The 121,896-nt window shown below is 40.6% G+C and overlaps 2 protein-coding genes and 1 non-coding gene across 14 annotated transcripts; 1 reads left to right on the top strand and 2 right to left on the bottom strand.

The window, feature by feature from the left end:
- Nucleotides 1-399: 399 nt before the first annotated feature.
- PFKFB1 (6-phosphofructo-2-kinase/fructose-2,6-biphosphatase 1) lies at nucleotides 400-65,889 on the top strand. 6 transcript variants are annotated; one of them, XM_016943641.4, is made up of 14 exons: nucleotides 400-665; nucleotides 35,638-35,763; nucleotides 38,103-38,196; nucleotides 39,127-39,193; nucleotides 40,095-40,169; nucleotides 40,658-40,714; nucleotides 42,754-42,875; nucleotides 46,919-47,126; nucleotides 49,827-49,973; nucleotides 53,489-53,593; nucleotides 61,322-61,451; nucleotides 64,037-64,099; nucleotides 65,160-65,224; nucleotides 65,583-65,889. In XM_016943641.4, the coding sequence occupies exons 1-14, from the start codon at nucleotides 638-640 to the stop codon at nucleotides 65,640-65,642; spliced, it is 1,347 nt and encodes a 448-aa protein (XP_016799130.1). In that variant the 5' UTR covers nucleotides 400-637; the 3' UTR covers nucleotides 65,643-65,889. The 6 variants fall into 6 exon arrangements, with proteins under 6 accessions (XP_016799130.1, XP_016799131.1, XP_016799134.1 ...); XM_016943640.3 differs by lacking the exon at nucleotides 400-665 and adding an exon at nucleotides 4,257-5,161 and having other exon boundaries at nucleotides 38,169-38,196; XM_016943639.3 differs by lacking the exon at nucleotides 400-665 and adding an exon at nucleotides 4,258-5,161.
- A 1,722-nt stretch (nucleotides 65,890-67,611) lies between these two features.
- TRO (trophinin) lies at nucleotides 67,612-78,263 on the bottom strand. 7 transcript variants are annotated; one of them, XM_016943412.2, is made up of 13 exons: nucleotides 78,158-78,263; nucleotides 76,745-76,818; nucleotides 75,268-76,458; nucleotides 74,481-74,585; nucleotides 74,303-74,366; nucleotides 73,968-74,047; nucleotides 73,353-73,444; nucleotides 72,547-72,626; nucleotides 72,411-72,453; nucleotides 71,931-71,993; nucleotides 71,267-71,381; nucleotides 68,017-70,445; nucleotides 67,612-67,844 (listed from the first exon to the last, which is right to left on the bottom strand). In XM_016943412.2, exons 2-12 carry the CDS (start codon nucleotides 76,787-76,789, stop codon nucleotides 68,028-68,030), a joined length of 4,296 nt encoding a protein of 1,431 aa, XP_016798901.2. In that variant the 5' UTR covers nucleotides 76,790-76,818; nucleotides 78,158-78,263; the 3' UTR covers nucleotides 67,612-67,844; nucleotides 68,017-68,027. The 7 variants fall into 7 exon arrangements, with proteins under 7 accessions (XP_016798901.2, XP_016798908.1, XP_016798902.2 ...); XM_016943419.2 differs by having other exon boundaries at nucleotides 70,338-70,445; XM_016943413.2 differs by having other exon boundaries at nucleotides 76,745-76,833; nucleotides 78,158-78,247.
- LOC112207220 (small nucleolar RNA SNORA11) lies at nucleotides 71,615-71,743 on the bottom strand. The gene has a single exon (XR_002941672.1). It is a non-coding gene; the product is annotated as a small nucleolar RNA SNORA11 (small nucleolar RNA).
- Nucleotides 78,264-121,896: the final 43,633 nt, after the last annotated feature.

Raw genomic sequence — 121,896 nt, 5'->3', positions numbered from 1 at the left:
GAATTTAAGTCTTAGAGCCATCATCCTCAATGGTTACAGCAAAGACGCAGTAAACTGCTTTTCCTCCTGGAGGACTTAAAAGGTTACCAGTTGTTGCTATCAGAAAATAGCTCTGTGATTAAAATAAAAATTTGCATGTCCTGAGCTTCTTCATGCTTTGGGGGTTATTGACTCAGGATTGACTCCCATGAGTGCGATAACTAGGACAAAGGAAATGAACATTTTTATTGCTCTTGCTTCATATTGCCAGATTGCTTTCCAGTAAGGGATTATGCCCATTTACACTGAAGATCGATCTGAAACTCAGCACCAGCGAAATCCAGAACTTGCCTGTCTCCATGGCTGGTTTTAATTTCCCCATTCTGCAGTGGCTTGTTAATATTAGTTCTGACCTTTGGGGCAAGGTGAACACATGGTTGGACTGAAGAGAAAAGGCTTCTGGTGGCTCAGGAACTTCTTTGGCAACTACAACAGCTGATATTTCAACAGAGCACATACATCCCCCACTTAACAAGGGTACATCCTCAGCCTTCTCAGGGAACCAACGAACACCTCCAGGCTTCCTCTTTGATGCCACCCACTGGACCTGCCTTGGGGGTCTGTAAATGCAAGAGAACCGAGTGTTGGATAATTAGCGATGGAAGAAAAAACCTCTAGAATAAAAGGTAGGTGAGAAAGAAGGGAAAGTAGGCAGGAGTTGCACAAATCCACATCCATTCTTCAGGCCCTCTGGAAAGTTTTCTTTGCATAGATGGTTGGTTGTCGTGTGCATTAAAGGGCATGGGAAAGCGGGGGAAAAGATTATATCTATATGTAACCTATTTATCTGTCTGTATATTTTTAAAAGCCCATTCTGGGCTTTGTGGGACACTGGCCCCCAGGGCAATTCACTAGCACCTGTGAAAGTCTCTCTAACTTGGTCAAGTCTGGTTTTGAATGAACTGAGTGATTGAGATAGCTCTTACCTCCCCACTGATGTGTAAAGTAGGGTTGATTTGCTGTGGCGCTTTGAACAAGCTCTCTTGCTTCTCTGGGCATCAGTAGCTTCCTCAGTAAAATGGAAATCAAAGTCTCTAGCCAACGTTCCTCAGAGGGCTGTCACGATCAAGAAGAGTGGAAAGGCAGAAACCAAAGCTCTTTGGAGACATTTCAGGACTTCCTCGCTCTAAGAGTAGTCATCTTGCTTTTTCTATAGGCTCCACAAGCAATCCCACCCAAAACCCTCCAGCTGCTGTGCGACTATAGTCTGCGGAGAGCCACTTCCATGACTAGGATTCAGTGAGGTTTGGGGCCCAGGCATGAGGCCGAAAATAGTGGAGAGATGGTGGGCCAGGACAGTGGGTGAGAAGGAAGGGGATCCTAGGCTGCTGTCACAGAAGGCCTGACACTCATATACATGCACCTAGCTTGTAAGTGTGTGGTTGATCTCCCCTCACACCTTCACTCTCCACAAATGCATTCATACCCAAACAGTCTGAGAGCTACCAATAGGGAGACCCCATTCGTGACTTTATTATCCATCAGCACTGTCATATGCTGCTTTACATGGTATTCTCCCCCCATACACATGCCCTATACTTTGGGAGGGGTATGGGGTCAGGATCTGGGGGCCTTGGGAAATCACATTGTAATCTTTTCTTCCCTAGAGATAGCCCCATTTTAGAATTTTAGACCAAGAGCTGCAGGTCAGAGCTTGATCTTGAATGAGAATCTGGTACTGACTGAACCCTTTCTCTGCCACGAGTTCATTGGCCCTTTTCAGAGAGGACTTCATTCTTTTGTTTATCTGTTTCTGTGCCATTCAAGGTAGAGAAACCTTTCTGGATGCCACTTCCTACCTCAGACAAATTAGTTCTCCCATCCAATTCCCTGCACAGCTCTCTGTTATAATATTTACCTTGTTGAACTAGAATTAGTTGTCCACAAGTTCATCTCATCTAGGGCAGAGAGATGTAGACTGCACAAACACAATAAGCAAGTGTCTTCTCTGTCCTCTGTGCCAGGGCCTGAGTTGGACACTGGAAACACAAATTACAGATCACTGAGATCTAGTCTCCATCCTCAAGGAGTTCACAGTCTAGTGGGGAAGCAGACCAGGAAAATACTGGTGGATACTTGCTCAGATAGGAGCATGTGGGCAATATAAGAACCAAATACAAGGCCTGTCCCAAGGATACAGGGGTCACTTCCCAGAGGAAGTGAACATCAAACCAGACCTTGAAAAGTGGGTCAGATTTTGTTGGGAATAGAAGGAGAAAAATGGCATTTCAGGCTGAGCAAAGGCCAAGAAACAGGAAAATACACCATGTATTTTGGGGCCCAGTGAGTCAGCCAGTGCAGTTTAAGGATGATCTAAGGAGAGATATGGCTGGACAGATAGGCTGAAGCTTGATTGAAAAGTCTTGAGTGCCAAGCTGAGGTCTTTCCATAAAGCTTGTTTTGGTCTCCTGCTTCTGGGATCAGAATTGGTAACAGTAGTGAGGAATCTCATAGCTAATTCCAGGCAATTTTAAGTTAGGCTTTCAAGCCTGGACCCCAGGTTTACCCTTTAAGACTTTGTCAAAAGCCTGCCAGCTTCCTATCTCAGATTTCCTGCTGCTAAAATTATCCTTCTGCCTGTTGGCAGGGCCATGAGGACAAAACTGTAAACATAAAAGAGATGTTCATGTGACCAGCTAGATTACCTTGAACATGCCACTTCCCCTCCCCAGACCTCAGTTTCCCTGTAAGGCTAACAAGGATGTTTGCAAGGATCAAATAAGATAAGGAATATGTTGTTGCTTTGTGGGCAATGGAAAACATACAGGGAAAGGGTTATAATTAAGATTATTAATATTAACAGATTTATACCAGTTAGGAAATTTATTAGAATTAAAAGAGTTGTATCTCTTACAAAGTCTAGTTCTGAGACTCTAGAGGTTCTGAGCTAACCTGTAAGACCACATTCTTAGATCAGGCTTGTTTGATTAATTAAAGAAAAGCCCTGGCCTGGGAGAAATTAGGTCCCTAGTGTTCTATTCCTGACTTGGCCACTGATTTACTACATGACCTTAGGAAAATATTTCTAGACCTCAGTTTTCTTACCTGAGAGGGTGAGATGAAATGATCTTGCAAGTCTTTACACAAAATCAAAAGAGTAAAACCAAATTCATCCTTCTAATTGATTTGCAGGAGCTCTTTGTGTATTATAAATGTTAAGCCTTTCCCATAATATTGTAAGTTTCCTTAACTGAGAGTTTTCTGTATGGTCAGCATTATATTAGAAGTTTCAGATTAGTCAAGGAGGTGTCTGATCATTTACCTCCCAAAGGGAGTAACAGTGTTAGATAATATATTTTTAACATTTCACAGATTGCTTTACATTTTTTAACACACTGAATCTTCAACAGTCCTAAGGAGGGTAGGTACTCCTATCATTCCCATGTTCCAGATAAGAAAACTGAAGCACTGAAAAGTTTAGTCTTCTGCTCATTGCCTCATAGCCAACAAGGGGCAGAGGTAGGACTCCACTCAAGAAATATTGCTCCAGAGCCTATTGCTCTTAACCATCATGATCTGCTATCTCAGTTGATTCATTTAGATAGGTGGGCTCTGGAATGTATTAAAAATTTGGTATGATTTATACACAACAACTGGAGGGAATCTGACCCTTGTGTAGACTAAGGCTTGCAAATGTATTTTAGGGAACTTCTTAAAAGGCAAAGTGGAACTGAGAGCATTTGAGGGCAGGGATTGGAAATTTCTGTCCCCAAGAGATTGCCCTTGTGTAGCCCAGCTCAGTGGAAGAAAGTTGAGCTTCTTCATAGCCAATCGTTGGAGGTTCATTGGGGGTGGGAAGGTTGCAAAAGAGTGAAGTAAGAGCACACTTGTGCATCTTCCAGGCAAGCTGTGCAGTTCTATGAGTTATACACATAAAAGCCTCAAAACAACGGGTCAGGGGAGCGGGAGAGGGCAGGTGAGAGTGAGTCATCTGGGCTGGATGACTCTGGCCTATGGACTTGTCCTACTTTGAGGCCATTGCTCTCTGTTCCCTGCTGCAGCCTCCACCCTCTTAAATCTCCATCCTAATAGCTTGGCATGAGGAACTTTAGTGAAATTTTCTATCAGTTCATGATGCCAGTGTCATTCTCCTTAGGGCATCTGATGGTGGCTAACAGCCATGTGGGCAGAGCTTACCATTCCCCCACCTCCAGTCCCAGGCAATGGCTGCACTCTTCCAAAGGTGTCAGTTTACTCCTATTTATTTAGCCCTTGGCTGGAGAGAGTAGAAAGATGATCAGATAGTGCCCATCTCTTCAAGAGTGCTCCAGGCAGCACATTTCAGGTGGGAGAGGCCCTGTGGCAAGGAAGGCAGCAGAATCCAGAGAAGACAAGGGATGCAATGCCATTTTGGGTCGGGGAAGCAGAGAAGTAGTGGACCTTCCATGTCCAGTTTGGGCCTCTAATTGCCAGCTCAAAACACTGCATTCCCCAGTAGGGACTTTGTGTTTGTGTTTTTGTCCTTGGGAACCTTGCATTTCTGATGTGAATCTTGGTTTCTGGGTTGGAGCTTGACATTCTGCTTGGGCCCATTTTTTTATTTCAAAGCTGGGAAAGCCGCTGAGACCTACCTCCATCACCTTTGCCTCTATACCCCACACAGGCTGTAAGCACATGATCTTTGGTCTTTTATTTGCATACTCTATTAGTCTTGTCTTCATTGGAGGGAAGTGACTGGTCAGACCTGGGCTGTGTTGCTGGCTGCCTTCCTTGTTGGGCTCCAACTTACCTCCTATGTACACAGCCCTTGGAGTTCAGAGGCCTCTCCTGACCTCTGCCCAACCTCTCGCCCTCTGCACCCAATACCCCACTAGTACATACAGGAGCAGAGGCAGGCTAGGACCAGAGGAAAGAAGAGAGGGGACTGAAGACAGACTTTGAGAGGGCTCAGAAACCCAGTACACCCCCTGTCCCAGCCCTGTCCACCTGCTGCTGTGGCCACAGCGAGAGAAAAGACAGCTAGTAAGATAGGAAGTGAGGCCAGGTACCTTGTGGGCAGTGATGTCATTCGCTGCGACTCCTAAGATGTCTCCAGAGATGGGAGAGCTCACCCAAACCAGGTTGCAGAAGATCTGGATTCCACACAGCAGCGGCAGCAGCAGGCTGCAACGGAGAAGGGGCTGTAAGTGGGGTTTGCTTCCGTGGGTTTAAAGGTGGTGGTGGTAGAGTGGGTGTAGAAGAGCAAAGGATGCACCTCCCCTTGCCATCCACTCCTACCTCAACCTAAAAGTTGGAATAGATGAACAACTGGATGAAATAGAGGCTAGTGTCAAAAACGTGAGGAAAAGAATGAGAGAGAAGACAGGCGGAAAGAGAGATGAAGACAAAGGAGGATTAGGTTAAGACCATCTTAATCAGAGGGATCTTTAGGAACTTTTCCTTTCTTATGCAGAGCTTGTTTGGAATGCTTCTTGTTTGGAATTTAAGATTTCTAGTTTAGGACTGTTCAGTGATAGCCTAGTATGTTTCATTTTGGTGACTTCTGTGAAGTGTCTGGGAGTTGGTCTTGCCTGACTGATAGTGCCTGGGTGAAATAAGGTGATGGCTCCTGGCATCATCTTTCAGGGGACAGGTGCTGGGTACACAACAGTGCCATGTCACTGGTCAGTATTGCTCCTCTCCTTTCTCAGGCCTTTTCTGAGTCTATACCTGCCTAGGTTGGGAAACACTTAATGTCCTGTCTCCAGTGTTGCCTTCCTGGCACATATGGACTTCCTTGCTGCTCTGGAAATTTGAGAGAGGCAGTCTCTCAGGGCCAGCCCACTGGTGTGGTGCTCACTTTGGAAATTTAAGAAAGATCAAGGGCAAAACAAAACCTGTACATATTTAAAACAAAAACTGGAGTGTACCATTTCCCATAGATAACAGGCGACAGTGGTGGACCAAGGTGCATCCAGCCCAGGGATTGTGGCCTGAGTGGCCATAAGGTGGGTTAAGATAAGGCAGCTGTGGACTGTGGGACTCAGACACCCCAAAGGCCAGCTAACCAAGTTTCCAGTCTGCTAATGCTAGAGGAGGCCCAGGCTTAGGGATATTGGGGGTAGCAGTAGTTGCTTAGAGGATCTAGGAGCATATAGGATGTTAAATATAGTTATAATATACAGGATGTAGGGTGTGGGTGGAGGAAGAGAGAGAAAAAAGACTAGGCTCCTATTCTCTCTCTTTCTTATCTCCACCAGCTCTCTCACTCACTCATCTGGAGATCTAGGAGCCTGGAGACTGAGAGGTACCCTCGCCCAGCCAGCCACTCTTGGCCTTTTCCAAGGGGCTGTTTAGTTGACAAACAAGCAAGCCATTCTCTGCATACACGGGTCCTCCAGAGCTAGAATGCTTATAGTCCTGGGAACTGTGTCTTTCAAGTTGGAGAGATAATATACATAAATCACCTAATATAGTCTCTATCAAATAGAAGATGAAAAATAAATATGTGCTCACTTTTGTTTGGAGTGTCACTTTCCTCAGCTATAAAACAGGATTAATGCCTGCAACCCAGTGTTATTGGGAGTAATTCACTGATTCAGAGGTTCTGGATCCAGACTGCCTAGGTTTGAGTTCCAGCTCTATCTCCCCCTGTGTCTGTGACCTTGGACAACTCTCTTAACCTCTCTTGGCTTCTGTTTCCTCACCTGTAAAAGGAAGTTAATAACAGTGTAGTTGTGAAGATTAAATGAACTGAAGCATGTGATGTGCTTAGAAGAGTGTCCAGCACATAGTACATATGCAGTAATTGTTAATTATCCTAATTATTATTGTTCTTGTTATATAAACAAGAAAGCGGGTGTGTGGTCTTATTTACCATCATATCCTCAACATCAGGCCCTGATCCTGGCACATAGTAGATGCTCAGTAAATGGTCACTCTGTGCTACTTCCACTCTACCACTCACCATAGCCAAGAATGGGGCTCTGTGTGTACAAGACAGTCACTCATTAATATTTGACTAAATTTTATCAGACCATAGATGCAAAAAACTTAGATAGTGGTTGCCAAGTCTGGACAATGTCTGGTTCACTTCTTGCTAGGGAGGCCAGTCTATTGATCCCTGTAAGGTCTGAATCACCTTTTTCTTGGAGCATCCTCTCTAGCAGACACACAGTTACTTAATGTTATTCTGAAGATTAAATACATTAACATGTAAAGTACTTGAACAGCTGTGCATATTCTTTTCTCATCCAACATTATGTTTATGCGAACCACCCATTTTATCGTTGCAAGCAGTTGTAGTTTGTTTATTCCCCTTGTGAATATCCCACAGTTTATCCATCTTACTATTGTTGAGCATTTGGGTAGTTTCTAATTTTTGATTATGAAGAATAATCCAATGGGCATTCTTGTACCTTTATCCTGGTAGAGCACGTCCCTTCATCTTGTCCTTCTTATGGAGTGTCTTGGCTATTCTTGGTCCAATGCCCTTCTCCATAAATTTTGGAATCAGCTTTCCAAGTTACACACATACACACACACACACGCACAGAGAGAGAGAGAGAGAGGGAGAGAGAGAGAGAGAACTTTTGGGATTTTGATGGAAATTACATTCAATCTGTAAATCAGTCAATTTGAGGAGAGTTGCCATCTTTGTGACATTGAGTCTTCCCTAAACACGGTATATCACTCCATATATTCAGACTTTTTCATGTTGAGTGAAGTTTTATAATTTAATCTATAAAAGGTTTGCATGCCATTGTAAGATTTTTTTGGCTTATTTTTTGTTGCTATCTTAAACAGTACCTTTTTAGAAAATTAAATTTTATAGCAGTATGTTGCTAATGTATACAACTGTATTTGTTTTTCATGTAATGAATTTGTAACTAGCAAACCTGCTAAACTTTCTTATGAGTTTTGATAATTTGTATGTAAATGACAGCTTTCATTTTCCCCACAACCCTCATTTTTATCTTTCTTATATTATTACACTGCTAAGACCTCCCACCTTTAATATACACACACGAGATGTGCAGTACACGTTGAAAAGAAATGTTAATAGTGTATATTCTTATGCTGATCCTGATTTTAAGTTTCACCATTGAGCAAATTTGCTGTAGTTTTTTGGTAGATATCATTTAATAGGTTAAAGACGTTCCTGTTTATTCTGAGTTTGCCAATACAATTTTTAAAAGATGAATGAATATTGAATTTTATTAAACATGTTTTCTGTATTCACTGAAATGACATTAATTTTCTATTTTAACCCATTAATGTGGTACAATACATTAGAGTTTTTCTTGTGTTGAAATAATCTTGCAGTCCTGGGATAAATAAAAACTTCTGAATTTCTTTCACTAATATTTTGTTTAGGATTTTAGCATTTTGCTCAGGAAAGAGATTGGCCTGTGATTTTTCCAAGAGTGTCAAGATTATACTAACCTCATAAAATCAGGTGGGAACTATTTCCTTTCATTCTGTCCTCTGACAGAGGTTGTCTGCAGAACTAGCCATTCCTCAAATATTTTACCTGGCAGCATTTCCAGGTAAAATATCTGGACCCGGTGTCTCCTTTAACATTTTAACTGATACAATCTCTTTTATCAGTTATAGAGTCCTTTCAGTTTGCTATTTCCACTAAAGTTAGCTTTCTTAAGCTTTCCTAAGTTATGATTTTCTATGAATTTTTCTACTTCACATAGTTTTCAAATTTATTTTGTGTAAAGTTCTTATCTTTGTATCTTTTTTATCTCTGTTGCATTTGTAGTTATAGCTTCTCTTTCATTATAATATTATTTATTTGCACCTTTTTTCTCTTGATCAATCTTGCTATAAGTTTGACACTTTTATAATTCTAAAATAATCAACTTTTGACTTTTTGATCCTTTTTTATCTTTATTTTCTATTTAACTATTTTTTCATCATTATTCTGTTTCTCCTACTTTCTTTGGATTTATTCTGTTGTTCTTTTTTAACTAATAGAGTTGCATGCTGCTCAGCTCATTCATTTTCAGACTTTCTTCTTTTCTAATTTAAGTGTCCAATGCTATAATTGGCCTACTAAACAGGGCTGATATTCCACAGATTCACAATCGTATGGCCATATGAATTTTCAGACTATTTCTAGTCCATTTTATAAATAGGCACTGTCCCAGGCTTTTTTAGTCTCTCCAACACTTACCCAGTTACCCTGGCCACCTCAATTCCTTTCCCAGGATAGCCAGGACCTACTGATTATCATCTAGCAACTAAAGGATTAATGCCTACCACAGCAGGAGGCCTCCAGTACTTGGTGCCAGCCCTTGGACCAGCTTCTGTTTTGATAGATCAGTGCTCTTGTCATTTCTATTTTAATTCCATTCTGGTCAGAGAACAAACTTTGTATTATTTCAGTTCTTTGAAATCTATTGAGACTTGCTTTATGGACCAACTTATGGACAATCTGGTAAATGTTCCAAGAGCACTTGAAAAGAATGTGCGTTTTACAGTTGTGTTTAGTGTACTATATACCTCGATTAACTTGTGTTTGTTAATCTGGCTCAAATGTTCTATATTCTTCTGGGGTTTTGGCTGCCTGTTGATATGGAAAATTTGTTAATGTTTCCTTGTAATTCTGTCAATCTTGAAAGTTCGTAGTTACAAACAAATTTAGAATTGCTATATCTTCCTTGTGAATTGAATATTTTATCACCATGTAAGGAAATTATTAACTCTGGTAATACCTGGTAATTTGGTATCATTGACGTTTTTGCCCTATAATCAATCTTTTTTCTCATATTAATATACCTGCATTAGCTTTATTTAGCTTAATATTTGCCTGGTATGTGTTTTCCTACATTTAAAAAATTGTTTTTGATAGAGATATAATTCACATACCATAAAATTCACCATTTTGAAGTATACAGTGGTTTTGAGTATATTCACATAGTTGTGTAACCATCACCACTAATTCCAGGACATTTTCTTTATGCCAAAAAGGAATTCCATACTCTAGACTCACTCCAGATGACTCTCTCCCCTTAGCCCCTGGCAACCACTAATCTACTTTCAGTCCCAATGAATTTGCCTATTCTGGACATTTTATATAAGGGGAATCATACAATATGTGGCCTTTTGTATCTGGCTCGTTTCTTTGGGCATGTTTTCAAGGTTAATCCATGTTGTAGCATGCAAAGTCACAAAGATATATGCCTAGGCTTTTTTCTAAGAGTTTTATAGTCTTGGCTCTTACATTTAGGTTTTTCAATTTATTCTGAGTTAATATTTGCATGTGGTGTGAGATGGGAATCCAGCTTCGTTCTTTTGCATGTGGCTATCCAGTTGTCCTAGCAGCATTTTTTGAAAAGACTCTTCTTTCCCCTACTTAATTGTCTTGGCACCCTTGATGAAAATCAGGTGACTATAAGTTGAAGGGTTTACTTCTGGGCTCTCAGTTCTATTCCATTTGTTTATATGTATCTCTACCCTTATACCAGTACCACACATTCTTGATTATTGTAGTTTAATTGTAATTTTGAAATTGGGAAGTATGTCTTCTAATTTTGGTCTTTTTCAGATTGTTTTTATGATTGTTTTGGCTATTCTAGGTCCTTTGCATTTCCATATAAATTTTAAGACCAATTTATTAATTTCTGCAAAGAATTAAGCTGAAACTTTGACAGAAGCTGCATTTAATCTATAGATTAGTTAGGGAATATTACCATCTTAACAATAATAAGTTTTACGTCCCTGAACATGAGATGTTGTTGCATTTACTTAGGTCTTTAATTATATTCACCAATGTTTTGCAGTTTTCAGAGTGTTTTACATTTTTTAAAGTGTTCTTTTAAGCATTTTATTGTTTTGATGCTATTGTAAATAAAATTGTTTTACTTAATTTCATTTTGTTTGCTCATGGCTACTTTATAGAAATGTAATTGATTTTTATATATTGATCTTATATTCTGCAACATTGCTGGACTCATTTATTAGGTCCAATGGTGTTTTTTAGTGCATTCCTTGGGATTTTCTATATACAAGATTATGTTATCTGCAAATAGAAATAATTTCATCTCTTCCTTTCCAATCCAGATGCCTTTTATTTTCTTTTTCTTACCTAATTACCTTGGCTATAACCTCTACTAGAATGTTGAAAAGATGAGATGAAAACAGACATCCTTCTGTTGTTACTGATCTTGGCAGGCGGCATGGGAGAAACTATTCAATCTTTCACCACCATTAAGTGTGATATTCACTGTGGGTTTTTCATTGGTGTCTTTTATTAGGTTTAGGACCTTTCCTTCTAGTTTTAATTTGTTGTTGATTTTATCATGAAGGGGTATTTAATTTCCCAAATGCTTTATCTGTGCCTATTATGATGATCATTTGGTTTTTTGTCCTTAATTCTATTGATGTGATCTGTTGCATTAATTGATTTTCAAAGGTTAAATCAAGCTTGCATTCCTATAAGAAATCTAACTTGATTGTGATGTAAAAAGTATAAGTATAATATATACATATATAAATGTATACATATAAATCCTTTTATACATTCCTGGGTTCAGTTTGCTAGTGTTTTGTGGGGATTTTTACATCCATATTCACAACAGCTATTGGTCTATAATTTTCTTTTCTTCTAATATATGTGCCTAACTTTGGTAGCACGGAAATACTGGCCTCATAGAATGAGTTGGGAAGTGCTTCTTCCTCTTCTACTTTTTGAAAGAGCTTTTGAAGAATCGTATTATTCTTTAAATGTTTGTAGAATTCACCAGTGAAACCATCTAATCCTGGACTTTTCTTTCTGGCAAGGTTTTTCATTACTTATTCAACCCCTTGTTATAGATCTATTTAGATTTCATTTCTTTTTTAGTCAGTTTTGAGAGTTTGTATCATTCTAATAATTTGTCTATTTCACCTAAGGCATTTATTGTGTTGGCATACAGTTTATGATTGTTCATAATATTCCCTTATAATTCTTTTTATTTTCATAAAGTCAGTAGTAATGTCTCCTCTTTTTTTCCTGAATTTATTAATTTGAGTTTTCTCTTTTTTTTCTTGGTCAGTCTCACTAAAGGTTTGTCAAGTTTATTAATTTTTTCAAATAACCAACTTTTGATTTTGTTGATTTTTTTCTAATGTTTTCCTAGTCTCTGTTTTATTATTTTCACCTCTAATCCTTATTATATCCTTCTTCTGTTTCCTTTAGGTTCCCATATTTGTGAATTTCCCAAAGTTCTCTCTGTTATTAATTTTTTATTTTACTCCATTATGATTGGAGAACATACTTTATATGATTTCCATTCTTCCAAATTTATTGAAGCTTCTTTTATGGCCTAGAATATTGTCTCTCTTGGAGCATGTTTGATGTACACTTTGGAAAAATATATAGTCTGCTGTTTGGAGATGGAGTGTTTTACAGATGTTTGTTATTACTGCTTTGTGTTGAAGTCCTCTATTTCCCTGTTGTTGATCTTCTATGTAGTTGTTCTATCCATTATTGAAAGAGTGGTCTTGAAGTTTCCAACTATTGTCAGTGGATTGTCTATTTCTCCCTTCAATTCTGCCAGTTTTGCTTCATGTATTTGGCGGCTCTGTTGTTTGGGCATATACGTTTATACTTGTGATATATTCATTATGGATTGACCCTTTTGTCATTATTGAATGTCCCTATATATCTCTAGTAATGTTTTTGAACATCCATTTTGTCTCATATTAGTATGGTCACTCCAAATTTCTTGTGGTTGTTGTTTGCATGATGTATTACTTACATTCTTTTACTTTTAATCTATTTGCTTCTTTCTCTTTTTTCTTCTTTCTTTTTTAGAATAGAGATGGAGTCTCACTATGTTGCCCAGGCTGGTCTCAAACTTCTGGACTCAAGGGATCCTCCCACCTTGGTTTCCCAAAGTGCTCAGATTATAGGCGTGAGCCACCAGGCCTGCCTTGTATCTTTCAGTCTAAAATGTATCTTCTGTAGGCAGCATACAGTTGGATCTTGTTTGTTTGTATTCAGTTAGATATTCTCTACCTTTTGATTGGGTTGATTAATCTGTTCTGATTTAAAATCATTATTGATATAGTTGGTTTAAATATGCAGTTTTATTTTTCCATAGAGCTCATGGCTTTTTCTCTCTATTCTTCCTTTACTGCTTTCTTTTGCATTAAATGAATTATTCTAGTTTAACTTTTTAATTCATTTGATCATTTTTTATTATATATTTTTTAGGTATATTCTTCGTGGTTGTTTTAGGGCTTTTCACATACATCGTACATCAGTGTGCTTCAGATTTGTACTAATTTAATTCCAATGAGATATAAAAATTTTACTCCTATATAGCTCTCTTTCACCTTCCTTTTTGAGCTATTATAATATATATATTATATCTGTATATGCTAAAAACTAAATAATACATCATTATAATTATTATTTTATATAATTTTATGTTTTAAGAAAGCTGAGAAAATTAAGGAGAACATGTATGTATTTATTATTTTCATTTGTTCCTGTGGGTTTGAATTACCTTCTGGTATCATTTCCTTATTTCTATATAACTCTGCTTTGTGACTTGGCTAGGCTATTTTTAAAGTATGTTTCCCTGCAGTGTGAACCCTTCAGTGTTGCTTCTTGGAGTGCATAGTTTTTGGCTTGCAGGTAATTTGGGCTTTCTTTGACTTTTTCCCAGTCTCTCTATTAAGCTGTCAGCCCACATGGGGGTATTACACTCTAGGCTCCACTAATTACTAGCTGAACGCTGTATTTTGTTTTTTGTTTGTTTGTTTGGCAGTGTCCTGAAGCATGCATTGCCCAGCAGCCTTATCTAATTAAACTCTAGCAGGAGTAGTTTGTGAAGTAAGTCTTGGAGGTTTCTTCATACCCCAGAAGGGCTCTTCTTACCTGTCTCTCTCTCTCTTGTTCTCTCTGATGAACAAGCTGGCCTATGTTGCTGTTAGTTAAGTGAACTTGTAGTTTTTGAGAACATCCTTGGGCTTGAGCTTCTTTGTACTATGTTAAAAATAAAGTTAGTTTTGGGGGGAGAGTTTCAGAGCTCTCTCATCTTATGAATTTCCTCTCTCCATGGGTATACTGTCTGAGCACTGTTCTGGGTGCTGGGCGAGGCAGCAGCTTCTGGTCTTAGTTTGCCTATCCTGGTGTGGAACCTACCCTGTGAGCAAGATGGAATGAGGGTAATCAGGACCTCAGTATTCTTAGCCTATTGCACCTGGTATATAGCCTCCATTCTATGAGTAAAAACTGGGAGGAGGAAGGGATCCTCCAACCTCTTAACCACACTTGCCAGGAATTTAGCCTCTGCAATTCTGAGCTGAAGGGAATGCTAAATGCTAGCTCTCTGCTCCTTCCAGTAAGATGCCAAAGTATTGATGGGACATTCTCTCCAAGACGAAAGGGAGCTTCATCTTGGCTATACACACCTTAAGTGGAGCTTCTATCAAGCTAAGCTTGGAGCCAGTAGTGAGGGGACAGTAGTAAGGTCGGGAACAGTAGCATGGCACATGTATCAAAGACTGTGCTCTTACCACATTTCAGTAGATTTTCTTGAATAAAAATATCTTCATGTGCTGTATTCCATTAAGACAATTTCCAGAGATTTTAAAAGGTTGTTGTGTTGTAATTTTGCCAGCTGAGCTTGTTTTATTAGAGAATGGGTCTTTAGAGCTCCTCATGCTGTCATGCCAGAAATGAAAGTCTCAAGATTGTCTTTGTGTGTTGATCTTGTATCTTGCAGCCTTGATGAACTCACTTGTTAGTTCGAGGAATTTCTGTAGTTTAGGGGGATATTTCTGTGTAGACAATCATGACATTTGCAAATAGGGATTTTTTAAAAATTATTTTCCAAACCGTATGCCTTTTATTTCCTTTTATTGCCTTATTGCAGTGGTTAGAACTTCTAGTACTATGTCAAAAGAGTGGAGAAGGTGGAAATCCTTACATTAGTCCTGATGTTAGGGGGAAAGCATTTAGTCTTTCACTTTTAAGTATAATGTTGGTGATAGTTTTTGTTTGCTTTATAGAAGTTTCTTATCAAGTTGAACTTAAACAAATTTACAAGAAAAAACAACCCTATTAAAAAGTGGGCAAAGGACATGAACAGACACTTTTCAAAAGAAGACACACATACAGCCAACAAGCATATGAAAAAACGCTCAACATCACTGATCATTAGGGAAATGCAAATCAAAGCCACAGTGAGATACCATCTCACACCAGTCAGAATGGCTATCATAAAAAAGTCAAAAAATAACAGATACTGGTGAGATTGCAGAAGAAAGTGAATGTTTATACACTGCTGGTGGGAATGTAAATTAGCTCAACCATGTGGAAAGCAGTGTAGTGATTCATCAAAGAGCTAAAAACAGAACTACCATTCAACCCAGCAATCCCATTACTGGGTATATACCCAAGGGGATATAAATCGTTCTATTATAAAGACACATGCAGACATATGTTCATTGCAGCACTATTCACAATACCAAAGACATGGAATCAACCTAAATGTCCATCAGTGATAGACTGGATAAAGAAAATGTAGTATGTGTATGCCATGGAATACTATGCAGCCATAAAAAAGAATGACATCATGTCCTTTGCAGGGACATGGATGCTGGAGGCCATTATCCTTAGCAACCTAAAAGGAACAGAAAACCAAATACTGCATGTTCTCCCTTGTAAGTGAGAGCTAAATGATGAGAACACATGGGCACAGAGGGGAACAACACACATTTGAGACCTACCTGAGGGTGGAGGGTGGGAGAAGGGAAAAGATCAGGAAGAATAACTAATGGGTGCTAGTTAATAGGTAATAGGTACACCTGGGTGACAAAATAATCTGTACAACAAACTCTTGTGACATTAATTTATCTCACTAAGAAACTTGCACATGTACCCCTGAACTTAAAATAAAAAATAAAAGTATAAAATCTTAAGCTTAACCATTCAGAAACCACCAACTAACCTCTAACTATGGACTTTCTACTTTAAGCAATCAAATATTTATTTCGTCTTTCTTCTGAGAACACCTTATAAAAGTTTTCTCTTGATCCCCCTCAGTGGAGCCCTGAACTGCTTGTGTATTGTGCTTCCCAATTCACAAATTGCTGAATGCTCAAACTCATTAAAATTATTTAAAGAAAGGAGTGCCTATCAAGTTTAGGTAATTCATCTCTATTCCTAACTTGCTGAAAGTTTTTATCATTAATGGGTTTTATGAAGTGCTTTGTCAGTATGTATTGATTTTTCTTCTTTAGTTTGTTGATAGGGTGGATTACATTAATTGATTTTTTGAATTTTATTCTAGTCTTGCATACCTGTACTAAATCCTACTTAATCATTGCATATACAGTCATCCCTCAGTATCTGCAGAGGATTGGTTCTAGGAACCCCTGCAGATACCAAAATCCATGAATGCTCAAGTCCCTTTTATAAAATGGCCTAGTGTTTGCATATAACTTACACATATCCTCTCATTTACTTTAAATCATCTGTAGATTATACCTAACACAATGTAAATGCTATGTAAATGGTTGTTATACTGTATTGCTTTTTATTTGTAGTGTTTTATTCTTGTTATTTTTATTGTTTTTAAAAGTATTTTCTATCTGCTGTTGGTTGAATCTGCAGATGTGGAACCCACAGATATGGAGGACTGACTGTAATTATTTTCATGTAATGTTGGATTCTGTCTGCCAATATTTTGTTGAGGATTTTTTCATCTAAGTTTATGACAGAGTGGACTATAGAGTTTTTGGGTTTTTGGTAATCCATTTGTCTGGTTTTGATATCAGGGTAATTCTGGCCTCATAAAATTAGTTGAAAATATTCCCTCCTCTTCTTATTTCTTTGAAAATGTTGTTTAAAATTTGCATTAATTCTTCTTTAAAAGTGTTATAGACTTTTGAAGTAAACACATTTGGGTCTGGAGATTTCTATTTCTGGAGATTTTATGTTGAACTAAATTATTTTAATGTTTATAGGATTATTCGAGTGCCTGTTTTATTTTTGGTTGACTTGTGAGAGACTGTGGTTTTCAAGGAATTGATCCATATATTCTAAATAGATAAATTTACAAGTGTAAAGTTGTTTGTAGTAGTTAAGTATTAACTAGCTTCTGGCATCCAGTGCTTTCCGCACGAGATAAGCAAATTTCAGATGCTTTCTCTCTCTCTGAAAGTGCCTGACTCTTCAGATTTCAAGGTAGTAGTTTTCTCTATGGCCTCAGTTCTCTAATGGGTCCCAGAAAAGTCATTGATTTTCAGTGTGACCAAATTTTTCTTATTGTAAAGATGAGAATAAGAACTCCCAAGCTCTTGGAACTGAAACTAGAAGTTCCTTGCTTAGTTGTTTTATAAACCCATGAAATAGACATTTTTATTGTTGTTTCTCAAGTCAATGTTGGCTTAGTTTGACACACATGTTTACCATTTTACTTGCTCACCATTTCTTCTTGTCTCTTAGCCCTTTCTTTTGGTACTATTTTTCTTCTGTCTGAGGTACATTCCATAGAACCCTTATTGAGGGTCTGTTGGTGATAAATTCTCTTAGAGTTGTTTGCATGAAAATGTGTTTATGGCATCCTCATTCTTGAAGAGACTTATTTCTGAGTATACAATTCTGGGTTAAAAGTTACTTTCTCATAGAACTTCAGTAATATTATTTCACTGTCTCTGGTTTTCATTATTGTTGTTGAGATGTCAACTGCGAATCTAATTGTTACTCATTAGGTAAACTGTCTTTTATCTTTGATTGCTTTTTAAGATCTATTCAGCTTTAGTGTTCTGAAATTTTATTATGATTTTTCTAAATGTTGCTTGTTTTTTTTGTTTGTTTGTTTTGTTTAAAGTTGGGCTTCCCTAACTTGAGGACTGGTATCTTTCATCAATTCTTTTCTTTCTGGAACTGTAATTAAACCCATGGTAAGACTTTATCATTCTAGCCATGTGTTTTAATCTCTATTTTATATTTCCATATCTTGTTATTCATACAGTACTTTCTATATAATTTCTTCAGATTTATTTTCCAGTTCATTAATTATCTCATCACCTCTGTTTAATTTGCTGTTTAACCCTCATACATTGAGTTTTTAATTTTAATGCTCTCATTTCTAATTTCTAGAAGCTGTATTTGATTCTTTTAAAAATTCATGTAGTCTTTCTTTGATAGTCTCACATTTCGTTGACATACTGTTGATACCTTCTTCATTTCTTTAAACATACAACCAATGCTTATTTCACAGTATAAATCAGATAATTCCAATTATAGCTTTTGCAATTCTGATTCTTTGGTTTGTTTCTGTGGATTCTTATTCATACAGGTTTTTCTCGTGTGTGTGTGTGTGTGTGTGTGTGTGTGTGTGTGTGTGTGTTGGCTTTTTTTTTTCCTACACGGGTAATGTACATCCCAGCCCCAAACCCACATAAATGCAGGACTGGGCTAGGAAATCTCAGGAACTATTCACTCTTTTGTTTCCCTCCACGATTGAGCCAAGGTTGAGACAGTCTCAGTTAGGTGCTTCTTCTTCACCCACTGATTACGTCACCTTTGTCTGGTCCACACTTTAGTCAGGCTCTCAGATCCAACTTCCTACTTTGAGCCCAAAGAGTTTTGTTTACTATCCTCTATACGTGCTATCTCTTAAAGCCCAAGTTTTAAGCCAGAAATGTGTCAATCCTTTAACAATGGCCCAGAGAAGAAACATTGTTTTTTACTTTGTCACTCAATAAACACACACGTTTGTGTGTGTGTGTGTGTGTGTGTGTGTTAAATCAAAAAATATGCTTTTTATGATCCACTGTATTATTTTGTCAACTACTGTGTAATAAATTAACCTCAAAACGTAGTGGCTTAAAACAGCAAACATCTATTTTGTCTGTTTCTGTGGGTCAGAGATCAGTGCACAGCTCAGCTGGGTCCTCTGGCTCAGTATCTCTAATAAGGCTACAATCAAGGTATTGGCTGAAGCTTTGGTCATCTCAAGGTTCTACTGGGTAGGAGTGAGTGGATAGGGATCCACTTCCAATTTACTCACAAGGTTGTTGGCAAGATTCAGTTCCTCATAACATATTGGAATGAGGTCCTTAGTTTCTCACTAGCTGTTGACCAGAGATCATCCTCAACTTCTTGCCATGTGGGTCTCTCCCTAGAGAAGCTCACAACATGACAGCTGGCTTCCAACAGAGCAAGTCAATGAGAGAGCCAAAGAGGACCAACAAAATGGACGGCCAGTCTTTTTGTGATAAAATCTCAGGAGTGATATCCCATCACTTTTGCCTTATTTTATGGGTTAAAAACAAGTCACTAGATTCAGCCCACACTCAAAAGTAGGTGACTACACAATGTCATGAATAACAAGAGGTATGGATCATTAAGGGTGATATTGTACGCTGCCTATTGCACCCACTGAATTGATTTCATGTTTGTGAAACACTGCTCCAGGCTACCAGGGTAAACATGGATTTTAGTGCTTTTTTATCTCTTTAGATCAGTAATTATTTTCTCATTCCTGGCCTCTGAGGATTTCCGTTGGTTTCACATCAGCTCAGCCATGCTTTATTTGTTTTAAATCCATTATTTTTAGGTGTTTTGTATTTGGAAGGACTCTTTACAAATATAGCCTAAAATATCACCAGAAATAGAAATCTCTCTTCTATATTCTACCATATACAACTTGAGTAAGATACCGTACTACTTAAAATTACCTGAAAGTTTACAGAAGAGCTTGAGGAAAATGTGACCAGCTGTCATAAGATCCTTTTCTAAAAACATGATTAGGTGATAGGATAAATAAGAGTTTTATCCACCTGAAGTGTCTAGATAGGAAGGGAAAGCATTCAGGAAGTGAATGGCTACTACCTAAGTCTGTCCTGGGAGTAAGCTTTTTTATTTTTTAGCTTTTTATTTTTAAATAATTTTAGATTTACAGAACAATTGTAGAATTGCTGTATATCTTTCATTCAGCTTCCACCAATGTTATCACTTTACATAAGCATGGTATATTTGTCAAAACTAATAAATTAACATGGGTAAGTTACTATTAACTAAACTACATAATTTATTCAAACTTCTTCAGTTTTTTCACTAATGTCCTTTTTATGTTCCAGGATCCAATCCAGCATACCACGTTGGGATTAATTGTCTTATTTCCTTAGAATCATCCAATCTGTGACAGCTTTTCAGTCTTTCCTTGTTTTTCATAACTTTGACAATTTTGGTCAAGTGTTTTGTGAAATGACCCTCAATTTGAGATTTTCTGATATTTTCTCATGTTTAGACTGGAGCTGTGGGTTTTAAGGAGAATACCATAGAGGTGAGGTATCATTCTCATCACATCACATCAGAGGGAAGATGATATCAACATGACTTATTGCTGATGATATTAACCTTGAACTGTTAGATTAGTTGTGGTCTGCCAGGTTACTATTTGTCTTTCCCATACTGTATTCTTTGGAAGTGAATCATTATGTCCAGCCCACACTCAAGGGGAAGGAAATTAAATGCCACCCCCTAGAGGGAGAAGTATCAACTAATTTGTGGAAATTTATTAAAAACACTGTAATAATTTGGGTAAAATTATTTGAGCCTATGCAACTCTTCAGATTCTCCTTAAAGTTTCACTCACTAATTTTAGCATGAATCAGTGGATTGTGCCTGTGGCAATTATTACAGTAGTGTTCTAATGATGATTTTCTGCTTCCCTTATTTATTCTACATTTATTATTTGGAATCCCTCTATAAAGATTTTTCCTTTCTCCCCTACTTATTTATTCAACAATGTATATATATAAGTGTGTACTCATAAATATTTAATTATTTGGGTTATAATACTCAACTTATTTATTTTGTTGGTCACCTTGTCCCAGCTTTGCCCATTAGGAACTCTTTCATGTTGGCTTCTGCGTTCTGTTCTATTTTTAGTAGACTTTATATTTTACAGTAGTTTTAGGTTTGCAGCAAAATTGAGCAGAAGATACCAAGATTTCCCATATTCTCCCTTCCTCCCCTCCACATGCATAGCCTCTCCCATTATCAATAGCCACTGCCACAGGGGTATTTGTTACAAATGATGAACCTACATTGACACATTGCTATCACCCAGAGTCCATAGTTTACTTTAGGGTTCACTCTTGGAGTTGCACATTCTATAGGCTTGAGCAAATTTATAATGACATGTATGCAGTATTAAAGTAGTTTCCCTGCCCTAAGAATCCTCTTTGCTCCACTTATTCATCCTTGTCTTTTCCCCTCCTGTGTCCCTTTGATATACTTCTATTCTCCTTATTTTTCTAGCACTTCGTTACTTTTTTACAAGATAACACCAGCCTCTTCTCCAAGAAACCATGGTTCCTGTAATTGAAAATTGGTATTTGGAAACCAAGATCTGGATGCTTTTGTTACTTTTAGGGTATCATTAATTCTAGCCCGCTCAGCAGACAGAGCTAAGAAATATTTGTGTGCATGCTAACCCGTCTGTATTTTGATGTCTATTTATCTATACGTTAAAATAAACATGAGTTAATACCATTTCTGACCCTAAATTGCACTATAAGGCATCATTCTAGACCTTCTCCCTTGTTTACTATGAGCTTCTTTCTTAGACTGTGAAATACCTGACTCTCATTATCTACAAGTTATTTATTTATTTATTTATTTGTTTGTTTGTTTATTTATTTATTCCACCCTACTACACTGGTAGTTTCAGAATTGTTAACTCATACCCCTGGGAGAAACAATTTTATCAATTAGAGTACAGTGTCTACACACAATTACTTTCTGTCATTAGTCTTAAAATATTCAGCAAAACACTATTTTCGTGGTTATTTATTTCAGGTTTTCTTTCTCCACCCCATTTAGTGAGATTATGATATATATACTTGTAATATAGTTAGAACCATTTGTTGCAAACTGCATTCAATATTGAGTTGCTCAGACATTTTGGTTGATTTATAAAAACTTGAATGCAATAAAATTCAGTTTTGTGAGTTTTGACAAATGTATAAAGTCAGATATCCTCTTCCATAGTACCGTATAGAACAATTCCATCACCCTAAAAATTCTCCTGTACAGCCCATTATAGTCAACCCTTCAGACCTCCCCCAACCCCTGGCAACTACTGAGCAGTTCTCTGTTCCTATAATTTTGCCTTGTCCAGGATGTCATATAAATGGAATTATATCACATGTCAGCTTTTGGACATGGCTTCTTTCTCTTAGCATAATGCATTTAAGATTCATCCTAGCTGTATGAATATCAACAGTTATCTTAATTGCCGTATGGTATTCTAGTTTATGATTGTACCACAATTTGTTTATCGATTCACCAACTGAAGAGCATCTTGGTTGTTTCCAGTTTTTAGTGATTTTTAGTAAGGCTCCATAAATATTCTCATATACATTTTTGTGTAAACTTAATTTTTCAATTCCCTTCCAAAGGTATCTATGAGTGAAAATGCTAGGTCATATGTCAAATGTATGTTAAATTTTAAAAGTAACTGCCAAACTGTTTTCCAAAATGCCTGAACCATTTTTCATTTCCACTAGCAATGAGTGAGAGTTCCTTTTGTAATACATCCTTGCCAGCATTTCATATTGTCATGTAAATTTATATGTGTATTTAATTCTAGCCATTTTAATAGCTGTATTTTGAAGTGTTTCTCATTACACATTTAATTTTCATTTTCCCAATGATTGATATTATCTTTTAATACACTTGTTTGCCATCTGTACATTTGGGTTGGTGAAATGTTTGTTCAGATGCTTTGTTAATTTTTAAAATTAAATTTTATCTTTTATTGTTCAGTTTTAAGTGTTATTTATATATTTTGGATATACCAGATATATAATGTACAAGTATATTCTTTCATTCTGTGGCATTTTTCATTCCTTTGTGTCTTTCACAGATAAAAAAATGTTAATATGTAAATATTTAACAATTTTTATTTTAAAATTTTTCGTAAATAAAAATGTTTAAATTTTTATAGTTCAATTTATCTATTTTTTTCTTGTATGGATAATGCTTTTTGTGATGTAACTAAAAACTAATTGGCATATCCAATATTTTACATTCTCTCCCAAGTCTTTTTTTTAGAAGTTTTATAGTTTTACATTTTATATTTAGACCTATGATCCACTTTGAATTATTTTTTGGGTAAGGTTTAAGTATTCAAGTTCATTTTTTGCAGTGGACTTCCAATCGTTCTAGCACCATTTGTTGAAAAGACTCTATTTTCTCTATTGAATTGACTTTGTACCTTTGTCCAAAATTAGTTGACTTTGTCCAAAATTTGAGTGGGTCTATTTCTGGGCTCTTTATTCTATTTCATTGATCTAGATTGCTATCCTTTTTCCAATACCACACTGTCCTGAGTATTGTGGCTTTATAATAAGTCTCAAAATCATGTAGTAAAGTTCATTCCACCAACATTGTTTTATTTATTTATTTATTTTCAATAGTTTTTAGGGTGCAGATGGTTTTTGGTTACATGGGTAAGTTGTTTAGTGATGGTTTCTGAGATTTTGGTGCATCCGTCACCTGAGCAGTGTACACTGGCCCCAATATGTAGTCTTTTATCACTCACCCTCCTTCCATCCTTCCCCCCAAGTCCCCAGAGTCCATTATATCATTCTTACCCCTTTGCATCTTCATAACTTAGCTCCCACTTATAAGTGAGAACATAACAATATTTGGTTTTTCATTCCTAAGCGACTTCACTTAGAAAAATGGCCGCCATCTCCATCCAAGCTGCTGCAAAGGCCATTATTTCATTCTGTTTTATGGCTGAGTAGTATTCCATGGTGTATACATACCATGGTACATGATATAAAGAAAATGGATACATTTTCTTTATCCACTCGTTGGATGATGAGCATTTAAGTTGATTCCATAGTTTTGCAATTGTGAAGTGTGCTGCTATAAACATGCGTGTGCACATGTCTTTTTCATATAATCACTTCCTTTCCTCTGGGTAGATACCTAGTAGTGGGATTGCTGGATCAAATGGTAGTTCTACTTTTAGTTCTTTAAGGAATCTCCATACTGTTTTCCACAGTAGTTGTACTAGTTTACATTCCTACCAGCACTATAAAAGTGTTTCCTTTTCACCACATCCATGCCAAGATGTATTTTTTTTTATTTTTAAATTATGGCCATTCTTGCAGGAGTAAGGTGGTATCTCATTGTGGTTTTAATTTGCATTTCCCTGAAAGTTAGTGATGTTGAGCATTTTTTAATGTGTTTGTTCGCTGTTTATATATCTTCTTTTGAGAATTCTATATTCATGTCCTTTGCCCACTTTTTGGTGGGATTATTTGTTTTTTCTTGCTGAGTTGTTTTGAGTTTCTTGTATATTCTGGATGTTAGTCCTTTATCAAATGCATAGTTTGCGAATATTTTCTCCCACTCTGTTGGTTGTCTGTTTACTCTGCTGATTATTTCTTCTACTGCACAGAAGCATTTTAGTTTAATTATGTCCCATTTATTTATTTTTGTTTTTGTTGCATTTGCTTTTGGGCTCTTAGTCATGAATTCTTTGCCTAAGCCAATGTCTAGAAGAGTTTTCCCAATGTTATCTTGTAAAATTTTTATGATTTCAGGTCTGAGGTATAGGTCTTTGATCCATCTTGAGTTGATTTTTGTATAAAGTGAGAGAGGAGGGTCCAGTTTTATTCTTCTATATGTGGCTTGCCAATTATCCCAGCATCATTAATTGAATAGGGTATCATTTCCCTACTTTATGTTATTGCATGCTTTGTTAAAGATCAGTTAGCTGTAAGTATTTGGCTTTATTTCTGGGTTCCGAATTTTGTTCCATTGCTCTACGTGCCTGTTTTTATACCAGTACCATGCTGTTTTGGTAACTATAGCCTTGCAGTATAATTTGAAGTTTCAGCAACATTGTTTTTATTTTGCAAATTGTTTTAGCCATTCTAGTTTCCTAGCCCTTCCATATGAGTTTCAGGATCAGCTTGTCTATATCTAAAATATCCTGATAGGGTTTTTATTGTTATTGTGTTAAGTATATAGGTCACTTTGGGGAGAATAGACATCTTTACCATATTGAGTATTCCAGTCCACGAACACAGTATATCTATTTATGTAGCTCTTTGATTTTTTTAACAACATTTTGTAATTTCCAGCATACAGATCTTTTATACATGTTTTATTGGTGTTATACCTAACGATTTTGTCTTATTAGAACTATTGTAAATTTTTTTTAAATTTTGATTTTGAATTGTTTACAGAACTCTCCACCCCAAATCAACAGAATATACATTTTTTTCAGCACCACATCACACCTATTCCAAAATTGACCACATACTTGGAAGTAAAGCTCTCCTCAGCAAATGTAAAAGAACAGAAATTATAACAAACTGTCTCTCAGACCACAGTGCAATCAAACTAGAACTCAGGATTAAGAAACTCACTCAAAACCGCTCACCTACATGGAAACTGAACAACCTGCTCCTGAATGACTACTGGGTACATAACGAAATGAAGGCAGAAATAAAGATGTTCTCTGAAACCAACGAGAACAAGACACAACATACCAGAATCTCTGGGACACATTCAAAGCATTGTGTAGACGGAAATTTATAGCACTAAATGCCCACAACAGAAAGCAGGAAAGATCCAAAATGGACACCCTAACATCACAATTAAAAGAACTAGAAAAGCAAGAGCAAACACATTCAAAAGCTAGCAGAAGGCAAGAAATAACTAAGATCAGAGCAGAACTGAAGAAAATAGAGACACAAAAAACCCTTCAAAAAATTAATGAATCCAGGAGCTGGTTTTTTGAAAGGATCAACAAAATTGATAGACCGCTAGCAAGACTAATAAAGAGGAAAAGGGAGAAGAAGCAAATAGACGCAATAAAAAATGATAAAGGGGATATCACCACCGATCCCACAGAAATACAAACTACCGTCAGAGAATACTATGAACACCTCTACGCAAATAAACTAGAAAATCTAGAAGAAATGGATAAATTCCTCGACACATACACCCTCCCAAGACTAAACCAGGAAGAAGTTGAATCTCTGAATAGACCAATAACAGGCTCTGAAATTGTGGCAATAATCAATAACTTACCAACCAAAAAGAGTCCAGGACCAGATGGATTCACAGCCGAATTCTACCAGAGGTACAAGGAGGAATTGGTACCATTCCTTCTGAAACTATTCCAATCAATAGAAAAAGAGGGAATCCTCCCTAACTCATTTGATGAGACGAGCATCATCCTGATACCAAAGCCGAGCAGAGACACAACCAAAAAAAGAGAATTTTAGATCAATATCCTTGATGAACATTGATGCAAAAATCCTCAATAAAATACTGGCAAACCAAATCCAGCAGCACATCAAAAAGCTTATCCACCATGCTCAAGTGGGCTTCATCCCTGGGATGCAAGGCCAGTACAATATATGGAAATCAATAAATGTAATCCAGCATATAAACAGAACCAAAGAAAAAAAACACATGATTATCTCAATAGATGCAGAAAAGGCCTTTGACAAAATTCAACAACCCTTCATGCTAAAAACTCTCAATAAATTAGGTATTGATGGGACGTATCTCAAATAATAAGAGCTATCTATGACAAACCCACAGCCAATATCATACTGAATGGGCAAAAACTGGAAGCATTCCCTTTGAAAACTGGCACAAGACAGGGATGCCCTCTCTCACCACTCCTATTCAACATATAGTGTTGGAAGTTCTGGCCAGGGCAATTAGGCAGGAGAAGGAAATAAAGGGTATTCAATTAGGAAAAGAGGAAGTCAAATTGTCCCTGTTTGCAGATGACATGATTGTATATCTAGAAAACCCCATTGTCTCAGCCCAAAATCTCCTTAAGCTGATAAGCAACTTCAGCAAAGTGTCAGGATACAAAATCAATGTACAAAAATCACAAGCATTCTTATACACCAATAACAGACAAACAGAGAGCCAAATCCTGAGTGAACTCCCATTCACAATTGCTTCAAAGAGAATAAAATACCTAGGAATCCAACTTACAAGGGATGTGAAGGACCTCTTCAAGGAGAAGTACAAACCACTGCTCAATGAAATAAAAGAGGATACAAAGAAATGGAAGAACATTCCATGCTCATGGGTAGGAAGAATCAAGATCGTGAAGATGGCCATACTGCCCAAGGTAATTTATAGATTCAATGCCATCCCCATCAAGCTACCAATGACTTTCTTCACAGAATTGGAAAAAACTACTTTAAAGTTCATATGGAACCAAAAAAGAGCCCACATCACCAAGTCAATCCTAAGCCAAAAGAACAAAGCTGGAGGCATCACGCTACCTGACTTCAAACTATACTACAAGGCTAGAGTAACCAAAACAGCATGGTACTGGTACCAAAACAGAGATATAGATCAATGGAACAGAACAGAGCCCTCAGAAATAATGCCGCATATCTACAACTATCTGATCTTTGACAAACCTGAGAAAAACAAGCAATGGGGAAAGGATTCCCTATTTAATAAATGGTGCTGGGAAAACTGGCTAGCCATATGTAGAAAGCTGAAACTGGATCCCTTCCTTACACCTTATACAAAAATTAATTCAAGATGGATGAAAGACTTAAACGTTAGACCTAAAACCATAAAAACCCTAGAAGAAAACCTAGGCATTACCATTCAGGACATAGGCATGGGCAAGGACTTCATGTCTAAAACACCAAAAGCAATGGCAACAAAAGCCAAAATTGACAAATGGGATCTAATTAAACTAAAGTGCTTCTGCACAGCAAAAGAAACTACCACCAGAGTGAACAGGCAACCTACAAAATGGGAGAAAATTTTCACAACCTACTCATCTGACAAAGGGCTAATATCCAGAATCTACAATGAACTCAAACAAATTGACAAGAAAAAAACAAACAACCCCATCAAAAAGTGGGTGAAGGACATGAACAGACACTTCTCAAAAGAAGACATTTATGCAGCCAAAAAACACGTGAAAAAATGCACACCATCACTGGCCATCAGAGAAATGCAAATCAAAACCACAATGAGATACCATCTCACACCAGTTAGAATGGCAATCATTAAAAAGTCAGGAAACAACAGGTGCTGGAGAGGATGTGGAGAAATAGGAACACTTTTACACTGTTGGTGGGACTGGAAACTAGTTCAACCATTGCGGAATTCAGTGTGGCGATTCCTCGGGGATCTAGAACTAGAAATACCATTTGACCCAGCCATCCCATTACTGGGTATATACCCAAAGGACTAGAAATCATGCTGCTATAAAGACACATGGACACGTATGTTTATTGCGGCATTATTCACAATAGCAAAGACTTGGAACCAACCCAAATGTCCAACAATGATAGACTGGATTAAGAAAATGTGGCACATATACACCATGGAATACTATGCAGCCATATAAAATGATGAGTTCATGTCCTTTGTAGGGACATGGATGAAATTGGAAATCATCATTCTCAGTAAACTATCTCAAGAACAAAAAACCAAACACCGCATATTCTCACTCATAGGTGGGAATTGAACAATGAGAACACATGGACACAGGAAGGGGAACATCACACTCTGGGGCCTGTTGTGGGGTGGGGGGAGGGGGGAGGGATAGCAATGGGAGATATACCTAATGCTAGATGACGAGTTAATGGGTGCAGCACACCAGCATGGCACATGTATACATATGTAACTAACCTGCACATTGTGCACATGTAGCCTAAAACTCAAAGTATAATAAAAAAAAGAATCAAATGGATATTTTGGACTAAAAATATACTAGCTGAAATAAAAACTTAGGAATGAAAGAGTAGACAGAAATTTCATAGGTATTACAATGACAAGAGTATATAATAGCAATTCTAAACACATAAATTCGACAACATAGATGAAACAAATTCCTCAAAAAGAACAAACTGGCAAACCTTATCCAAAATGTAACAAATAATCTAAATAATCTAAATCCTTCTATAAATATTACTGAAATTGAATTTGTAATTAAAATCTACCCAGGTCCAGACGGTTTCACTGGCAAATTTTACCATTCATTTAAAGAAGAAATAGCATCAATTCTATACAATCTCTCTATGAAACTAGAAGACAGGAAAATACATATCAACTTACTCTGTGAGGCCAGCATTACCCTGATATAAAAACCAGAAAAATAAGTGATACAAAAAAAGAAAACTCCAAGTCAATATCCCTCATGAACATAAACATAAGAATCCTAAAAAAATGCAAATGAAATTTGGCTATATATAAAATAGATAATTAATATACCACAAGAAAGCACGGTTTTTCTCAGGAATACAAGGCTGGTTCAATATATGAAAATCAGTCAAAGCAATCCATTCTAAAGATGTAAAACCCCATGGTATGGTTTGAATACATCCTCCAAAGTTCATGTGTTGGAACTTAATCTCCAATGCAACAGTATTGAGAGGTGAGACCTTTAAGAAGTGATTAGGTCATGAGGGCTCTACCTTCATGAATAGAGGCTTCTGACCTCATGAATGAATTAATGGCATTAATAATGAAATGGTTTAGTTAACTCAGAAAACAGTTCCTGATAAAAGGATAAGTTTGGCCCCCACACTCGCATGCACAGGCACGCACATAAGCACACTCTCTCTTGCCCTTTCGCCTTCCACAATGGGATGATGCAGCAAGAAGGCCCTCACCAGATGTGGCCACGTGATCTTGGACTTCCCAGCCTCCAGAACTGTAAGAAATAAATCTCTGTTCTTTATAAATTAGCCAGTCTGTGGTATTCTGTTTTAGCAGCACAAAATAGATTAAGATGCCCCAAATTATATCAGCAGATGAAAAAAAACTTTTTACAAAATACAATATCCATTCGTAATAAAACTCTTAGCAATTTGGAATAGAAGGGAGCTTCCTTAACCAGATAAAGAATATTTACAAAAAATCTACAGCTAATATCATACTTTATGTTGACAGACTAAATGCTTTCTCTCTAATATCAGGAACAAGGCAAGGATGTCCACTCTCACCACTCCCACTCAACATAGTACTGTAACTCCCAGTCAATATTATAAGGCAAGAAAGGTAATATAAGGCATGCAAATTGTAAAGGAAGAAATAAATCTGTCCCTGTTCATCCATAATATGATTGTCTGTGTAGAAAATCCCAGGAAATCTATAATTCATTTTATGTTTTATTTTTTGAGACACAGTCTTACTCTGTCACCCAGGCTGGAGTGCAGTGCCATGATCACGGCTCACTGCAACCTCTGCTTCCCAGGTTCAAGGGCTCCTTATGACTCAGCCTTCATAGTAGCTGGGATTACAGGCATGTGCCACCACACTTGGCTAATTTTTGTATTTTTAGTAGAGATGGGGTTTCACCATGTTGGCCAGGCTGGTCTCGAACTCTTGGCCTCAAGTGATCTGCCCACCTCAGTCTCCCAAAGTGCTGGGATTATAGGCATGAGCCACTGCAGCCGGCCCAAAATCTATTTTTAAAAACCCTTCTAGTACAAATAAGCAAGTTTATCAAGTTCACAGGATACAATGTCAACACATAAAAGTCAATCATAATACTATATACAATCAATAATTCACTTTTTAATTTTTTTTAGTTTTATTATTATTATACTTTAAGTTTTAGGCTACATGTGCACAATGTGCAGGTTAGTTACATATGTATACATGTGCCATGCTGGTGTGCTGCACCCACTAACTCATCATCTAGCATTAGGTATATCTCCCATTGCTATCCCTCCCCCCTCCCCCCACCCCACAACAGGCCCCAGAGTGTGATGTTCCCCTTCCTGTGTCCATGTGTTCTCATTGTTCAATTCCCACCTATGAGTGAGAATATGCGGTGTTTGGTTTTTTGTTCTTGAGATAGTTTACTGAGAATGATGATTTCCAATTTCATCCATGTCCCTACAAAGGACATGAACTCATCATTTTATATGGCTGCATAGTATTCCATGGTGTATATGTGCCACATTTTCTTAATCCAGTCTATCATTGTTGGACATTTGGGTTGGTTCCAAGTCTTTGCTATTGTGAATAATGCCGCAATAAACATACGTGTCCATGTGTCTTTATAGCAGCATGATTTCTAGTCCTTTGGGTATATACCCAGTAATGGGATGGCTGGGTCAAATGGTATTTCTAGTTCTAGATCCCCGAGGAATCGCCACACTGAATTCCGCAATGGTTGAACTAGTTTCCAGTCCCACCAACAGTGTAAAAGTGTTCCTATTTCTCCACATCCTCTCCAGCACCTGTTGTTTCCTGACTTTTTAATGATTGCCATTCTAACTGGTGTGAGATGGTATCTCATTGTGGTTTTGATTTGCATTTCTCTGATGGCCAGTGATGGTGTGCATTTTTTCACGTGTTTTTTGGCTGCATAAATGTCTTCTTTTGAGAAGTGTCTGTTCATGTCCTTCACCCACTTTTTGATGGGGTTGTTTGTTTTTTTCTTGTCAATTTGTTTGAGTTCATTGTAGATTCTGGATATTAGCCCTTTGTCAGATGAGTAGGTTGTGAAAATTTTCTCCCATTTTGTAGGTTGCCTGTTCACTCTGGTGGTAGTTTCTTTTGCTGTGCAGAAGCTCTTGAGTTTAATTAGATCCCATTTGTCAATTTTGGCTTTTGTTGCCATTGCTTTTGGTGTTTTAGACATGAAGTCCTTGCCCATGCCTATGTCCTGAATGGTAAAGCCTATTTATATCTTCTGTTTCTTCACTGAGTGCTTCTGTTTTAAATATTTGTTCCAAAATCGCTTGTTATTGTTCATTCAAGCATTTTTATTATAGCTAATTTAAGATAATTTAATGTAATCTCATCATTCATGTCTGTTGTCTTTTTCCATGTTAATTGAAATTTTTATGGTTATTTGCATGCTGATTAATTGTAGTTTGTATCCTGGACATTGTGAGTATTGTGTTGAGATTCTGTATCTTGTTTATATCCTATGGAGAAGGTCTATATTTTTGTTTTAGCCTTTTATATATTTTGGTTCCCACATCAATTCAATTTTCCAGCCTTTCTCAGTACTATATAGGTCTGTCCTGCATGTGTACCATCTAGTGGTTAGTCTGAGACTTGGGTGGAGGTGTAATTTGTAGTTGAGTTTCCAAATCTTTGGTATGCTAATGAAGATCAAAGGAGTCACAAGTCAGAGGTAAGCCCAGGGGTTCAAATCAACTTTACACTGTTGCTTTTTCAAAACTCTTCCCTTTCCTTTATCTTTTCAGTACTTTCCAGTTCCCTGGGCTCTCATTTCTGTTTTCTCTTCAAAAACTACCCACTGTCATGGTTGTAGCATTTCCAGAAACAAGTAGCAGGAGGAGAGAGTGAGGATGAGAGAGGGAGAGGGAGAGTGAGAACGAGAGGGAGAGGGAGAGGAAAAACTGGTATAAAGGTGTCTTCTTGACATCGTGGCTTCACCTAGAGGAAGGACCTTATCCCACAGTTTTGATTCCTGGAGGCTCCCATTCTGGGCCACTATTGCTTCTGAGCCACCTTTGCTTTTACTACCTCCACTGTGGAACCAAAGAAGGAGTAAATAAACACCCAATGGATTTCCCCCACTCTCCGAATTTTAGTTCTCTTTTACATTCCTTGAGCCAAAACTCCAAGACTTCTCCTGCATCTCTGTCTGCTAAACAATGCTCATTTTGGATTGCACACCATGTTGAATTCAGGCTCAGGATACTGAATGGGGGAAAAGTAATGTTGAATTTGCAATTGTTTAGTTGGTACTTCAAACTCTGGTGTCTTCTCTGATCTACCTACTTAGATTTACCTTTCAATTTTCATATAGTTGTCCATGCATTCTCTCAGAGTTTTATATTTGAGTTAGTGAGAGATAAAAGGTCTGAGAATTGGACCCAACTATATATGTTTTGTAAATGGCATGTAGTTGGATCCTACTTTTTAATCTAAACTGACCACCTCGGTCTTTAATTGGAATGTTTAGTCGATTCACATTTAAAGTGATTGTCAATATACTTAGATTACCATCTTTCTGTTTTCTTTTCATTATATTTGTTCTTGATGTTTTCTATTTACTGTATTTGGCTTTCGTTTCCTTTTTCCCTCTTTTTTTCTGCCTTTCATTATTTTATTTGGTCATTTTGTATGATCCCATTTTGTCTCATGTATTTATTTATTATTTAGATATCTTTTAAAGAAACTTTTTTAGTCATTTCCATAAAGTTTGTAATGTACATTTTTATATAATTTGGTTCACCTTTAAATAATACTATACTGCTTCATGTGTAGTACAAGACTATCCCCAATTCCTTCCTTCCATTCTTTGTTTCATTGTTGTATTCCATTATTTTTTTACAAATGCAATAAACATATAATACATTGGTACTATTATTGCTTTAAAAGATCAGTTATATTTTAGAACAATTAAGAATATGATAGTTATATTTTTCTTCATTTATTCCTTTTGCAACACTCTTCCTTTAATTATGTACACCCAATTTTCTGACCTATATCATAACCCTCTTTCTGAAGAATTTCTTTTAATATTTAGACTGTAAGACAGTCTGCTGATGTTGAGTTTCCTCAGTTTTTGTTTGTCTGAAAAAGTATTTTATCTTAATTTTTGAAGGATATTTTTGCAGAACTTGGAATTCTGGATTGGCATTTTTTTCTTACAATACTTTAAAGGTTTCATTCCACTGTCTTTTTGCTTATGTGGTTTCTGACAAGAAGTCTGGTATAATTCTTCTCTTTGTTCTTCTGTGGGTAAGATGTTCCCCACCTACCGCCTTCTTCCTGGCAATCTTCAAGATTTTATTTCTGTCTTGATTTTCTGCAATTTGAATTTGATATTGTCTGGGTGTGGTTTTTGGTTTGGTTTTGGTATTTACCCTGGTTGGTGTTCTCTGAGCTTCTTGAATCTGTGGTTTGGTGTCAGTCATTAATTTGGAAAATTTTGGCCATTATGTCTTCAAATATTTCTTCTGCCTTATTCTTTCTTCCCCTTCTTGTGTTCTAAATACATATATGTTATACTGTTTGATATTGTCCCACAGTTCTTGGATGTTTTGTTCTGGTTTCTTTTTTTGCTCTTTTTTTCTCTTTGCATTTCAGTTTGTGTGATCTCTATTGACCTATCTTCAAGTTCACTGATGCCTCAGCTGTGCGGAGTCTACTGATGAGCACATCAAAGTTAGTCTTCAGATCTGTTACTGTGTTTTTTTCTCTCCCATTTATATTTGATTCTTTCTTATACTTTTCACCTCCCTGCCGAAATTACCTATCTGATCTTGCATGATAAACTTTTCCAATAGAGCCTTTAACATACTAATCATAGCTATTTTAAGTTTCCTTTCTGATGAAGATGGAAACAGTAGACAAAGGGGACTCCAAAAGGGGGAACAGTGGGAGGGAGCAAGAGTTGAAAATCTACCTAGTGAGTACTATGTTCGCTATTTGGGTGATGGGTTCACTAGAAGCCCAAACCCCACCATTACACAATATACCCAGGTAACAAACCTGCACGTATAACCCCTGAATCTATAATGTAAAAAAAGAAAGTAAAATAATCCAAATAAATAAACAAATTCCTTGTCTGATATTTCCAACATCTGTGTCATAACTTACTCTGGTCCTAATGATTGCTTTTCTCTTCAGACATTGTTTTTATTCCTTGCTTTGATTCTGCCCTTTGTGCTACACCCTGGAGATAATATATCTCTTAAATCTCTTATAGATGTATTCCACTGTTATTTTTACTGATGCTTTTTAGCCTGGTAGTGGGGAAATGGGGACCTGGGACATTCTATGCTATGCTGATTAAGTCTCAGTCTTAGGCAGGCTTACCCTGGGTGTTGGAGGTATGACCTTCACAAGTGTTCCTGCCCCTCCTCCTATGTTCTAACCCAAGTGGGCTTAGCACATTTTCCTGCCCCTCCTGGGTTAGGATTTTTTTTTTTTTTCAATTTTCTCCCCCAGCTGTAGTGAGTTTTCACCAGTGCCCTCAGTTTCTGTTGCCCTTTCTTCTGAGGACTAAGACTTTTTTCCCTTTGGGAAGATAAGGTAGATTGCTATGGGCAGAGTTTCAGTGATGTTGGCCATTCTGCTCTGCCAGCTGCAGTGAGTTTCTCCCAGTACTTTCAAGCTGGTTTTTGTTGCCTTTTCCCTGAATAGTAAGGCTTTTGCTCCATAGAGAATATAGGGAAACTAGTCTGTGCAGAATTTCAGCAACAGCTATTATACTGTTCTCCCCGAGCAGAACTACAGGATATCTTTCTCAGGAGTCTTCTCAGTCTTTCTTGTCAGCACCTGGGGGAGTTCCTGGAGGAAAACTCTGCAAAGGGGTGCAAAATTGCCTATGTCTGCAGCCCCTACAGGCTTCACATTCTCACACTAGCCCAAAACCAGCCTTTAGCAATTCATTATAATTTTTAGCTGAATCCTCTTATAAAGTTTGTATGTTGTTCAGTGGTATCTGCACCAGGTAAGCAAATGCCTGGTCCTGTGGCTCCCTTGAAGATGGTTGTTTCTACAGGTTTGTGGTACTGCAACCTCAGTTTTCTGATGAGTCTGAGAGAAGTTCTTAATTTTCACTTTCCCGGTTTTTTCGTTATTGTAATGGTGGGAGACATGTTCTTTACAACTCTACATTTCTGGCCTAATACCAGAAGAGCCTATGAATCTGAGGATAAGCTTTTGAGGGTCTGTTTATTTTTCAGCATCCATACCCCAGTTTACCAATTCCCCCACAATGGTGATCATGGTGGGTTTACCAGCTCGAGGCAAGACCTATATCTCCACGAAGCTCACACGCTATCTCAACTGGATAGGAACACCAACTAAAGGTATGTCTCTGAAAGCCTTTGTTCAACAAACCCATAAAAGCTACTGGCTGAAAACCTTACTTAGGTAGAAGGCCAAAGTCCTCAATACCAGAAACGCCCCATCATTATTATTACCAGCATTAGGACTACTGCTACCACTATTACTACATTCTTATACATTTTATAACTTCTTGAGCACATACTTTGTGCCCAACACCACTCTAGGTGCTAAGCATAGGAAAACTAGTATTAAGATTAAATGTCTTCTCTCAAGAAGTTCCATGACCTCAAAACAATCCTGTGAGTAACATACTATTTTTATTGCCATTACTATTATTGCCATACCAATATTACTACTTTTATTAGCATTACCACTTCTTCACCATTTCATAGCTGAGGAAATTAAGGCCCAAGGAGTGAAGTGCCTTGTCTAAAGGCATATAGCCAGTTACAGAACCAAGATACGAACCCAGGTCTATTTGATTCTAAGCCTGATATTCACTGTGCCAGGTCTAATGCATGATTCTACTGATTGGAAGAGAAAAGAATCCCATGTTAGCCCTATAGTCTCCTTTTCTCCATTCTTTTTGTCTCCTTCTTTTCCTTGTTAATCTCAACATCCTGTCTCTCTGCCCCACTTCCCTCTATCTCTCCCTCTCTTCCTTCCTCTCCCCAATTTTTGTTTCTTTTTCCCATTTCTTCTTTCTGTTCATCTATGTTCTCTTTATCTAATTCACTGGTGAAGAGTTTCCTGATGGTTTACCATGTGCCCAAACTCCTGCTAGGCAGTGGGGATACAAAACTGGTTGAGACTCACACCCTGTCCTTGAGGAGTTCTGAGTCTAGCTGGGATGTATAAGAATACCTCATATCATCTAGGAATTCTAGAGCAGGAGCAGGGTGCTGTATGAAATCACAAAGGGATATGCCAACTGGAAGGCAAGGAAAGCTTCCTACATAGGATATGTTTGAGCTGAGTCTTGTGGGAGGAATAAGACATTGGCAGAAGGGAAGGAGAGAAGGAGCAGCTCTCATGGAGGACTGCAAGCTCTCAGGAAAATCTGCTGAGTGTAGAGGCACATGGGACACTGGCAGACGGGTTTCTGCCTTAAGGGCCCCATCATGGGTTCTGATTCCCCTGCTTTCTATCTTCTTCACTCAATTCTCTCAAAGGCCTCCAGAGTCATATTTCAAAGCACAAAGCTGAACATGCCTGTGGCCTCCAAAGGTCCCCTTGGCCTGCAGGTTTAAATCCAAGCTCCTTACCCTGTTGTTCAAGGCCCTCCACAATTGGCCCCTTCCAGCATCTCAGGCCTCAGCTATAGTGGATGACTCACCATCCTCCAAACATGCTCTTCCTTCTGCCAATGCCATACTCTTGCTCAAGCTGTTCCTCTACCTGGAATGCCTTTGTTCCTGACTCCCACTGCCCATTTCTGCCTGTAAAAGGTGCCTACCCTAAAAAGCCTGGTTCAAATGGTGAAACCTTCTCAGATCATTCCAAGTACAATTAGTCTTTCCTTCCCTCTCACTGTCTTCCGTGGCTTCATATTGTCTTTGTCAGAGCATTGAACAAACTCTGTGGGAGCTCTCCATTTACTGGTTTACTCACTGTCTTACCTGTTGGACTGTGAGTGCCTTAAAGGCCCCATCATGAAGATCGGGCTAATCCCTGAGACCCAGAGCTCATATCCTGCTTCACAGAGTAGGAGTCAAAAAGTATTTGTTGGATGAGTGAATGAAATGTTAACTCTTTGGCTGCTTATCTTCTTTCTCCTCCTTTCCTTCCCTCCTCTCTAGTTTTTCATCATTGCAAGTGGGAAAGTATGGCCTAGAGATTTAGATTTAGAATCTTCCTCATAATATAGAAAAATAAAATAACTTTGGACTAGAAGTCAGGAGGTCCAGTCTATATCTGTCACCAGCTCACTCACTGTTTGACCCTTGGTGATTAATTTTACTCCCTAGATCTCTATTTCTTCATCTTTCCACTGGAGTAGGGCATTTTAAGGATTGGCATTTATGATAAAGTAGAATAATGGAAAGACCACCAGCTATGGAGCTAAATAGACCTGGGTTTGATCTCAGATATCCACAGATAGGAAATAACTTACACTGTGTAAGTTATTTCCTATCTCTGAACTTTCAGTTTCCTCATTTATAAAATGGTAATAGTGATCTCTACTTTGCAGGGCTGTTGTGAGGAATAAATAAACTGGTAGCCATAATTTGAAGTTTTAAAAGCACATTTTGTAGCTACAAATTATACCTTCTTCTACCTCTGAGGTCCCTCCCAGCAAGGACATTTTTTTGGCCACTGGGATCTTCCCAACCTCTTCACTGGCACTCCCTGCTTTCAGTGTTTAATTTAGGCCAGTATCGACGAGAGGCAGTGAGCTACAAGAACTATGAATTCTTTCTTCCAGACAACATGGAAGCCCTGCAAATCAGGAAGTAAGTACCCAATATTTTAGGAACCTGTGCTGTCTCATGGCTGAAAGGCCCTTGTTCAGATACTGGGGGAGTAGGGCAGAATAATCTGGACCAGAAAGGAGGCCCTCTAGGCTCTCAAACAGTAGTTGGAACAGCCCTTCCATTTTCCTGCCCAAATCCTGTTTCTGGTCAAGAATAATCTGGACCAGAAAGGAGGCCCTCTAGACTCTCAAACAGTAGTTGGAACAGCCCTTCCATTTTCCTGCCCAAATCCTGTTTCTGGTCATAACCATCCACTTATCAAGAACCTTTAATGGTCTTCTACTTCTGACAGGAGAGAGTAGAAACTTCTCAGCTTAGCATTTGAGGCATGAATCTCAATACCTTGGCCTACTCTAGTTTCTGTAGTCTCATCAGTTCAACCTCAAGGTCTCTCTGCACTACAAGACTCTGAGTACTTGCAGAATAGAGCCTGGGCCTTATGCCTTCATTATAGAACCTGGCAGTGAGTAATCACTAAAGAGATTTTTGCTGAAAGCATAAATACATTGCCACTGTCATGCCTGTGTGTTACCCATGCCAGGAATGCCTTTTACTTCACAGACCACATGCTCTACTTGGGTCCATAAAACAGTTCAGCTTGAGTTCCATTAGCTCAAGGGTTGGAGCCCTTAATATTATGGCTTCTGTCATTGCTCAGCTTTTCCTGATTGTGTCACTTTATACCTGCCCGTAAACCGTGTAAGCTGTGCACACATAGCCACTTTCAACTGTTTGACCCCTCTGTGCTTAGTACGGTGCCTAAAGCGTAGGGCACCCTGTGTAGATGTTCAATGCATGATAAGTTAGTCTAAGACATGAGAGATGGTACAGAAGATACTGCAGACAATGAGAGAGAAATCCATCCTGGGGGATAAGGGTTGCCTCTTTTTCTTTCCTGGTCTATTTCAGGCAGTGCGCCCTGGCAGCCCTGAAGGATGTTCACAACTATCTCAGCCGTGAGGAAGGTCATGTTGCGGTAAAGAAATTTTTAATTTTTTCCTTGGGTAACTACTGGGAAGGGAATTAGCTAATATGTACTGAACATTTACCAATGTGTACAGAACATTATGTTCTGAGTATTTGCATATATTAATAACTTAATTTTATGCTCCCCCCTTGAGATAGGTGTTGTTATTATGCCCCAATTCAGAGCCCAGAAGAATGGTTCACAGAGACATTAAATAATTTCCCAAGGTGGTACAACGTATACCTGGCAGGGCCAGAAGTGGAATCCAGGTTGCATAGCTTCAGAATCCCCGCTCTTAACCACTATACACTACCAGTCTACCCCCAATAATTCAGCAGGACTATATTAGAATTTAAAACTGCAGTACAAACAGTTTTGAGTTATAGAGACTTACCTAAATATCTAGTCAATATTTTGGCTAGGATTTGCAAATTATAAAAGGGGAGGAGATTCTCAAATATGCAAATGGTCCAATCTCAGGTGCTGAGGATAGGGAATTGTTTCCTGTTTTAGAGGACTTCTAAAGTGATAAGGAAGGAAGAAGCTTCAGCTAGGAATTGAGAGAACCAGTTCTAGTTCTGCTCTGTCAGCAACTCTCGGTGACTTTGGTCAAGCCAAGTTCTTCTAGGCCTCAGTTACCTCACCTATAAAATGACCCTAATAAAAACCCACAATTTCCTCTTGCCTTATTACACTCACAGGGTAGCATACATTTCTGGACAGACCATAAGGGCCCAATATGTGCTTGTGAAATTGTCACAAGCCAATCATGAATCCTTCCTATCCTTCAAGACCTTGTTCAAGTTCTACCTCCATATGGAAGCCCTCCACTTAGCACAGGGATGGGCAAAGAGTAGGTGTTCTGTTAGCACCAGATTCAGAGTAAGCCAATCTCATTACCTGCCTCTAGGTTTTTGATGCCACCAACACTACCAGAGAACGACGGTCACTGATCCTGCAGTTTGCAAAAGAACATGGTTACAAGGTATGGTAACACTCCAACTCTTATCTAGAGCCTATTTCTCCAGCACAAACCCCAAAGAAAGGCAAACCAGGGGACTCAGAGCAGCCAAATCCGCAACCATAAGCTCAACATTTTAATTTGGTTCTCTAACTTTCCAGGATATAGTCAGAAGCAGCAAAGCAGAACAAGAAAGGAGGGGTGCCACATTAGGCAATGGAAGATGACTGCAGACAGGCTGGCTATGGGGAAAGAGTGGAGAGAGTCACTACAAAAAACTTATATAAGACCTAAACCCAGTAAAGATATAAAACAACAGTCTGGGGTCATTCAGTTTAGAGCCAATCTGCCTCATGAAACTCAGAAGCCTGAAAGTACCACTGTATGAGAGCATTATGTTGTCAGAGATGCCCCTGGAGATGACTTAGAGCCATTGAAAAGGAGTAAAGCTATGTTCAGCTCCTACCAAACATAATTTCCTGCTGGAAATCTCTTTTCTGTTTCTTTTATAGGTGTTTTTCATTGAGTCCATTTGTAATGACCCTGGCATAATTGCAGAAAACATCAGGGTAAGGACCACCAGTTACTTTTCCACTTTGCTCTGCCTTAGGCTTAGATCATGCCTAAGGCAGAGGTGAGATTATGCCTAAGGCAACTCCATGAGATTAAAGAAAGTATTCCTCCCTGATCTTCTCCTCTGAGTTTTCATAGGAAGCATTCCCTAACCATCCTGGCTTACAATGACTCTATTAATTTTAATGAAGCCAACATATATAGTGCCCTTTGTATGCTCCAGATATCAAACTTGACTGTCATTAATTTTCACAACAAAACTGCATATTAGAGATTATTTCCATGTTAGAGAGAGGAAACTGAGGTTCCAAAAGCATAAATGAATTGTCAAAAATTCATACAGACAAAGGGATGGAAGTGGGACTGGACCTCAGGCTTGGCTGTCTGCCTCAAAAGCCTACATTTTTTATTCTGCCCCAAAATTCATACCAGAACTATCACTGCTCTTAGATTCTAGACATGTGGTCTAGAACTAGGTCATTTACCACATTTTGTTGTTCCCTACTTCATCAAATTACTGGAGCTCAAGAACAGAAGAGACCTTAAGGATAATTTTCTTCTACCCTCCATCAGATACTTGAAATCTTACCTAAATGTATATCTATATTTTCTTTTTATACCTGCAATGACAAGGGGCCCATTGCTTTCAACAAATGCGGTCCAGTCAAGCTGGAATTTGCCTCCCTGTAATTTTTATTAATAGGTCATTTTTTTTAACTTTTTGGGACATACAGCATGTCCATTTCCTCCCTTCCTTCTTCATCCTCCCATCTATCTATCTATCTATTGATTCAATAGAAATTGACTATACACCTGGTCTTGGCCATTCTGGGCATTAGAGACATATATATGGATAGTGGAGAGTCCTTCCCTTGAGCGCACAGTCTAGTAAGGAAGACTGGCAAGTATATATACAGAACTCTGAGAACTGAGGTGATATGAGGGAACAGAGGAACTTTGGGAAGACAGTGCTGAGGGCCTAACTTTGCATGGGGGCAGAAATCAGGGAAGCCTTCCTAATGGAGGTAAAATTAAAATGAATGGTACCTTGAAGAACACATAGGAATTTGGTGGGTGAAGAATGGAAAATAGGGATATAAGCATATACTAAGTATGGCATCTCTGGAGAACTATAAGTAGCTTAAATTGGCTAAAGCCAAATGTGTGGAGGAATAAGGGAGCCATGGGAGATAAGGATGAAGAAATAATTTGGGGCCCAATCATGACAAGCCATGAGCCACCTGCTAAAATAATTCACACTTTTTTCTAAAAGGTATGACAAAATGTAGAAGGGCTTTAGGCAGGAGAATACTTTGGCCAGATGTTCATATTAGAAATACCCTTCTGGCTGCCAGTATGGTGAATACATTAGAACTAAAAAGAATATAGACAAAGTAATTGGGCACAAAGCTATAGTGAGCACAAGCAAGAAAGAATGGCTATTTAGAGGAGATGATAGAGTGGAGAGGATTTGGTACCTGCTAAGAGGTGAGGGATGATAGAAAGACAGACATCTAGGATGACTCCCAGGTTCCATTTAGGATCATACGACTGGGTAGGTGATAGTGCCAGTACCTGAGATGAGGATTGTGGGAGGAGACGTGGGTATTGGTGGATTAGGAGAGGCCAGTCTTCAGAAATCCAAAGACAGCACGTCATAACCTCCCGGTAAACACTTGATACATGTAAGTCATAATGACCCCTGGCCAAGATCTCTAGTTCCTCTTCTTCAGCCATTTCTCATATCACAATTTCTGGTCCTCTTATAAGTGTTCTTCTTTTATAAGCAGTGTATTCTCTGGGACTGAGTATAATGTAACAGGCCTTGTTTGAGATTAGGAATGAGGAGTCACACAACCAGCTTCTTTTCAATTGGCTGATTTTTGTAAACTTGGGCAAGATGTGTTCTCCAGGTCTCAATTTCCTCATCTTTATAATGAGGCATCTTGTACTCAATGGTCTCTAAGGGAACTTCCAAAGAAAACCATCTGTCTCCCAATGTCTCCCTTGATACCTCTGTTCTCCCTGCTCCCAGCAAGTGAAACTTGGCAGCCCTGATTATATAGACTGTGACCGGGAAAAGGTTCTGGAAGACTTTCTAAAGAGAATTGAGTGCTATGAGGTCAACTACCAACCCTTGGATGAGGAACTGGACAGGTAAGAGCCAGCACCCCAAAGTCAAGGTCTAGATCTTTCACCCAGTTTTGATATCCTGTAGAACCTAGAGTAAATATCCTCCCTTGCTGGGCCTCAACTTCTCTATCTGTAATATCAGGAAACTGAACTTGATGATCTTTCTTCAAGGATCCTTTCAGCTCTGATTCCTTGATGTGTAAGGTGTTCCTAAGATGACTAAAATAGTGCTTTCCTGAGCAATATGAACAGTTCAGGACCCTGGGAACAAATGCCCCCCTCCTGTGGGTGTTGCGATTATTATTACAAAAGTGTTCTTCACACGTGAATGACACTTCAGTTTCCAAACATGTTTACCTTCTTTCTTACATTTAATCCTCTAGGACTCCTGTAAAGGAGGCTGAGATAAGTCTTATGATCATAAAATTTCAAGAAAAAGAAATTGAGTCTTAGAGAGTTGAAATTACTTTCCCAAGTTCCCACCACAAGGGGTAGAGCTAGGATTCTAATTACATGTTCTGTCTCCTAGTCATGTCTCTTTTCACAACACTCCCATGTCTCATCAATCAACAAGTATTTGGACCCTTTGGGCTGTGGTATATGTAGGGGGTATAAATAGGGGCAAAAGAGGTGGGTTCTATCCTCGGGTAGCTTCTATAGTGCTTTGACATATGAGAAGACCCATAAAAAAAAAAACAAGAAATGTTCTGTCATCATACCAACTAAAGATAGGAGAGAGCAGATGTGAGTTTTAGATGTAGAATGTTCCCAGAACCCTACTCTCTTTGAAAATGTATTATGATGAGAAGAGACCCCAAGTGAGAAGTATAAAGAGGCTTCAAATGGTCATCACCACTCTAAGAAATCTAAAGAGTGGCCTTACCCAACTGAAGTACCAAGAAATGAGCACTGTTACTGCCCCACTCTTTAGATGGAGGAACTGAGACCCAGATCAAGTCAAAGTCTTACCTTGGGCTACACAATGAATGAGTCAGTAGCACAATATATACTCGAACCCATATCCCAGTTGTGCAGATTGTTCATTGTACAGGCACCCTGGTCAAGGGTACACTCGCTTCTCTCACCAAGATGTGTGCTGAAGTAGGGCTGTGTGACCCTGAGGAAAGTACGGCTTTTTAAAATTATCACAAAGGCACAACATGGGCTAACAGCATATGGTGAAAGGAGCCTGAAGGCCGGGGTGAAGGATGTAAGTGAAAGAACAGCATTGACAAAGCCCCAGCCCTGGGCCTAGACCCTGCAGTTGCTAGGTTGCTGTTTGATGAATTCGTTTGGGCCAGAAGAAGACAGATCTAGAAGGTCAGCTTTATGTCATCATTTCTCCATCAACAGACATTTACAGTCTATGCATCAGGTCCCAGCCCTGAACGTGGAATCAAAAGAGGAAAGGGCTGTCCCTGATTTGACAGAATGTCCAGTTAGTTGGAGAAGACAATGAGTACACAGTTGGTCACAACTCTGGTGACAGTAAACCAACTAGGCTGTAGGAACATAGGACCCAGTCCAGCTTAGAGGAAGAAGGTCTAAACGAGCTGGATTACCCAATAGGCAGACTACACTGAGGTTACCAGCAAGATAAGGGCTACCAAACTAAGAAAAAAAACTATCTTAAAAACTTTTATTTATTTATTTATTTTTAATTTTTGAGACAGAGTCCCGCTCTGTCACCCAGGCTGGGGTGCAGTTGCGTGATCTCAGCTCACTGCAACCTCTGCCTCCTGGGTTCAAGCAATTCTCCTGTCTCAGCCTCCTGAGTAGCTGGGACTACAGGTGCCCGCCACCGTGCCTGGCTAATTTTTGTATTTTTATTAGAGATAGGGTTTCACCATGTTGGCCAGGCTGGTCTCGAACTCCTGACCTCAAATGATCTGCCCGCCTTGGCCTCCCAAAGTGCTGGGATTACAGGCATGAGCCACCGCACCCAGCTGGCTTAAAGGCTTTTATAATATTGGCTATTTCAAAAACAGCATCAAGGTAGTCAAAGTGGAAAAATATAAAACCAGAACTTGGGAGGACCTCCCCATATTCTGTAGTTTATAATTTTTATTTTAAATAAAAATTTAAAAATTTTTTTAAAATTTTTTAAATAAAATTAAAAGTTTGGATGAGCATAGGCATTAGCTACTCTACTATTTTTGGTGTGGAACACCTCTAAATGACTTCACATGATCCTGGTCTCAAAAAAGAGAGTGAATAATGCCGGCTCTTGAGGTATAAATGCATAGCAGCTCAACTTTGGAAATCGGGCAAAGAGAATAGCACTTTGTAAGTGCCTAGTTAAATCTGAACAAGAGTAGAGAAATACAGAAAATATTCCAAGAGTAATAGCAAAGGTATGAAGACAAGAATGAAACAGAGAAGATATGGGTATGGGCATGGGACCATAAAGTGAGGCCAACTGGGCTCAGTGTGAGAAGGCAAAACCAGAAGATCAGACTAAGCTGAGGAATTTGGAAGCTCCTAGAGCCTCAAAGGACCTAGTGTTAGGAACAGACAGTAGCCAGGCAACAAGTTTACATCAGATATTTTCTATCCCTAGGCTCTGAGGGTTCTAGAAGAAATGATTGGAGAGGGGAGCATTCTGGGGTTCTTCCCGAGAAGGTGGCCTTGGAGAAATCACTTTCTCTCTCTATGCCTCAGTTTCTTCATCTTTGAAACAGAGGTGATAATTTCTGCTCTGTAGCAATATTATGAGGATTCATGCGCTTAAAAGTTCCCACTCCCTGCCAGATGCACAGAAAGTGTTCAACAAATACAAGTGCCCTGTGGAAGCCATTAGGCACAGATGGGCATGATGAGTGTGGTGCAGCCATAAAGGGCTTCTCTAGGAAGAACTAGGGAGAGGCTTTCTGAAACCAAACCTATCAGCAACCTTACCTGCCTGGAGTTAGTGCAGTGCAGCTCTTTCCATTCACTTGGTTTTGTTACCATGCAACCAGGGCTGCTGGTGTCACCCCATTGCCCCAGCCTTCCACTCCTCTTCCCAGGGATTTCTCTGAACTCTGTACAGGCCAACAACTAAAGGATTTAATGCCTGGTACAGCGTAGGCCTCAGAAGTCTTGCTCCATGTTTCTAGTCTTCTGATTAGTCAGTGCCTATACTCCACCCTTCAGCTTCTACACAAACAGGTGGTTGAACAGTTTAAATATCATTCAGTATATAGGTATTAGTTCATGACAGAGCACAGAATTGAGGATACAGTAAGGAACTTGGGACAAGGACCACAAGTTCCCCAATAATGTTGTGGACCACCTCTGTATCCCCATGCCCCACTGCTTGGCACACCTTAGAGGGAGTGACTATTTATGGAATGAATGTTGAGCACTGATCATGTGTTTCCAAGTATTTGTTCCTGACTGGCCAGAGAGCTCCCAAAGCACAGACAGTGGGTCTCCATGCCAAGCACAATGCCTAGAACAGAGGAGTATGTTTGGAGTATGTTTGTTGACTGCATAGCAAATAGGAAAATAACCCAGGCCAACCCCACTTCTGAGTGAGGAGAGAAACACACACATGCACAGACACACATATGCACACAGAGGCAATCTGGTAGCTGTGTGTAGAGTATAAAAGACAATATGTAGCAGAGGCTAAAAAAAAAAAAAAAAGAGGAGTGAAGAGCTCAACTCAGGATCGGAAAGGGTAGGGGATTGAACAAGTCAGGAGCTGCCAGTAAGACATTGGAGCTAGCCAGGGATGCAAAGGATACTGCTTCTGTCTGACTATGTTAGGGGTGTGAACCACAGAAGAGAGAACCCAGCTGCCTGTAACAGGATGAGTGAAGGTGAAAAGGCAGTTTGGCTCAAGTTGAGGCTGAAGGAAGGAGACAGGGGGAAATGGTAGCATGCAATGAGCTCCTTTGGGTGGCCAATAACCAAGTCTCTAGGACAGGTACTCGGTACAGGGCAAGGCATGGCATCACATTAGGTGACAGCTGGGCTGTGGAAGAGGTTTGAAAGGGTGTGTGGTTCGGGGTTTCTCTCGGGGTCAACCCTACCACCATTAGCCCCTGAGCTGCCCTTGCTCCTGCTTGGGTCTGGCCCAGCCACCTGTCCTACATCAAGATCTTCGACGTGGGCACACGCTACATGGTGAACCGAGTGCAGGATCACATCCAGAGCCGCACAGTCTACTACCTCATGAATATCCATGTCACACCTCGCTCCATCTACCTATGCCGACATGGTGAGAGTGAACTCAACATCAGAGGCCGCATCGGAGGTGACTCTGGCCTCTCAGTTCGCGGCAAGCAGGTAGGGTGGGCCACACACACCCGGATGGGTTGGCTGGGCTGTCCTAGGTGGGCTGCAGGTGTAGTGGTGGCCACATTCTGGGTCCACCCAGAATGACCCAGGTGGAATGACCCAGGGATGGGGTAGAAGCAGATTCCATCACTCCTGCTCTTCCACCCATCAGCTGCTCAGTCTCGACCCAGCCGCCGAATGGCTCCCAATGCCACCTGTTCTGCAGGTCTAAGAGCTTGGCCCTGGCACCCAAGGCCTGCCCAAAGCCAGCTGCTCCATGACAGTGACTCCCTTGGCCCTGCCTGACTGGTTCCCTCATCTTTCTCACAAGTTTGTGCCTTTGCTAGTGCAGCTTCCCCACCTGGTCTACCCTCTTCTGTCTCCTCTGTCAGTGGGTGACTGTCAGTGGCACAGACAGCTGCCCTGAGAGACCCACCCTTGAATCACTCTTCTTCCCAATTCTGCCCTCCCGACCTTATCCCAATGCAGGTGTCACACTGGCAGCCCCTGTCCCCACTCATGACAGTGTCCTTCCTGCCCTCCCCACTCCCTTCCAAGGCCCAGCACCTGCTCCAGGAAGCCCTCCCCATCCTCTCCTCCCTCCCAGGCAGGTTGCCATGCCCTGGGCTCCAGCTCTCTCAGTTCTGGCCTATGTGTGGCTCTCCTGGCCTGAGTATCTTCTCCCCAGCCCAGCACAGTGACCTACTAGCTGGTTGCTGGCTGAATACAGGGATCCATTTCCACAGCATTTGGCCCTGTGCCTGGGCTTATTAGCACAGGTATTGTTCCTGCTGGCAGGACTGCTTGGGGATGGAACAGGTGGGAAATGAAGTGCAGGAAGGACAGTTGTTGTCATAATTGTCATTTATTGGACACCTATGCACAGTCACGGTGCCATCTGCTTCCGCATGTGTGGCTCATTTCATCTTCACCACAGGTCTGTGGGGTGGGCATTCCTGCCACAAGTTTATGGATGAAGAAGCAGAGAGCAGCCCCAGGGCAGGCGGCCAGGATGAGACAGAGCCAGGATTGAAAGCCCAGCCTACTGGCCTGCCCTCAGCTCCCCCACTGGAGATGGGGGGAAGGTGCCCCAGGAAAGGCACTATCCTGGATGGCCACACCCTGGTGTCTCCCTTTCTGTTACCTCCAGACTGACAGCCTCCCCTCGAGGTAGACGCTGACCTGTGACTCCCTCATGTCCCACTCCTCAGAGCAGAGTCAGAGGCTGCTGGAGGTGTGACCCCAGCCCATGGCAGCCCCTGCAGCCAGGGCCCTCTTGGGTGGAGCCAGCCCGGCCCTGCCCACACAGCTCGGAGCCCAGCTGGACACGTGGCTGTCTCCACAGGGCACGCCTCCCTGCACACAAACCTGTGTGTGTGTGCATGCACACAGCTGGCGCCACCTTGACGCTTCTCACAGAGCACCAGGCCCAGTTTACAAAGCACCTCCCCGTCGAGGTAGCTCTCACTTGCGCAGCACCCACTGTGTACCAGGCTGTGGTCTGGGTGCTCCCCATCCACTATCTAAAGTGCAGCCCCCAGACAGCAGGCCAGGTGAGACAATGCTCTTTGGATATGAGGCCAGAGAGGGGCAGGGATGTGTCCGAGGGCACAAGGGACCATGTAAGGGAGCTGAGGGAGTTTAACCTACAGCTCATACCTCCCTGTCAAGGGCTCCTTCCACCAGAGCATGCTGACTCCTGACTCAGGTCCATAATGAAATGTATGTATGAAACGCCTATAGCTGCATATAGAAATGTGTGCCTGGAACTATGCACCTGTGCAGATGTTCCTAACACATGCCGTCAGCAGTTAACAACACACTTATACACAGAGGAGGAAATCACTAGCTCCTCTGGGCTCCCACAGCCCTTTATGGTTCCCCTCGGTGCTGCCAGTGTTTCCCTCACTGGACTGGCCATGTCTTGAGAACAAGAACACCCCAGCACCCAGCACAGGGCCACGAACACTCAATACATGTGTGAATGCCCTTAGAACCTGGGTACCAGGAACCCTGCTTAAGCAATAAGTGTTCACAGTGTCAAAAAGTAATGTCTCCCAAATCCCACAACCCCTACTTCCAGTCCATACTCTGAGTAACCCCAAACCTAGAATTCTTTGCCCTTATTGTCTAGAGTCCGCTTTCAGTGCCTACATGGGCCTATCAGTGCCTACATGGCCTGTCCACCTGAGGTCAGGCCATATCACATGACCAAGGGGTTGCTGTTTGTGGAGCATGGGGATCAGTGGAGGTGGAAATGTGGACAGAACTTGGTCATGTGACTTGGTTATCCACAAGCATGTACTAAAGGCACATAGAAGTGCAGGATAGAGCCAGAAATGGAGAGATAGACTGTGCATGGAGTGCCTCCATTGGTACTCTTGTCCCAGGCTCCACAAATGTTAGAGGTGGGCCTGTTTGAATGAATGAATAACCAAGTAGGGGCTTCGGTGAGCAATCGTGAAATAAGCGTGCTCTCTCTCTCTCTCTCTCTCTCTCTCTCTCTGTCATGCTCTTTTCTATTCCCTTGGCCCACCATCACATTGGAAAGAGTATGGCTTTTTATAAGTTTGGAACATTTAAACTCTTTGCTCTGCTTGTTCATCACCACTCAATTTGTGGCAGATCTGAGCTTGTTCTGATGGCCACCCTGCTCTCTCTTACCTCTCCTTTTCCCCTTCTCTCCTCCTCTGCATCCCCACACCCTAGTATGCCTATGCCCTGGCCAACTTCATTCAGTCCCAGGGCATCAGCTCCCTGAAGGTGTGGACCAGTCACATGAAGAGGACCATCCAGACAGCTGAGGCCCTGGGTGTCCCCTATGAGCAGTGGAAGGCCCTGAATGAGATTGATGCGGTGAGATGCATGGGATGAATCTCCTATGTGGGGGGGTGACTTGAGTCTGGGATTATCCCCTGGGTTGCCTCTGCTCCAGCCCCTATGGGGAGCCTAATTAATTCAACAAACTTTTTTGACAACTAGCCATGTGCTAGACCTTATTCTATGTCTTGGGGATCCAGTGAAGGCCAGAATAGACAAAGTCTCTGCCCTCATCCTAAAGACAGACAGTAAATAGGACATTACATCTCAGTGTGACAAAGGGCTATGAGAGGAGAAGTAGAAGGGATTATGGAGGATCAGAGGGTGAGGGTGCTCCTGACTCAACTTGGTGCTGGGGAATTTACAAGGAAAGCTTCCTGGAGGAAGCTAGAGGTGATATAAGAAGGAGATGAAATGGTCTGGGGAGTGGGGAAATAAATTTAATTCAGAGACAGAAAATAACTCATGTGAAGACCCAGAGATGAGAAGAGAGCATGGCAATTTCAGGGGATTGAAGTAAAGAATAGCACAGAGGCTGGGACAGCAATAGTGAGATCTGAAGAAAAGGGAGATGAGGCTAGAAAGGAAGCCAGGCCACCAGGCTTTATAGTTCATGTTGAGGGATTCAAATGCTGCCCAAACAACAATGAGATGTCATTGATGGGGTCCACATCAAGTAGGAGTAATCTGAATGTGTTGCACATTTTTAAAAAAAGCCCACTCTGGGCATGTGTGGAAACTTGGTGGGAGGAAGGCCAGAATGAACAAGTAGACCAGTAAGAAGTTGACTTCATTAGTCTGGCAAGAGGTGGGGGCATGTTGAACCAGAGTAGTGGCATCGGAGATGGAATGAAGAAGGACTTTGGGAATGTTTCAAAGGTGGAATCAGGCCAGGTGCAGTGGCTCATGCCTGTAATCCCAGCACTTTGGGAGGGCTAGGTGGGAGGATCACTTGAGCCCAGGAGTTGGAGACCAGCCTGAGCAACATAGTAAAACCCCATCTCTACAAACAATTTAAAAATTAGCTGGGTGCAGTGGTGCATGCCTGTGACCCCAGCTACTCAGGAGGCTGAGATAGGAGGATTGTTTAAGCCTGGGAGGTTGAGGCTGCAGTGAGCTGTGATCATGCCACTGCACTCCAGCCTGAGTGACAATCAAGGCCCTGTCTCAAAAAAAAAAAAAAAAATTAAGGTGGAATCAGCAGGGCTTGCTGGTGCACTGGCTGTAAGGGATGAGGGAGAGGGAGACGTGAAGGACCCAACCCTGGTGGTATAGCAGTCTCTCTTCAGGGTCAGGTTCTTCCATGAGCTCTTTGAGAAAGGAGCTGTTTCCTCTCCATTGTTCACCTGCACTGTAAGTACAATGGCACTGGGCAGCAGTGCACAGGTTATGATTGTTAGGCGTCAACATAAAAGCTTCACCACTTGTGTAAATAACTTGCGTGTGGGTAGGTTAACTTACTTGCCTGCTAGATATGCCTCTATAGAAACAGACATATATGTGTGTGTACATTCATACATATGTGTATATAAATATAGAGGTACAGAAATACACATAGTTAGAAAAGGGCTATACAGCATTGTTCTGTATACCACATACATTTGCTGTAAAATATATGCAAGCAAATATGAAATTTCTTCATCATAAGTTTGGTGGCTTCTTATTTCTGGCCCACATGTGGTATAAACATTTATTGAACCCCTCCTTGTTTCAGGTTCTGGAGTGATGCTGGAGGTGGAAATTGATCTAATTCATTCCTGTCTTCACTGAATTTTCAGGCTAAATAGGGTAGACAGAGGAATAAACAGAGAAATAGAGAACAGCATGTGTGATACAGGCTCTGATAGGTAAGACTATGGGTGCATAGACTTTGGGGCAGGACACCTAACTCAGCCAAGATCTACCTGGAAGAAGTGATACCTAGCTGAAGCCTCAGGTTTGAGTAACAGTGAACCAAGTAGAAAGGATCAAGAATGACATTCCAGGCAGAGAGACAGGGATAGGGAACTTCATAAACAAAGAGGGTATTGTATGTGTGTGGAAGTGCTAAGGTTGTAGTAGTACAAATGGAGAGGGAGGAAAAAAGGAATCCATTTGAGAGAGCTTTAGGAGGTGGAATCTCAGGAATTGGCTATGAGGGGTGAGTGAGGAAGAAGCAGGAATTTAGGATGAAGATAAAGCAAGAATTTACGTTTCTGGTTTATTTTCCATGAGTAATAAAATATTAATACTTCATTCTAATGATTGAGTCTTTAAAATGTCCCTTGCGCATTCTGTACTAGTATGTTTTACTTACATTTTTCCAATATTCAAAACACTTCTATGAAGTAGTTCTAATTCTCCACATTTTGCAGATAAGGAAAGTAAAATTCGGAGAGGTTAAGCAATTTGACTCAATAAGGAGTCAATGACCATTTCCATAGGCAACAGGCTCCTAGTACTCCTCAGAATAGAAAGTTGAAGCCAATCTTGAACGACCTCGTGTACCCAGTAGGGTGCACTTTCGTCCATGGGCAGTGTGGGTTGGAGAAGTTTCACACTGCAGAGATGTTTGTGGGTTGGGGTAGGGGTTCACTTCCTCACCCCTGATGGGGGCATGGTAGATGGGCCCAATAGACAACAACCAGAGGCCACTGGCCCCCTACAGGGAGATTTAATTGGAATCCACATACCCAGAAGGAAACCTTAGAAACCCAACATCACTTTCCACCACCAGCAGCAGTCACCTCACCTCTGGGAGTTTCTCAGGAGACTTGGAATCTCTCATAAGCTCCTTAGGAACTCATTCTCTGAGTACTCAATTCCTTTTTTGAGTGAGGAGAGTGTATCTCCCCCAAATCCACTCTGAAACCATTAGGAATTTGTTAATTTTTCCTGTCTGAGATGTCTATGGATGCCTGTTTATCTGCCAGAGTTCCCAAAGTAGAGGTCTTCAGACACAGGCACACAGATACTCTCACATATACACCAGAGACATAATGAGGGACATATACATTAACAGACACACATGCCACAGACACACTGAGACCTGCATGGAAAGACCACATGGACACATTCTCAGATGCTTAGACACCCTATACACACACATACACACACACATGCAAGCACACAACATATGCTGAGACAAATACACAAACACAAGGCATAAGTCTTTAAACATACCACAAGTACATATCATAAGCATGCTGCACACAGACTTGTAAACACAGCCACAAATCCTTATGCCCATATATTTATAAAAATACATACTTATATGTATAATGTACACCTACAGACCTATCTGTACAATCATAGAAAAACATCATACACTCAGCCTGAACACATCTATTCACATACACTCAGTGTCACATCTACACAGCCACACACCTCATACACACACACACACACACACACGCATACACACTTATGGACAACAGGCACAAACCCAGAGCTGTGTTCACAGAGACCCAGGTGCTCATGTGCTACTGTTTCACAATCATCGAAGAATTATGGCAAAGACTCTGTGGAATTTCATCTTGTGAATACTTTCGCCCCCAAATACTTTTTCTCAGGGTGTCTGTGAGGAGATGACCTATGAAGAAATCCAGGAACATTACCCTGAAGAATTTGCACTGCGAGACCAAGATAAATATCGCTACCGCTATCCCAAGGGAGAGGTAAGGTTTGGGGGGTGGCCTAATGCCTAGGACTACTCCCCAGTGTCTTCATTGCAACTGCTAGGATTCCACAATTGTCTAGACAGCTTTAGAAACAGAGTAAGCATATCTTGCAGCAGCTGCCATCCCACAAGGCACATGATTATCTGGCCCTTCGTTGTTTTAGATTCTTGGCTATAGGCAATAGATCCATCCCTTTCTTTTAAAAGCTACATAATTTTCTTGCTTATTCTCTTTCTGCTTCAGAAGTGCTGACTTTATCCTGGACCTTGTCTCTGGTATCCCTTCATGAAGACACTTTAAATAGTTCAACATACTCTGATTTCCTGATATTTTGTTGCCAAGTTGCCTAAAGCTCCAGCCTGTCTGGGCAGTTGGCATTGTCCCAAGGGACAATGGCTAATAATTTAATCAACTTCTTTGCCACTACATGAACCAGACCATCAGTTCCCTATCCCCATATGAGATGAATGCTCATTGCTTTTGATCAAGCCTCCACTTAGCCAGTTCCACATTTTAGAGCATTTATTAGTCATACTTTATTTCTGATATAAATGGCTGGGAAAAGTTATTAGAAAAGAAGGACATCTGGGAGGATAAAACAATAGATATTCTATTCAGTTATACAACACTTTCACATTTTTAATCTTCACCCACAGAGATGACATTATAAAATTCATCTTAATTTGCCCTCATTTTCCTTTAGGTATTTAGAGGCTATGTCATTAGAGGTATACAAAATTAAAGCAATTATATCTTCTCAGTGAATTGCACATTTTATTATTACATAGTGACCAAACCTCTTTCTCCTCGATAATCCTTTTTGCCTAAAAACGTATTTTATCTGATATTAATATAGCTGTACAAGATTCAGTGACTTCTGGTGACTGCTTACCTAGTTCACTTTTAGCTATTCATTTACTTTCAACTTCTCTGTGTATCTTTGTTTTGTGTCTCTTATAAACAGCTTATAGTTGGGTTTCGTTGTTTTTAATCCAAACTGAAAATATATGTCCTTTGAATGGTAAGTTTGGTATATTTACTTTTATTGTAATTACTAACTTTTTTAGTTTATTACTATTATCTTGTCTTGAGCTCTCTGCTTAGATTTTTCTCTTTTCCTGCCCTCTTTAGGATTGATAAAGTTTTTATATCCATATTTAAGTTATATAATTTGTTTCCATTCATTTAGAGATTACCCTTAACATTTTAAAAATTTTTCATCGTGATTCTTTCAATTTTTAGTCAATATCTCAATAAGGATGTAAGGTCAAAATGTATTTCAAAATCACTCATAATAATTTTTTGCTGAGTGCTATTATGCAACCAACTTGAATCCTTAACATTTTAATATTCATTATTAACAAAATCTAAAATCAATATCTCTACCCTCTACCTAAACAACAGAAGAACTTTAAAACCCTGGCCATTGTGTCTCCTAATTTACATGTTAATTGTTTGTATTTTAGGTCAAACTTGGTCTTAACCCCCAAGTGAATTATTCCTGTTGTTGTTATTATTGTATGCAGTCAATGTTTATTTAGATTTAACCACATGCTTACTAATTCCTCTGATCATTCTTGCCCCTTGCACCTCAAATCTTCCCTCTGAGTTCATTTTCCATCTTTCTTTTTTATTTTTATTTATTTTTTTTTATTTTATTTATTTATTTATTTATTTATTTATTTATTTATTTATTTTTTGAGACGGAGTCTTGCACTTTCGCCCAGGCTGGAGTGCAGTGGCCCCATCTCGGCTCACTGCAAGCTCTACCTCCCAGGTTCACACCATTCTCCTGCCTCAGCCTCCCGAGTAGCTGGGACTACAGGCACTTGCCACCACACCTGGCTAATTTTTTGTATTTTTAGTAGAGACGGGGTATCACCGTGTTAGCCAGGATGGTCTCCATCTCCTGACCTCATGATCCACCCACCTCGGCCTCCCAAAGTGCTAGGATTACAGGCGTGAGCCACCGCGCCCAGCCTTCCATCTTTCTTTAGAAGCTTTTTTAGTGAGTAAACACACCCTTCTTTTTGTCTAAAAATGTCTTGGTAGGAGGGGTTCCTCAATCCTAGTGATGCTTGGCTGGGTAAAAACTCTAGGATGACAGTTGTTTTCTCTCAGCACTTTGAAAGTATTACCCTCACTGTCTTCTGGCTTCTACTGTGGCTAGGAAATCTGCTGTCAGTCTAGTTTTCTTTCCTCTCTGGCTACTTTTAAGGTTTTTGTATCATTTTGCTTTAAAGTTTCCCTCTAATATGTCTAGATGATAATTTCTTTTCATTTATTAATGTATAGCTTGGGATTAGTGAGACTTCCTGAATCTGAGGACTGGGATTCTTCTTCAAGTCTGGAAAACTCTCAGACAATTTATCTTTAAAAATTCATCTCTCACATTCTATTATCTTCTTCTGGAAATACAATTGGATGTATGTTACTCCTGCCTCTATTCTTCATGTCTCCTAACTTTTCCTTCCTATTTTCTATCTCTTTGTATCTTTTGCTGCATCCTGAGTAATTTCTTCAGCTTTATCTTCCAGTCACTATTTAAGTAGTATCCAATATGCTCCTTACCCCATACACTGAGTTTTCAATTTTAATGACTATGTTTTATTTCTGAAATTCTATTTAGTTATTTTTCAAATCTACATTGTATATTTGATGGCATCTTGTTTCTTCCTTACATTTTTTATTCCACCTTTTATTTCTTTAAAAGTTTCAAACATATTTATTTTATATTGTGGCATCCCTTATCTTAAGTTTTTAGGGTTCTCTTCTTGTTTCTGCTTATTCTCACTCATGGTAGCTTATTTCCTTGTGTGTTATATGAGCTCCAGCTTGGCAAGAATTTATCTATGGAAATCTCACGCAGCCTGAGTTGAGAGAATCCAGAGAGATTTCATTTGCTTCTTCTAAGCAGTCCTGGGAGCTAACGACTTGGGATCACTTTTTATTAAACTCTCAGCATAACATTCTTCAAACCAAATGGATAGTGTAGCTCTGAATCACCAGCCCACCTGAGGGAAGTCTGGTGGTTATAAATTCTTACAGGATTTTTTTATTATAATTTAAGTTTTAGGGTACATGTGCACAATGTGCAAGTTTGTTACATATGTATACATGTGCCATGCTGGTGTGCTGCACCTATTAAATCGTCATTTACATTAGGTATATCTCCAAATGCTATCCCTCCCCCATTCCCCCACCCCACAACAGGCCCCGGGGTGTGATGTTCCCCTTCCTGTGTCCAAGTGTTCTTAGTGTTCAATTCCCACCTATGAGCGAGAATATGCGGTGTTTGGTTTTTTGTCCTTGAGATAGTTTGCTGAGAATGATGGTTTCCAGCTTCATCCATGTCGCTACAAAGGACATGAACTCATCATTTTTTATGGCTGCATAGTATTTCATGGTGTATATGTGCCACATTTTCTTAATCCAGTCTATCATTGTTGGACATTTGGGTTAGTTCCAAGTCTTTGCTATTGTGAATAGTGCCACAGTAAACATACGTGTGCATGTGTCTTTATAGCAGCATAATTTATACTCCTTTGGGTATATACCCAGTAATGGGATGGCTGAGTCAAATGGTATTTCTAGTTCTAGATCCCTGAGGAGTCGCCACACTGACTTCCACAATGGTTGAACTAGTTTCCAGTCCCACCAACAGTGTAAAAGTGTTCCTATTTCTCCAGATCCTCTCCAGCACATGGTGTTTCCTGATTTTATATTGATCACCATTCTAACTGGTGTGAGATGGTATCTCATTGTGGTTTTGATTTGCATTTCTCTGATGGCCAGTGATGATGAGCAGTTTTTCATGTGTCTTTTGGCTGCATAAATGTCTTCTTTTGAGAAGTGTCTGTTCATGTCCTTCGCCCACTTTTTGATGGGGTTGTTTGTTTTTTTCTTGTAAATTTGTTTCAGTTCTTTGTACATTCTGGATATTAGCCCTTTGTCAGATGAGTAGATTGCAAAAATTTTCTCCCATTCTGTAGGTTGCCTGTTCACTCTGATGGTAGTTTCTTTTGCTGTGCAGAAGCTCTTGAGTTTAATTAGATCCCATTTGTGTGTTTTGGCTTTTGTTGCCATTGCTTTTGGTGTTTTAGACATGAAGTCCTTGCCCATGCCTATGTCCTGAATGGTAATGCCTAGGTTTTCTTCTAGGGTTTTTATGGTTTTAGGTCTAACGTTTAAGTCTTTCATCCATCTTGAATTAATTTTTGAATAAGGTGTAAGGAAGGGGTCCAGTTTCAGCTTTCTACATGTGGCTAGCCAGTTTTCCCAGCACCGTTTATTAAATAGGGAAGCCTTTCCCCATTGCTTGTTTTTCTCAGGTTTGTCAAAGATCAGATAGTTGTAGATATGCGGCATTATTTCTGAAGGCTCTGTTCTGTTCCATTGGTCTATATCTCTGTTTTGGTACCAGTACCATGCTGTTTTGGTTACTGTAGCCTTGTAGTATAGTTTGAAGTCAGGTAGCATGATGCCCCCAGCTTTGTTCTTTTGACTTAGGATTGACTTGGCGATGCGGGCTCTTTTTTGGTTCCATATGAACTTTAAAGTAGTTTTTTCCAATTCTGTGAAGAAAGTCATTGGTAGCTTGATGGGGATGACATTGAATCTATAAATTACCTTGGGCAGTATGGCCATCTTCACGATATTGATTCTTCCTACCCATGAGCATGGAATGTTCTTCCATTTGTTTGTATCCTCTTTTATTTCATTGAGTGGTTTGTAGTTCTCCTTGAAGAGGTCCTTCACATCCCTTGTAAGTTGGATTCCTAGGTGTTTTATTCTCTTTGAAGCAATTGTGAATGGGAGTTCACTCAGGATTTGGCTCTCTGTTTGTCTGTTTTTGGTGTAAAGAATGCTTGTGATTTTTGCACATTGATTTTGTATCCTGAGACTTTGCTGAAGTTGCTTATCAGCTTAAGGAGATTTTGGGCTGAGACGATGGGGTTTTCTAAATATACAATCATGTCATCTGCAAACAGGGACAATTTGACTTCCTCTTTTCCTAATTGAATGCCCTTTATTTCTTTCTCCTGCCTGACTGCCCTGGCCAGAACTTCCAACACTATGTTGAATAGGAGTGGTGAGAGAGGGCATCCCCATCTTGTGCCAGTTTTCAAAGGGAATGCTTCCAGTTTTTGCCCATTCAGTATGATATTGGCTGTGGGTTTGTCATAAATAGCTCTTATTATTTTGAGATACATCCCCTCAATACCTAATTTATTGAGAGTTTTTAGCATGAAGGGCTGCTGAATTTTGTCAAAGGCCTTTTCTGCGTCTATTGAGATAATCATGTGGTTTTTGTCATTGGTTCTGTTTATATGCTGGATTATGTTTATTGATTTGCATATGTTGAACCAGCCTTGCATCCCAGGGATGAAGCCCACTTGATCATAGTGGATAAGCTTTTTGATGTGTTGCTGGATTCGGTTTGCCAGTATTTTATTGAGCATTTTTGCATCGATGTTCATCAGGGATATTGGTCTAAAATTCTCTTTTTTTGTTGTGTCTCTGCCTGGCTTTGGTATCAGGATGATGCTGGCCACATAAAATGAGTTAAGGAGGATTCCCTCTTTTTCTATTGATTGGAATAGTTTCAGACAGAATGGTACCAGTTCCTCCTTGTACATCTGGTAGAATTCGGCTCTGAATCCATCTGGTCCTGGACTATTTTTGGTTGGTAAGCTATTAATTATTGCCTCAATTTCAGAGCCTGTTATTGGTCTATTCAGAGATTCAACCTCTTTCTGGTTTAGTCTTGGGAGGGTGTATGTGTCCAGGAATTTATCCATTTCTTCTAGATTTTCTAGTTTATTTGCGTAGAGGTGTTTATATTATTCTCTGATGGTAGTTTGTGTATCTGTGGGATCGGTGGTGATATTCCCTTTATCATTTTTTATTGCATCTATTTGATTCTTATCTCTTTTCTTCTTTATTAGTCTTGCTACTGGTCTATCAATTTTGTTGATCTTTTCAAAAAACCAGCTCCTGGATTCATTGATTTTTTGAAGGGTTTTTTGTGTCTCTATCTCCTTCGGTTCTGCTCTGATCTTAGTTATTTCTTGCCTTCTGCTAGCTTTTGAATGTGTTTGCTCTTGCTTCTCTAGTTCTTTCAATTGTGATGTTAGGTGTCAATTTTAGATCTTTCCTGCTCTCTCTTGTGGGCATTTAGTGTTATAAATTTCCCTCTACACACTGCTTTAAATGTGTCCCAGAGATTCTGGTATGTTGTGTCTTTGTTCTCGTTGGTTTCAAAGAACATCTTTATTTCTGCCTTCATTTCGTTATGTACCCAGCAGTCATTGAGGAACAGGTTGTTCAGTTTCCATGTAGTTGAGCGGTTTTGCGTGAGTTTCTTAATCCTGAGTTCTTCTAGTTTGATTGCACTGTGGTCTGAGAGACAGTTTGTTATAATTTCTGTTCTTTTACATTTGCTGAGGAGTGCTTTACTTCCAACTATGTGGTCAATTTTGGAATAAGTGCGGTGTGGTGCTGAGAAGAATGTGTATTCTGTTGATTAGGGGTGGAGAGTTCTGTAGATGTCTATTAGGTCCGCTTGGTGCAGAGCTGAGTTCAATTCCTGGATATCCTTGTTAACTTTCTGTCTCGTTGATCTGTCTAATGTTGACAGTGGGGTGTTAAAGTCTCCCATTATTATTGTGTGGGAGTCTAAGTCTCTTTGTAAGTCACTAAGGACTTGCTTTATGAATCTGGGTGCTCCTGTGTTGGGTGCATATATATTTAGGATAGTTAGCTCTCCTTGTTGAATTGATCCCTTTACGATTATGTAATGGCCTTGTCTCTTTTGATCTTTGTTGGTTTAAAGTCTGTTTTATCAGAGACTAGGATTGCAACCCCTGCCTTTTTTTGTTTTCCATTTGCTTGGTAGATCTTCCTCCATCCCTTTATTTTGAGCCTATGTGTGTCACTGCATGTGAGATGGGTTTCCTGAATACAGCACACTGATGGGTCTTGACTCTTTATCCAATTTGCCAGTCTGTATCTTTTAATTGGAGCATTTAGCCCATTTACATTTAAGGTTAATATTGTTATGTGTGAATTTGATACAGGAGGATTTTCACTTATTTCCCCTGAGAGCCAAGGAGAGACAGACACATTTTCTTGTTGTTTCTTTTTGCTTGTTAAGGAACTTTTTCTAGTTTGCACTTAGAGCGTAAAGGTTTGGTCTTTGAGCATCTCAGATTTATGTGAGAGTCTCAGTCTTAACACCCCACCTTGTGCACAACCAAGGCCTTGTCTTCTACTTCCGTACGGTTTTTAAAACTCAAAACTCTTAGTTACTATGATTGGCAAATGCCTCCAGGGCAGCTGTGGCTGCTACATCCACTTATCACTTGTTTTTTTCCGTTTTTCTCTATTTTGGGGCCCTATATTTATAAAATTTTCTTTATTTTTGTGAAAGGTCAGCAGTGCACTTAAGAAGACAATTTGCAGTGGGGAGTTGTATTGTTGTTATTGTTATTTAGTCCACTGTATTGATACATTTATTTGGTCCACTATATTGATAGCCCCCATTTAGCAGATAATGAAACTAAGACCCTAAGAAGGAAATGAGTTGCCTAAGGTCATACTGGTGGGTCAACAATTGAACTGGCACTGGAACCAAATGTTCTTGATTCCTAGTTTAGAGTTCTTCCCCTCTGGGTAAATGTGCCTCATCTTCCTTTCTCACTCAAGTATCCCTCTTACGTTTAGTCCTATGAGGATCTGGTTCAGCGTCTGGAGCCAGTGATAATGGAGCTAGAACGACAGGAGAATGTACTGGTGATCTGCCACCAGGCTGTCATGCGGTGCCTCCTGGCCTATTTCCTGGATAAAAGTTCAGGTACTACCCTCATCTCTGTTTTGGGAATGTTTGATGGTATTTGAGACACTGACACCAACAATTAGGTATCTATATCTTAGTAGTTAAGAGAAGAGTATCTAGAACAAGGATGCCTAGGTTCAGATTCTTTCTCTTTCACATACTAGCTGTACTGCCTTTCACAAATTACTTTAACTTCTCTGGCCTCAGTGTCCTCATCTGTAAAATGGGGAGAATAATGATGAATTTTAAATAATATAAGTAAAAAGTTTAGAACAGTTCATGACACATTGTGTGGGCTATATGTTAACTGCTATTATTAGTATAGTATTATTCTTAGCTAACATTTTCAAAGCCAACATTAACAGTCTGCCTCAATCTGGAAAAGATGAGCTAGTATTTCTGTGAAGCATGCTACCATCAGGTGATAGTAGGGCCTTTCATAGCTTCATGATCCTGATTACAAGTTTCTGTCCTTGCTATAGGGGTAATTTCCCCAAGATAGTGATGTTTTCATTTTAAATAGTTTTTCAAATGATAATTTATTTTTAAAAAAATATGTAGGCATTGCATTTACAGAGTATTTACACACTGACTGCATAGGCTGAACTGCAAACTGGGGCAGCTGGCCTGGCAAAAAAAAAACTGTTATATCACTTTCAGGCATGAGATTCCATTTCCAATGTGGATGCTGATCTGTTAGCATTTCCAGGATATTTTTAAGGTGTCTCAGAACAATGCAAAATTATATTCAATGTCTACACTGTTTTACAGTCTTGGATCTTTTCTACGATGCTAGTTTGAAAATAAAGAACACTGTAATATGGAGTCATCCAGAATTGGAACCCAGGGCACTTGAGAACTTGACATTAAATAAGGAATTTCCTCTGCCTGGTCCTCAGTTTCCTCACTGGAAATAGGTGATAGGATGAGCGGTGGGGGTCCTTGCACTGGTAGATTTCTCTCTGTTCACATCTCTACTTTTCAGGGCAATGTTTTGAGACCATGAGGCAGGTGCTGTAACTCCCATTGTCCAGATGAGGAAATGGGAGACCCAGAAAGGTGAAGTGACTGGCACAAGGTCATGGGGCTCAGAGTGTGAGGGATAGACATTGATCCCAGGTACATGCCAGAGGACTTCCCATCTCAGACATGTGTGGAGTGCTTTTTACACACAGGCTACCTGTCCTGGGAGCCAGACAGGGCAGCACTGGACAGATGTTCTCACCCCCCCACCCACCCACCCCATTACTTAGGTGAATACTGGAACAAGGCCCAGAGAGATGATGTGACTGAGAATGCAGACCCACAGAACATCAGGGCTGGGGCACCCTCAGAGTACATCTAGTCCAATCCTGTCCTGTGAAATGGGAACACTGAGGACCAGAGAGAGAAGAGCCCGGGCCAAGGTCATTAGTGGAGGCAGTGACAGAGCTGGGTCAGAGATCTCAGGCAAGTCACTTCCCTTCTCCGAGTCTGTTTCCTCAAGTGTACAAGGAGGGTGTACAGTAGTACCTCAATCTAGCTTTAAGGGTGTCATGAGGTAGTGGGCAAAACACCCTTGGCCCAGGGCCTGATGATGACAAAAACAAGGAGGAGCAGCAGGATGGATGCCCAGGAAGGAAAAAAGCCAACCTAATGTCTCAGGAGGCTGGGAGGGCAGTGGCAGACCTCAGAAACCTAGGGTGGAACCTGCTGTTGAGGGAAGCCATGAGGGTCGGTGATCCTGCAAAATGAAGGGAAATGGGTAGCGTTATGTGCAGGTGGGCAGGAAAGTGGGTGTCAGGAGAGAGTGCCTAGCAGGTGGGTTTATCACCCCCAGGACACTGCAAGCCCCTGGATGGCAGGGGCAGTTGACAGTAGGGGCCAGTGCATGCATTCTGGCCTCACAGGGTCCCAGGTTCAAGGCCTTGCTCTGCTGCTTCCTGGCTGTGTGACTTGCGGAGAGCATTTTCCCTCTCAGGGCCTCAGTTGGCTGAGACCATGAAATGGGCTTACTGTCCCCACCTCTTGGGCTTGCCTGAGAAATGGAAACATAGACCCAGACAAGAATTCACATGAATATTCAGAACAACTTTATGCATAATGTCAATAACTGGAAACAAGTGAATGCACAAATGCTTGTCCATCGCCAGGCCTGAGGCAGGGATGATCAGAGGGAGCGGGCCAGGCTGGGAGAAGGCTGTGGGAGCTGTCCACTGCCACAGCAGGGTCTCAAAAACACTTGCTGACGTGAACTGTGGGCCTTTGTGGTGTGGGGTCTGCTGAAGGCCCCAGGCTTGGGGCGGGAGAGAAGCCTGCCTGGGTCTCATTTGTCCTGTGAGTGAGGTGGTGGCCGTCTCCAGGGTGGCCGGCCCAACCCTCCTGCAGGACACCCAGTCCAGTCCACCACCATTTTCCAAGGCATTCCTGCCTCCCTGCTCTCCTCCTCTCTTCCCAGGTGCTCTCAGTGCTGCCCCTGCAGGGTGTGGGGAGTGGGCCCCTGGTGAGGCCCCACCACGGCAAGGGGACATGGAATGGGGAGCATCCAGCAAGCCTGGGGGCCTGGGGAGGCTGTGTCCTGGCCAGCACCCTGCCTCTGAGGGCTGCTTCCTGTTCCTTTCTAGATGAGCTTCCATATCTCAAGTGCCCTCTGCACACAGTGCTCAAACTCACTCCTGTGGCTTATGGTAAGTACTCCCACCCTGATCAAAGGACAGGCATATAGAGGCTATGAGCATGGCCCTAGTGCCTACCATTTGCCCAGAAGAGTCCTGCAGGAGGTTTCCTGGGTGGGTGTCCTGCAGGAGGTTCCCTTAGTGGGTGGTGGGGGTGGGACTGATGGTAGTAGGATAACAGGGAAAGAGTAGGATGGCTTCTAAATCTGGGGCTGGCTCTGACTCTGTGTCTCTGCCAGAGCACCCAGCACAAAGCACCAAGCTGTGGAAGGGGGATTCCCCAAAGGGGACCAGAGGAAAATTATAGGTTAGGGCCGTATTGGAGGAAGAGCACAAAGACCAGCCTGGGCAGTTTAGGCTCTTTCTTGGGACATTAGCTATGAAAGGTTCATGAACAGGGAGGGACAGAATCAAATCTATTCTGGGGTGCGAACAGGGCAGATGACCTACTGAAGCCTGGAGTAAGGTGCAATCCACAGGGATGAAGCTAAGGGAGTTTCCACAGGCATTAGGCCCCCTCTGTCAGCCCCAAGCCCCAATGATGCACCATCATCCGTCTTCAGGTTCCCTAAAACTCCCAGGTGAACTTCCATACTCCTGGTGTTGCCACAACCACATTGTCCTCCAGATAAACTTTGCCTGGCACTGATCGCCCAAGGCAGTGGCCCCAGGACTCTTCCACCTCTTCACCACCTAACACGGCTTGGAGGATCCGCAGAGCTACATCAATATTACATAGATGAGACTGCTGTCCTGCGGACCTCAAGAGCTGTGGGCAGCCAGAGTTCATCTCTCATCTCCATCCCCATTTACAAATGAGCACCTGAAGCTCAGCGAACTAAGACTGTTAGGGGCAGAGGTGACAGGATACCCTGTTGGCTGCCTCTTAGGCCTGGTGTCTTCCCCACACATCACATAGCTGTCTAAATTCTCCTCCATACAGGCGAGTCATGATCTGTACACAGTATGAAGCTGGGGGTGTGGCTGGTGATGGGGAAGGGGAGGTGATACCTCAGGGAAGACCTGTGCCTACCTTGGGGGCTTATGGACAGATGGATTGTTCTTTTCTAAGGCTGCAAAGTGGAATCCATCTACCTGAATGTGGAGGCCGTGAACACACACCGGGAGAAGCCTGAGGTAGGTGGGGGACTCCATGGCCCAAGCTGGCTGTGGACACAGCACATGGTGAAAGCACCTTATCCACAGAAAGGCTGCCCCAACCCCACCAAGCCTGGGTGTTTTGCACCAACAGATGGAGCAACCAGCACCCAGAAATGCGGAAACCACAACCCAGACCCGAGGCACCATGGAGATGCAAGGCTGGGGCAATTCCCGCCAAAAAGGCCTCAGGCTGAGATTCCCCCAGGCCTACCTGAGGGTCAGGATCCGGGCCTGGCTGAAAGAGGGGAGCCTGGCAATGAGGACAAGAGGCAGGGGAGAGGTTGGGGCCCTGCACTGCTGTCTCCTTCCTATTAATCCTGCGCTCTCTCCTCAGAATGTGGACATCACCCGGGAACCTGAGGAAGCCCTGGATACTGTCCCAGCCCACTACTGAGCCCTTTCCAAGAAGTCAAACTGCCTGTGTCCTCATCGCCTTCCACCTTTAGGAAATGCTATCTTTGCTCTTCTCCTACTCTGCCTTGGCCTCACTGAGGCACCCCACTTCCAGTGAAGAAGTCCTCCGCAACTCCCAAACAAGCCTCGCTTGCTGGCCGCAACCAAGGAGCTATCTAGCTCTGGAGGAAACTTTCTTTCTTAATTCCTATTCTCTGACGAATAAAGACTTACTGCCTACAAGAGGAGAGGAGGAGGTCATGGCGAGGCTTTTCCAGTTGTTCTCAAGGTACTGACCCTAATCCTGACCCAGCTCTGCTGCTGTGAGGGCATGGAATGGGTGAGGACTTCCTGGAGGGAAAAGTTCTACAGTAGCACCTCCAAAGATGGGGGAGAAGATAGGTGCCTGTGAGTTCCTGTGGGCCTTGTTCCAGCAAGGTGGCTGTGGGCATGACACTTTCATCCTTACACTCAGGGAAGAATCTGGCACTTGAGCCAAGTGCTCCTTTCTTCTCCAACTCTTGCTGCCATCCTGAGTGATTTCACTGTTTATGTGAATGATCCAACCAATACTCTGGCCTCACAGTCCCCTGACCCCCTCAACTCCAGTGATCATCTTCTCCCCTTCAACCACCTACTCCATGGATTTTGGTATCATCTCCCTGGTCTGACTTCTTCAACGTAAGCATCCAACTGTCTGACCACTGCCCACCCACTACCCCAGTCCTTACAACTCTCTGTCATCCACTGAATCCCTAGCAGTGTGCCTCCATACAGTAGGCATATATGTAGTATTTTCTTCTTTTTTTTTTTTGAGACAGGGTCTCACTCTGTCACCCAGGCTGAAGTGCAGTGGTGCAATCTCAGCTCACTGCAGCCTCAAACTCCTGGGCTTAAGCGATCCTCCCACCTCAGCGTCTCTCACAAGGAGCTGGGACCACAGGTGCACACCACCATGCCCGGCTAATTTTCAATTATTCTGTAGAGACGAAGTCTTACTATGTTATCCAGGCTGGTCTTGAACTCCTGGGCTCAAGCAATCCTCCCATCTTGGCCTCTCCCAAAGTCCTGGGATTACAGACATGAGCCACTGTGCCCAGCCCTATAGTATTTTTTGAATGAACAATATTTGTTGCTGTACAGCATCAAGAGCAGAGTCCTTTGAATGCTCTATTGTCCCCCAATCTATCCTTAGTGTTCTGTCCCTAACTATGTTGGATACTATGGGCCATCTCTTCAGCCACTCTCCATGCAGCTACCATAAGCCAGGTACCAGTGACCCAGTGGTAAAGAGACAGACTCATACACTTGCTGCCTTTGTTCCCTTGTCCTTCCATCACAACCACCCAGCAAGACCTAAACCTTGTATAATCCACCTCTCCTTTTTTTGTTGTTGTTGTCTACTACAGAAGTTGCTGATCCCTGCTTGAAGCAGATCTATATTTATCTGCATCCACAGCCACCCTTAAGTCTGTTCAAAGTCAGGGTTGTCTTCTCTGGTACCCTATTCCATCCCACCTTCTCAGGGATGGGCTACTTCAGTCAATTCCTGACTCTTCCATATCTATCTCCTGTTCCTGTTAGCTTTTGCCCCACAGTCTATACAATATGCCCAAGTTTTCCTCTCCTATCCCAATTAAACCCTCCCTTGTTCTTATGTCCACCCCTAGTGACCTCTGCCCTTCCCTCCATTCTTACACCAGTGATTCAAAATGAATCTGTACTTACTGTCCAGAAGCCTCTCCGTTTGCCTTCTGCTCCAGGCTTTCCCTCTCCATATCTTTCCTCAACCTGTTATCCTCTTGCCTGCCATGCTTTCCCCAGGCCTCTATCCTGCTGAAGTCATATTTGCCTTTGAGCCAAAAGCTGGAGACCCACGTTCTCCAAAGAGCTATGCTGATCTCCAGCTCTTCTACGAACCCAAGATGCCACTCCACAACTACCTAAGCACATTAAAAGACAGAAAAAACTCCAATTCATTTTGCAAATTTAATGTAACTCTGATACCAAAATATGACAGCACACAGAAAGCAAACAATAAAGCAGGAACAGCAAACAGATTTTTCCATCACATGACACCCTCAGCTGATTGGCCATAGCTGCCTTGACTGCTGTGTGGACAAAGATTCCAAGGATGTACTTTGGCTCCATGGGAAGGACTACTGCAATTTATTAGCGGTATCTGTAAACATGGGGAATAAATCTGAAAACAAAACAAATAGGAACACATTTTAGCACCAAATACACTGTCTTCTCATAATTCCTTAATTGCCCTCACCTTTCCACCCTGCTGTCCTGCCTTAGTGTTTCTTACAACATCTCCCAGCTCTTATACCCATCCCTGTGGGTCCTGGCTATGGAAATATTGCAGTTACCTGAAACCTCACTAGCCATAGGAGAAGCCACAGGCACCAAGACTGGCGGCTCCACTGCCAAAGCCAGCACTGGTGCTCGGTCCACCACCAAAGCCAGCACCAGTGTTTGGTCCACCGCCGAAGCCAGCTCCTGTGCTCGGTCCACCGCTGAAGCCACTGGTGCTTGGTCCACTGCAGAAGCCAACACCAGTGCTTGGTCCACCGCTGAAGCCAACAATAGAACTGGGTCCACTATTGAAGCCCGTGCTGGTGCTGGGTTCGCCAGTAAAGCCAGTGCTGGTGTTGGAACCACTGCCAAAGCCAATGATGGTACTCAGTCCTCTGTCGAAGCTGGCATTAGGCCTACTGCCAAAGCCATCGCTGGTGCTGAGGCCACCACTAAAGCCAGCACTGGTGCCAAGTGTGCTGCCGAAACTAGCATTGGTGCCCAGTCCACCACCAAAGCCATCACTAGTGACCAGTCCACCACCAAAGCCAGCACTGGTGCCCAGTCCGCCACTGAAGCCAGCACTGGTGCCCAGTCCACCACCAAAACCAGTGCTGGTGCCTGGTCCTCCACCGAAGCCAGCGCTGGTACCTAGCCCACCATCAAAGCCAGAACTTGTGCTTAGGCCACCACTGAAGCCAGCACTGGTGCCTAGGCCACCACCAAAGCCAGCACTGGTGTTCAGTCCACCACCAAATCCAGCACTGGTGCTTAACCCATTGCCAAAGCTGAAACCGGTACTGGTGCTGGGTCCATCACAAAAACTAGGGCTGGTAGCACCACTAAAGCAGGCACTGGTGCTAGGAGGGCCACCAAAGCATAGGTTAGTATTAGATGCACTGCCAAAGCAGAGGCTGGTGCTGGGAGCTCCACCAAAACAGAGGCTGGTGCCATGAGCACCACCAAAGCTGACACTGGTGCTGGGAGCAGCACCAAAGCCAATGCTGTTGCTGGGAGTACCACCGAAGTCAGCAGCGGTACTAAGTGCCCCACCGAAGCCAGCACTGGTGCTAAATGCACCGCCAAAGCCAGGGTTGGTGATTGGTGCACCACTGAAGCAAGCACTGGTGCTGACAGCACCACTGAAGCTGGCACTGGTGCTGACGGCACAGCCAAAGCTGGCATTGGTGTTGAGTGCACCACCAAAGCCAGCACTGGTGCTGGGAGAGCCACCAAAACAGACGCTGGTGCTTAGTGTACCACCAAAGTCAGTGTTGGTGCTGACAGCACCACCAAAACCAGCATTGGTGTTGAGTGCACTGCCAAAGCTGACACTGGTGCCAGGAGAGCCACCAAAGCAGACACTGGTGCTTAGTGTACCGCCAAAGTCAGCACTGGTGCTCATAGCACCACCAAAACCAGTACTGGTGTTGAGCGCACTGCCAAAGCTGGCACTGGTGTTGAGAGCACCACCAAAGCCAGCACCAGTGCTGGGAGAGCCATCAAAGCAGATGCTGGTACTTAGTGTACCACCAAAATTGGCACTGGTGCTGGAAGAGCCACCAAAGGAGACACTGGTGCTGAGTGTGCCTCCAAAGCCAGTGCTGGTGCAGGGAGAGCCACCAAAGCAGATACTGGTACTGAGTGTACCACCAAAGCTACCACTGGAGCTGGGAGAGCCACCAAAACAGACACTGGTGCTGAGTATGCCTCCAAAGCCAGTGCTGGTGCTAAGCGCACTACTGAAGACTGTGCTCGTTGTGGGTGCACTGCCAAAGCTGGTGCTAGTGCTGAGTACACCACTAAAGCCAGCCGTGGTGCTGAGTGTGCCTCCAAAGCCAGAGCTGGTTCCACCACTGAAAGTGGCACTGGTGCTGAGTGGACCACTAAAACTAGAGCTGACTCCACCACTAAAGCTGGCACTGGTACAAGGCATGCCACCAAAGCTAATGCTGGCTTCACTGCTGAAACTAGTGCTGGTGCTGGGTGCACCACCAAAGCTAATGCTGGCTGCGCTGCTGAAGCTGGAGCTAGTGCTCAGTGTACCACCAAAGCTAATGCTGGCTGTATTGCTGAAGCTGGCACTGGTGCTGGGTGCAACACCAAAGGTAATGCCAGGTCCACCACTGAAGCCACCACTGGAGCTGGGTGCACCATTGAAGCTAATACTAGCACCATCGCTGAAGCCAGCCCTGGTACTAGCTCCTCTGCTGAAGTTGACGTTGGTGCTGGCATCTGCATTTTCTTGGGCTCTGGCCTCAATTTCAAATGAAAATCTGCTCCAGGCCTGAGCATCATCGCCTAACTCTTCCCTTGTTAGGCAGTCGATATCCATGTCATCCCAATTCCAGGGCCCAGCCACAGCTTCCTCTCCAATCCCCATTTGGGCTCTTGCCTCAGCCCTGGCTTCAGCCTCAGCCACAGCCACAGCTGCAGCTTGGACTTCCATCTCCACTGCCTCGCGGTACTGCACAGCCCAGTCCTTGGGGTCTTTCTTCTGCACCTGAAATGGGGATGATAATCATAATAAGAAAACAACCCTAGTAATCATGTATTAACCTACGGGCTTTGTATTAAACTAGTAGCAATACTTTTTTAAAATTCTCAGTTATTGGGGCTCTATCATGGGTCAGTTCTGAACTCCAGTTTCAGTTCTGATGACTTACGTGCTATATGACCTTGGACAAGTTACTTAACCTCACTTAGCCTAAGTGTCTTTATAATTACGGGAAATGATAGAGCGTAAATATGTTATGAACTGAAGGGTTGTGCCCGCCCCCAAATTCGTATGTTGAATCCCTAACACCCAGTGTGATTGCACTTGGAGATAGGGCCTTTATGGAGATAATTAAGGTTAAATGAGGCCATAAGGGTGGGGTCCTGATCAACAGGATTAGTGTCCTTATAAGAAGAGACACCAGAAAGCTTGCTCTCTTCTCTCTCACACACAAAGCCATGTGAGGACACAGCAAGAAGGCAGCCATCTGCAAGCCAGGAAGAGAGCCTTCACCAGGAACTGACCCTGGTGGACCCTGACCTAGGATTCTCGCCCTCAAGAACTATGAGAAAATAAATTTGTTTTTTAATCCACCCAGTCTATGGTATTTTGTTATGGCAGCCCATGCTGATTAATACAAAGTATGAAGAATGAATGAGATGATGTAAACTATATATCTAGCAGCACCCTGGGACATAAAGGAGGCTCCACATGTTTATATATGAGCTGCAGGCTGCTCTGTACCTGCCCATCCCTGTGCATTGCCTGCCCCAGCCAAGGGTATCCCATTGCCTTAATATGCCAAGCTCGGGCAGCTCTCCTCTTACCTTGCATGCAAACTTGAGGACTTTCATCTTGCTAGTCTCGTGGTAGGAGCGCAAGCCCCAGAAGAACTCATATTCAGGTGGTCTGCTGTTAGGGACCCTCTTGTACTCCAGGTACCTTGGAAAAAGGAAATGAAACTTGTTTCTAACCAAGCAACCCTGCTGTCTAAGCACTAGACACCAGGTGGCAACCTCCTCCAAACAAATGCAAACAGCCCCTGGAGAAGGATTTCTAAGACCCTCCAGCCCCAGACTCACTACCAAACACAGTTTATGGTCTTGGCCTCCAATACTGAGCCATTTCCCACTGGCCCTGTGCAAAGCAGTCCCTTGGGCTTCTCCAGGGGAGACATGTATAGGGCATGATGTCACAGGAAGGCCAAAGTATCATGCCACCTGTGAGGAGTAAGCCCAGATTCCTGTTGGGTGTGTTGTAAACAGAGGAGCCATTCTTAAGGCCCTCTGCTCTGAGCGCACCCCACTGCAAGGGCCTTGTGTTGAGTCTGGCCCAGTCCTGGAAAGGTCTGCCCATGGGAATTTTAGACAGTATCAGTTCTAGGATACAGGATGCCCATCCCTCTAAAGCTAGTATAAGAAAGGCACTGACTAAGCACTTTCTGAACCAGATCAGTATACCCAGAACACTTCAGGGCCAGACACCACTTACTTCTGCTTCACAAACTCGTCTGTGATGAGCTTCCTCACTTCCCCAAAGAGTGAATGCCTCACCCTGACAATGGGAAAAATAACCCATGAACACAGATCAGAACTGCCCAGATGAGGGCAGAGGCATTTCCCAACATGGAAGAGACCTCTCTAGCACATGGGGCAGTCTCAATGAAGTGAAGAAAGTAATGAGCACATGGCCACTAGAAGCAAGCAGTTAAGACCAGATGCCTCTTTGTCAGGGATCCCTGAAGGTCTATCTAACATCTCAGCTTAGAACAGACAGAGGACATAAAGGAGAGAGACAGCAGAGAGTTCAGGACCATTTGCCCGTCATCCACCCAGGTCAGAACCCTGGGCCCTCTACCCAGTCCAGCACCCCACCCGCTCCACCAGACCACCAGACTGATGCAATCCTAGGACCATCCTCTCTTGCCAAAGGACAACACGGACAGCAAGCGCTGAGAGAGCCCAGTCATACCCAGGGCGCAGCCCCAACTTGCGCAGCACCTCCCAGATGACAGCTGTGAGGGGAGGCAAGAGGAGACAGGGACAGAAATTGAACACATGGAATCCAGACCATGGCCGCCCATTCAGCTGCATGCCCAGCCACTCACCCTCACTGGCCTTGTTGCCATTCATAAAAATGACACTCAGAATCACCATGAGGAGACCCAGCTTGGGTGTGTCCTTGGTCCTAAGGGAATAACAGGACAGAAAGAAGGTTTATGTTTCAACAGGACAGAAAGAAGGTTTATGTTTCAGCAGCCATCCGCAAAAGATACACCAGCCAGCTCACCAGGCTAACCTCTCCCAGATTCCTCAGATACAGAATTCTGCCCAGTCTCTGCTTCCAGCTCTATGCCACCCTGGGCAAGGCACTTAGACCTTGCAAGCCTTGGTCTATTATTCAGTAAAATGGGAAAATCATATTCTCCCTTCCTCAGGTTGCCAAGAAGATGGAAGAATGGCTGTCAACCTGGTACAACACAAGCACTCAGTCAATGTGAGTCCCTTCTTTCTCTCCCAGAACCTTCAGCCCCACTGACACTCTTGCGCTTCATGCATCCTGATCCAGCCACACCAGGAAGCCCTCCTTGAGAACCACTCTGTCAAAGCCAGGCCAGGCACTCCATCGGAAGAGGCAAGCAATGACAGGCCTGCTTTCCTGGGAAGCTTCTACAGAGACAGCAAACCTGACAGCAGGAATGTCCCACCCTAGGCTCCTATGCCCTTCAGTCAATCATAATCAGGTGCCACTACTGTGAGCAGGGCTCCAACTATGTGCAGGTGCTGAGACAGGGCTTTTGAGACCCTGTTTTTCCTGACTCTGTAAGAGGATGGGGGAAGTAGGACAAAGAAGGGGTAGCAGCACAGATAAAAGCAGAAGCTTCCTTCCCACTCCAGCCCTTTCCCAGCTTACGTTCCCAGTATGCCTGCAGAGGATTCCTGAGTGCTGATGAGAATATACAAGCTACTTTGCTTATCAATTTCTTTCAGATTGACTCGAAACATCTGCCAAGTAAAAGAATAGCCTGTGAGATCACAAAATTCAGCTTAGGTATCAGTGAACTTTCCGGGCATCCTAAAACTCCCAGTGTACTTAGGGGGTTTGCATGTGTAAGAAATCAGTGAGATAATGCACATAAAGCACATAGCCAAGTGCCTGGCACCCAGTAAACACACAGCAAATGTACTATTGTCATCAACATCATCTTTGTGATGAGCAGGAATCTAGGGAGACAGAAAATGGGGATACAAGGGAGAGGTGAGATCTGAAATACATGCAGAATGTATCCAACTATGAATAGAAGCTGAGACTAATTTGAGTGGCTTCTGTCCTAGCCATGCTTTCATCACTGACATGCTGTGTGACCCATGGCAAATCTACACCTCTCCCTAGGCCACTGTCTGCCCATTCACACAGTAATGGGGCTGGATTAGCATGTCTCTGTGATTCTCTCCAAAAGGGACATGTATGTCTTTGCTCGATTCAAAGCTTCCCCATTGCGCCCATCCGCCAGCACTGCCCCTTCACCTTCTCCAGAGTGTAGCTTGCTCGTTCAATGATTTCTGGGAAATATTCATCATATTCTTGGATGACATCCCTCAACATGTCTGTAGAAAAGGAGAGGTGAGAGTAGCTGAGCTTAGCAGGGGCCACAGAGCTGCAGCCCTTTTGCCAGTCCTGTTGGGTCAGTGCAATCAGAGACCTGAAGTGAGTTAATGGGAGATGCCAGCCATGGCAGAGTGCAAGGAGGGCAGGTGTGGAGATATGACAGAACAAAGAGGCCATAAAGTGTTACTCCCAGACTATGGGAGGAGAGGGGAGTGGAGAGGAGAGCTCAAGGAGGAGGGTTGGTAGGACACTACCTGAGCGTTTGATGGGGATCTTTGTCTGGTCCTTAACCAACAGGTATTTCACCAACTTATTAGCCTGGGAGGAGAGGAATAGATGGAGAGATCTTAACATGCTTGCAGAAAACTTGGAAGGAGGCAGAGAAGAGGGCAAGTGAAGAAGAGAAGAGACTGGACAGCATTGGATTCTTACCCTTTCTTGTAAAATGGCCACATCTCGCGGTGGTGCAGGCCTCCGGCCCCATGGGATCCGCCTGTAATTACTGCCACTTCTCTCATCCCCATTCAGATGCTTGGACTTCATCATCAGAGAGAAGGAAGGTCCAGAGTCACCAGGTGAAAGAGATGGCTCTGTCTCCTCACCTTGCCTGCTCCAGACAGAAAGTCCCTCTAACCCCCTCCCTCAGCCTTGCTGTAGTGGAGCCTGATCCTGACCTTGCCATTGGCCACCCTGAGTCCTGAGCTTATCTTTCACTGTCTTCCAGGAAGGAGTTTCATTCCTCTGCCAGGCCAGGAACAACTCAAGATAAGAGCCTAAGGGTCTTTCTCTTCCTCTGGCTACCACCAATTATGCTGGCTGGTACCTCTTGGACAAGTCACTTCATTTCTCTGAGACTCAGTTTTCTTAAGTGTAAAACTGGGACCTATGATCCCTTGTTGGTAAGAGTTACTTTCAAGACATTCAGACATACCCTGTGTAACTGTACCCAACACAAAGCCTGGCACGTGGTAACTACTATTTAAATACAAGTAGTATTACATACAGGTTGTAGCTGAGTGTATGGATGTCTTATTTCCTCACCAATCTGTGAACTGCTAGGGAGCAGAAACTATATCACCTTCTTCTCAGCATCTTCCACAGCCTATCTGAACACAGGGACTAGCTCAAAGTAAAACTTTTATAGAAGAAATGAACAAACTAGAAGGGTAGAAATGGAAAAGAAGCACAAAGTTAAGGATGGCAATGTCAGAGATCTCACCTTTCGGTTTCTCTTGCCCCGGGTCCTGGTTGTGGGCTCCAGGCTCAACTGAGCCAGATAGTCATCTGCCAGGGCCTGGACAGCAGCAGCAACCTGAGTCTCAAGGGCACTTACGTTGGTCTGAGCAGAGGCCATCTTGGCCTGGGCCCCTTGGTCAGCATTTGGAGTCTGGCTTTCAGTTGCCCGAGCCTTAGTGGCAGCCTTCCGAGCCCTAGACCCTCTCTTGACCCGCAGGGTGGCTGCCAGGGCTTGGTTTGTGACCATCTGAGTGGCAAGTGGGGCCTCAGAGATCTCAGAGACAGAATTTGGGCCCCTGCTGGCAGCCTTCTTGCCCTTGGATTTTTTGGGCCTGATAGCCACTACTGAGGCCTCAATCTGCCTGGTAGCTGCATCAGTGACATTTAGAGCCTCTATATGCTCAGTGTCAGTATTTATGACCTTAGCAATTGTCTTCCTGGCTTTGGAGGCTTTCTTGGTTCGGATGGAGGCTGCTGTGGTGTGGATACTGGCTGTCTCATTGGTAATTTGGCCTTGGGTGGTAGCTGTATGGGTGGCAGTTGCAGCCAGCGAGACCTCGGTGGCACTAGCTATGGCCTTATTTGCAGCCTTCTTAGCCTTGGAAGCTTTCTTAGGCTTGATAGAGGTTATCAAGGCTTGGGAACTGGCTGACTCATTGGCAATTGGAGCGTGAATATTCTGTGAGATGACTGGTAGCTTTAGGACCTGCAAGGGTGACTTCAGCTGTATAGTGCCACCCTCATGGCCAGTTGGGGATTGGGAGCCTTGGGCTGCCTTGGCAGTAACTCTCTTCATCTTGTTGGCTTTCTTAGGCTGAGCAGTGACTGAAGAAGCCTGAGTATTGGTTACCTCAGTGGTAGGTAAAGCCTGGCTGATCTGGGTAATGACTGGCAGGTTTAAAGCCTGCCAAGTTATTTTGGGCTTGTTGGTGGCAATCTCATTGGCAGTTGGGACTGGAGGGGCAGCAGGTGCAGCCTTAGTAATAGTCTTTATAGGGGCCTTCTTGGTCTTGCTTTTCTTAGGCCGGTTGACAACTGGTGGGTCCATGGCCAGGGAGTCCTTGGTTGCCGCCAACAGGGTATGCATCAGCAGGACACTGTCCTCTTCTGTGGTCTCAGTCTGTATATCTGGAGGGAAGGGAAGCCCCAGGCTCCCCGGGGGAGGCAGAGGGCCCTACACACTTAGGATTACCATCCTCTGGGCCATTTGGCCTCGCTAAAGCCCATCCCTTTCCACAAAGGCCTTCCCTTCCTCTGAGCAGTGGTTAATTAAAATGGGGTAGGGAGCAAGGAAGGAATAGAGTCAGGCAGGTTTTCCTCTCCTCCCCTTCACCATGTAAGGGAGGACTGAGACGAGTTAGGCAGGGAATTATGAAACTACACGGTGGAAGGGGTCTGAAGAGCAGTAAGTGAACTCAGGACGGGGCAGATGGCCTAGAGAGAATGCAGAGAGGCCTCACCTGAAATAGAGGCACCCTATATCCGTAGTCATTTCTCCTATCCATCTTTCTGGGAGGCCGAGTAACAGGTGAGCCTGAGGGGAATGGGCCTGAGTTAGAGAATGAGAGGGAGGGGGAGATTCATCAGACATCTCACCTATCCTGACTTAGGGGAGTCTCATGTAACCTTGGGCCCTAATCCCTTCAACTCCTGGGTTTTCATACCTAAAAAACGCAGGCCATCTGGTTTCCAAGGCCCAGCTCCTTTTGCCTCCGAGAGGGTCAGTTCTACGACCCCACCCCTTTACACGCCCCCTCCGCAACTCGATAGTGCGCATGCGCACCGACTAGAGGCGCCCCCACCCCCCATCTTAGGCCCACCTCTATCCCAAAAGAACCATTCTTCAATGCCCTCCGCGCGCATGCGCCTTGGTAAACCGGACAGTTTCTAACCAGCTCAATCCCACATCTGCCCCCTGCTCTCAGAGCAACAGGACATCTTGGCGCCACCCCGACCCACTCTTTCTAACTGCATCACATCTCGATCCAACCCTTCCCCCAACACTAGCCCCCTCCCTCCGCTCTGCAGAACCACTCCGCACCGCCCCTACCCCAACACCGCCCATCTCTCCTCTGCGGTACTGCCACGCACCGCCCCTTCCCAATACACCCCCCTCCCTCCGCTCTGCAGCATTTCTCTTCATCTTCCCTTCCTTTAATAAGCCCCCTCCCTCCGCTCTGCGGTACGTCTCTGCACCACCCCTTCCCCAACCAACACCACTCCCCCCTCTTTCCACGTCTGCAAGTGTGCAGCTCCGCCCTTTCTGCAACATGAATACCTCACCCCCAAATCCAACTGTATGAACCTTCTGTGTATTCCTGTTCTCAAACCCTACCAGGTCCTGTCTCTTCCCTTTCAAACCGGAACCAACCGGGTCATATCCCCTCCTTTCTCCTGTCTGAGTCTGGTCCTTTCCGTTGCTCAAAAGGGATGCTGCCCACTCCTATCTCTGGGTCCCGATCCCTCCATTCTGTGGCCCAAACAGGGTACTGCCCCCTTTCTCCAGCCTAAACGGAATCCTGCCGTCTCCTATCTCCCTCCCGAACTGTGTGTATCCTCCTCCCCTCTTGCTACCGTCTGAAGGATTTCTCGATCCTTCCTTTCTGCGGTCCCAACTAGGTCTGCATCCCTCCCTTTCACGGCCCGAACCGAGTCCAGATCGTTCCTTTCTGTGGCCCAAAGGGGATTCTGCCTCCTACTTTCTCCCGTGCGAACTGGGTCCAGGCACCGCTAAAGGCGACTTTGATGCGGTTAGGTCCCAAACCTCCAGCAGGTTTTCTTCAAACCTTAGGGGCGTGTGGAGTCAGGCACGTCGAAGCCGCAGCCAGGAAGCCCCCACAGGGTCTTCACTAAAGCCAGGCACCTCAGCTCACCTCGTCTTCTTGAATCCAGAAGGCGTCTGCTCTCTCCAAGCCTCTCCTTGTGTCTGAGCCTATCCCCCTCCCTGGCCGGAAGTGGTCCTGCCTCTTTCCGCCTCCAGAGGGGGGTCTCCGTTCCTGCCTGTCAGTCTCCTCCCCTCCATACCTACTTTCAACTTTCCATTCTCCTCAATGTAGCTCCCTTTTTCTGCTTACTACCCCTATTCAGTTATCACTCCCTCTTATTCTCCATTTGACTTCTCTATTCCCCACTCTGTATCTCCGTTCCTATTTGATTCTCCTGTTTCCCCTAGGAGGAATGTAGTTCTCTGAACTCCCACACTAACCCTTCCTACAGACCCTCTATCTCAACACTATTTACATAGTGTTGTTATACCTTGTGTCTATGTCTCTCTTCCCTAGAGCTGCTCTGGAGCAGGGGACTAGATCATATTCATTTCTGTTTTTCAAGTGTTACCACATTAAAACATTTAGAGGTTCTAAACACTAAAAGATAGGGTGCCCGTCCATCTTATGCAATTCAGAATAAAAACAGTAATGTATAAAAATCTATGAAAAGTTTTTATTGATCCCACAATGACTATATTGATGTTTTAACAATATCAGTTTGTACTTAGACTGTCTCTTGTGACATGGTGCACTGTGCCCCCATGCAGAAAACAATTCGTGGCATTTATCTATTCCATCAATCATTCAAAAGAGAGCAAGGACAACTATACATATGTCAAATAAAATAGACTTAAAGTCAAAAACCATAAAAGATCTTAAAGGTCATTATATAATGATAATGAGATAAATTCATTGTGAATATCAAATAATTATAAACATATTTAATATATGCACCCAACATAGAAGCACCTAAATATATAAAACAAATATTAATAGATCTGAAGGGAGAAGTAGACTGCAATACAATAATGGTAGGAGACTTCAAGACCCCATCTTCAACAATTCACAGATCATCCAGACAGAAAATTGATAGGGAAACATTGAACTTGAAATACACTTTAGACAAAAAGGACCTACGGAATATTTTATCCAATAGAATATATAATATTCTCAAGCACACATAGAAAATTCTCCAGGATAGATCATAAGTTAGGCCAAAAACAAGTCTTTTTTATTTTATTTTATTATTATTCTACTTTAAGTTTTAGGGTACATGTGCACAATGTGCAGGTTAGTTACATATGTATACATGTGCCATGCTGGGGTGCTGCACCCATTAACTCGTCATTTAGCATTAGGTATATCTCCTAATGCTATCCCTCCCCCCTCCCCCCACCCCACAACAGTCCCCAGAGTGTGGTGTTCCGCTTCCTGTGTCCATGTGTTCTCATTGTTCAATTCCCACCTATGAGTGAGAATATGCGGTGTTTGGTTTTTTGTCCTTGCAGTAGTTTACTGAGAATGATGATTTCCAATTTCATCCATGTCCCTACAAAGGACATAAACTCATCATTTTTATGGCTGCATAGTATTCCATGGTGTATATGTGCCACATTTTCTTAATCCAGTCTATCGTTGTTGGACATTCGGGTTGGTTCCAAGTCTCTGCTATTGTGAATAATGCCGCAATAAACATATGTGTGCGTGTGTCTTTATAGCAGCATGATTTATAGTCCTTTGGGTGTATACCCAGTAATGGGATGGCTGGGTCAAATGGTATTTCTAGTTCTAGATCCCTGAGGAATCACCACACTGACTTCCACAATGGTTGAACTAGTTTCCAGTCCCACCAACAGTGTAAAAGTGTTCCTATTTCTCCACATCCTCTCCAGCACCTGTTGTTTCCTGACTTTTTAATGATTGCCATTCTAACTGGTGTGAGATGGTATCTCATTGTGGTTTTGATTTGCATTTCTCTGATGGCCAGTGATGGTGAGCATTTTTTCATGTGTTTTTTGGCTGCATAAATGTCTTCTTTTGAGAAGTGTCTATTCATGTCCTTCACCTACTTTTTGATGGGGTTGTTTGTTTTTTTCTTGTCAATTTGTTTGAGTTCATTGTAGATTCTGGATGTTAGCCCTTTGTCTGATGAGTAGGTTGCAAAAATTTTCTCCCATTCTGTAGGTTGCCTGTTCACTCTGATGGTAGTTTCTTTGGCTGTGCAGAAGCTCTTGAGTTTAATTAGATCCCATATGTCAATTTTGTCTTTTGTTGCCATTGCTTTTGGTGTTTTAGACATGAAGTCCTTGCCCATGCCTATGTCCTGAATGGTAATGCCTAGGTTTTCTTCTAGGGTTTTTATGGTTTTAGGTCTAACGTTTAAGTCTTTCATCCATCTTGAATTAATTTTTGTATAAGGTGTAAGGAAGGGATCCAGTTTCAGCTTTCTACATATGGCTAGCCAGTTTTCACAGCACCGTTTATTAAATAGGGAATCCTTTCCCCATTGCTTGTTTTTGTCAGGTTTTTCAAAGATCAGATAGTTGTAGATATGCGGCGTTATTTCTGAGGGCTCTGTTCTGTTCCATTGATCTGTATCTCTGTTTTGGTACTAGTACCATGCTGTTTTGGTTACTCTAGCCTTGTAGTATAGTTTGAAGTCAGGTAGCGAGATGCCTCCAGCTTTGTTCTTTTGGCTTAGGATTGACTTGGTGATGCGGGCTCTTTTTTGGTTCCATATGAACTTTAAAGTAGTTTTCTCCAATTCTGTGAAGAAAGTCATTGGTAGCTTGATGGGGATGACATTGAATCTATAAATTACCGTGGGCAGTATGGCCATTTTCACGATATTGATTCTTCCTACCCATGAGCATGGAATGTTCTTCCATTTCTTTGTATCCCCTTTTATTTCATTGAGCAGTGGTTTGTAGTTCTCCTTGAAGAGGTCCTTCACATCCCTTGTAAGTTGGATTCCTAGGTATTTTATTCTCTTTGAAGCAATTGTGAATAGGAGTTCACTCAGGATTTGGCTCTCTGTTTGTCTGTTATTGGTGTATAAGAATGCTTGTGATTTTTGTACATTGATTTTGTATCCTGACACTTTGCTGAAGTTGCTTATCAGCTTAAGGAGATTTTGGGCTGAGACAATGGGGTTTTCTAGATATACAATCATGTCATCTGCAAACAGGGACAATTTGACTTCCTCCTTTCCTAATTGAATACCCTTTATTTCCTTCTCCTGCCTAATTGCCCTGGCCAGAACTTCCAACACTATGTTGAATAGGAGTGGTGAGAGAGAGCATCCCTGTCTTGTGCCAGTTTTCAAAGGGAATGCTTCCAGTTTTTGCCCATTCAGTATGATATTGGCTGTGGGTTTGTCATAGATAGCTCTTATTATTTTGAGATACATCCCATCAATACCTAATTTATTGAGAGTTTTTAGCATGAAGGTTGTTGAATTTTGTCAAAGTGACAGACAAAAACAAGTCTTAACAAATTTAAGAATATTGAAATCACATCAAGTAATATATGCACAGTGGTATGGAACTAGAAATCATTAATGATAAGAATTGTGGAACATTCATAAATATATGGAAATCAAAAAACATACTCCAGAATAACCAATATGTCAAGGAAGAAATTAAAGGGAAAATTTAAATTATCTTGAGACAAGCGAAAATGTATATACAACATACTAAAACTTATAGAATGCAGCAAAAGCACTTCTAAGAACGAAGTTTATAGCAATAAATACATACATCAAAAAGAAAAAAGATCCCAAACAATCTAACATCACACTTCAAGGAACTGGAAAAAAAAGAGCAAATAAGCTCAAAATTAGTAGAAAAACAGAAATAATAAAGATCAGAGCAGAAGTAAATGAAGTAGAGATTAGAGAAACAATAGGAAAAAATCAGTGAAACCAAGAGTTGGTTTTATGAAAAGATAAATAAGATTGACAAGCCCTTAGCTAGATCAACTAAGAAAAAACAAGAGAAGACTCCAAATCAGAAATGAAAGAGGAGACATTACAATTAATACCACAGAAAAGCAAAAGATTTTAAGAGAATACTAAGAACAATTATATGCCAGGAAATTGGATAACTTAGAAGAAATGGATACATTCCTAGACACATAAAACCTACCAAGACTTAAGCATGAAGAAATAGAAAATCTAAACAGATATGTAATGAGAAAGGAGACTAAATCAGTGATAAAAGTCTCTCATCAAAGAAAATCTCCAGACCTGGTGGATCCACTGCTGAATTTTACCAAACATTTAAAGAGGAATGAATATCAATCCTTTTCAAATTCTACCAATACATTGAAGAGAAGGAAACACTTCCAAAGTCATTTTACTGAACCAGAATTACCCTGATACCAAAACCAGACAAAGACACTAGAAGAAAAGAAAATTACAGACCAGTATCCCTGAGGAACATAGATGCAAAACTCCTCAGCAAAATACTAGCAAACCAAATTCAACACCATATTAAAAAGATCATTCATCATGATCAAGTGTGATTTATCCCAAGGATGCAAGGATGGTTCAACACATGCAAATCACTAAATGTGATAGAATACCTTAACAGAATAAAGGACAGAAACCACATGATCATCTCAGTAGATGCAGAAAAGGCGTTGATAAAATTCAACAATAATTCTTGATTTTAAAAAAAAGCGCTCAGCAAATTAGGTATAAAAGGAAACGTACCTCAATACAATAAAGCTCATATACAACAAACCTATAGCTAACATCCTACTCAATGGTGAAAAGTGGAAAGCCTTTTCTCTAAGGTCAGGAATAAAGCAAGTATGCCTGCTCTCACCACTTATATTCAACATAGTACTGACATCCTCAGCAAGAGAAAGAAATGTAATCCAATTTGGAAAAAAAAGAAGTTTAATTGTCCCTGTTAGCAGACCACATAACTTTATATGTAGATAAAGAATCCACAAAAAATAACTAAGAAACAAATTCAACATACAAAAATCAGTTGTATTTCTTTTTTTAATTTTAAATTCAGTAGGTTTTAAGGGAAGAAGTGGTGTTTGGTTACATGAATAAGTTCCTTAGTGGTGATTTCTGAGATTATGGTGCATGCATCACTGAGCAGTGTACACTGTATCCAATGTGTAGTCTTTTATCCCTCAACTCCTCCCAACCTTTCCCCCAAGTCCCCAAAGTCCATTGTATTATTCTTAGGCCTTTGCGTCCTCACAGCTTAACATCCACTTAAGTGAGAACATACAATGATGTTTGGCTTTCCATTCCTGAGTTAACTTCACTTAGAATAATGGTCTCCAATTCCATCCAGGTTGCTGAGAATGTGATTATTCCATACCTTTTTACAGCTGGGTAGCATTCTATGGTGTGTGTATATATATATATATATGTGTGTGTGTGTGTGTGTGTGTATATATAAATGCCCATCAATCAACAAGTAGATAAACTGTGATTATATAAAATATAAAGTATATATTACTTAATATTATATATTATATAATATATCATGATATATATTATATGTTATATTATATATTATTATGTTATATATATAACATAATAACATGTTATGTTATATATATAACATAATAATATATAACATATAATATATACCCATATATCTGACAAATAACTTATATCCAGATATATAGATATATATACTAGTGTGTATACTAATATATGTATACATATTAGTATATATACTAATATACATATTAGTATACATATTAGTATATATACTAATATACATATTAGTATACATATTAGTATATATACTAATATACATATTAGTATACATATTAGTATACATACTAATATACATATTAGTATACATACTAATATACATATTAGTATACATATAGTATACATATGTATATTAGTATATGTACTAACATACATATTAATATATGTATATATATACTAATATACGTATTAGTGTATGTATATATATACTGACATACGTATTAGTATATGTATATATATACTGACATACGTATTAGTATATAGTATATATATACTACATACTTATAGTATATAGTATATATATACTGACATACTTATAGTATATAGTATATATATACTGACATACATATTAGTATATAGTATATATATACTGACATACGTACTAGTATATAGTATATATATACTGACATACGTACTAGTATATGTATATATATACTGACATACGTATTAGTATATAGTATATATATACTGACATACGTATTAGTATATAGTGTATATATACTGACATACGTATTAGTATATAGTATATATATACTGACATACGTATTAGTATATAGTATATATATACGATATACATATTAGTATATCGTATATATACTGACATACGTATTAGTATATAGTATATATATACGATATACATATTAGTATATAGTATATATATACTGATATACGTATTAGTATATATCCAACAAATAACTAATATCCAGAATCTACAAGGAACTGAAACCAATCAGCAAGAAAAAACAATCCCATCAAAAAGTGGACATGAATAGACAATTCTCAAAAGAAGATATACAGATGGCCAACAAACATATGAAGAAATGCTCAACATCACTAATTACCAGGGAAATCAAAATCAAAATCACATGCAATACCAACTTACTCCTGCTAGAATGGCCATAATCAAAAAAAATTAAAAATAATAGATGTTGGCACGGATGTGGTGAAAAGGGAACACTTTTACACTACTGGTGGGAATGTAAACTAGTACAACCACTGTGGAAAACAGTGTGGAGATTCCTTAAAGAACTAAAGGTAGATCTACCATTTGATCCAGCAATCCCACTACTGGGTATCTACCCAGAGGAAAAGAAGTCATTATATGAAAAAGACACTTGTGCACGCATTTTTATAGCAGTACAATTCACAGTTGCAAAAATATGGAACCAGCCCAAATGCTCATCAATCGATCAACAAGTAGATAAAGAAACTGTGATTATATATATACAATAACCATAAAAGAAGATCTTAAAGGTCATTATATATTATAATAATTATATATATTTATATATAAATATATAATTATTATTACATACTAATATATAAATATATATAATTTATATATTACATTATATTATATAGTATATTATATAGTATAATAAATAATATAATACATATTATATATTATATTGTATTATATATTATATATACTATATATAATTATTATATATTATATATTATATTATATATAAATATTTATATATAAATTTATAATATATATTACATTATATATTATTATATTATAATATATTCTTATATTATTATAGATATTCTATTATTATTTTATATATAATTATATATTCATATATAAATGTATATATAATGATCTTTAAGACCTCCTTTTATGGTATTATATATATATATATAATCACAATTTCTTTATCTACTTGATTGATGGGCATTTGGGCTGGTTCCATATTTTTGCAACTGTGAATTTTACTCCTATAAACATGTGTGCACAAGTATCTTTTTCATATAATGACTTCTTTTCCTCTGGGTAGATACCCAGTAGTGGGATTGCTGGATCAAATGGTAGATCTACCTTTAGTTCTTTAAGGAATCTCCACACTGTTTTCCATAGTGGTTGTACTAGTTTACATTCCCACCAGTAGTGTAAAAGTGTTCCCTTTTCACCACATCCATGCTAACATCTACTATTTTTTGATTGTTTTGATTATGGCCATTCTAGCAGGAGTAAGTTGGTTATTGCATTGTGGTTTTGATTTGGATTTCCCTAGTAATCAGTGATGTTGAGCATTTCTTCATACGTTTGTTGGCCATCTGTATATCTTCTTTTGAGAATTGTCTATTCATGTCCACTTTTTGATGGGATTGTTTGTTTTTTCTTGCTGATTGGTTTCAGTTCCTTGTAGATTCTGGATATTAGTTATTTGTTGGATATATAGATTGAGAAGATTTTCTCCCACTCTGTGGGTTTTCTGTTTACCCTACTGATTAATTCTTTTGCTGTGCAGAAGCTTTTTAGTTTAATTAAGTTGCATCTATTTATCTTTGTTTTTGTTGCATTTCCCCATGTCTAGAATGTTTTCCCAATGTTATCTTTTAAAACTTTTGTGGTTTCAGGCCTGAGATTTAAGTCTTTGTTCCATTTGAGTTGATTTTTGTATAAGATGAGAGATGAGGATCCGGTTTTATTTTTCTACTTGTGGCTTCCCAATTATGCCAGCACCATTTGTTGAATAGAGTGTCCTTTCCCCACTTTATGTTTTTGTTTGCTTTCTTGAAGATCAGTTGGCTTTTAAGTATTTGGCTTTATTTCTGGGTTCTCTGTTCAGTTCCATCAGTTTGTATGCTTATTTTTATACCAGTACCATGCCGTTTTGGTGACTATGGCCTTATAGCATAGTTTGAAGTCAGGCAATGTGATGCCTGAGACCTCATTCAGCACCCATAAAATAGGAAAAATAAGCAAATCAGATTATATCAACCGATGAGGGGAAACAAGAACCCTTAGGTACCTCAATTGAGAATGCAAACCAGTGAAGTCATCTTGAAGAGCAATCTGGCAGTACTTAGCGAAACTAAGAATCATTCACACTATAACTGAGAAATGCCACTCCAGAAAAGATCTCTTTCTGGCCTACAAAGTGACATGTACAGGATGTTTATCATGGCATTATTTGTGGTAGCAAAAAGTTTGGGCAACCTAGCAGTGTATAATCACAGAATAAATATGTAAATTATTGTATGAGCATTTGCGTTTGATCTCATACAATGATCTCATGCAGTGGGAAAAGATAATCAATTAAATCTGTATATAACAACATGGATAGTTATCAACATAATGTTAAATAAAGAAGTGAGAAATAGAATGAAATTTAAAATACAGTGCTCTTAGAAGTTCCCACTTAGCTATGGCAGTATAAACCCCCTACAGGCACCACCACACTGATTAATTATACCTAAAAATTCTGGTCAAATTTTTTTAAAGAAAAGAAAACCTGCCTAAGCACTCTGCAAGGTAACTAAAACCAGGCACATTGTGGAAGAGAGTTAAAACATAGAGAAGTGACCTGCATAAGGGTAAGTTGTCCAGGGTTTTTTTCTCCTCTCAGCCTTGCCATGAGTGTGTCCCACTCACAGACTGGAGCAGAGCATATGACTAAAACTCTGAGGGATTCTCTGCCATCTTTCTGGCCAGAGGAAGCAGAAAAAAGAACCTGGGTAGGATGCAGCATGAACAAGAAGTCTCAGAAGGAAAAGAGATAGAGAAAATATTCCCATATATGTGTATGAAACCACACAATTCTCACCCCAACCATTAAACAATGCATGTTCAAGAATTAACCAAACAAGTATTTAAAGGCTTAGGGAACTGAGCAGAGAATTAAATCGCCTACAAAAGTCTCAGCCTCAAATATATATATATATATATATATATATATATATATATATATATATACCAGTTTTAAGAACTATACTGAGATTTTAACTATAACCCAGAAAAGGCAAGACAGAACTGATGGCCAGAATCTAACTGGGTTGATTGCCTGCTAAAAGAAAAGCATCAACATTTTTCAGAAGATTATAACAACCCAGAGGCTACACAAAATAACATTTGCAATGTCCAGGATATGATAGAAAATTAGTCCATGTCAAAGAACCAGAAAATGTGCCCCATTCTCAAGGAAGAAGAAAATCAATATGTGACAAAACAAAAGAGACTCAAATGTTGGAATTATGAGACATAACTTGAAAGCAGCTATTGTAACTATACTCCATAAGGTACAGAAAACCATATTTGAAATGAATGAAGGGAAAAGAAACTTCGGAAGAGAAATAGAACCTGTAAGAAAAACACAAATGAAAATTTTAGAACTGAGGAATGCAATAAGTAAAATTAAAATACATTGGATGGGCTCAATAACAGAATGCCAGTTACAGAGGGAAAAAAATAGTTACCTTAAAGATAGATTGATAAAAATTATTAGATCTGAGTAACATGGAGAAAAATGTTGGGGAAAAAATAAACAAAACTCAGAGACCTGATGAACATTATCAATGCAACTAACATATGTATAATTGGAGCTCCAAAGAGACAGGACTTGGGCAGAAAATACATTTGAAGAAGTAATAACCGAAAGCTTTCCAAATGAGGCAAAAGATAAATTTTCATATATGAGAATCTCAGTGACCCCAAGACAATATAAATTCCATGAAAGCCAAATTGAAAAACCCATTACTTACTTTATTTATTTATTTATTATTATTATACTTTAAGTTTTAGGGTACATGTGCACAATGTGCAGGTTAGTTACATATGTATACATGTGCCATGCTGGTGCGCTGCACCCACTAACTTGTCATCTAGCATTAGGTATATCTCCCAATGCTATCCCTCCCCCCTCCCCCCACCCCACAACAGGCCCCAGAGTGTGATGTTCCCCTTCCTGTGTCCATGTGTTCTCATTGTTCAATTCCCACCTATGAGTGAGAATATGCAGTGTTTGGTTTTTTGTTCTTGAGATAGTTTACTGAGAATGATGATTTCCAATTTCATCCATGTCCCTACAAAGGACATGAACTCATCATTTTTTATGGCTGCATAGTATTCCATGGTGTATATGTGCCACATTTTCTTAATCCAGCCTATCATTGTTCGACATTTGGGTTGGTTCCAAGTCTTTGCTATTGTGAATAATGCCACAATAAACATACGTGTGCATGTGTCTTTATAGCAGCATGATTTATAGTCCTTTGGGTATATACCCAGTAATGGGATGGCTGGGTCAAATGGTATTTCTAGTTCTAGATCCCTGAGGAATCACCACACTGACTTCCACAATGGTTGAACTAGTTTCCAGTCCCACCAACAGTGTAAAATTGTTCCTATTTCTCCACATCCTCTCCAGCACCTGTTGTTTCCTGACTTTTTAATGATTGCCATTCTAACTGGTGTGAGATGATATCTCATTGTGGTTTTGATTTGCATTTCTCTGATGGCCAGTGATGGTGAGCATTTTTTCATGTGTTTTTTGGCTGCATAAATGTCTTCTTTTGAGAAGTGTCTGTTCGTGTCCTTTGCCCACTTTTTGATGGGGTTGTTTGTTTTTTTCTTGTAAATTTGTTTGAGTTCATTGTAGATTCTGGATATTAGCCCTTTGTCAGATGATTAGGTTGCAAAAATTTTCTCCTATTTTGTAGGTTGCCTGTTCACTCTGATGGTAGTTTCTTTTGCTGTGCAGAAGCTCTTGAGTTTAATTAGATCCCATTTGTCAATTTTGGCTTTTGTTGCCATTCCTTTGGTGTTTTAGACATGAAGTCCTTGCCCATGCCTATGTCCTGAATGGTAATGCCTAGGTTTTCTTCTAGGGTTTTTATGGTTTTAGGTCTAACGTTTAAGTCTTTCATCCATCTTGAATTGATTTTTGTATAAGGTGTAAGAAAGGGATCCAGTTTCAGCTTTCTACATATGGCTAGCCAGTTTTCCCAGCACCATTTATTAAATAGGGAATCCTTTCCCCATTGCTTGTTTTTCTCAGGTTTGTCAAAGATCAGAGAGTTGTGGCATTATTTCTGAGGGCTCTGTTCTGTTCCATTGATCTATATCTCTGTTTTGGTACCCATACTTCCTTTTCTAAAAAAAATTTACTTTAAGTTCTGGGATACATGTGCAGAACATGTAGGTTTGTTACATATGTATACGTGTGCTATGGTGGTTTGCTGCAACTATCAACTTGTCACCTTGGTTTTAAGCCCTGCATGCATTAGCTACTTGTCCTGATGCTCTCCCTCCCCTTGCCCCCCAAGGACAGGCTGCAGTGTATGTTGTTCCCCTCCCTGTGTCCATGTGTTCTCATTATTCAGCTCCCACTTATGAGTGAGAACATGCAGTGTTTGGTTTTCTGTTCCTGTTTTAGTTTGCTGAGGATGATGGCTTCCAGATTCATCCATGTCCCTGCAATGGACATGATCTCATTCCTTTTTATGGCTGCATAGTATTCCATGGTGTGTATATACCACATTTTCTTTATCCAGTCTATCATTGATAGGCATTTGGGCTGGGAACTGTTCTATATGGTATTGGGGTGATGGATACATAACTCTATGCATTTATCAAAACCCATAGAACTATACATCACAAAGACTAAACATCAATATATGCAAAAAAAAAGAAACAATTAGCCAGGATATACAGGGATCCCTGGATGACATATAGACAATGACAAATGAATCTAACTATATTACAAATATATGCTACAATGACATATATTTGCATAGTGAAGGTTGAAAAAGGAAGTGAAGGACAAAAAAAGGAAGAGCTTACCTAAGTAACTTTGTGAAGATGTGAAGAAAAGGAAGAGCTTACCCAAGTAACTTTGGAAAACTGTGTTTTGACTGGAAACTGAAAGGCTAAAGACAAAAGGAACTTTACATACATGCTGTAGTCTAGGTTATAAATTATTTTCATCATTGTAGTGTGGGTTAGTAATTTAGAAACTGCTTTACATGTATACTGGGGTTGAATAAATAAGTAAAGGGATGGTAGATGGTGGGAGCCAGACTTCTTACCATCAGAGAGAGAAGTTACATATAAGTAAGATGGGTAGGCTAGAACTCAGCATGCAGTCCTGAATTGAAGTCAGAAACTGCAGTATGAAATTATGTTTAGTTGGCCAGGCACAGTGGCTCACACCAGCAATCTCAGCACTTTGGGAGGCCAAGGTGGGCAGATCACCTGAAGTCAGGAGTTTGAAACCAGCCTGGCCAATATGGCAAAACCCCTTCTCTACTGAAAATACAAAAATTAGCTGGGTATGGTGGCACATGCCTGTAATCCCAGCTACTTGGGAGGCTGAGGCAGGAGAATCGCTTGATCCCAAGAGGTGGAGGTTGCAATGAACCGAGATCGCGCCACTGCACTCCAGCCTGGGCAACAGAAACCAAAAAAAATGTTTAGTTTAATATATACACAGATGGATGAATACAGAAACAATTAAATATATCTATGCATATATGGTTTAAGCATAAAGAAGAAATACATTCCCTAGCTCTCATTGAGAAGGCCTAGAAATAATAACACCCCCAATAACAATTAGTAAACCCATCACTTAGTGATTTCTAAATATTGTTTTCCAATAAAAGGAACCAGAGCCCTTTGGAGAAATGACTGATTCTAGGACTGGGCTTTAAAAAAAAAATACAAAGTGAACTTGTGACATCTTGTAGTACCAGAAAGTAAGGAAATACTCAAAAAACAAAGGAATGGGATATGTCAAAAGGACACTAGAGCCCACTCAAAAGAGCTCCCAGTGGCCAAAGCTGAAACAATTTGAGCAAGAAAATAAATGATGTAGTATTGGATTTCAAAAAATATGGATAATAAAATAAAATTTAAAGCATATACATGTGGCCATACTGATAAATAATATAATGAATAAATCAATGTAGGAGAAGACACAAGTCTTTCCTAAAGAAGAATTTCAAGTAGAATATGTAGCCCCTCTGTACTACTAGGAGGTGGAGGTTAACTACCCCTTCATTGTAGATTGAACTTAGTGACTTAATTCTAAAGAACAAAGTAGGGAAAGGGGAAAATAGTAATTGTATTGTGAATAGGGTTGTGAATAAATCTAGCAAACAGTATCTTAACCAAGTAATCAAAGTTAACATCACTAATGATGTCATGTGGATATCCTGTACTCCCTGTTATGATGTAAAATCCCATAAACCCAGTTTAATCAAGTAAACAAAAATAAGACAAACCCAAATTGAGGGACATTGTACAGAAAGGCTAACCAGTATTCCTCAAAACCGTCAAGCTCATGAAAACCAAAAATAGACTATCAGAGATCAAAGGATACTGCGAGACATGCCAACTAAATGGAATGTGGTATCCTGGATTGGATCCTGGAATACAAAAATGACATTCATGGACAAACATGAAAGTGTAGAGTTTTGTTATATATCAGTGTTGGTTTCCTAGGTTTAGTGAATATAACATGGTAAAAATAAGATGATAAAATTAGGGGCGACTTAGTGGGAGGTATACAGCAATTATCTGTACTATTTTTGCAACTTTTCTGTAAATCTAAACTTACTCAAAAAGTTCATTATTTTTAGATGTTTTTATTTTTTATTTTTATTGGTAGATTGTGTATATATTTGTACGGTCCATGAGACATTTTGATACAGGCATACAATGTGTAATAATTTCACCAGGGTCAATAGGGTATCCATCACCTCAAGCATTTCTTTGTGTTACAAATATTCCAATTATACTATTTTAGTTATTTTTAATGTACTATAAATTATTGTTGACTATAGTCACCCTGTTGTGCTATCAAACACTCGATCTTACTCATTCTATCTAACTATACTTTGTACCTAACTCCTAGTTGTTTTTTTTTATTATTCTACTTTAAGTTTTAGGGTACATGTGCACAATGTGCAGGTTAGTTACATATGTATACATGTGCCATGTTGGTGTGCTGCACCCATTAACTCGTCATTTAGCATTAGGTATATCTCTTAATGCCATCCCTCCCCCCTCCCCCCACCCCACAACAGTCCCCAGAGTGTGATGTTCCCCTTCCTGTGTCCATGTGTTCTCATTGTTCAATTCCCACCTATGAGTGAGAACATGCGGTGTTTGGTTTTTTGTTCTTGCGATAGTTTACTGAGAATGATGATTTCCAATTTCATCCATGTCCCTACAAAGGACATGAACTCATCATTTTTTATGGCTGCATAGTATTCCATGGTGTATATGTGCCACATTTTCTTAATCCAGTCTATCATTGTTCGACATTTGGGTTGGTTCCAAGTCTTTGCTATTGTGAATAGTGCCACAATAAACATACGTGTGCATGTGTCTTTATAGCAGCATGATTTATAGTCCTTTGGGTATATACCCAGTAATGGGATGGCTGGGTCAAATGGTATTTCTAGTTCTAGATCCCTGAGGAATTGCCACACTGACTTCCACAATGGTTGAACTAGTTTCCAGTCCCACCAACAGTGTAAAAGTGTTCCTATTTCTCCACATCCTCTCCAGCACCTGTTGTTTCCTGACTTTTTAATGATTGCCATTTTAACTGGTGTGAGATGGTATCTCATTGTGGTTTTGATTTGCAATTCTCTGACGGCCAGTGATGGTGAGCATTTTTTCATGTGTTTTTTGGCTGCATAAATGTCTTCTTTTGAGAAGTGTCTGTTCATGTCCTTCGCTCACTTTTTGATTGGGTTGTTTGTATTTTTTTATAATTTCAACTTTTATTTAGATGCAGGCAGTTCATGTGCAGGTTTGTTATATGGGCATGTTGTGTGATGGGGCATGAATGATACTATCACCCAGGTATTGAGCATAATACCCAATAGGTGGTTTTACTGGCCCTTTCTCCCCACCCTTCTTCCCCTTCTAATAGTCCCCAGTGTCTCTTGTTACCATCTTTATGTCCATAGGTACCCAATATTTAGCTCCCACTTATAAGTGAGAACATGCAGTATTAGGTTTTCTGTTCCTGCATTAGTTTGCTTAGGATGATGGCCTCCAGCTGCATCCATGTTGCTGCAAAGGACGTGATTTCATTCCTTTTATGGCGGCATAATATTCCATCGTGTATATGTACCACATATTCTTTATCCAATCCACCATTAATGGCACCTAGGTTGATTCCATGTCTTTGCTATTGTGAATAGTGCTGCGATGAACAAACTAGAACATGTGTCTTTTTTGTAGAACAATTTATTTTCCTCAAAGGTTTATTTTTAAAAATTGCAGAAATTACAGTCTGGGTTTAATTTGCCCTCACATGTGCATTAGTGCTGCAAAAATGTGTTTGTATACATTATATTATTTTTAAGAACTTTAAGTCTCACAGGTACTATAACCCTTACTTACCCCAGAGCAGAACTAATACTCAGGAATTTGAACACCAGGATTGGCAGTAGAATTTGAAGTTCTTGGGGAAATTTTCAAATGAAACAACATCATTTTTGCAAAGGAGTCTGTAAAGTCTCTTGTTTATCATAGGTGTGCAATACCATGATCTCTTATTCCAAATTATTGCTTAGGTACTTAGAAAATGGTCAATAAATTTGAGCTAATGTTTGTAATAAGCCTTTTATTGAAGTATACATGTAGAAAACTTCACAAAATCATGTTTGTACAGTTCAATGAATTTTCACAAACTGAACACATCCATGAAACCTCTACCCAGGTTAAAAAAAAGTGAACATTACCACTTCCAAGGAGAACCCTCATTCTCTCTTCCAGTCATTTTCTCTCCATTCCTGGTTTATCACTATCCTGATGTCTAATGGTATAGATTAATCTTGCCTCTTTTTCAAGTTTATATAAATAAAATAATGCAGTAGGTAATCTTTTCTCTCTGGCTTCTTTCATTGAACCTTACGTTTGTGAGGTTTACCCATGTTGTTGCATACAATGTTGATCATTCATTTTCATTACTGTATTCAATTGCATGAAAATACCACAGTTTATGCATGCATTCTACGGTTAATGGACATTTGTACTGCTTTCTGCTGTTACAAAATTAATAATGCTGCTATGATAATCTTTGTGCTATAGTATTCTCTGGGGTACATATGAGCACATTTTCATTTCACAGAAATAGGACTAGAATTACTCATTCACAAGGTACACAAATTTTTCTTATCATTATTTTGTTGTTATTTTATACAAAATATTTTTCAATCATTGATATAGTTTCAAAACATCCCTGTGAGGTAGGTGGGGTTCTCCACTGCCATGCATAACTCCCAGATCGTACTTTTTCACTTCTCAGCTGAAGTGAATAGGTTAGATTCGTTATTCCCAAACTTTCCTGGAAATTTCAAACTGAAAGTTCTGGGTAACTGAAAGGCTGCAGGTGTGCCACATCTCACCAAGATGTACAACAAACAGTTCTAGCAGTCCAGGACCAAGACATACAAAATCTAGCAGTAGCTGCAAAAAATACTGGTAGGATATAATGTAATAATAAGACAGCTGCCAATCCTCAAGGGGCTTCTAATTCTTTGGTAGTGTGAACACAATTACCAAGATAATAAAGACCTCTTAAAAAGAACTCTTAAAATCTCTTGTCAAGGACACACAAGACAAGCTAATGCAAAAACGTGCCAGATTTGGTTGGTAGATAGAATGAGCTACTTTTAGATTTACAAAGTTTCTTACATACATTGACACTGAAAGGAAGAGTGTGGCAGCCAAAGATGCCAGCTCCTCATAGTCCTTGTCCCACACACAAGAAAGGATGACACCAAAACAAAAGGAGCCAGATGACTACAACATGAGCTGTGGGATAACCCAGTGCTGAGGAGCCAACTCCAGACTACAGCTAAGCGGTTTATATTTTGCAGCTCTATTCTTATAGGGGTGAGGCAGAAAGCTTTATACCTTTTCAGAACTTTAAAAGTAGTGAAAAACTCTCATGACAGCCTCTCTGGAGGGATAGAGAGGCAAGTAGGAATTGGCTTTGTGACAATTCCTCCCACCACCTCACATTCTGGGAGAATCAGTGTGTTCAACCATGACTCAGATAAGCTGTGGTTCAAGCCTTTGCCTGTGTGGCCTGTGTGGATCCATGCAAGTCATTCAGAATTCAATTTTTCATGAGAGGTGACAGAAAAATATTCATCCTCACACGTTTAAATAATCCTATCCTAGCAAGATAGCATGCTTCTATTAATTCAGAGCTCAAAAATTGCAGTAAATCTTTACATTCTTGAGTGGAGCATATTGAGATATTTTATGTTTTTAAAGTTGGTTATCACAATTCAGGAGTTACTCCATATAAAAAATTATAGACATGAAAAAGAGAATAGAGGACCACAAATCCAGACTGGAGATGTAGATTCTGGGTAGGATTACTAATCATCCTGATTTGCCCATGTGTAAGGAGGGTTCCCAGGATGTAAGGCTTTCAGCACTAAAATCAGACAAGTCCCTGGGAAACTGGGGTTAATTGGTCACCCAAAAAGGCTAAGATTTTGGCTAAGATTTTGCTCACTCTTAACCAATGCAGGACAGCCCAAAAAACTAGCTCCTGTTAGTATGATCAATTCAAACTTGTGCCTAGGAAAAATTACAAGAAGTAGCTAAAAGTTGTGAGATTACTTTGTAATAGACAGAGTGATTTTCACGTTGACTGTCCCATTTATTTATTTATTTATTTATTTATTTATTTATTTATTTTATTTAGAGATGGAATTTCACTCTGTTGCCCAGGCTGGAGCGCAGTGGCATAATCTCGGCTCACTGCAACCTCCACCTCCAGGTTCAAGCAATTCTCCTGCCTCAGCCTCCCAAGTAGCTGGGACTACAGGTGTGTACCACCACGCCCGGCTAATTTTTGTATTTTTAGTATAGACAGAGTTTCACTATGTTGGCCAGACTGGTCTCAAACTCCTGACCTCAGGTGATCTGCCTGCCTCAGCCTCCCAAAGTGATGCGATTACAAGCGTGAACCACCGCGCCCGGCCTGTCCCTTTTACATTTATCCTTATGACAGAGCTATTATTATTACCACATCTTAAAGATAAGGTTAAGTAATTAGCTCAAAGTTACATATTCAGTAAGCAGAAGGCTCAGTATTCAAACCCAGCATACCAGACTTCTGGGACCGTGCTTTTCATCACAAGGCTAATATGCCGTAAACATTTAGATTCATTTGAAGCTGTGGAATGCATCGATTACAAGCTCAAAAATGCAAAGCATTTCTATATCTTGGTCAACCTGGGGTGGGGAGAAAGTGACTGGAAGAGAGAATGAGGGTTCTTTTTTCTATAAAGTTACTATATTTGTTGATTTAATTACTCTCAAATTGTTAAATACTTGAGGTACAGAGGTGAACAAGATTAGGACCCCCAGTAGGATGCTCAAGCCTGCTTGGAGGATAGACCACAACCAGGCTCCCCCTACAGAGCTAAGCCTGTTAAATATGTCATCCAGCTGCAGCAAGAAGTGTTGGCAACTGCACACACCCCACCTTGATCAACCAGCAGGAAGTCCTGGGCAATAAGATTGTCCACTACTGATCATTCTAGAGAGTTTAGCACAAAGAGTATTCTGTGAAAAATGAACAAAGTGCCCAACATAAAGCTAAAGAGAATCATATTGGTGTTCAGAAAGTTAATCTTGTTCTTTTGTTTAAAGTGGAGGCTATTCCTTTCTGGAGTCAGTGAATGTTGTGAAATTTCTGAGAAATCTTACACTTAGGTGTTTTTTTTTTTCTTGATCAGAAGTTGTGGGTTATGGAAGAAATCTGGGGTAAATTGGCCAGAAGCCTTGTGGACAAGGACTGAGGGATAAGAGAGAGAAGCTGATTGACTTTCTCCCCACTCTTGACCCTCCAGAGTTAAAGATGTTCTCTCTCCACCATTCGGGGTTGTTTTTCTCTTTCTGTAGCCACATGACCAGTAAAACCAATTCCAGTAGCAATCACTTCACTGTTTTCTGAATTCACCCATGTCTTACACATACTGTGTTCTTGATCTCATCCTTATGTGGCTCAGTAGTTTCTTTTTATAGTCTTTGTACGTTCTTGGAAGATCTCTACTCCCTAACACATGGGCCATGCCAGAGGACCACCTTAGGAGCTGTCACCTCATATTTATAATTATCATCAATATCCATAATTTCCCAAATTCAGAAAGCATAGCTGGGCAGCAAAAGAAGCATCATGTAGAATCACCCAAACACCCCCAACTTTTTATTTGATGCTTACAAATTCCATTAGCCCTGTTTCCCAGGGGTAGGTGTGAAAGGAAAAAAAGTAGAATGAGGGTTAATTCTCTTGAAGCCAGTTAGGACCTCTTCGCCCTCCCACCATGCCCACCAACCTCATAATTAAGCATTCTATTTAAATGAGAGGTACCCTTTTGGGCCACAGACCAAACTGCCTGACTTAAGTGTGTGCTCCACTGGAAGCTGACCCTTGGTTGTCCAGTTATCTTTTTCTGCTTTTCCTTTAAGAGTTTATTCTGTCTTTCAATGACGCCTGCTGCCTAGGATGATACGGGGCATAAAAGGTCCAATAAATATCTGTGTAGCTCCTCACTATTGGATACTTTTTGCTATAAAAGCAGTATCTGTGTCTAATCATGTGTTTAGAGTATCCAAATATGTAACGTAGACCATCTAAGAGTCATTAAATGGTATGGCCCACATTTGCTAAGCAGATGGGGATGGCAATGTCATACCCTGAAAGTTATGGAAGTCAATGTCCAGCAGTACCCTCAAGAGGAGACTAGGGAGGTATATACTCTATCGATATGGTTAGGCTTTGTGTCCCCACCCAAATCTCATCTTGAATTGCAATCCCCAGGTGTTGAGGGAGGGACCTGGTGGGAAGTGATTGGATCATGGGGGCAGTTTCCCCCATGGGTTCTTGTGATAGTGAGGGAGTTCTCATGAGATCTGATAGTTTTATAAATGGCAGTTTCCCCATGGGCTTTTCTCTCTCTCTCCTGCCACCTTGTGAAGTAGGTGCCTGCTTCCCCTTCCTCCATGATTGTAAGTTTTCTAAGGCCTCCCAAGCCATGTGGAACTGTGAGTCAGTTAAACCTCTTTATAAATTACCCAGACTTGGATATTTCTTTATAGCAGTGTGAAAATGGACTAATACATCTATTTTCCAGGACTAGCCAGGTATGCTACCTCTTGCTATATGCCCCAAAGCTCCCTTTGCCACTCAGCTATGTAGTTGTCAGTCTGGGCACATACACTAGGCTTCCTAGTCTCATATTCTGAAATTATGAGCCCTTGTTTTTTGGGTCCAGTACTGAACCGTAGATGGATTACGATATCCTGAGTGATGCTGTATCCAAATGGATCTGTATCCATGTGTCCTTTTATGGGTAGTGAAGATTTCACCAGCTTGCTATTGTCATTGATGTTCATCCTCAAAGGGTCCTTTTTCATGGGCGTCCATGTGGGTCACAGAGGTTGTGAGTCTTGTGCAATGTGCTGCCATAATGTTTGTCTCCACAGAGGCTGAGACTTGGTCATCCAGTTATCTTACTGTCAGGCACTACTCTTCCAGCCTGTTGGTTCTTGCCCATGAGTAAGTGAAAATGTAACAGTGTATTTTCCAAGGCAAACATCATGGAAATACACCACTGAACAGAGGTCCCTTACTCATGCACAGTTGTAGTGCACAATTTTCTTTGGGGCTGCATCACAGCAGTGTCCCAGCACACCCTGCTGGCCTTGAATGTATCCTATCTGTATGTGAACCAGGTCCCAGCATTCTCAAGAACCTCAGTGTACTGAAGCCCCCAAGACGCCCAAGGTGCTAGCACAGACCCCACATCTGAGACAGGCTCATCTGGAGTATTTCCAGCCACCTTTCGTTTAACTGTGAGATTCTATAATGACTACCTTATTTTTCCCTGAATATACCACTTCCATTTAATAATGATTGCTTATTGGACAACATCCACTTTGTTGGTGTTCTCATTTCTGACCCATCCTATGGTAGGGATGTCAGGTGTAACAACACCTGCTGTTGCTTTATCAGTCTCTCAGAATCTACCAGCACGCAATAACAAGCCAGTAATACTCTTTCAAGTGGGATATACCATGTGATCATGTCAGGCAAGCGCTGCATCCAAAACCCCAGGGAGCACTATTGCTTAGTGGCTACATCTTTTTGTCACTTGCTTCAGTCTGTGTAATTGTCAATCACTGAGACTTGTAGCTCAAAGGTCTCCTTAAGGCTCACTGGCCCAAGTGTAAAGAAGTCTTTACAGCCTGTGGGGTAGTTTCCTTAAGCACTCCTATCTCTACTAGCTCTTTAATCAAGACCAAGATCTTTCTTTCTACTGTCTTCCCCTTCCCTGCTTCACTGACACCACATGGCTGGGCTGGGGGAGCCAGGTGGGCTCCCAGTTGTGTACTCATCCTTTTACCATTGTTCTAATTGTAAGATTTCCCCATTGGAAACATCCCTTATAAGCAAGAGAAGTATTACACATACTTAACACAACACATTCAGCAGTATCCATTACCACCACTTGAATGTGCATTGGCCCCAAAGGACCCACTCACAAAGTACATCAGTCCATTGTACAATCTAAGAGCTATTTCCAAATCCAGTTAAAATAATTTTTCAAACATGCCCATGTGTGCTACCCGGCATCATGATGGCTTGTGTCTCAATTTTCAAAAGAGCTGAAAAAATTTGGCAACCTCAGTTGTCATCAAGTCCTCAACATCAATATACCTTAACCAGAACATAAGGCCTCTGGTCCGTCTTAGAGAAGGAGGGACCTTGGCCTCTGTTCTAGTTTTGTTTTGTTAAAGGGGGTGCGATCTAGGTAGAGAGGGTGTGTTGAAGGCATTGAATCAACACCAGTTATACCAGCACGAACCTTAGTAAGAGTGTCTAGGTCTTCTTGGTCCTTCTCCTGTTTGTCCACAGTAAATGCTAGTCCTGCGTCCAAGATTCTGTTTTGTCAGTTTGTTTCTCAGGAGCTGAGTAGTTTTTCAGAGGCTATCTTTGGGGTTAAAATTTGTTGAGATTTGTTTTGTGTCCTAAAATATGGGCTATCCTGGATAATGTTCCATATGTTGATCAGAACAATGTGTATTCTGCAGCTATTGGGTGAAATGTTTTGTAAGTGTCTTTTAGATTCATTTGGTCTGAAGTCTAGTTTAAATCCAATTTTCTTTGTTAATTTTCTGTCTAGATGATCTGTCTAATATTGAGAGTCTGGTGTTTAAGTCCACAACAATTATTGTGTTGAAGTCTTATCTCTCCCTTTAGATCTAATAATATTTGCTTTATATATGTGGTTACTCCAGTGTTGGGCACATATATTTTCAGAACTGTTATATCTTCTTACTAAATTGATCCCTTTTTCATTATATAATGACCTTCTTTCTCCCTTTTTACTATTTTTGAATAAAGTCTGTTTTATCTTATATAAGTATACCTACTCCTCATCACTTTTAGTTTTTATTTGTATGAAATATCTTTTTCCATCCCTTTACTTTCAGTCTATATGTGTCTTTACAAGTGAGATAAATTTCTTGTAGTCAGGATATAGTTGGGTCATGTTTTTTAATCCATCCAGCCAATCCTTATATTTTAAGTTGAAAGTTTAATTCATTTACATTCAAAGTTATTATTTGATATGTGAGAGTTTATTCCTGTCATCTTACTAATTTTTTATTGTATTGGATATCAGTTGTTTTCTCCTGTTTCTCATATCATTGTGGTTAGGTGGTTTTCTGTAATTGTAACACTTGAGTCCTTACTCTTACTTATTTGTGTGTTTGCTCTACATTGAGTTTTATACTTTCATGAGTTTTCATGATGGTAGATATAGTTCTTTTGCTTCCAGCTGTAGGACTCCCTTAAGCACTTCTTTTAGGACCAGTTTAGTGGTGATGAATTCCTTCAGCTTTTGCTTATCTGGGAAAGACTTTATTTCTCCTTCATTTATGAAAAATAACTTGGCTAGGTATAATATCTTTGGCTGGCAGGTTTTTATCTTTCAATACTTTGAATATATCGTCCTACTCTCTCCTAGGCTGAGATATGTTCCTGCTGTTTAAAAGGTCTGCTGCAAAGACATGGAATCAACCTAGGTGCCCATCAATGGTGGATAGGATAAAGAAAATGTGGTACATATGCACCATGGAATACTACACAGCCATAAAAGAAGAATGAAATCATGTCCTTTGCAGCAACATGGATGCAGCTGGAGGACATTATCCTAAGTGAATTAATGCAGAAACAGAAAACAAAATACCACAAGTTCTCGTTTATAAATGGGAGCTAAAAACTGGGTACTCACTAACATAAAAATGGCAACAATAGACACTGGGGGCTACTAGAGGCAGGGGAGAGGGAAAGAGAAAGGGTTGAAAAACTAACTGTTGGGTACTATATTCACTGCCTGGGTGACAGGATCATTCGTATCCTAAACCTCAGCATCACACAATGTACCCATGTAACAAACCTGTACATGTACCCCTGGAATCTAATATAAAAGTTGAAATTATATTTTTAAAGGTCTGCTGTTAGTCTGATGGGGATTCCCTTATAAGTAACTAGATGCTTTTCTCTTGCTGTTTTAAGAATTCTCTCTTTGACTTTTGACAGTTTGACTATAATGTGCTGTGGAGAAGACTTTGCATTATATCTATCTGGGGATGTCTGAGCTTCCTGTATCTGGATGTCTAAATCTCTCCCTAAACTTAGGAAGTTTTCAGATATTATTTTGTTAAATAGGTTTTCTATGCCTTTTGTTTTCTCTCCGCCTTCTGGGACACTGAAATTTTGGATATTCGGTCACTTTATAGTGCCCCATATGTCTTGTAGGCTTTGTTCATTCTTTTGAATTCTTTATTTTTATCCGACTGGGTCATTTCAAAAGACTTGTCTTTAAGTTCTAAAATTCTTTCTTCTGCCTAATTTAGTCTACTGTTGAAGATTTTGAATGTATTTTGTATTTTATTCAATGAATTCTTAACTTCTAAAATTTGTTTTGTAGCTATCTCTCTGGTAAATTTCTTATTTGTATCCTGAACTGTTTGTCTGATTTCTTTGTAATTTTTATCTGTGTTCTCTTGCATCTAATTGAGATACTTTAATTTCATTATTTTGAGTTATTTTCCTGGGATTTCATAAATCTTTTCATTGAAATCTGTTGCTGAAGAATGATTTTGTTCCTCTGGAGGTGTTATATTTCCTTGCTTTTTTATGTGTCTTTTGTCCTTACATTGATAACTGTGCATTTGGTTTACCAGTCACTTCTTCCAATTTTTTTAATTTACTTTCATACATGAGAAATTTTTCCTGAAGATGTATCTACGGTGTTGGTTGGATAGGGTATTTTGGTTGTGATTCTGGATGTATGCAGTAGTGTAGTCTCCATTATTTCTTCAATTATAAACAGCATCAGTGTTGTCTGTGATTTATTCAGTGGCTTAGGGTGCAGCTGTTACTGGAGGCTGTGATGAAGTTTTGCTGGAGATGGTGTGCCAGGTGGGCCAGTCCACAGGTCCCACTGTTGGCAGCAACTGGCTGAGTATGCCTGTCCTTTGGCTCAGTATGGCATATATTAGCCCTGGTGTTAGCAGGTCCAGGCAAACTGATTCTTGGGCCTCCAGGTCACTTGTTTAGGTGCTGGCAGTGGCAATGGTGATCCAGGCAGATAGGCAGGTCCTCAGGTACCTGAGCGGCAGGTGTGGCATGCGCGATGGCAGTAGCATTGGCAGTACAACTCTCTGGCTCCCAAGTAGTAGGCACTGGTGTTGGCAGTGGCTGCAACAGGCTGGGCAAGCCAGTCACCAGGACCACAGGTGGTGCATGCCAACTGTGGTGGTAATAGCAGGTTGGATGGGCCGATCCTCTGGATTCTGGGAGGATTTCTCAGGTATCAATGGTAGTGGATGGGCCAGGGCAGTCCCCAGACTTCCAGATAGCATGCTTAGGCACTGAGAGGGTAGAGCCAGGCTGGGTGGTACGATCCTCAGGCCCCTCCGTAGTGCATGCAAGCAGTGCTTGTGTTAGGCATGGGCAGGGTGACACCCAGCCCCCCAGCAGAATATTCTGGTGAGGGAAACAGTGGCTATGCTTTGGTCCTGCTCTTAGGGAGGGTGGGGTTGCTTTCAGTGGCAGCAGTTACAGGCAGGTGGCTGGGAAGTGTGTGTGTTTCAGCCCCAGGTGGTGGCTATGGTCGGGCAGCCTGTCCTTAGGGTGCTTGTAAATGCATGGCAGCCCCATTGCTGTGAGGCAGGCTTGCTACCAGTGGCTCATGCATCAGCCCTAGTGGCAGCAGCCAGCAGCAGTGGTGGCCATGGATGGGGGATGTCAGTGAGGTTCTAGGAATGTGGAGATACAGGGGCTATTGGGCCCCAGGGCAGGATGCAGTCTGGTGGGGGCTGGGCTCTCAAAATGGCACCTTCGTTTAGCTGCTTAGGACTCAGGGGGCTGTGTAGGACCCAGTGTGAGCTCCCTCTCTGAAGCAATGCCATCACACAGTCTCCAGATAGCTCCCTATGTTAGTCTCAGGGTCCATGAGGGCCGAGGGGCTCTCCTATGGCTAGGATTGCAGGTGTCTACGGTGGGAATGTGGACCACTGGGGATGTCTCACTTACCCTTTCCCCACATTAGGAAGACTCTCTGTGCTCCCAGCTGATCCTAGCCAAGCAGCCTGCCTTGCTTCCCGCTCCTTCCTTCTTTTAGGTGCTTCCTGTCATTTCTTTGCTGAATTCCAGTGTTCTCTCTTAGATGATCTGTTCCAAATGTGATTATCTACTCATTGTTTTAATTATTCTAAACTAAAAAAGAACTTTAGTTTAGAAGGAGGTGAGTACCAGATGCCTCTAGTCAGCCATCTTGAAGCCAGAAAATTCTCCTCTCCAGAAGTTAAATACAATCCTGGTGAAAAGTAGAGGGTCACAGGAGAAGGGGTCTATAAATAGCTAAAATTTTAAAAGTTTCTACCATCCAGTTCAGTAGAGATGGTAAAAGGGAAGATCAGTGTTAAAGAAAGAAAAGAAAGTAACATTTCTTACATTCTTAAGTTGGTGGGCTTTATTTTGAGCAAATATTTATGTAGGTAGGCTTAGAAATAGTTATAAGTAGAAAAGCCAACATATTTCATTTTTAACTTTTATTTTAGGTTCACGGGTACATATGCAAGTTTGTTATATAGGTAAACTCACGTCACGGGGTTTGTTGTACAGATTAGTTCATCACCCAGGTACTAAGCCTAGAACCCAATAGTTGTTTTTTTCTGTTTCTCTCCCTCCTCCCAACCTCCACCCTCAATTAGACCCCAGTATCTGTTATTCCCCTCTTTGTATCCATATGTTCTCATTATTTAGCTCCCACTTATAAGTGAGAACATACGGTATTTGGTTTTCTGTTTCTGTGTTAGTTTGCTAAGGATAATGGCCTCCAGGTCCATCCATGTTCCTACAAAGGACATGATCTTGTTCTTTTTTCCAGCTGTGCAGTATTCCATAGCATATATGTAACACATTTTCTTTATCCAGTCTACCACTGATGGGCATTTAGGTTGATTCCCTGTCTTTGCTATTGTGAATAGTGGTGCAATGAAGATACACATGCATATGCCTTTGTGGTAGAATGGTTTATATTACTTTGGGTATATACCTGGTAATGGAATTGCTGGGTCAAATGGTGGTTTTTTTGTTTTGTTTTGTTCTTTTGTTTGTTTTGTTTTGTTTTGTTTTTTAGCTCTTTGAGGAATCACCACACTGCTTTCCACAATGGTTGAACTAATTTACCACCAACAATGTATAGGCATTCCTTTTTCCCCACAACCTTGCCAGCACCTGTTATTTTTTTTTTCACTTTTTAGTAATAGCCATTCTGACTGGTGTAAGATGGTATCTCTTGTGGTTTTGAATTGCATTTCTCTAATGATCAATGATGTTGGCTTTTTTTTTCATATGCTTGTTGTCCACATGCATGTCTTCTTTTCAGAAGTGTCTGTTCATGTACTTTGTCTACTTTTTAATGGGGTTGATTTTTTTTCTTATAAATTTAAGTTCCTTATGGATGCTGAATATTAGATCTTTGTCAGATGCATAGTTTGCAAAAATTTACTACCATTTTGTAGGTTGTCTGTTTACTCTGTTGATAATTTCTTTTGCTGTGCAGAGGTCTTTGGTTTAATTAGATGCCATTGTCAACTTTTGCTTTTGTCGCAATTGCTTTTGGCATCTTCATTATGAAATCTTTGCCTGTTCCTATGTCCAGAATGGTTATCCCAGCACCAGTTATTGAATACGGAGTTTTTTTCCCCCCTTACTTGTTTTTGTCAGCTTTGTCAAAGATCAGGTGGTTGTGAGTATGTGGCATTATTTCTGGGCTCTCTTCTGTTCCATTGGTCTATGTGTCTATTTTTGTACCAGTACCATGCTGTTTTGGTTATTGTAGCCCTGTAGTATAGTTTGAAGCCTCCTGCTTTGTTCTTTTTGCTTAGGATTGTCTTAGCTATTCAGGATCTATTTGGTTCCATATCAATTTTAAAATAGTTTTTTTTTGGTTCTGTGAAGAATGTCGTTGGTAATTTGACAGGAATAGCATTGAATTTGTAAATTGCTTTGGGCAATACGTCCATTTTAATATTGATTATTCCTATCCATGAGCACAGAATGTTTTTCCATTTGTTTGTGTCATCTCTAATTTCTTTGAAGAATGCTTTGTAATTCTCATTTTAGAGACTTTTCACATCCCTGGTTAGCTGTATTTCTAAGAATTTTATTTTTTGTGTATGGTAATTGTGAATGGGATTGCGTTCCTGATTTAGCTGTTGGCTAGTTAACCAGCCATACCAATGCCTCAGAACACAAGAATAAGGCTCCTACTGCCACCTCGTGGCAGTATACTCTAAAGGGGAGGCTCTCATTAGTATGGAGTGAAGAAATGCTTTCTCCCTCTATGCCATGCTGTATCATGTCCCTATGTATGTTGTATACTTCTACACATGCCATCTCTTCTAACCAGAACCATCCTTCCCTGAACCTTGTCGATTTGATGGATATTAGGTCTCATTTGTGTGTTATCTCAACCCAAGTAACCATTTCTCTATGAAGCCTTTTCTGTCTCTCCATCTTTCTCAACACAAGTAGAAATAACCTCTTCTTTCTTTGTGTTCCAATAAGCTTAAGTTCCAATAATCCACGTACAGATGTCTATGTGTTACCTAGACCAATTTACTACTGATTTTTTTTCACATACGTCCCTTCTCAAAAACTTAGCTGATCAAACATATGAATCTACGTGTGACTAATCTTAGGGTCTCCAAACTACAAAGCAAAAGGCAGACACAGATTATGAAAGCTCAATGATTGCTCTATGGCATGTTTTATGGATCTATGGAAAAAATGTGTGTATATATTTACATATGTGTGTGTAGATTTACCTATACACACATATATACTCAATTTGTAAACGTTTTAGTCAATTATTTTGTCATTAATAATTTTTTTACTAGACATGCTCTATTTTGAAATAAGAATTAAAATTGTTAGTATTCCTTTCTTTTTTTTTTTTAACTTTAAGTGCTGGGATACATGTGCAGAACCTGCAGGTTTGTTACATAGGTATATGTGTGCCATGATGGTTTCCTGCACCTATTAGCCAGTCATCGAGGTTCCCTCCCCTCGCCTCCCACCCACTAATAGGCCCTGGTGAGTGTTGTTCCCCTTCCTGAGTCCATGTGTTCTCATTGTTCAACTCCCATTTATGAGTGAGAACATAAGGAATTTGGTTTTCTCTTCCTGTGTTGGTTTGCTGAGAATGATGGCTTCCAGCTTCATCCATGTCCCTGCAAAGGACATAATCTCATTTCTTTTTATGGCTGCATAGTATTCCATGGTGTATATGTGGCACATTTTCTTTATACAGTCTATCATTGATGGGCATTTGGGTCAGTTTCATGTCTTTGCTGTTGTAAATAGTGCTGCAATAAACATACATGTGCATGTGTCTTTATAGTAGAAATATTTATATTCCTTTGGGTATATACGCAGTAATATGATTGCTGGGCCAAAAGGTATTTCTGGTTCTAGATCCTTGAGGAATCACCACACTGTTTTCCACAATGATTGAACTAATTTACATTCCCACCAACAGTGTAAAGATGTTTCTATTTATCCACAGCCTCGCCAGCATTTGTTGCTTTTTGACTTTTAATAATTGCCATTCTGACTAGCATGAGATGGTATCTCACTGTGGTTTTGATTTGCATTTCTTTAATGATTAGTGATGTGGAGCTTTTTTTCATATGTTTGTTGGCTGCATAAAAGTCTTCCTTTGAGAAGTGTCTGTTCATATCCTTTGCTCACTTTTTGAAGAGGCTGTTTTTTTCTTGTAAATTTGTTTAAATTCCTTGTAAATTCTGGATACTAGTCCTTGTCAGATAGGTAGATTGCAAAATTTTTCTCCCATTCTGTAAGTTTCCTGTTCACTCTGATGATAGTTTCTTTTGCTGTGCAGAAGCTCTTTAGTTTAATTAGATCCCATTTGTCAATTTTGGCTTTTGTTGCCATTGCTTTTGACGGTTTCATTATGAAATCTTTGCCCATGCCTATGTCCTGAATGGTATTGCCTAGTTTTCTTCTAGGGTTTTTATGGTTTGGGGTTGTAAATTTAAGTCTTTAATACATCTTGAGTTAATTTTTGTATACGGTGTAAGGAACAGGTTCAGTTTCAGTTTTCTGCATATGGCTAGCCAGTTTTCCCAACACCATTTATTAAATAGGGAATCCTTTCCCCGTTACTTGTGTCAGGTTTGTCAAAGATCAGATGGTTGTATATGTGTGGTGTTATTTCTGAGGTCTCTGTTCTGTTCCATTGGTCTATATGTCTGTTTTGGTACCAGTACCATGCTGTTTTGGTTACTGTAGCCTTGTAGTAGAGTTTGAAGTCAAATAGCGTGATGCGTCCAGCTTTGTTCTTTTTGCTTAGGATTCCCTTGGCTACATGGGCTCTTTTTCAGTTCCATATGAAATTTAAAGTAGTTTTTTCTAATTCTGTGAAGAAAGTCAATGGTAGTTTGATGGGAATAGCATTGAATCTGTAAATTACTTTGGGCAGTATGGCCATTTTCACGATATTGATTCTTCCTATCCATGAGCATGGAATGTTTTTCCATTTGTGTTTTTCCATTTGTTTGTGTCCTGTCTTATTCCCTTGAGCAGTGGTTTGTAGTTCTCCTTGAAAAGATCCTTCACATGCCTTGTTAGCTATATTCCTAGGTATTTTGTTCGCTTTGTAGCAATTGTGAATGGGTGTTCATTCATGATTTGGCTCTCTGATTGTCTATTGTTGGTGTATAGGAATGCTTGTGATTTTTGCACATTGATTTTGTATCCTGAGACTTTGCTGAAGCTACTTATCAGCTTACAGAGTATTTGGGCTGAGATGATGGGGATTTTTTAATATAGAATCATGTTGTCGGCAAACAGAGACAATTTGACTTCCTCTTTTCTTATTCGAGTACCATTTATTTCTTTCTCTTACCCAATTGCACTGGCCAGAACTTCCAATACTATGTTGAATAGGAGTGGTGAGAGAGGGCATCCTCATCTTGTGCCGGATTTCAAAGGGAATACTTCCAGCTTTTGCCTATTCAGTATAACATGGCTGTGGGTTTGTCATAAATAGCTCCTATTATTTTGAGATATGTTCCATCAATACGTGGTTTATTGACAGTTTTTAACATGAAGGGATGTTGAATTTTATCAAAGGTCTTTTCTGTGTCTATTGAGATAATCATTTGGTTTCTGTCATTGGTTCTGTTTATGTGATGGATTACATCTATTGATTTGCATATGTTAAACCAGCCTTGCATCCCAGGGATGAAGCCAATTGATTGTGCTGGAAAAGCTTTTTGATATGCTGCTGTATTTGGTTTGCCAATATTTTATTGAGGATTTTCACATTGATGTTCATCAGGAATATTGGCCTGAAATTTTCTTTTTTTGTTGTGTCTCTATGAGGTTATGGTATCAGGATGATGTTGGCCTCATAAAATGAGTCAGGGAGGAGTCCCTCCTTTTCAATTGTTTGGAATGGTTTCAAAAGGAATGGTACAGCTCCTTTTTGTACCTGTGGTAGAATTCAGCTATGAATCCATCTGGTCCCGGGCTTTTTTTTTTTTTTTTTTTTTTTTTGGATGGTAGGCTATTAATTACTGCCTCAATTTCAGAACTTGTTATTGGTCTATTCAGGGATTCGACTTCTCCCTGGTTTAGTCTTGGGAGGGTGTATGCGTCCAGGAATTTATCCATTTCTTCTATATTTTCTAGTTTATTTGTGTAGAGGTGTTGTTTATAGTATTCTCTGATGGTAGTTTGTATTTCTGTGGAGTCAGTGGTGATATCCCTTTTATCATTTTTTATTGTGTCTAATTTGATTCTTCTCTTGTTTCTTCTTTATTAGCTTAGCTAGCGTTCTATCTATTCTGTTAATTTTTTTCAAAAATCATCTCCGGGATTCATTGATTTTTTGAAGGGTTTTTCATGTCTCTCTCTCCTTCAGTTCTGCTCTGATCTTAGTTATTTCTTGTCTTCTGCTAGCTTTGGATTTGTTTGCTCTTGCTCCTCTAGTTCTTTTAGTTGTGATGTTAGGATTTTGATTTGAGATCTTTCGAGCTTTCTGATGTGGGCATTTAGTGCTTTAAATTTCCCTCTTAACACTGCTTTAGCTTCATCCCAGAGATTCTGGTATGTTGTCTCTTTGTTCTCAATGGTTTCAAAGAACTTCGTTATTTCTGCATTAATTTCATTATTTACCCAGGAGTCATTCAGAAGCAGGTTGTTCAATTTTCATGTAGTTGTGCGGTTTTGAGTGAATTTCTTAATCTGAGTTCTAATTTGATTGCACTGTGGTCTGAGAGACAGTTTGTTATTATTTCAGTTCTTTTGCATTTGTTGAGGAGTGTTTTTCTTTCAATTATGTGGTTGATTTTAGAATAAGTGCCATGTGGCACTGAAAAGAATGTATATTCTGTTAATTTGGGGTGGAGAGTTCTGTAGATATCTATTAGGTCCCCTTGATTCAGAGCTGAGTTCAAGTCCTGGATATCTTTGTTAATTTTCTGTCTTGTTGATCTGTCTAATATTGACAGTGGGGTGTTAGTCTCCCACTATTATTGTGTGTGAGTCTAAGTGTCTTTGTAGGTCTCTAAGAACTTGTTTTATTAATCTTGGTGCTCCTGTATTGGGTGGATATATATTTAGGATAGTTAGCTTTTTTTGTTGAATTGACCCCTTTACCATTATGTAATGCCCTTCTCTTTTTTTATCTTTGTTGGTTTCAAGTTTGTTTTATCAGAGACTAGGATTGCAACCCCTGCTTTTTTTTAATTTCCATTTGCTTGGTAAATTTTCCTCCATTCCTTTATTTTGAGCCTATGTGTGTCTTTGCACATCTCCTGAATACAGCACATCAGTGTGTCTTGACTCTTTATCCAATTTGCCAATCTGTGTCTTTTAATTGGGGCTTTTAGCTCATGTAAATTTAAGGTTAATATTGTTATGTGTGAGTTTGATCCTGTCATCTTGATGCTATATGGTTATTTTGCACACTAATTGATGCAATTTCTTCATAGCGTCATTGGTCTTTATATTTTGGTGTGTTTATTGCTTCTCAGCCTTTTGGCTAAGATCAAGTGTATATTTTGGTGTTTTTTCACAGTGGCTGGTACTGGTTTTTCCTTTCCATATTTAGTGCTCTTGCAAGGCAGGCCTGGTGGTGATGAAATCCCTCAGTATTTGCTTGTCTGAAAGGGATCCTATTTCTCCTTCACTTATGAAGCTTAGTTTGGCTGGATATGAAATTCTGGGTTGAAAATTCTTTTCTTTAAGAATATTGAATATTGCCCACCCCTCTCTTCTGGCTTGCAGGGTTTCTGCTGAGAGGTCTGCTGTTAGTCTGATCAGCTTCCCTTTGTAAGTGACCTAGACTTTCTCTCTGGCTGCCCTTAATATTTTTTCCTTCATTTCAACCTTGAAGAATTGATTATTATCTGTCCTGGGGTTGGTCTTCTCATGGAGTATCTTAGTGGTGTTCTCTGTATTTCCTGAATTTGAATGTTGGCCTATCTTGCTAGGTTTGGGAAGTTCTCCTGGATAAAATCCTGAAGTATATTTTCCAACTTGGTTCCATTCTCTCCATCCTTTTCATGTACTCCAATCAATTGTAGGTTCGGTCTTTTTACATAGTCCCATATTTCTCAGAGGTTTTGTTCATTCCCTTTCATTATTTTTTCTCAAATCTGGTCTCCATGCCTCATTTCAGCAAGATGGTCTTCAAACTCTGATATCCTTTCTTCTGCTTGATCAATTCAGCTATTGATACTTGTGTATGCTTCACGAAGTTCCTGTGCTGCATTTTTCAGCTCCATCAGGTCATTTATGTTTCTCTTTGAACTGTTTATTCTAGTAGCAGTTCCTGTAACCTTTTATCAAGGTTCTTACCTTCTTTGCATTGGGTTAGAACATGCTTCTTTAGCTCAGCGGAGTGTGTTATTACCTACCATCTGAAACCTACTTCTGTCAATTCATCCATTTCATCCTCTATCCAGTTCTGCACCCTTGCTGGAGAGGCGCTGCAATCATTTGGAGGAGAAAAGGCCTTTGGCATTTTGGGTTTTCAGTGTTTGTTTTGTTGATTCTTTCTCATCTTCATGAGTTTGTCTAGTTTCGATCTTTGAGGCTGCTGACCCTTGGGTCAGATTTTTGTGGGGACTTTTTTTGTTGATGCTGTAGTTGTTCCTTTCTGTTTGTTTTTCTTTCAATGGCCAGGTCCCTTTCTATAGGTCTGCTGTGGTTTGCTTGGGGTTCTTTTCAGGCCCTATTCATCTGGTTCAATCCCACATCTGGAGATGTCACTCAAGGAGACACCTCCCTTGGCCAGGGGATGGGGGCTCCCCTGGGGGCTCCCCTGCCCTGTGTGGCTCTCAGGTGGGTTGCTGCACCACACTGCTCTTCCTTCCTCTCCATGGGTCACACCAGCCACCTAGTCAGTTCTGATGACAGAACCTGGATACCTCAGTTGCCAGTGCATGATTCACATGCTGCTATGTTTCTTTTTGATGTGAGCCTCCCATCTCCACTGCTTCTAGTCAGCCACATTGGCCCCACTTATATAGTATGTTTCTATTTAGCATTCTGGTAGCTTTGGTGGTAGGTATTCAGCTCTTATATTGTTTATGACTACTTCATAAAATATGTTGTATTATTATTGATGACCCTCTTTATCCTATTTAGTGAATTTAAGTTTAAATTTAATCTTTTTTAATTCTAATATGGCTATATTTGTTTTCTTTTCATGTTTTCTGTACCAGTTACTTGTGAATAGAATATCTAGATATCTTAAGGTATTCGGGAACTTGTTTACACTTTATATAGCTAGGAAGTACAAGAATAACTGTCAACTACATAGTCCATGCTTTTTCTACTTCTCTAGAGCACCTCAACTTCACATCTCCAGTGATGTCCTTTATGGCCACATGGTGTTTGACCATGAAGTCTTCCATGATGACTGAACTGGAAAAGGCAGACTGGCCTCACAGTGATGAGTAGCAGATGATAGGTATACAAGCTTCTTCCTTCTTAATTCTGGTGGGTGAGAGTGAGCCATTCTCACCTGTAGAGGTGGGGTGAGGAAGCACAGAGGGATTACCAGACAGAAAAGCCAAGGAAAGGGCAGCAAATGGGGTGCTATCCGAGGAAGGTGAGAAGTCTAACTCCTATCACCACCTGCTGCTCCTGCCTACAATACCCTTCCACCTACCCCACACTCCTCTCCAAATCCAACATCCAGTTCCTGTCTGCCTCCTTCATCAAACTCAGCCTGACAGACCCATTCCAGGCCTCAGCTCTCAGGCCCTGGAAGTCTGACCCTCACTCACAATCTCACCCTGCCTCACTGCCCATGCAACCCAGGGCCCAGTCTCTGGAGGAAATATTAGCATTCCTTTTATCATAGCAGCGCAATTCACAGTAACCAAGATGTGGAAACAAGCTACATGTCAATTGTCAGATAAATAGATAAAGATACACCTACAATTGATTACTATGTAGCCTTTCAAAAGAAGGAAATTCTGCTATATGCAACATGTATAAATCTTGAGGACATTATACTAAATGAAATAAACCAGTATGGAAGACAAATACTTCATGATTCCACTTATATGTGGTACCTAAAATAGTCAAATTCATAGAATCAAAGAGTGGAATCGTAGTTTCCAGCAACTGGTAGAAAGGTGAAATTGGAAGTTACTCATCAATGGGCATAAAGTTTCAGTAATGCAAGATGAATGTATACAACATTATACATATAGTTAACAATACTGCATATATACACAAGTTTCTTACCTTAATTTTCTGCACTTAAAAATTTGTTATGAGAGTAGATCTCATGTTAAATGTGTTTACCACAATAAAATAGAAATTAATATTAAAAAGGTCATGAAACAAATGGATATCCACTTGCAAATGAATGTAAACACATACCTTATACTATGTACAAAAATTAACTCAAAACGGACTATCTACCTAAATGTGAGAGCTAAAACCATAAAACATTAGAAGAAAACATGGCGGTAAGTCTTGTGGCTTTGTGTTAGAAGGAATGAATACACAACATAACACATATGTGTTAGAAAACGTTAAATATGACATAAAAACACAAGTGACAAAAGAAAATAATAGGTAAGGGATCGAGTGAAGATGGCCAACTGGAAGCAGCTACAGTACATGGCTCTCATGGATAGGAACGAAAGGGGCGAGTAAATACAGCAACTTCAATGGAAATATCCAGGTTCTCTCATTGGGACTCATCAGAAAAACAGCTCGACCCACGGAGAATGGAGAAAAGCAGGGCAGGGCGATGGCTCACCCAGAGTGACACGGAGCCAAGGGAACCTCCCCCGGCCCAGGAAGGCAGTGAGTGAATGTGTGACTCCGGGAAACCACACTTCTCCCAGGAATCATTGCAACCCTCAGGTCAGGAGATCCCCTCATGAACACACTCTACCAGGGACTTTGTTATGACACACAAAGCTTCATAAAGTCTTAGTAGAGCAGCTGCTCAGGCACGCACAGAGTCCCAGGAATTTTATATACTCTGGCCTTGGGATCCCCAGCAGGGGTGACTGCAACTTATGCAAGTTGGGGGCATATGAGAAATGACTGCTAATGGGTAAGGAGTTTCTTTGGGGGCTAATGAAAATGTTTTAAAATTGATTGTGATGTGATTGCACAATCCTGTAAATATACTAAAATCCATTGATGTATACACTTTAAATGGGTGAATTATATGCTATGTGACTTATATTTCAATAAGGGTTTACAAATAAGAAAAGAAAACCCAGAGAACTTAACATCTTGTATGCTCTCTAGCCAGTGTGCTTTTTTCTCTGCAATGGATTCTCTGCATCAATTGATACGATAATAGGGTTTTTTTTTCTTTCTACCTTTCAGAGCCTTATCTTTCTTTAATGTATAATATCTATGGTTTTGAATGGGATAGAGAAAATTACATTTAATTCATCTTGTCCTGTTAGCAGAACTCATTTGTTTTCAAAATTACCTTTTAACTTTTATTTTTAAAATTAGCTAATTATTAAAGTTTTGTTTATTGTCTTATAAACTTTAACACATATGTACATTGGTTAACAACTACCACAACCAGGATACAGAACAGTACTATTAACCCCAAAACTGCCGTGTTTTATTTCTTTGTAGTCATGCCGTTTCCTCATTTCTAAATTCCGACAACCACTGGTCTGTTTTCTGTTACTGTATAAATGGAATTATAAAAAGAATAAGTGATTTTTGAGAATAGCTTCTTTTATTCAGTGTAGTGCCTTTGAGACTCATTGAAGTTGGTCTGTGTATCAGTAATTTGTTTCTTTTTCTTCTGGATTAGTATTCCATTATATGGATATACATACCACAGGTTGTCTATACATTCAGTCATTAAAGGATATTTGGGTTGTTTCCATTTTTGATGATTATGAATGGAGTTTTTTAAAACATTTGTGCTCCTATTTCTCCACAACCTCTCCAGCACCTGTTGTTTCCTGACTTTCGCTTTTACACTGTTGGTGGGACTAGAAACTAGTTCAACCATTGTGGAAGTCAGTGTGGCGATTCCTCAGGGATCTAGAACTAGAAATACCCAGCCATCCCATTACTGGGTATATACCCAAAGGATTATAAATCATGCTGCTATAAAGACACATGCACACGTATGTTTATTGTGGCACTATTCACAATAGCAAAGACTTGGAACCAACCCAAATGTCCAACAATGATAGACTGGATTAAGAAAATGTGGCACATATACATCATGGAATACTATGCAGCCATAAAAAATGATGAGTTCATGTCCTTTGTAGGGACATGGATGAAGCTGGAAACCATCATTCTCAGCAAACTATCTCAAGGACAAAAAACCAAACACCGCATGTTCTCACTCATAGGTGGGAATTGAACAATGAGAACGCATGGACACAGGAAGGAGAACATCACACACTGGGGCCTGTTGTGGGGTAGGGGGAGGGGGGAGAGATAGCATTAGGAGATATACCTAATGCTAAATGACGAGTTAATGGGTGCAGCACACCAACGTGGCACATGTATGCATATGTAACAAACCTGCATGTTATGCACATGTACCCTAAAACTTAAAGTATAATAATAATAAAATTTAAAAAATAAATAAATAAAAACATTTGTGTACAGGTTTTTATGTACATAGTTTTGATTTCTCTAAAGTAAATACTTGGTATGGGATTTCTGGGTCATATGTTAAGTATATGTTTAAGTTTATAAGCAACTGCCAAACTGTGTTCCAGAGCAGTTCTACCATTTTGCATATCTACCAGCAAGGTTTGAGAGTTCTAGTTCTCCTGCAACCTCACCAGAACTTGAAGGTGTTATATTTTTAAATTTTAGGTATTGTCATAAGTATATGGCAGTACTAATTGTACTTTTAGCTTTTATTTCCATAATGGCTAAATATGGTGAATATCTTTTCATGTGCTTATTTGCACCACTATATCCTTTTTGGTCAAGTGTCTGCTTGGGTCTTTTGCCCATCTTTAAATTGGGTTATTTGTTTTCTTATTATTGATTTTTGTGGATTCTAGCTACAAGTTTTGTGTTGAATATGTGATTTGCAAATATTATTTCTCACTTGGTAGTTCATCTTTTCCTTCCTTCAGCACTGACTTTCTAAGAGCAAAGGTTTTAAAATTTGAGGAATTCCAATTTATCAATTATATCTTATTTAGATTGTGCTTCAATATCTAATAACTCTTTGCTTATGCGCATGCCATAAAGATTTTCTTACATGTCTTCTTTTTTTTTTCTTTTTGAAACAGAGTCTCACTCACTCTGTCGTTGAGGCTGGAGTGCTGTGATGCGATCTTGGCTCACTGCAACGTCCGCCTCCCTGGTTAAAGCGATTCTCTTGCCTCAACCTCCCGAGTAGCTGGGATTACAGGCACATGCCGCCATGCCCAGGTAATTTTTGTATTTTTAGTAGAATCAGGGTTTCACCATGTTGGCCAGGCTGGTCTTGAGCTGTTGACCTTATGACATCTGCCCACCTTGGCCCCCAAAATGCTGGGATTACAGGCATGAGCCAGAGTGCCCAGATCATAGATACTTTTTATCAAGTTGAGTAAATCCCTTTCTATTCCTATTTGTTGAGTGTTTTATTTAAAGTCACGAATGAGTGTTGAACTTTTCCAGTTGATTCTCTGCATCAATTGATACAATAATATGGGCTTTTTTCTTCAATCTGTTTCATATGGTGGGTTACATTTTTTATTGAACCAGTTTTGCATTCCCAAGACATACCTGATTTGCTTTTGAAGTTTTATTATTTTTATATATTGCTAAATGTAATAAAGGAGAGATGGGAGAATTGTTGGAGTGATGTGTTGATTAAGTAAAAGGGCGGGGACCGAGCCAAGATGGCCGAATAGGAACGGCTCCGGTCTACAGCTCCCAGCGTGAGTGAAACAGAAGATGGGTGATTTCTGCATTTCCATCTGAGGTACCGGGTTCATCTCACTAGGGAGTGCCAGACAGTGGGTGCAGGACAGTGGGTGCAGTGCACCGTGCATGAGCTGAAGCAGGGCGAGGCACTGCCTCACTCAGGAAGTGCAAGGGCTCAGGGAGTTCCCTTTCCTAGTCAAAGAAAGGGGTGACAGATGGCACCTGGAAAATCAGATCACTCCCACCCCAATACTGCACTTTTCCAATGAGCTTAAAAAACAGCACACCGGGAGATTATATCCCGCACATGGCTTGGAGGGTCCTACGCCCATGGAGTCTTGCTGATTGCTAGCACAGCAGTCTGAGATCAAACTGCAAGGCGGCAGCAAGGCTGGGGGAGGGGAGTCCACCATTGCCCAGGCTTGCTTAGGTAAACAAAGGAGCCTGGAAGCTCGAACTGGGTGGAGCCCACCACAGCTCAAGGAGGCCTGCCTGCCTCTGTAGGCTCCACCTCTGGGGGCAGGGCACAGACAAACAAAAAGACAGCAGTAAACTCTGCAGACTTAAATGTCCCTGTCTGACAGCTTTGAAGAGAGCAGTGGTTCTCCCAGCACGCAGCTGGAGATCTGAGAATGGGCAGACTGCCTCCTCAAGTGGGTCCCTGACCCCTGACCCCCGAGCAGCCTAACTGGGAGGCACCCCCCAGTAGGGGCAGAGTGACACCTCACATGGCCGGGGTACTCCTCTGAGACAAAACTTCCAGAGGAACGATCAGACAGCAGCCCGCAGTTCACGAAAATCCGCTGTTCTGCAGCCACCGCTGCTGTTACCCAGGGAAACAGGGTCTGGAGTGGACCTCTAGCAAACTCCAACAGACCTGCAGCTGAGGGTCCTGTCTGTTAGAAGGAAAACTAACAAACAGAAAGGACATCAACACCAAAAACCCATCTGTATGTCACCATCATCAAAGACCAAAGGTAGAGAAAACCACAAAGATGGGGAAAAAACAGAGCAGAAAAACTGGAAACTCTAAAAAGCAGAGCGCCTCTCCTCCTCCAAAGGAATGCAGCTCCTCACCAGCAATGGAACAAAGCCGGACAGAGAATGACTTTGACGAGTTGAGAGAAGAAGGCTTCAGACGATCAAACTACTCCGAGCTACAGGAGGAAATTCAAAACAAAGGCAAGGAAGTTGAAAACTTTGAAAAAAATTTAGACGAATGTATAACTAAAATAACCAATACAGAGAAGTGCTTAAAGGAGCTCATGGAGATGAAAGCCAAGGCTCGAGAACTACGTGAAGAATGCAGAAGTCTCAGGAGCTGATGTGATCGACTGGAAGAAGGGTATCAGTGATGGAAGATGAAATGAATGAAATGAAGTGAGAAGGGAAGTTTAGAGAAAAAAGAATAAAAAGAAATGAACAAAGCCTCCAAGAAATATGGGACTATGTGAAAAGACCAAATCTACATCTGATTGGTGTACCTGAAAGTGACGGGGAGAATGGAACCAAGTTGGAAAACACTCTGCAGGATATTATCCAGGAGAACTTCCCCAATCTAGCAAGGCAGGCCAACATTCAGATTCAGGAAATACAGAGAATGCCACAAGGATACTCCTCGAGAAGAGCAACTCCAAGAAACATAATTGTCAGATTCACCAAAGTTGAAATGAAGGAAAAGATGTTAAGGGCAGCCAGAGAGAAAGGTTGGGTTACCCACGAAGGGAAGCCCATCAGATGAACAGCGGATCTCTCAGCAGACACTCTACAAGCCAGAAGAGAGTGGGGGCCAATATTCAACATTCTTAAAGAAAAGAATTTTCAACTCAGAATTTCATATCCAGCCAAACTAAGCTTCATAAGTGAAAGAGAAATAACATCCTTTACAGACAAGCAAATGCTGAGAGACTTTGTCACCACCAGGCCTGCCCTAAAAGAGCTCCTGAAGGAAGCACTAAACATGGAAAGGAACAACTGGTACCAGCCACTGCAAAATCATGCCAAATTGTAAAGACCATCAAGGCTAGGAAGAAACTGCATCAACTAACAAGCAAAATAACCAGCTAACATCATAATGACAGGATCAAATTCACACATAACAATATTAACTTTAAATGTAAATGGACTAAATGCTCCAATTAAAAGACACAGACTGGCAAATTGGATAAAGAGTCAAGACCCATCAGTGTCCTGTATTCAGGAAACCCATCTCACCTGCAGAGACACACATGGCTCGAAATAAAAGGATGGAGGAAGATCTACCAAGCAAATGGAAAACAAAAAAAGGCAGGGGTTGTAATCCCACTCTCCGATAAAACACACTTTAAACCGACAAAGATCAAAAGAGACAAAGAAGGCCATTACATAATGGTAAAGGGCTCAATTCAACAAGAAGAGCTAACTATCTTAAATATATATGCACCCAATACAGGAGCACCAAGATTCATAAAGCAAGTCCTGAGTGACCTACAAAGAGACTTAGACTCCCACACAATAATAATGGGAGACTTTAACACCCCACTGTCAACATTAGACAGATCAACAAGACAGAAAGTTAACAAGGATACCCAGGAATTGAACTCAGCTCTTCACCAAGCGGACCTAATAGACATCTACAGAACTCTCCACCCCAAATCAACAGAGTATACATTTCTTTCAGCACCACACCACACCTATTCCAAAATTGACCACATACTTGGAAGTAAAGCTCTCCTCAGCAAATGTAAAAGAACAGAAATTATAACAAACTGTCTCTCAGACCACAGTGCAATCAAACTAGAACTCAGGATTAAGAAACTCACTCAAAACCACTCAACTACATGGAAACTGAACAACCTGCTCCTCAATGACTACTGGGTACATAACGAAATGAAGGCAGAAATAAAGATGTTCTTTGAAAACAATAAGAACAAAGATACAACATACTAGAATCTCTGGGACTCATTCAAAGCAGTGTGTAGACGGAAATTTATAGCACTAAATGCCCACAACAGAAAGCAGGAAAGACCAAAAATTAACACCCTAACATCACAATTAAAAGAACTAGAGAAGCAAGAGCAAACACATTCAAAAGCTAGCAGAAGGCAAGAAATAACTAAAATCAGAGCAGAACTGAAGGAAATAGAGACACAAAAAACCCTTCAAAAAATTAATGAATCCAGGAGCTGGTTTTTTGAAAGGATCAACAAAATTGATAGACTGCTGGCAAGACTAATAAAGAAGAAAAGAGAGAAGAATTAAATAGATGCAATAAAAAATGATAAAGGGGATATCACCACCGATCCCACAGAAATACAAACTACCCTCAGAGAATACTACAAACACCTCTATGCAAATAAACTAGAAAATCTAGAAGAAATGGATAAATTCCTCAACACATACACCCTCCCAAGACTAAATCAGGAAGAAGTTGACTCTCTGAATAGACCAATAACAGGCTCTGAAGTTGTGGCAATAATCAATAGCTTACCAACCAAAAAGAGTCCAGGACCAGATGGATTCACAGCCGAATTCTACCAGAGGTACAAGGAGGAACTGGTACCATTCCTTCTGAAACTATTCCAATCAATAGAAAAAAAGGGAATCCTCCCTAACTCATTTTATGAGGCCAGCATCATCCTGATACCAAAGTCAGGCAGAGACACAACAAAAAAAGAGAATTTTAGACCAATATCCTTGATGAACATTGATGCAAAAATCCTCAATAAAATACTGGCAAACCGAATCCAGCAGCACATCAAAAAGGTTATCCACCATGATCAAGTGGGCTTCTTTCCTGGGATGCAAGGCTGGTTCAATATATGCAAATCAATAAATGTAATCCAGCATATAAACAGAATGAAAGACAAAAACCACATTATTATCTCAATAGATGCAGAAAAGGCCTTTGACAAAATTCAGCAGCCCTTCATGCTAAAAACTCTCACTAAATTAGGTATTGATGGGATGTATCTCAAAATAATAAGAGCTATCTATGACAAACCCACAGCCAATATCATACTGAATGGGCAAAAACTGGAAGCATTCCCTTTGAAAACTGGCACAAGACAGGGATGCCCTCTCTCACCACTCCTTTTCAACATAGTGTTGGAAGTTCTGGCCAGGGCAATTAGGCAGGAGAAGGAAATAAAGGGCATTCAATTAGGAAAAGAGGAAGTCAAATTATCCCTGTTTGCAGATGACATGATTTTATATCTAGAAAACCCCATCATCTCAGCCCAAAATCTCCTTAAGCTGATAAGCAACTTCAGCAAAGTCTCAGGATACAAAATCAATGTGCAAAAATCAGAAGCATTCTTTTACACCAATAACAGACA

This window comes from Pan troglodytes, chromosome X (genome assembly GCF_028858775.2).
Source record: "Pan troglodytes isolate AG18354 chromosome X, NHGRI_mPanTro3-v2.0_pri, whole genome shotgun sequence".
In the NCBI taxonomy this organism is placed as follows: Eukaryota; Metazoa; Chordata; class Mammalia; order Primates; family Hominidae; genus Pan; species Pan troglodytes.
This window is presented reverse-complemented; position numbering and strand designations above follow the sequence as displayed.

Bases quoted from the DNA above. Each gene is read 5' to 3' on its own strand.
- PFKFB1 (XM_016943639.3), top strand. From the start codon at position 5,041: ATGTCATTCGCTGCGACTCCTAAGATGTCTCCAGAGATGGGAGAGCTC. The intron at 40,170-40,657 runs GTATGGTAACAC...TTTCTTTTATAG, and splicing joins CAAAAGAACATGGTTACAAG to GTGTTTTTCATTGAGTCCAT. The intron at 40,715-42,753 runs GTAAGGACCACC...CCCTGCTCCCAG, and splicing joins TAATTGCAGAAAACATCAGG to CAAGTGAAACTTGGCAGCCC.
- TRO (XM_016943412.2), bottom strand. From the start codon at position 76,789: ATGGATAGGAGAAATGACTACGGATATAGGGTGCCTCTATTTCAG. The intron at 74,586-75,267 runs GTGAGATCTCTG...CTGATGATGAAG, and splicing joins GGGGCAAGAGAAACCGAAAG to TCCAAGCATCTGAATGGGGA. The intron at 74,048-74,302 runs GTAGTGTCCTAC...CCTTTTCTACAG, and splicing joins GATCCCCATCAAACGCTCAG to ACATGTTGAGGGATGTCATC.